At 35.9% G+C, this 144,179-nt stretch overlaps 3 protein-coding genes and 1 non-coding gene across 8 annotated transcripts; 2 read left to right on the top strand and 2 right to left on the bottom strand.

Annotated features, from left to right (window-relative positions):
• Nucleotides 1–4,782: 4,782 nt before the first annotated feature.
• Nucleotides 4,783–46,129, bottom strand: TNFSF13B (TNF superfamily member 13b). Its single transcript, XM_045567035.1, has 6 exons — nucleotides 45,585–46,129; nucleotides 45,393–45,480; nucleotides 29,862–29,918; nucleotides 9,683–9,795; nucleotides 9,444–9,594; nucleotides 4,783–6,374 (listed from the first exon to the last, which is right to left on the bottom strand). The coding sequence occupies exons 1-6, from the start codon at nucleotides 45,921–45,923 to the stop codon at nucleotides 6,262–6,264; spliced, it is 861 nt and encodes a 286-aa protein (XP_045422991.1). The 5' UTR covers nucleotides 45,924–46,129; the 3' UTR covers nucleotides 4,783–6,261.
• A 17,126-nt stretch (nucleotides 46,130–63,255) lies between these two features.
• Nucleotides 63,256–77,296, bottom strand: ABHD13 (abhydrolase domain containing 13). Of its 2 annotated transcripts, none has more exons than XM_045566916.1 (2): nucleotides 77,011–77,296; nucleotides 63,256–64,972 (listed from the first exon to the last, which is right to left on the bottom strand). In XM_045566916.1, the coding sequence occupies exon 2, from the start codon at nucleotides 64,950–64,952 to the stop codon at nucleotides 63,939–63,941; it is 1,014 nt and encodes a 337-aa protein (XP_045422872.1). In that variant the 5' UTR covers nucleotides 64,953–64,972; nucleotides 77,011–77,296; the 3' UTR covers nucleotides 63,256–63,938. The 2 variants fall into 2 exon arrangements, with proteins under 2 accessions (XP_045422872.1, XP_045422873.1); XM_045566917.1 differs by having other exon boundaries at nucleotides 63,256–64,749; nucleotides 77,012–77,267.
• A 2,755-nt stretch (nucleotides 77,297–80,051) lies between these two features.
• LIG4 (DNA ligase 4) lies at nucleotides 80,052–87,504 on the top strand. Of its 4 annotated transcripts, none has more exons than XM_045567142.1 (2): nucleotides 80,052–80,131; nucleotides 83,633–87,504. In XM_045567142.1, the coding sequence occupies exon 2, from the start codon at nucleotides 83,661–83,663 to the stop codon at nucleotides 86,394–86,396; it is 2,736 nt and encodes a 911-aa protein (XP_045423098.1). In that variant the 5' UTR covers nucleotides 80,052–80,131; nucleotides 83,633–83,660; the 3' UTR covers nucleotides 86,397–87,504. The 4 variants fall into 4 exon arrangements, 3 of the variants coding, with proteins under 3 accessions (XP_045423098.1, XP_045423096.1, XP_045423097.1); XM_045567140.1 differs by having other exon boundaries at nucleotides 80,079–80,177; XR_006738888.1 differs by lacking the exons at nucleotides 80,052–80,131; nucleotides 83,633–87,504 and adding exons at nucleotides 80,278–80,442; nucleotides 80,623–80,685.
• Nucleotides 87,505–111,698: 24,194 nt separating this feature from the next.
• LOC123649548 lies at nucleotides 111,699–111,800 on the top strand. Its single transcript, XR_006739053.1, has one exon. It is a non-coding gene; the product is annotated as a U6 spliceosomal RNA (small nuclear RNA).
• The last annotated feature ends 32,379 nt before the right edge of the window (nucleotides 111,801–144,179 follow it).

Here is a 144,179-nt window from a genome sequence, read left to right on the forward strand (position 1 = left end):
TGCAGACGAGCCATCCACTGTAGCACACTGGGAAACGGAGGGACCCTTTCACCATATATTTGCAAAGATAAACTATCAAGTACCTTCCTGGAGTTACCACCCAAGCAACAGCTACAAGTGCAATTAGTAAGTTTCATAAATAAACATTACTGTACCTTCTCAAACTCATGAGTGGCTGAAACTTACCTCTCATCATGCATCCACACGGTTAACGTGGGTTAAACAGAACTTCCTTTGCACTAGATTCCCTTTCCCGGAATGGAGTAAGATGGGCCTCTGAATGTACAAACCACGTCCTGGTTCTCTATAGGAGATACAGATTTCAAACGCTAATACAGCTTGTCTTCCTTGGAGGTGTCCACTTCGAAACTGGATCATAAATTCCCAGGGTGGTCAAGGGGATGCCTCATTGGGTGGTTTTTTTGTTGTAGAAACGTCTTACTCACTTTTACTGTGGTTTTTGGACTTGTCTAGAAGCCCTGTCAATTCTGAGGCTTACATTTGAGAAAAGATTAAAACAACTTATCTTGATTACCAAGAGAGTCAGATTGCCATGTATTATGCAACAGTCTTATCTGAAATGCAGATAAAAACAAGGCTGTGTGTTCATTCCCACGCAGCTCTCCAGACCATCCCTATTTATGCAGCTCTGTCCACACCGGTATCCCATTCACCGGTGATTGTGAACCTGTGCCACACGCCCCTCCCCGTGGAAAGCCCCTTAGGAGGATCAGTCAGTTTCTTAGCGTTTAGAGGGAGGCTTGGGGTGGGGCAGGGTGTCCCACGGGGTGCAGGCAGAACAAAGCCCTTCTTGCCTTACTTGTTCCCAGCCCACACCCACAGGGTGGTCTCTTGTGCACGTTCCCTGGCCTCAGAAGGAATCTTTCCCCTGGACATTGTCATTCCCACTCAACTCTCCCTTATTCTGTTTTCTTGTCACTGCCACCCAATTCCTAAATCCTGGCTCCCTTTCCCTCCTTTAAGGTTAAATTTAGGGCAACCTTCTGCTCCCATGGTGAAGTCCTTGACCCACCTGTCCAAATCTTAGAACTGTTCAGCCTGTGGGTGGGACACAACCATAGCTGTTGGTTTACTTTTTCATTGCACTGCTGGGCAGAGGGAGGTGCCATTCTGGGACCTGAAGGAAGGGCCAGAGTGGTGTTCTAAATTCCAGGATGCTGATTTCTCCTTTTCCCTCCCTCCCTCCCTCCCTTCTTTCCTTCCCTTTCTTTCTTTCTCCCTTCCTTTTTCTCTCTCCTTTTTTTTTTTTTTGGAGACAGAGTCTCACTCTGTCACCTGGGCTAGAGTGCCGTGGCGTCAGCCTAGCTCACAGCAACCTCAAACTCCTGGGTTCAAGCAATCTTCTTGCCTCAGCCTCCCGAGTAGCTGGGACTACAGGCGTGTGCCACCATGCCTGTCTCTCTCTTTATTTTCTGACCTACTCAATGTATCTTAAAACAAAATCAGATATTCCTCAATTTCCTGCCAATTCAGCTTTTAGATCTCTTGCTAAAATGAAACCAGACAGTGCACTTCTCTTTCCTTTCTTTGAATTCTAATTCAAATTCCTCTTGTTATGTCTGTGTATGTGGGTACAGGCCTGTGTATCTTTTAAGCAGAAGTATTTATCACTGTAATATGCACGGCACTATTCTAAGTGTTTTTATATGTGCATTAATTTTTCACAACTCCATAAATGTACTGCTACTGTTGTCCTCGTAGCCCCGATTATAAAACTAATAAACAACAAAGTAGGATTTGAATGCTAAGAGCTTTAGCTCAACACTTCATGTTTTTTACGATCATCCTCTACTCTCCAATGTCTTCAAACAGGACCACTACCTAATATGCAGGTCCCAGCACAAAGTAAAAGTACAGGGACCCTTGTTCCAAAATGATTAAGAATTTCAAGGTAGCAATACCAGTGCATTAAACTGAGCACAGAGCCTTCCTGAGTGTGGGGCCCTGGGTGCAGATGGCACACCAAGAAGCCAGTCTGCTGTAGTGTGTGTGTGTGTGTGTGTGTGTGTGTGTGTGTGTGTGTGTGTATTGGCTATAGTGGAAGTCAAGGGATTATTGTACCTAAGACAGGATGACTTTTATTGAGCAGGTTCAGAATCTGCAGTTTGGCTCATTCATCTGTCTAGGTAGGGCAGGTGGAACGGTTCTGATGAGAAGGTGTGTAGTCTGGCCAGCAGAACATAGTGCCCAAGGGTACTGGGATCAAAGCTTAGATAAGCAGCCTCTGATATGCAAGACAAAGTAAAGGTTACTTGACAGGGAAGAAGAGCACAGCAATGGCCTAAGGGGAAGGGACACATGGGAATCTGCATCCCTGGCCCTGTTTCGTGGGGGTTCATGGGAGGTTGAATGGGTATGACAACTGTAGAACTCTCATTCCTTTTTTTTTTTTTTTTTTGAGACAGAGTCTTGCTCTGTTGCCCAGGCTAGAGTGAGTGCCATGGCATCGGCCTAGCTCACAGCAACCTCGAACTCCTGGGCTTCAGCCATCCTACTGCCTCAGCCTCCCGAGTAGCTGGGATTACAGGCATGCACCACCATGCCCAGCTAATTTTTTTTCTGTATATATATATTTTTTAGTTGGCCAGATAATTTCTTTCTATTTTTAGTAGAGACGGGGTCTCACTCTTACTCAGGCTGGTCTCGAACTCCTGACCTCGAGCGATCCACCCGCCTCGGCCTCCCAGAGTGCTAGGATTACAGGCGTGAGCCACCGCATCCGGCCTAGAACTCTCATTCTTGAAAGGTATCTGTCAGGATAGGTTCAACTAGGCTGCAAAAACAAACACCCCCATAAATTCAGCAGCTTTGTCCAAGAAAGCTTACTTCTTGCTCACGTTACCTCTCCACCATGAATCCACACAGGGCCCATGGCAGGGGGTGGATAAATGTTAAAATTTAGTTTAAACCCTTCAATATAATGTAGAAGCAGTGATAATTATCCAGATAGCTATCTTGCCTTGGTTACTATAGTTTATTAGATTAAAGAAGTTTTCTTTATTCCCAGTTTTCTGAAAGTGTTTACTACAAATAAATATTAAATTGTACATGTTTTTCTGGATCTACTAATGTAATACTACTATTTTCTCCTTTAATATTTAATTATGATTAATCATATCATTTGCTAACATAGATATAATCTTGTATATTTGGATCAAATTTAACTCAGTTATTTATCATGCATTATCTTTTGTTATATGTTGCTGGATTTGATTTGCTAATATTTTATTTAAGATGCTGTATCTAAGTTTGTGAGTAAGATTGGTTTGTAATTTGTAATCGCTAGTTATGCCCTCAGGGTGTTTTGGTCTCAAGATTATAGAAGGAAATATAAATTGAACTTGGGAGTATTCTCTCTTTTTTGTTCTCTAAAATAATTTATATAAGATTGAAATAGTCCCCATTTTCAGTTCTAATATTGTTTATGTTGGTCTTTTGTATTTTTGTTTGAAAGTCTTACCAATATTTTATCACATTTATGTGTCTATAAGAAATGATTTAGGGCCTTGTTGATCTTCTGGTTTTTACCTTCATTTTCTAGTGTCTGAATTTCTGCTTCTAACCTTAGTTGCTTTCTTCTATTAATAAACCTTTGGCTTAGTTTTTTCTGTTTGTTTGCTTTGTTTTTACCTTTTTTTTTTCCTTGCTATTGGTGCTTAGCTCATAATTTTCAACCATTCTTCTTTTCAAATATAAGCATTTAAGTTTACAAATTCTATGTAAGTACAGATTTTACTATACCCAAGGTTTCTCATGAAGTATTATCTAGTTTAAAATATTTTCTAATTTCCATATGCTTTCTCTTTGAGCCATAAATTACTTAGAAGTGATCTTTTCCAAGTGCATATTTTTCTTACCTTTTAATTACTGACTTCAATTACTAGAGAATGTTATAAAGAGCCTATAATTGGTATGAAGTCAACTATTTAAAACTTGTTGACTCTTGGTTTATGATTTAGCATGTGGTCAAATTTCATAAGATTTATGTACTAGTTGTTGTATCAATGCTACTCTCCTGATTTTTGACCCTTGCACTGCATGGTGCTAACATTTAGGGAATATACTTTTTTTCCCTATATATTTTAAAAGTCTGAAATTATTTCAAAACAAAAAGTCAAAAAGTTTTAAAAACGTGATGCTGTTAACTCACAGGTGAAGAATTTCCTCCCTTCTCCCATATCTATAATCCTGTTGTTTGTTTTTACATCATATCATACAATCTGAGATGATGAGGATTAATAATAAGTGAAATTCTCCTTTGCACCTTCTAATCACATGAGAGTGGGGGGATCAAGTCCTACATATGATAAGAGATTGGTGACAATGAGATTGTGCTCAGTGACACCATTCATGGTCATTACCACAGGCTTGTCTTAATGGAATTTTACCACCTTATAATCAGCTTTTAAGAAGAACGTTTGGCCTGCTATTAGCTCTTCTCAATGATATATATATACACACACACACTTAATATTGTACCAAAAACTTCATAAATTATATTCTACTACTATAAATAGAACTCTAAAGGTAATATTATAACCAGTGTCTTTTAAATGTTATAGTTTAAAATTAGATAGATACAGATGTGAACAGATCCTTTTCAAATGTGGAAAATATTCACATTTCCAAATACTTTATTGTAACACCATAACACCTATTTATTTACAATGTTTCACCTGATTTTTAGAGTGACATTTAATTATATACAGAGAAATCAAAAGGCGGGCGGGTGTTCACAGACAAATAGATGACAATGAGGCAAAAGGCTCTGAATCCTTTTATTTGGCAATCCAAGTTAGCAGCAACAATAGAAAAATTACTAACCACCTATCCTAGTATCGAAACTCCGACTCCGCCTACCACATCTTCTTTTTAAATTATAATGTAAACCAAAATAAATTGCAAAACATATTTTATTTTGAACCAATTAGTAAAAATTATAGAAACCAGGTATATTTAAACAGTTTTGTTTTAGACATAAATTTTAAATCATTTTTGTTTTGAAAAGTGTATCTTAAAAATATTTTAATGTAGATGGGAAAATGAATGTCGACTGCAGTCTATACTTCCATCTGCTGTTTAAGGAAGTAAACTGTTGAATGATGTAAACTCCTTAATGTTTAAACTAATGACATAAGAAGACAAGCAAAACAAAGGAAACTGATGTTACAAAAGATAAGTATTATGGCATTCTCAAGTATGATTCATTATAAAGTGAAAACGAGGATGATGTCTTCTGGAATATGATAATCTTCATAAGGAGCATGTGACATATGACATACTTCAAGATGCCAAGAATTTTAATTAAACCTCAACTTCTATAAAGCTAATAACAGGAATATTTTTAAAGGCCCAGATATGTGAACTATGATAGCAGCAGTTTGAAACAGAAGAACAGGAAATAAAGGGTAATTATATTACATTATCACAAATGTATTCATTAACTTGTTTCAGAGATTTTGTTTTTACATAAGAACAATTACAGTTATTTTTTCAATTAATGCTTTAAATGCATAAGTTGGAATTACCCTACATTAAATAATGTTTCTGAATTGAAATTGATGCTAAAAAATACATGTAAGCATAGGCAAATGAGGCAATAATTTCCTTCCTGTGAAAAATATCTGGGTAATATATAATATTAGAAATAAAAATTGCAAATTTGAAATAACCAAAAAGACTTAAGTAGTTACATGTATCCTATTTTCAGTCTAATTGTTTAATATTTGATTTTTTATGTACCTAATGCAAGATTTCTAGATATTTTATTTTTTACTTTCAGTAATGTTAACTGAAAAGGAGAAGGGTATATTTAACGTAAAAATAGAAGATGGATCCGGAGATTTCCAATAAATGTCTCAACGTCCTACAGATGTGGGCACTGGTTTCACAGTAAATGACAGAATACTATTTTTGAAGAAATCCATATTGCTTCCTCCAAGACAAGAAGCTGTCAGGAAATAGTTCAAATGGAATTATAGTGAAAAGTCTTCCTAATTCTATCTTTCCTTAAATGGGCTCTATTTCTTGTAATTCACGTGACACTCTTTGGCTGTGGTGGTTGTCTGTTAAATTTCCTGTTTTGGACTAGTTTCAGCAAACCAAAACAAATAGCTCATAGAAAAGGCTATGGTTAACTACTTTTTTTTTTTCTTCTTTTTGGTATTTCCAGTTAAGTGCTTTCTGCTTAGAGGTACAGAGAAAGGGAGGAAAATAGCTAAAAACATGGTGTTAAGTAGGTCACAGCAGTTTCAATGCACCAAAAAATGTGCCATCTCCATCCCGAGATATTTGTGCATTTTCCCGTGGTATTGCAAGTTGAAGTTCATCTCCTTCTTCCAGCTTTGCAATGCCTGGGAAAGAATGATTCACAAGAATTTTAAGTGGTTGTACAATGGAAAAGGGAAAAAAAAAAAAAAAGAACCTTAAATAAAACTACTTTGTTTTGGAAAAAATGTTGACATAAGTATTCACACTTCAAAATACACCAGTGGACTTCTAACCTAGTAACAATTCTATTAGCCTAAAAAAAAAAAAATAGAAGAAATAAGCAGGAGGAATGACAGCTGATCTAAAGTGTATTTATTGCCTACTGTGTATAAAATGGAGACTCCAAAAAAACCCCAAATATCTGACTTGAAAAAAGTTAGCTGAATCATAGCATATCCCTTGATGGAATATTATATAGTTAAAGGTATGTTTCACTTAATTTTATTGGCATGGGAAAGTTTTTATAATAATGTTAAATAAAAATGTGAAAAATTACACACACACACACACATATGTATATATATATGTATATATATATATACTGGATAGTCCTAATTATATTTTTAAATATGCATATAAAAAGTATAAATACTAAAAAGCAGAAGACCATGTATTAACATAGCACATTTGTTACCATAGTTTTTCTCTCAAGTCCAGACTATGGGTTTAATCAACATTTACGTTACGTTTACATTACTGTCTATATTTTGTGTCCTTAGATGACCATGTTTGTCTTTATAATCAAAAGCAACAATGTAATTATCTCTTTAAAAATGACTGATAAATCTGTGTGTGCCTGACTTACAATGATGAATACATCTGTGAATCAGGAATACAAAGTACAGTTCAGGGACTACACCCAGCATTTCAGGTCATTCTTGACCCCACTTCCAAAGAAAAATATGAAGAAGAAAAAAGAGGAGAAGTAAGGGAAGGAGAAGAAATAAAGAAACTAACAAATAAAATAGCTCATATCTGAATTGTCAATACAGTTAGTCAATGACTAGCAATTTAAAAAGTAGCTGCATTGTTTCGTTAACGTACAGGGAAAATTTACTTACATAGACACATCTATGCTAATGTCTGTTCTATCCTGAAGCCCAAAGCACCCGGATTTACTCAAGCAGCAGCCAGTAAGAGATTATTTATTGAACAATTACTATGTGCCAGACACCCTTCTAATAAACATAGAGCAGTGATCAAGGATGACAAAAGTTCCCACCCCCAGTGGTCTTGTAGTGTTGTAATGGGCCAAGACAGACAACAAACAAGAGAAGTATTTTTAGGCATTGTTAAGGGTAACGGGTACACTTCCTAGAATTGGCAGAGCATTTGAGGACTACATGAAGCAGTTAAAAAAAAAAAAAGATGGGTATTTATTTGTTGAATAGATTTGTCATTATCATAGAGAATAAAAATGACCTAATATTTTGACAAAGGCAATAGATCAGAGCGTTAAGTAATATTAACTCCAAAAGTTAAGTAAGTGTGAACAACTAAAATTTCAACACTAAGTTGTTGGCTATTTCAACTCTTCCAGATTATAGCAATCAGCTCTAACTTTTTCTACAATAAACATACTTTGTTAAAAAAATAATGAATAAGATTCAGCTTTGTGTATAAAGGTGATTCATTTACATTATGTTGGGCTTCTTAAGTTGGCCATTTAAATATTTTTTCAGGTTACTATGGAGACACTTTCTATGCTTATATACTAACTCAGAGTTTTTAATGGCTTTAAAAAAATTTGCCCTCAAACAGATTAAAATTGCAAACCTGAAACTTCCTAGAGAACAGCTATTGTATACAACACTAGGCTATTAGTAATGAAAAATATCTTTAAAGCCAAGTTAATTATGCTTTATAAAGTAAGGTGGAGTACTCTAATAAGAGGTAAATTCAAGAGCAGATGATTAGTGAATTTTTAAAAAGACTTCATTGCAAAATTCTAAGTAAAAATGAATATAAATAAATAACACATTGGAGTAGAATTGCTATTTATAAATATTTTGCAACACCAAATTACTAGTCAGCACTGGGTGCAGGGAAATATTTCTTTATGAAAATTAGGGAATTCCACCTTGACAAACTTCCTCATCACCCCATTAAAGCTGCCTGTGGCTGCAGATCCAGAGTGACATCATCTCTGTGATTATGAACTATCTTTCTCAGTTTCTAACTGGTTTACCTGGCATTTGTGTAAACACTTTTGAAAAATAGGACTTCAAAATGCACTGCCAGTCTCCAATCCTGTGCTTTCCACTGTCATTCATGGTAACTGTCTGGAACTGAAGACATTCCTCAGGGTTTCAAATAGATCTTACAAAATCAGCAGAGAAATATAAGTGTGTTTAAAGTGAGTACATTTTTTAAAAAAAAAACAACCAGCCTTGACTAACTTGAAATCGCCTCCGAAAAATAAAATGAAGGAAACATTGGCAATTCAGCTGAAGCAGGCCCCAGATTAACAAGGCCTGCCCTGCTCTTTCAAAGGTAGAGTTACCCCGTACCTTTTCACTTGTCAAAGTCACCTGTCTGGTGTCCCATCATACCAGATGTCACCTGTACTAAAGTGAGAGAGAAGCCATTGTGCAACTCACCCTGGCCTTCAAACCTGGCCAAGGGCATTTCTTCCACAGTGTGTAAAGAGGAGTTTTGGTGGCTCACACTGTGGAACAAAACAGACTGGTGTAAACCAAGTTCTGAAACTTAGTAGCGTGCAACCTGAAACCAGTTATGTTACCTCTCTGTTTCAGATTCCAACTCTCCTAAATGGAAAAAGTAAATGAGCAAACGTGCATAAAATGCAGAAAAGGGTACCTGGCAAGTAGTAATCACTCTGTGGTTGTTAGATGTTGTTATTAAAGGTCAGAGAAAATACATCCGAATTGTTCTCAATGTAGAATGCTATGAAGTTACTGCCCTTTCTAAATCTATCTAAAAATGGTAACACTATTAGTATTGATTCCTTCTGCCTCAATTAAAATAGACTAGCTTATCATTCAAGATAAAAACATAGTGTATTGAGGCATCTTTTTCTGTCTATTTATACTTTAGGGCACTGTCCTTTCTTTTTTACATTGTACTGCTCAGATTTTTTTTATCAAACTGTCTTCATTCCACAATAAGCAGGTCTGAGAACTATTATTTACCAGCTGAATAACAGGAATTATTGGGTAGTGTTTCAGGCATGTTTTGAATACATCGGAATAAAGTCACCAGACTCAATTCATCCCCAAAGACATGAACTTTTTTCCTCTGTATTAGGTGTCCCATGGCAAAGGTGCTATCGGTGTATAAAACCTGAGAAACAAACCAAAAAACTTCATCAGACAGGAGCACAAAATGGGAGGCTTTGCACAGGGAAAGCAGAACTGGGATCTGAACCTACCTGACCATATATGAAAAAGTAACCAGTTTCTTTGACCAATATTTTATTCTCTTTTTCTTCTAGAGCTCTTCCTCTTTTAAAGCTGAGAAGCCATGGAACAAATGTGTAAGATCCTGCAATGAAGAGAATTACTTATAAGAAAAGAAACAAACAAACAAAAAAGCAGTTTTCACATCCACTTAGCTGCTAAAATATACCTGAAACCTAGAAGAGAATTCCATCTTTTTAAAAGAAAAAGAAAAAAATAAGACAAATCACAATGCTACTTTGGGTTCTTTGCCACCACTCAGGTATCAACCTGGGCAACTATCCAATATAGGAACTTGAGAGCACTTTATATGAACATCTGTGTTTTCTTTTACTCTTCTGTATTTCAGCTATTTCATTAAAAAAAAAAACAAAAACAAACAAACAAACAAACAAAAAACGCTGGTCTGGATGAGAGAATATGAAGCAAAGAATGGACAAAATTTCTCCAAATGGAACCTTAGTAGAGATTTTCCTTTGGTTCCTGGAGAGGAGGGAAGGAGTATGCGGAGAGTTCAGCAAAGGGTTCAGGACATAGCAAGTCTCCTGCCCCCAACAAACCAGGTGGCAGGAACAGAGCCCGAGGAAGAGTGAGGAAGGTGACTAAGACACACCTTTGCTAGGAAACGGGCAGGGAACTCTGTAACGACAGTCTGTGACAGTCAGGCTTAAATGGTTTCTGTTCAGTTCACTGATGATTCCCCTCCATTATTTCTCAACCCTCCCTGGGGCGTAACGGGGAAGTTACTGTGCCTAAGGGTGGGAGGAAGGGGGCAGAGAGAAAACTGCACCACAGAGTGAGTGGGCAAGAGGGGGCCTAATCCTTGAGCCAGGATCACCTCTTGGTGCTTTGGGACGTCAGCACCCATTAAGAGAGTATAAACACCCCTTTCCTGTGAATTCATACTTTAAGTCTCACAAGTATGCTATGTAAATATCGAGGTAAAAGGTGAGCCCTAAGGCAAGAGACTGGGAAACTTGGGGAGTATAAATAAAATGACATAAAATAAGTGACTAGAAGATTAGGGAAATGGTAATATAAGGATAGAATAATGAAACAAAGCTGTGATAGTCTAAAATCATATTAAAAATCCCTGTATAATTGGTAAGTGTGGGCCACAGATGTCTTCAAATTTCACCCTCATTGTAACAAAAAGGAAAACAAAATCAGTAATAAAATTCCGCATCCAAAAGGGTCAATATGCCAGAAGCTCAAGAAAAGAACGATTTTTCCTATAATTGAGATTAAATAAAATCTTCTCCTGTGGATTTTCATAAGGGAGCACAATAGGATGTGGTAGCTGACAGTGTTTCCACATTGCCTAAGTACAGTTGCCTAGTGTTTGTGCCTACTTTATGTAGTGCTTCCAAAGCAAACCAATTAAATTTGAGCTTTTTCTAAATAAAATTCTTTTCTATTTTTTTAACTTGACAGATAAAATTGTGTATGTTTATTACATACAGTATGATGCTTTGGAATATATGTACATTGTGGAATAGCTAAATCAAGCTAATTATCATACATGTTACCCCAGATAGTTGTCATTTTGTAGTGAAGATAATTAATACCTAATTTCTTAACATTTTTCAAGAATACAACATTGTTATTAACTGTGGTCACCATATTGTATAAGAGATCTCTCAAACTCATTCCTCCTATTTAACTGAAATTTTGTCACCTTTGACCAACATCTCCCTAACCCCCCCTACCACCACTGCCCGGGCCCTTGGTAACCACCATTCTACTCTTCACTTCTACAAATTTGGTGAGATCATGCAGTACTTGTCTTTCTGTGCCTGGCCAACCCCATTAACATACTGTCCTCCAGGTTCATCCGTGTCGTCATAAATGACAGGGTTTCTTTTTTATGGCTGAATAGTATTCCATTGTGTGTGTGTGTGTGTGTGTATACACCCCACATTTTCCTTATCCATTCATCTGTCAATGGACATTTAGTCTTATTCAATATCTCCGCTATTGTGAATAGTGCTGCAATAAGCATTGGAGTACAGATATCTCATCTGGAGCCAGACCACCCAGAAAGCACCTGATCTCGGCTGATCTCAGAAGTTAAGCAGGGTTGGCCCTGGTTAGAACTTGGGCAGGAGATATCTCTTTAACATACTGATTCCATTTCCTTTGTATATATACCCAGTAGTGGGATTGCTGGATCATATTATATTTTATTTTTAATTTTTTCCCTTTTTTATTTTAATAGATATAGGAGTATAAGTTGAGTTCCATTACATGTACATACTGTATAGCGGTGAAGTCTGGACTTTCTGTGTACCCATCACCTGAACAGTGTACATTGTACCCCAAAGGTAATTTTTTCATCCCCTCACCCCCTCTCACTTTAATTTTTTTAGGAAATTCCATACTATTTTCCATAGGGGCTGTATTAATTTCAATTCCTACTCCAAATAAGGTTCTTGAGAGAAGAATACAAAATAAGAACCATGTATTTCCGAGTATTTCTAAGGATTTAAGAGCACTGTAAATTCAAGTTGAAGTGAACAGTTCCTTAGGCAACCTTTTAAGTTCACATCACCGCAGACAGCAGTAGGAAAGATGTCCTGGGGAGGGGGAGGAAAGAGGACACTGGGAGGGAGGAAGGAGGATCGAGTGATGCATAAAGGAGTCTCAGGGTCTTCTCAGCACATGCTCCTGTCTGGGTCTCCTGCTCACTCCCAGGAGCCCCCTCCTCCACCGTCTCTCACAGAGAGTGAATGCGCCCCTGATGCGGGGCGGTCTGGTCACCCCAATCTGCTTTTCCCAAGGAAGGGCTCTGAGGAACATTTTATGTAAATGACCCCAGGTGCCACACTGGATAATAATAGCCAATGAACAAAATATCACCTAATTACAAATTATAAAGACAAAATCATCACTTAATTTTATGTGATATAATTTCAGTAAAAAGATTATAATGAAACAGTGGAAAGATTATAATAAAATAGTTTTTAATTTTGTTTAAATGAGATGATGTACTCAAAGCACAGTTTTAGAGTCTTGAAAAAATGAGGAAGAATTAATATAATGGTTTTCATTATTGTAAAATACAAACTGATGACTCTGAAGGCAATTGCTTTCATGGGTGTAATGATAGTCATTTGATGCTCTGAACAAAGAGAGCATTATAAAAAAATAATAATACACATCTTAGATTCTGACTTCTCTGAGTTGAAAGGCTGTTTATGTTTGGTTCCCTGCTATTTCTCCAGGGCTTTACATGATGACTGCTCCACAGTAGACATGTGGCAAATATTTAAATTAACCAATTCAAATTTAAACATAAAATAATTCAAAATGACCATGTACTATGACAATTAATCACAAGTATTCAATTGTTTTTTGAAAAAGCATTTTACTATCTAGTTACTGAAATTCTGGGAAATGAAAGGCCGTATGTACTCTTGAATTGAAGTAAAACATATTTTCAAGACTGCTTGTTTATATTCTGGCTACAGATATTTATTTACTAAATTTTTTTGCAATAATTCAAATTGATGTCTTACTTCTTTATACCATATTTATGTCTATAAAATTAATGACCAGTTCTTACTAAATTTAACTGCTGTGCTTTTAGCACAGAAAGAAAAACAAGTGGCTTTTAGGTCTGTATTCTTACTTTCTCTTGACATTTTGTTTTGGCATTATATCAATTCTTTCTGGCAATATTCTTATTAAAGCGATAGAGTACGTTTACTTGTTTTTATTTACTCTGTATTCCTCCCACACTCCATACCCATACCCGCGTGCACACACACACACACACACACACACACACGGATTATACTCAGTTAAGTTAGAAAATTTTTTACAGTTGTAGCTGTATGCTCACATACCAAGAATAGAACCTGGCACATAGTATGCACTCAATAAATTATGTGCTGTTGAATGAATTCTAAATCCTTTAAGAAAACAAGCCAAACAATAAATTAAAAACTAAATTTTAAACTTAAGCATAAATGTTATAACACATTTTTAATCTTCAAACTTACCTAAATTGCTGGCAGGATAAAATACAGATAAATACAAACAAGAAAATATACATTAATACCCACTCGGTAGAGTGCTTTTCTAAACTACTATGCATCACCCCTTACAGCAGATATTTAAGAATTTGGAAGTAAACTTCAACATTATTAATTCCTAATTGTACATCAACAGCTAAAATATAGATGTACCTTCAAATAAATTGTTTGACATTTCCAGCTTCACTCAAGTTTTAAATACTTGATATAGTAAATGTCAAAAACTTAACAAAATTAATTTGTACATTAATATATGAAAATACAGATAATGTCAGTATCAATATGTGAACATAATTTGCATGAATTTGCATGATCCCTCAAAGAGTAGATCTTTCCTCTTCTGTGTACATGGAAGAGTTATAGATAAATTTTACGATGACAAAGTTTTATAGAAAATCAGATATCTTCCATTAATATTTATTTTTTATTCTACTTTTTTTTTTTTTTGAGACAGAGTCTCGCTCTGTTGCCCGGGCTAGAGTGAGTGCTGTGGCATCAGCCTAGCTCACAGCAACCTCAAACTCCTTGGCTTAAGTGATCCTACTGCCTCAGCCTTCTGAGTAGCTGGGACTACAGGCATGTGCCACCATGCCTGGCTAATTTTTTCTATATATATTTTTAGTTGGCCAGATAATTTGTTTCTATTTTTTTAGTAGAGACGGGGTCTCGATCTTGCTCAGGCTGGTCTCGAACTCTTGACCTTGAGCAATCCGCCCACCTCGGCCTCCCAGAGTGCTAGGATTACAGGCGTGAGCCACCGCGCCCGGCCTATTCTACCTTTTAAACAGGAAATTTTCTCCCAAGTATTTATATATCTAGTGCTGCCTTCCTCAATAACCAAAAATAAATGCTGCAGAGAGCCATCATCATTCACAGCTCTCACTTCTACCTCTTTTGATTTTCTATTTTATTATCTTAAAACTTCTTGAAATAATTTTAATAAAGAAGATATTGATAACATCTTTTAAAAGGTAGATTAAGTAAATCAATTAAAATAGATTTTTTGTTATATCAAACAATTATAATTTGACATGGTAATTCACAGTAATGACATGCTGAGTCTATAGACGTGGGAGGGTAGGAAAATCACCAGAAAACAGAACCAGGCGGGACACGTAGGCTGAGCCGTCTGAAGGCCAATGGGAGGCTGTGTGGGAGTGTGAGCAGTGGAGAGAAGTGATTATATCTGTATTTTAGAAATATCACTATGTGGCTATGAGGTCAGGAAAGGTCCAAATCCAGACAAAAGAAAATCAGTCAAGGTGAGAGATAATGATGGTTTGTACTAGTATGATGAGATGGGAATGAAGAGAAGTAGATTAATTTGAAGTATATTTAGGAGGAATAATTGATATAGTTTTGAGATTAATGTGCTGAATAACACCCAGAATTCTGAAATAAACAACTCAATCATAGTCATGGCATTTACTGAAACAGGGAACACTGGGGGATGAACAGATCCAGGAAAATGTTCTAGAATTCAGGCTGAGATGTCATCAAGATATTAAAAAGAGATGTTCAATAGACAGAGGTATCTGTAGACTTGGAGCTCAGGAAAGTGATTTGGGCTAAATATATACATTTAAGCTATCAGCATATCGATGGTAAATGACATCATGGTATTATTCAAGAACGCCAAGGAAATGCAAAGACTGAAAGAACAATGGGATGAAGTCAGAGGTCTGAAGAACATCGATATTTTGAGATAAATTGAAGAGTAATTTGCAAAGACATTAGAAAGGAGTGGCCAAACGGGCAGGAAAATGGCTTAGAGAATCAACCAAGGGAAGCATGTGTCTCAAGCAGAAGGGTGTCAACAAGTGTCAAAATCCATTGAGAGATTAAAAATAAACCCCATCATAGCCTCCACAAAATAATTATTTTGAAAAGTAGAAATAAGAGACTTCCACTGTCAACATGATTGTGTAAATCATATCTCTGCTTTTCTACTTCCTGTAAATCGTATGAAAGGAAAATATAGATACATATTCTCCAAAATAACTGTAAGGGTTGTAAATAACTGTCAGTAACTGCGGTGACACTAAAGCTGAATGAAGAGAAGAGAAGCACAGAAAATAGTGAGAGAGCCTGGCAGTAAACCTCACAAAGGTCCAGCAAAAACCAACTTCCTAAAGAGGGAGACACTCTCACACATGAACAGAAATCTCCTACATACAGACAATCCAGGAAATTTTACTGACCTGGAAGAATTAGAGAAATGAAGAGGAAAAAAAATTCATCTAATTAAAATAAAAGTAAAGTTTCCGAAGGAAAAATAAATTTTGCATAAAATAAAATGAGATAGAAATAAAGATATAAAGGATTTGAGAAAAAAATATGGAACTAGATGACAGTAAAAAGGTAAAGGATCACCACTGTACGTGGAATTGGAAGACAAAACAAACAACAAAAGAAAGGTGAAACTGAGCAACATCTCAGAGCTACTGCAAACTAAAGGGCACATCATGTATCAGAGAGAGTTGAGTCCGTATAGTCATCATGGTCTCTTATTACTGTTAAATATGTTGCCCCATCACCCTTTCTTTTTCCACACTGAGTGTCCTGCTTTTCTTCTCTGTGATTTCACAGTTTTCCTTCAGAGAAGAGTGATTCATTCATAGGCAGCTGCCTGCAATTTTCACTTCTTTCCTTGGAAGTGGCATGCTGACAGGCTGCTTCTAGTCCACCATTTTTTTCCTCTTCATTAGCACATTTTGAGTAAACCAGTAGAGAACAAAATTCAGGCAAAGTAAATGTGTAAATGAGGAAACAAAAGCTAAAGGAATTGCCATGATTATTGATTACATATCTTTGTAAAACTAAGAAAAAACACATAAAGAGAACAGTTTAACAGAAAGAATAAAACTGTTTTATCCCTTTGACATGTAGAAATTATATACCTAAAAAATATTGGAAAGTATAGGAGAAAATATATTGATAGTAAATTCATCAGTTGCTACATTTGTAAGACCTGGAGCTCAACAAATATAATTTAAAGTTGATAGATCAAATAATATAAATATAAACATTTTAATAGTACATATATAAACATTAAGAAATACCATATTACTGTCCAAAGAATGCATGATGAAGAGCAGGAAGGACAGAGGAAGTAAAGAGGAATAACATTGGCAAAAGCAACCTTAAGCAAAAAGAACAAATTGGAAGGCATCAGTTTACCAGACTTCAAGCTGTACTACAAGGCTATAGTAACTAAAACAGCATGGTGCTGGCGCAAGGACAGAGACATAGACCAATGGATCAGAACTGAGAACCCAGATAAAAAACCATCCTCACATAGCCATCTGATCTTTGACAAAGCAGACAAAAACATACACTGGGGAAAAGAATACTTATTCAATAAATGATGTTGGGAAAATTAGATGGCCATATGCAGAAGACTGAAATAGTATTTGCAACATTCACCTCTCACAAAAATCAACTCATAATGAATAACAGACTTAAACCTAAGTCATTAAACTATTAGAATTCTAGAAGAAAATGTTGAAAAAACTCTTACAGATATTGGCCTAGGGAAAGAATTTATGAAGAAGACTACAAAAGCAATCATAGCAACAACAAAAATAAATGAATGGGACCTGATCAAATTAAAAGGCTGCTCCACAGCCAAGAAAACTATCATGAGAGCAAACAGACAACCTACAGAATGGGAGAAAATATTTACATGCTACACATCCAATAAAGGGCTGATAACTAGAATCTATGTAGAACTCAGGAAAATCAACAAGAAAAAAATCTAACAACTGCATTAAAAAGTGGGCAAAAGACATGAACAGAACTTTTCAAAAGGAGACAGACTAATAGCCAACAAACATATGAAAAAATGCTTAACATCTCTAATCATCAGGGAAACGCAAATCAAAACCACAGTGAGATATCACTTAACTCTAGTGAGCATGGCTTTTATCAAAAAGTCCTAAAACAACAAATGATGTGGATGTGGAGAGATAGGAACACTCATACACTGCTGGTGGGACTGCAAACTAACACAACCTCTATGGGAAGTAATATGGAGATACCTCAAAGAGCTAAAAGTATCACTACCATTTGATCCAGCAATCCCATTACTGGTCATCTACCCAGAGGAAAAAAAGACATTCTATAAAAAGACATCTGCACTTCAATGTTTATAGCAGCACAATTCACAATTGCAAAGATGTGGAAACAGCCCAAGTGCCCATCAATACATGAGTGGATTAATAAAATGTGGCATATGCACACCATGAAGTACTACTCAACTACAAAAAACAGTGCTGAACTAGCACCCCTTGTATTATCCGGAATGGAGCTGGAGCCCGTCCTACTAAGTGAAGTATTACAAGAAAGGGAAAAAAAGCACATGTACTCACCATCAAATTGGTACTAATTGATCAACACTTATGTGCACATATGGTAGTAACATTTATCAGGTGTCAGGCAGGTGGGGGAGGAATAGGGGAATGGGTATATTCCATAATGGTAATGGTGTACATTGTCTGGGGGATGGACATGTTAGTAGCTCTGACTTGGGTGGGGCAAAGACAATATATGTAACCTAAACATTTGTACCCCCATAATATTCTGAAATAAAAATCAACAACCAAAAAAAGAGAAATCATTAATTTTATCATAGACTGGAATAGAGAATCAACAGATATTGTCAAAAGATGTAATTGTAGATGTTAGAGTAATGTCTTGGAAAGTGGCGGAGTGAAAAGCTCAAAAACTTAGTCCTTTCACTGAAGCAATCATTAAGCTGGTAAAAATTGATATAATCCAACTATTTTTTTAATGTAGGTAATCTAATAAAAAAACTTATATCAACCAAGGGAGTGCTTAATAAAGAAAAAAAGAAGCTGTAAAATTTTAGTGAGAAAGTATTGTGGCACTTTTTTACCCACTTATTATGCCCCATTCTGCAGCTTGATAGTAGCCATGGAGATGATGACCTGAATTCCTGGTGGCAGCTTGCTGTTCCCAGAGAGTGCAATACTCACTTTGTTTACAAAACATTGTGATTGTGCATTTTGACTTATCTGTAGGCTACCCTCAGATGGAAGCAGCTTCCCAGGCAATAATCAGCCAAAAGCACTTAAGGAAATACATAGCTCATAGCCACCTGAAGCATGTGGGTGCAAGAAGCAGACTAATCAAAAATCTTGAGGAGGAGAAAGCTAAGGGGGAAGATACTTGAAGGAAACATAGGCTTTGAAGGGCTACCACATACACTACAAAATCTAGATGCAACATGCATGCTCAATGCCAGATACATGCTCAGAAATGACCTTAGAGTATCTTAGGCCTACAACCCTGCCTGATCTTTGGGCTCTGTTCTTGCAGGAGGTAAAGACTAAAACAGGATTGCAGGCTAGCTAAGGGTCGCAAGAATGCTCCAGCTTGGAGCCAATCTGTAGAGACCAGGGGAGTATTTTTATTTTATTTTTGCCTTCTAGTGCTTAAGAAAAGGACTAGGATAACAGATAAGAAAATCTCTATCAAGTTCATTTCAGATATAATAGAACAAGGGCTTCAGTGGCCACACAGGACAGTGAATACAGTGTAGGCAAAAAAATATTTTGGAAAAGTCTCTAGACAAATGGACAACTACAGCCCACAACAGTCAACAACAGAAAATCCTGGGGATGGGGGAAATCTGATTACCACATTTGCCACATTGTAATATTCAAATTGCCTAATCTTCAACCAAAAATTTCCAATCATACACAGAAACAGGAAATTACAGACCAATGAATGGAACAAAAGAATGAAGACCAACAATTGATTATTGCAACGTTGAAGGATACAAGATTAATATACAAAGTCAATCACTTTACTATATGCCAATAATGAGCAAGTGGGATATGAAATTAAAAACATATCATTTACATTACCACACCCTCAAATTAAAATACTGGAGTATAATTTAACAAAATAAATAAAAGATTTATATAGGAAAACCCACAAAACTTTGATGAAAGAAATTAAAGAATAACTAAATAAATGGAGAGATATTCTATGTTCATGGATAGGAAGAGTCAGGATTGTCAAGATGTCAATTCTTCCCCACTTGATCTATAGATTCAATGCAACCCCAATCAATCAAAAGCATACCAAATTATTTTGTACATATCAACAGAGTCTAAAGAGTATATGGAAAGACAAAAACCCAGAAAAGCCAACATAGTAATAGAATTGAAAGAGAAGAACAAAGTTGGACAACTGACACCATTCTACTTCAACTTACAATAAAGCTATGATAATCAAGACACAGAGTGGTATTGGTGAAAGAATAGACAAATGGATCAATGGAACAAAATAGAGAACCCAGAAATTGACTCACATAGTTAACTGATCTTTGAAAGAGGGCAAACGAAATATAATGAAGAAAAAAACAGCTTTTTAAAAAACTAGCTGGAACAACTGAACACCCACAGGAAAAAGTGAATCTAGACACAGACCTTATACCCATCACAAAAATTAACTCAAAATGGATCACAAACCCAAGTGTAAAGTACAAAACTATCAAAATTCGAGAAGGTAATATAGGGGAAAATCTAAATAATTTTGGGTTTGGCCGTTCTTTTTTAGGTACAGTACCAAAGCCTCAGTCAATGAAAGAAAGAATTGATAACCTGGACTTCATTAAAATGAAAAGTTTCTGCTCTGCAAAAGACACCGTCAAGAGAACGAAAAGACAAGCTAGAGACTGGGAGAAAATATTTCCAAAAGACATACCTGATAAGGGACTGTTATTCAAAACGTATTTTAAAAAATCTTAAGAGGCTGGGTGTGGTGGTTCACACCTATAACGCCAGCACTTTAAGAGGCCTAGGTGAGAGGATATCTTGAGGCCAGAAGTTTGAGACCAGCCTGAGCAACATAACAAGACCTGACCTTTATAAATTTTTTTGAAAAAATTAGCTGAGTGTGAAGGCATGCATTTGTAGTCTCAGCTACTCTGGAGGCTGAGGTGGGAGGATCACTTGCTTGAGTCTGAGAGTTGGAGGCTGCAGTGAGCTATGATCACACCACTGCACTCCAGCCTGAGTGGCAGCGAGAAACCTTATCTCTTAAAAAAAAATCTTAAAACTCAAAAATAAAAAACAAAGAACCCTATTTAAAAATAGGCCAAGACCTTATCAGACACCTCACCAAAGAAGATATACAGATGGCAAATGAGCATATGAAAAGATGTTCCAAATTGTATGTCAGCATGGAAATGCAAATTAAAACAATAATGAGATATCACTACACACCTATTAGAATGGCCAAAATTCAGAACACTGGCAACACCAATTCAGGTAAGGATGTGAAGCAAAGAAACTCTAATTTATTGCTGGTGGGAATGAAAAATGGTACAGCCACTTTGGAAGGCAGTTTGGTGGTTTCTTACAAAACTAAACATACTCTTACCATACAATTCAGCAATCACACTTCTTGGTATTTGCCTAAAGGAGTTAAAAACATATGTCCACAGAAAAACTTGAATATGGATATTTATAGCTGCTTTAGTTATAATTGCCAAAACTTAGTATCATCCAAAATGTCCTTCAGGAGGTGAATGGATAAACTGTTGTATATCCAGGCAATGGAATATTATTCAGCATTAAAAAAGAAATGAGCTACTTATCCATGAATAGGCATGGAGGAAACTTAAATGCATATTGCTAACTGTAAGTAGCCAATCTGCAAAGATTACATACTGTGCAATTTCAGTTATATGACACTCTGGAAAAGTCAAACTATGGCGAAAGAAAAAAAATCACTCATTGTCAGAGATTAAGGGGAGAAAGGGACAAAGAGGCTGAGAACAGAGAACGTTTAGGGCTATATGATACTATTATGGTGGACACATGCCATTATGCATGTGTGTCAACCCATAGAAAGTACAGCACTAAGAATGAACTCTAATGTAAACCATAGACTCTGGGTGATAATGATGTGTCAGTTTAGGTCTACCAATTATAACAGATGTACCACACTGATGGAGGATTTTGATAATAGGTCAGGCTATGTGTGTGTAGGGGGTAAGGGGCATATGGGATATCTCTGTACCTTCTTCTCAATTTTTCTGAGAAACTAAAACCACTCTAAAAATAAACTTAAGATAAAAAAGTGTGGAAAAAAGTGAATATATTATAAAGAACCTCTGGGATACCATTAAGCAAGCTAATATATGCATTATGAGAATTTCAGGAAGGAGAGAGAAAGAAAATTTGGAGAAAGAATATTTGAAGAAATAATGGCCAAACTCTTCCCAATTTTGAAGAAAGTCATAAATCTACACATTCAAAAACTCCAAGCAGGATAAACACAGAAAAATCCATACCAAGACTTGTCAAAATCAAGCTATTAAAAAAAATGACAGAGTATTTTGAAAGCAGCAAGAGAAGCAATACATTAAGTACAAAGTATGCTCAATAAGATTAACAGTTGATTTCTTGTCAGAAACCATGGAGGCCAGAAGGCAGTAGAATGGCATATTTAAAGTGCTCATGAAAAAACTGTCAGTGAAATATTTTATATCTGGGAAAATATCCTTCAAATATGAAGGAAAATTAAGATGTTCTCAAATAAACAAAAACTGAGGGAGTTCATCAGTAGCATACCTATCATATAAGAAATGCTAACAAGAGTCCTTTAGATTGAAATAAAAGGACATTAAGTAGTAACTGGAATCCATATGAAGAAATAAACAACACAGGTAAAGGTAGCCACATAAATAAGCATAAAATCCATTGGTACTCTATTTTTAGTTTATAACCTCTTTCTTTGTCTCCTATGTGATATAAAAGACAAATACACAAAATAATAATTATTAATCTATGTGAAGGGTACACAAGGTATAAGTATATATTTTGTGAAAATGTCAATATAAAGGCAGAGGCTAAATTGGTATCAATTCAAACCAGCTTGTTATAAATTTAGGATGTTTATTGTAATCACCAGAGTAACAACTAAGATAATAACTGAAAAATATGTAGAAATAAAAATTAAAGGGAAAATGAAATGGCATACTTATAAAAGTCTATTAAAAACAAAAGAAAGAAGTAATGAAGGACTTGAGGAGCAAAGCATATAGAAAGCATATGTAAGACAAATAACAAAATGACAGAAATAATTCTTATCAGTAATCACTTCAAAAATAAATGGGTTAAATTTGCCAATTAAAATATAGAGACTAGCAAAATAGATTTATAAACCCCCCAAATTCATGATCCACCTATATTCTGCCTACAATAGACTCACTTTAGATCAAAAGACACAAATAGGTTGAAAATAAAAGGATGGAAAGAATATATCCTTGTAAATAGTAACCAAAGGGAACTGTGGTGGCTCTGGTGATACTGGACAAAATACATGTTAAATCAAAAATTGTTACAAGAGATAAACAGGCTATTATGTATTGACAAAAGGGTTAATTTAACAAGAAGACCTCAGAATTATAAACATATACACACCACATAACAGATTCTCAAATTATAAGCAGACATTGGCTGACATTTCTACAGTAGTAGTTGGAGACTCTAATATCCCACTTTCAATCATAGCTAGGCCATCTAGGTAAGAAACCAGTAAGGCAATGGAGGACTTGGACAACACTGCAAACTAACTAGACCTAACAGACACACAGAAAACACTCCACCTAAAAACAGCAGAATACACATTCTTCTCAAATGCACACAGAGTATTCCTCAAAATAGACTATGTTATTCAACAAAACAATTCTCAGTACATTTTAAAATATCTTCTTCAAACACAGTAAAATGAAGCTAGAAATTAACAACATAAGGTAAAGTGGAAAATTCACAAATATATAGAAATTGAAAGACAAAAATCCTAAACCACCAATGTATCTATGAATAAATCAAAGAGAGAAATAGAAAATACTTTGAAATGAATGAAAATAAAAACACAACATAGCAATACTCACGGGAAGTAGAGAAAGAAGTGCTCAGGAAGAAATGTATAGCAGTAATTGCCTACATTAAAAAAGATCTTAACTCAATAATCTAAATTTCCACCTTATGGAAATGGAAGTAGAAGAGCAAACTAAGTCCAAAACCGACAGAAGGAAGGGAATAATGAAGCTTAGAGTGAAGGTAAGTGATACAGAGGATAGAAAAATAATAGAGAAAATCAGTGACACCAAAAGTTGGTTTTCTGAAAAGCTCAACAAAATGACAAAAATTTAGCTATACTGACAAAGCAAAAAAGAAAAGTCTCCAATTAATCATGAAATAAAGTGGAGGCATTGTTATTGGCTTCCCAGAAATAAAAAGTTTATACCTTTTTACTATTTGTAATAATTGTACTCCAACAAATTAGATAACCTAGATAAATGGACAAATTCCTAGAAACACACAAATTACCAAAACTGACTAAGAATAAACAAAAAATTTGAACAGACCTATAACAAGTACAGAGTTTGAATTAATCAAAATCTTCCTAAAAGTCCATGACTAGATAACTTCACTGGTGAATTCTATTAAACACTTAAAGAAAAATTAAAACCAGTCCTTCTCAAACTCTTCCAAAAAACAATAGAAGAAAAGAGAACATTTTTAACTCATTCTATGAGAGTGAAGTTACGCTGACACCAAAGGCAAAGATACCACAAGAAAGATACAAACCAAATTCAATCACGAATGTGATAATCTTAATCCCCTAAGATCAGGAACAGGACAATGTCCACTTTCAACACTGATTTTCGATATTGTACTGGAAGTTCTAGCAAGAGCAACTAGGCAAGAAAAATAGATTAAAGGCACCCAAATTGAAGGAGAGAAGTAAAACTATCTCTATTTGCAGATAACATGATCTTATATGTTGGAAAAATATCAAAGAATCCATAAAAAATCTAGTAGAACTAATCAATGAATTCAGTTCACCTGCAGGGTACGTGAACAACACTCAAAAATTAGTTGTGTTTCAATATACCAGGAATGAATAATCTAGAAATGAAATAAGAAAAGTAATTCCATTTACAATAGTTATCTGTTACAGACTGAATGTTTGTGTCTCCCTGAATTCATATGATGAAATACTGAAACAAATATTTTGTGCAAATATTCATAGGTTCACTACTCACAATAGCCAAAAGATGAAAATAACCCAAATGCCCCCTAATGATATTACGGTTTACACATAATGGAATATTATGCACACATACAGAGGAAGGAAGTACTAACACATGCTACAACCATGAGTGAACCTCAAAACGTTGTTAAGTGAAAGAAGCCAGATACTTAAAGTCATATATTATATGACTACATTTTTGTGAACTACCCAGGATGGGTGAATCCACAGAGACAGAAAGCAGATTGGTGGTTACTAGGAAGATGGAGAAATGGTGATTGACTGCTTAAGGGATAAAGGGTTCTCTTTTGGCTGATGAAAATGTTTTAAAGCTAAAGAAAGTTGGTGGTTGCAAAATATTGTGAATGTACTAAATGTCAGTGAATTGTAGACTTTACTTTTATGTTACATCAATTTGACCTCAATAAAAAAGATATAAAGGTAAGTACTAGAGCTCTACACACACAGAAAGAGCAAAGCAAATAGCTTACAATAGTGAGAAATCTGTTTAAAACTATAAAATAGAAATTCCTTAAAGTATAAAACAATACATGATATTGCATAGTATGATGAGTAAAATCCAAACATATTTCTGAGATAGGTAAATATAAATTAGATTATACCCCCCAATATATGAAAATTATTTTAAGATGAAATCAAAAAGTAAAGCCCAACTCTGTTCTGTATACGTGGGACATACAGAAAACAAATTATTTCAGAGAGGTTAAAAATAAAATTTTGAGGAGAGTCATATTAGGGAAATGCAAACCATAAAAAAAGAAAGTATTTTGACCTTAATATTAAAAAGATATATCCTGAAATTCAAGGCCTCCATACACAAAAAGAATAACTAGCTACAAGACATAATGATATAATGAAAGAAAGTATCCCCATTTATAATAGCAATTGAAAAGATAAAATTATCTTGTAGTAACATTAATAAGAAATATGGGAGACCTACTTGAAGAAAATTTCAATATATACTGAAAGAAAAAATATAAATATATATCATGTTCTTGGATTGGATTTCATTGGAATATCTGTCATCATAAGGATATTTTTCTTAACTTATTAATATAATAAGATCCAAAAAAAATATCAGAAGGCTTTCTTTTTTCTTTATAACTAGATAAACTGATTCTACGGTTCCTATAAGAAACATAAAGAACAAGATAATTTAAAAGTGAAAAAAAATTTGAGGAGGGAATTAGATGTACCAGATAACAATATAAAGCCCTAATAACTAAAATGGGATTTTTGGGGGTACATAAATAGACAGAAGAATCAATATAATATAATAGAAAAGTCAAAAAAGATGAAAAAATAGACTCAAATAAAGCAATTTAGTATGTTAAAGTTAACATCTTCGAGCAGTGTGGGAAAGATGACCTATTTTTTTAAAAAGTTGGTGGTGCCTCTGGGGAAAAAATTGAGTTGGTTGCATACCTTACATTTCATATCAGGATAAATTTCAAATAGATAAAATATTTAAATGTAAAAAATAACCATAAAAGCTTCAGAAGGAACTTGGGAGCCTTCCTTGCTATCTTTAAGTATAGAAGGTTTTTCTAAGCACAGAATCCTTACCAAAAACACAGATAACTACTGAAAAAAAAAAAACCTATGCAAAATTAAAAAGACAAATGACAGCATGATGGGAAATGCTTGCAATGCATAATACAAAGTATTAATCTGATTAAGCTGTAAGGAGCTCACAGAAATCAATTTAAAAATGACCAACAGCCCAATAGAAAACTGGAAAGAATATGAACAGATGGCTCACAGATATAAAAATAGAAACAGAAAATTGGAAGAATATAAAGACAGAAATACAAATGGTTCTTAAAACATAAGAAAAGATGGCTCACTCATTTCATATTAAAAGGAAGCTAATTAAGAGATACTATTTGTCACCTAATGTTCTTTCATTGCCAGTGATAGTGTAACATTGTATAACCCCTACAGTTCCTCATTAGTATAGTGGTGAGTAAATATCTAAACAAACAAACAAACAAACAAAAATAAGCCCTATAGAACCACTTGGCAATAATTGTCAAAATTCAAAATCTATCCCACACACATGCTGACATATGAGAAATTACGAATGTACACCATTATTTTTTGAAGCACCATCATTGTAAAAGATTGTCACGAAGAAGTCTATTGGTAGGGGACTGGTTAAATAAATTATATTCATACAATGGAATACTATGCAGTTTTTTACAATAATGAGGAAATCCTGTGCAGACATCAAAATATCTGCAATATACAGTGTTAAGTAAAGAAAGTAGGTCATAATCTTGTTTTCAAATAATATGTATGTCAAGTAAGGTACATTAGGTTTATTGTAAGAAAGGAGGAAATCAGAACTACATTCTAATATGTTTGTGTTTACATAAACAGAGTCTTATTATACAAGAAACGATAAATGTGGTAGCTTTTGAGTAGGGGTGGGTGGGGACAGGTGAGAAGGGGAACAAGAGTTCTTAATCCTCACTTTTTGTGCTTTTTAATTGTATACAACATGTAAATGTACTACATATTCAAAAATTAAATTAAAATTTAAAAAAAAAAGAAAGAAACAGAAGAGACATGAGGCTACACCCTAGCAGACCCTCTTGCCTTTTTCTATTTTGAGTAGCTGACCTTTGCCCTCCCTGCCTGGACAAGAGCACAGGGCATAGCAATGATAGGAATTCAAAATATCAGATGAACACAGCCCTGTGACCCTCCGTCCTCTGGAATATCTAATGTGATTTCATCTCAAGACCTGACACTATACGTAATCCAATGACAATATTATATATTGTAATCACATGCTAATATATTATCAACTTTCCCCAAAAGGCTTTTTACAGACTTGTGCAAGTAAAAATGTTTCATTGAGTACAAACTTTCTTACCAAAATGAAATCTACCTCTATCTCCCCGCTAAAATGTCCATGAGCATTAACATTTCTATACTATTCAAGGGGTTTGCTGGGTTTGCTGGCATCACAAGGCCAACCCTGACATCCAAACTGTGCAAGCACAGCAGGTTGGCACCCCCACATCAGTAGGAAGCAGTCACCACTCCAGGAAGACTTGAACACACTGTACAATCCACACTCGTAGTGGAGTATAGCAGCTGCATCCTTTGGCGTGATTTACAGCATTTTATTTTTTGCCGGATGCATAAAGTAAATCTTTTCCAAATAAATGTTAAAAATTTTATCTTTGGTTCTTAAGATCTTTGTCTAGATTTATTTATTTTTTTCTGAGGAAATAGTTTGCTTCCTATTAAAAGTTGCAAACATGATTTTGGGAAATGTAGAGCAATAAATAACAATAGATTTTTAAATAGTTTGGTACTTGTGTTGCATTTAGGATAGTTTCAGAGAAAAATGAGATGCAAATAGCACTGCAGAGAATCATTACAAAGGCATTGACATCCATCATCTGTGCTAGTTTAGTTTTACCCATTCCTGATACCCTAGCTTACCCTCCTGACACTCCTGAACTCCCCATTTTGACTCACAACCCCAATTCCCCTGTCCCCGCCTGCTCTGCTGTATTTCCCTCCACTGCATTTCCTTTCATGATGCTATATTTTGCTTGTTCATTTGTAGGTTTTTATCTGTTTCATCCTCATCAAAAGGTAAGCTCCATCAAAGTAGCAAACCGTGCAGATGGTCCCTGACTTGTGGTGGTTTGATTTACGGATTTTTGACTTTATGATGGTGTGAAAGCAACACGCACTCAGGAGAAACCGCACTTCAGTACAGTATTCAAAACATTGCATGAGTCATTCAATGCTGTATCATAAAATAAGCTTTGCATTAGATGATTTTGCCCAACTGTAAGCTAATGGAGGTGTTCTGAGCACATTTAAGGTAGGCTTGGCTTAGCTGTGATGTTTGGTAGGTTAGGCTTATTAAATGCATTTTCAATCTAGGATGTTTTCAATTTAGGATGGGTTTATCCGGACATAGTCCCATTGTAAATTCAGGGGCACCTGTACATGTTTTATCCTCTGTGACCCCCAGAGCTCACACAGTAATTAGGATATTGCATGTTCTTAATTAATACATTTTTAAAAAAAGCATAAATGAATGTGCAAATGAATGATTCTTTTCTAGTACATTTTTGTTAATTAGTTATCTCGTATAAACAGAAGCTGCTATAAAGCAGCATTTCCCAAAACACTATTTTGCTTTCAGGGAGATGTTGATACATGCTAGAGTGACACAGTCACGTGACTTTGTGAAAAACTGAATGAATGAAACAAAGTTTTAAAAACTTTTTTTTAAGAGTCTTTTTTTAGAGTAAGATGTCTCAGCTTCAATAATCTGTTAATGTGCCCTGTGACTGTGATGCTGTGTTTCCAAACTTATTTGACAATCAAACTCTTATTTCAAGGACTATTTCTCTGGATTAATATTCTGGGTGATATATTTGGGAAATGGCATTAAAAGTTTATTCTCCATGAACGTGGTTTCAGGCTATTATTACAGAAAACAGTTATCTGTCTATAAAGCTACAAAAAAGCTTCAAATAATTGAAAAAGTTTAAAACACTCTACCTATATAAGTAAACGGTAAATTATCAAGCAATAATTTGATATTGGAGATTTATCCAAAAAAATCATTTTTCTATGATCTTTTCAGTTTCCTCTTCATCCTATTATGATTTTTACAACTGAAAAATAACAGGAGAATTAATATTTTTGTAGATAATCTTGAATCATTATAGAAGACAAAATGATTTGTAAATAATAAAAAATTTTATTTTATTTTATTTTATTATATGCCAATTATTTAAAATTTCTAAATATTGGTGTTTCTAAGGTCATTCTGCTTATTAGATTATTACTTTAGCCTGAATATTTATTCCCTGGTTATTTTGAATAAACTTAAGTTTATTATGCTAACATTAATGTTTTGAGGTGGGCGGTTGATTGGAGATGCAGTTCAAATACAGTCATTAGACTTGAAGCTTACAAGTATTTGGAGCAGACTGAGTCCTAACTGGACAGAGTGCTGGGGCTGTTTTATTACCTTTCCGTATAGTGGGTGTGTCACCATCTGCAATCAGCTGCAAGCAGTCTTGAGTGACTGAAAAACAAAAATATATCATTATAGTTACTTGAGTAGAAATAGTAAAGGAACTAAGGTGACAGAAAACACAAAGCTAAGAATTCATTCATCCAGAAACACTAAATCAATCATAATTTTCCCATTGCTTGCATGATATCATTCTTAAATCAATTTGCTCATTGATTTTAACATATATACTTGAAGTTCATGGCACTTTAGAAAAACCCACGTGGTGTTGAAATACAGTAAGTATATCATCTGTACAGTTTAATCTAATTTTCTTTGAAATATGGTTGTATAGAAAGCAAGTTTAACCATTTGTTTTTCAAGTCTACCAAATACATGAAACAGTTAAACTTAATACATCATTCTAAAACCATCTATTGTTTCTAAAAAAAAACTAACATTAAATAATGACTTACTGCTACTGAAAATATTACTCTTAACACTGCTGAAAGTGAAAATAATTGCTGACAGTTCTTGAGCAGATGTAAGTGCAGACAGTGTACTAAGGCTTAGTATACACTGCCTCCTTTTATCCTCACAAGAATCCTAAAAATTAGCTATTGGAAACTCAGGCTTAGAAAATATAAACAGTTTGTTCTGGGCCTTAGAGACAGAATGTGACAGGACCAGATTTTAAACCCCACTTGTTTCACTCTGGAGCCAAAGTTAAGCTTTTTGGTAAAAAATTTTGGGCCAACGAGAGAAAGGGAGATAGAACATCTTTTTCAAATAAAATAGAAGACACCCATGAGATTACATGATCAGTAAAGCTTCTCAGAAACATCAATTCACATCACCTATTACATGTAGAACATCCCAAGGGAGTAAATAACAATTGCATTAAATAAAGAGAAGTGCCTTTAGATAAAAGCAAATTAAATACATTTTCTGTTGGATCGGTAGGTAGGATAAAGCAAAGCAGTGAATATCTGTGAAAAACATGAAACATAAATCTAAACTTGCGGCTGGGCGCAGTGGCTCATGCCTGTAATCCTAGCACTCTGGGAGGCCGAGGCGGGTGGATTGCTCAAGGTCAGGAGTTCGAAACCAGCCTGAGCAAGAGCGAGACCCGGTCTCTACTAAAAATAGAAAGAAATTATCTGGCCAACTAAAATATATATATAAAAAAAAAAATTAGCCAGGCATAGTGGCACATGCCTGAAGTCCCAGCTACTCAGGAGGCTGAGGCAGTAGGATCGCTTAAGCCCAGGAGTTTGAGGTTGCTGTGAGCTAGACTGATGCCACCGCACTCACTCTAGCCCGGGCAACAAAGTGAGACTCTGTCTCAAAAAAAAATAAAATAAAATAAATAAATAAATCTAAACTTGCATGTTTTAAATGAAAGAAATATTAGTTTAGATTAGTTTTTTATCTAACAAGTATTTTACTCAGAGTTGAAGTAATACTTTAAAAAACATGCCTCTCAATGTACACATTTTAAGAACTTGACAGAGTGGGGAACTCCTACTGTAATTAATTGGTGATTGGCAATTAATTGGAAAATTTCTAATAAGCCATGTACCACAGAATGACATAATGACATTTAGGTAAGTGGGAACATATATGTTATGGAGGTACCATAAGATTATAAACCCGTATTTTTACTGTATCTTTTCTATATTTAGATATATTTAGATACATAAATACTTACCATTGTGTTACAATTGCCTAAAGTATTCAATACAGATTTGTAGCCTAGGAGCAATGGCTATAACATAAAGCCTAGGTGTGCAGTAGGCTCTCCCGCCTAAATTTGTGTAATCAACTGTATGATGTTTGCACAACGATGAAATCGTCTAACAATGCATTTCTCAAAACGTTTCCCCGTCGTTAAGCAATTCATGACTGTATTTACAGCTTGGAATAACATACTAGTAATTAAGTAATATTTTGAGGCTGTGTAAATTCGTACTATTAAAGGGTGATCATATAAGAAAATCTGTTAAGATATTCTCCTTGGTATTTAAAGGTGGAAATATACCATTAAAAACTACAATTCCTTTATAACCATAAAGGTTTCCTAACACATTACTTTAATTTTAATCTAATCATTTTGATAGGGGCAGAGCATGCTGGTCTACTCTGCATACTTTTTTACTGATCTTACAAAGCAAAGGTAGCCACGCCTGTGCCACAGGGAAAATATGATTCACTGGTGCAGTTACTATGGTACACCGTCTTCCACTAAAGGTATGGAAAAGCGTCATAACAGGAAGAACAGCTGTGAATGAGGACAGCCTGAAAGAAAGGAGGAGCAAAGTGTCCAAAGCAGCTAAAGCCTTAATGGTACAGTATCTACAGCAGCCATACTGAACCTATTTTAAAAGTGTTCTTATTTTTCCAACAAATCCTTCTTAATTAATTACTATTCTCAAGGCACCGTAACCTGTTCTGTAAGGAGTACAAGGGTCAGTCAGAGCATGAAAAGTTTTAATCTTTCCTCCACATCAAAAGAGGGAGGATGTTGATGAAAATCAAAGTCAAATTTCCAAACTTTCCATCCTTCCTTTTTTTGTTATATGTATATGTATATTGTAAAGATGAAATGAGGTAATGCATGAGAAACACTTAGCATGACAGTTGGTACATAATAATTGCAAAATAAATCTTGGCTATTATTAGTAGTAGTAGCAATAGCGTTATTGTACTTAGTAATATTGAGTCAATATTATTAACCTAATGGAAAGCTGCAGTGGGAGCATGTGGGCCGACTGAAGCAGATAAAGACCAAAGAAATACTGGAATACATGACTTTCTATTTCAAGTAACCCTTTCCCTGACTGTTTTTGACAATATTCCAGCAGGAAACTGTTATGGTCTGAATGCTTGTGTGCCTCCAAATTCATATGTTGAAACCTAATCTGCAAGGAGATGGTATAATGAAGTAGGGCTTTTGGGAGGTGATTAGGTCATGAAGATGAGTTTTGTGCCCTTATAAAAGAGACCCCAGAGAGCTAGCTTGCCCCTTCTGCCATGAGAAAACACAGCAAGAAGATACCACATATGAATCAGGAAGCAGGTCCTCACCAGATACTGAATCTGCACTGTATCTTGGTCTTGGACTTCCCAGCCCCCTGAACTGTGAGAAACAAATTTTTGTTGTTTATAAGCCACCAGTCTATGGCATTTTGTTATAACAGCCTGAACAGACTAAAAAAGAGACTTAGATATTCTATTTAGTTAGAAAAAGATTTACCTGATGAGTAATGACTTGACACTACCAAACTCGTTTTAATTTTCTGCAGCCCAACTAAACCTTAGTCACAACCTATGCATGGAAAAACAATGGTCTATTCTACCTTGTAGTAGCAGACATCTAACCTTTAGAAGAATATATAGTTTGGAGAGAAAAGTTTATGTCAAAAACTGCTCCTCAAAAGAGAAAATGGAATATCAAATTGACAATTCAATAATAGTGTTTAAGTTACACTCACTAAAGCCAGTACTAGTCATCCATTGGCCTTGTTCCAAAGAAATTCACTGGGTTTTCAAGCATAACTCTTTTTTTGGGAAATGTGATAACCTATGATCAACTTATCTGCAATTCAGTCTTTCCATTCAACATAGATCTGATCTAAGACTAGAGATTATTGCTCAGCTAAAGACTTGCCCCACAGAGAGTGGACTAAAAAAGGTGATATTAGTTTTAATATCTCCCAACAGCATAGCTATCTAACAATAAGAGTTCTGAAAATTCATAGTCTAATGTAAGAAACACAATATCAATAACAATTGTAATCTTAATTGATTATTGTTTGGTTTTCAAAAGGCTTTTGCATATCTTTCCCTACACTACAGTTGAAGGAAATTATACAAGAGGTTAAGAATAGTTTATCTTTTTAACTAAACAAGGCATTAGCATACATTAAAACCTTTCTGAGTTTATGGAGAGACATTTCAGAATATATATATTTCTGAAAACAATATAATTATGTGTAAAACACTGATAATCTTATTAAAATACCTCTTTACAGCATAAAAAATTTACTCATAATAATACACTGTATGTAAAATATTTCTAAAGACAAAATATTATACTGATGACAAAAATAGTTTGCAAAAAGAAAATTTGTAAAATAAGAAGTTTAAGGATAAAAATAATGTTCCACTGGTCAATATTTGATATAAAATTCAACACTTCAAAATTAGAATAGCACTTAAGTATTTTCCATATGCAATACTTATTTCTTGTTTGAAAAGCCACCTTTTGAAGTATAATATTTAAATGAGATTTAATCATAAAAAGTGACTTGAAAGTTTAGAGAATCTTGTTGTATCATTTTCTATATTGAAACTGAACGCTTTCAAACTCGAATCTGGTTTATTACACATTATTTTAACAAGCTAAGTCTAATGTAGACTCACATAAATAATGCAATTATTGCAGATCATGTGTGGTTCCCATGAAAAACATCACACACAGAGCTTTTCACATTACACTCTGCCTATCCATACAACCTACCCCTGCTAATTCTTCACAGGGTTCTCACCCGTCCCATTCAAGAAGCTTCTTCCAGCTCTTCAGTCTGGATGAAGTGTACTTCCTGTGCTTTCTTCATCTCTTTGTCCTTGCTTCTGAAATCTTACTTATTGCACAATATGTTTTTAAAGAGGATTCTTTGAAGGCAACGCCTCTCTTTCATTTCTGCATGCCTTATCATGTAGTAATTGTAAGTCATGACAAATGTAGACGTTTGATTTTTCTTGAATTAACTTTGAATAAATCAATGGCAGGAAAAGGTTAACTAGGGGAAACACCCAAATATTGACCTAAAGTTTGACATAGATTTATGAAAAAATTGGGAAAGCATAGTATGGAATAAACATTTCCACTGAATGGGAACACAAGAATTTAGAGGTAGAAAGCTGGCTTATAATTTTTTATCTGATCAACAACAAGCAGTTTGCCTTGTGTGGTTACTTATGAAAGCAATAAAAGTTGAGAGTTAAAAAAGAATTTCTAGAGAGCTAGAGTGAGACATATATATTTGGGCTAGAGAAAATCCTTTAAAAATATGAATTCTCAATCCCTAGAGGGGTCTGCCTGACATACCTTGTGCTTGAGAAAGATCACATATTTGCCGACGTGCACAGTAAGCTGCCATGAAGGGAGAATGACAGCAAAGGTCTTAGCTGCTGACTGGTAAACAAAGTAAGACGAGGATGGTTTGGTCTCAAATGCAGTTATGTAAATCGAGCATCCAAGATAAATTGTGTAGAGAAATTAAAAAGTTGTGAGCAATGCTTATGTGTGTTTGAAAGAGAATTAAAATTAATAGTAAAAATAAGTTTTAATTCTGGGAAATTCAGAGAGATAGTAGCACTATAATGGCCCAGAGAAAGTAAAAAAGGGGTGTTGTTTTTATTTTTATGGAATGTGTTGGAGGGGAGTTGATTGAGTAGAAATAGTAGAAATAGATAGAACAGAAAAAACTACAGCTGATAGGAGTAGTGAAAAATATTTGAAATGATTTACCAGGTACTTGTATGTGTGTGAGAGTCTGTATGTAGAGAAAGAGTCTTAAGCATTCATTGGTCAGTGCCCTGTATCCACTCATAATTTAATTACGTTATATGCTTAAAGCAATGCAGAAAATGTAAAATTGTTACCTTTTGCATTGCCTCATAGGCACTAAGAGTAAAAAAACAATCATCTTTACTTAATGTTGCTTCAATTTACTATTGGTCAAATATTTTAATTTAAAATTGCTAATTTTATACTTGAGTCATCATGTGTGTTTTGTCATGATTTCATTGAATTATGTTAGAATATTTCAGTTTATTAATAATATATATGCAGAAAAAATTTGAATGTTCTTAGCATAAAGAAAAGATAAATATTTAAAGTGATAGCTGTTCCAATTACTCTGATTTGACTATACAAATGTTATCAAATTATCACATGTACACTGAAAATACGTATATCTAATATATATCAATAAAAATAAATAAAATAAATTAAAAACAAATAAAAATATAAAAAATAATACATACTCAGCACTAAATAGCATTAACTTGCCAGTGAAGAACAGTAGCTTCACGATACTACATTCAAACCAACATGGTGTCAAGGAAGGTAAAGCCTACAATGGAAATACACTTGAATGATTGTGTAAAACTACCAATAAATTACACAATCAGCTTTTACATCTCCAATTTCCCCTTGGACATTTCCATTTAGATGCCATAATGATACTTCAAATTCAACATACCTCACATCTAATTCTACATGCACACCCACCTGCTCTTTCTCCTCTATTTTCTTTCTTAGTGGATGCATACCTATCCTCTGAGTTGCCCAAGCTAGAAACTTTATAAACATGCCTGATTCCTCCCTCCTTCATCTTGAAATTCAACCAACAATCAAGTTTGAGTGGTTTGCATTTTTTACTTTTGTTGACTTTAGATTCCATCTCACATTGATTGCATTCAACAAATTTACTGAGCACTTAATCTATGCCAAGTGTTGTGCTAAGTAAGGATAGCAAACAAAAGCAGACACAATCCCTACCCCTATGGAGTTTCCAATCCAGTGGAAGAAACAGGTGTTACTCAGTATCACACCAACAGAATTAAAGCTGCAACTGTAAGATATAGTGCCTAGGGCAGGCATTTGATCCAATCAGGATGACTTTTCTGGAAAGTAACATTTGAATAAAAATCAGAAGGAAGAGGAGTAATAGGAATATTCCAGGCAAAATTAACAGTACATGAATATAGACAAAGGCTGAGAGGCACAGAGAGAGACAGAGAAAGTGACAAGATGAGGAGTGTGGTAACCTAAGTTCAGATCTTTACTTTTACCATTCCTGACAATTACATTAGTCTACCAAGTTGTGTCTCTCCTTTTCTGCAATCCCTAGTCCATCATTTGCATTTCTTCCAGAATTATCTTTCTAAACTCAAATTTGATCTTGCCTTTCTAATGTTTATAATTTCCTCAATGTGTCTCCCTGGCACACAAACCTGAATGTATCTCTCTTCCATGCCCTTGTCCAGCCCACCCTCACAGTCTGGTGCATGCAACCCACCCACTCCCACCCCACGTTGTACTTAAACGTGCCTTGGAACAAGAGGTCACCTTTCATGCTTCCAGACTGTGTATCTGCTGTTCCCTCTGACCAAATATTCTTTATGTTTCTATCTGATGAAATTCCATATGTCTTTCAAGACTCAGATCAAATAGGAACTTTCTCCAAACCTTCTAGCTAAATATTTGATCCCACTACACTTTGCATATCATCTATTGAAACATACTTTACTGTACATATGATTGTTTCTATAACTGTTTCTCTCCCTATACTGTGAGTCACTTGATATTAAAGACCATCATTTACAAATTTTCAGTGTCTAATTTAAAGCACACTAAAAAAAAAAAAAAGGTCTGTGGAACAATACAGGAGAGAAAATAGACATAAAAATAGTATTCAACTTTTCTGAACAATTCTTGAAAACCCAATCATTAAATCCAACTTTGTGATCCATGTTAAATCACATCAAATTAATGCTTTAGGGAAAAGAGGTTTCATAAAATAAAACAATTTCCGTGATTTGTGGACCCTCCAACAATGAGGCTTCAAGCTCTCAGTTATATAGGAAACATGTTCCATAACAAAATCCTTAATAATAAATTTTTTGAATCTTTATCCATATAAGTATAAAACAACATAATATTTTTAAAGTAAATGCTTGTACACTATTTCTCTAAAATGTCTTACTCTCTAATTTCCAGAGGAAGCTCCAGGGCAGCAGAAAGAAGAGGAAAAGGCCTAGATAAATTGAGACTTCACAGTGGCTGCCAGATGCGGTCAACAAGCAGTTATTTCCATAGTCCAGCACCCCTACCTGTGTTACCTGTCTCAAACAGCCTGACCTAAGGCGGGGAGGGGAAAGCCTGAGCTTGCAAGAATACTTCAACAGATCAGTACTTGCAAAACCCCAGAAATTTAGAAGAGAAAAGGGATAATGTAAAGGTGTTTTTGTGAGATAAACCTTTTCTTGAATTTCTTCTATTTCCTGTTTCTTCACTGTTCCTGTAACCAGAGATTTCTGTCCTCTTGCCCAAGTCTGCTCCATTATCAAAGCCACGTCAGCTCTCTAGACCACACGGAGATCATCTCTCAGTCTGTGCTCTCTCCACCACTAAGACCATCCTATGATTCCATAACCTGATGTCTCTCTCATTGGTAATAACCATAATACCCTGGCCTGGCTGGGACTCAGTAATTTTTCTCAAATCTAGTGTCTTAGAAAATTAAGCATATAATGCTTCTACCATTGAAAAGCCTAGACTTTATAGTTAATAGATAATGAACTCAAACCTTAGCTTTCCTATCAATTATCATGAGTTTGACACAGTTTTGAAATATTTCTTAATCTGTGTAATGGGAATAATGATATCTATTTCACAGTGTTGTGAAAATCAGCTGAAGCCATAATTTAGATATGCTTTATAAATTGTAAAGGACTTGTTATTTGTTTTATTGTTATTTTATTATTATTTTAAACTTTGCATCAACTTGGTTTAATTTCTCCCCAACTAAATATTTAGCTTGCTGAAAGAAGGAATTGGCTCTCTGAATTTCAATTTTTTCATCTAAAATAAAGACAATAATGCCCAGATAATAGGGTTATTGAAAGGGCAAATGCTATAATATATCCCAGAGCCTAACACAGAGTTTGCACATGAAACATACTCAATAACTGTTAGTTTCTCTCCCTTCTTCTCTACATATTCTGGAGTGCCTACTTCAGATATTTACACAATCAGTGAGTGATAAGTCTGGAGGAAAACCTCTTTCTTCTCTTTCTCTAACTTTTTAGAAATGGGAATGTCCTTTCAGAGAAAACACCACCACAACAAAAATGCAGCCACTCAATGCAGTTCAGTAGGAGTCTGACCTATAAAGAGAACAAGTAAGCCAGGTGGTGGCACACGCCTAGGGGCCCAGCTATTACAGCAGCTGAGTCAGGAACTTGAGCCTGAAAGTTCAAGACCCACCTGGGCAACATAGCAAGACTCTGTCTCAAAATAAATAAATAAATAAATGAATAGATAAATAAAAATAAACATTAAAACTAATATATCCACTCATATGGAACTATTAATAAAGACAACACATCCCTAAATGTTATGAATATATTTTTAAATTACCTACCAATATCTGCAAAGGTAAAGAAAAGTTGAAAGTATAAAACATTATTGAGCTTTCAAGCAGAAGGTAGAAAGGCTTAGCCCAGTCTCCCTATTTAAAATAGAAAGACATCCTCTTTCCCCTTCCTCATCCTTCACGTTCCTCATATGCATAACCGTACCTGTAACCTTTTCAGTTTTTCAGCGTATTTACCATTTTCTGGTATTATAATTTACTCATTAACTGTGTGCATTGTTTGTTTTCTGTGTCTCTCCAACTCACTGTAATGTAAGAATTCATAGAAGAGACATCCTATCACATTTGGCTGCATTGATGGATTTGATTCCTGGCTCTTCTGTTTCCCAAAACTTCAAGCTTAACAAGGACAAGATTCAAAGATTTGATTGCCAGTTCACTGCTTTCAATTTTAAATAATTTTTCAGAAATTGAACAGAAGCCACCTCTTGCAACACTGAGAAAAAAAAAATAAAAACAAAAGCCTCACTATTGAACCAGGAGGAAAGAAAAAAAACAAAAAGTAACACTCAAAACACTCAAGGAAGACTCTTCCGGTAAAAGATCAACATGCCAGCAGCCAGCTGATTCTTTTCCAGGAAGGAACACGCCCTTGCTGGGCAAGAGACTCGAGTTCGCCTAATTTTGACAGGAGTCCAATGTCTGAGTTCTACATTGCATGCTTTCAACACTCATGTTACAGCCTTGTAAGTCACAGCTAAGCCAGACGTGCCAACAAGGCAAAGGCTGGACATTACAGATCTTTTGGACATCTCACCTTTCCTCGCAAAGTTGTACTATGGATTTCGAGAAAGAAGGCTCAAAAATAGCATTCCTATTTCAACTTTTAACAATTAAAAAGGTTTATCCTAGAGAAATACTTAAGTTACAGTATTAGGTATTAATTTATCTGCACTATATTCAAAATCCTAATTTAAAAAATATTAAATGCCATGTAGTATATTGGATGGATCCTGAAACATAAAGTGGATATTAGTAAAATGCAAATAGAGTCTGGAGTTTAGTTAATAGTTAAGTCTCTGTAATGCTTTCTTCTTTGTAATAAGACACCATGGAAGCTAGATAGGGGTACATGCCAATTCTTTATACTATCTGCAACTTTTCTGTAATTCCAAAACAATGCCAAACTAAAAAGTTTATTTAAAAAACAAAACTTAAAGTAGATTGGCCAAAATCTTACAATTATTATTTGGAAGATGAAATATGGGCAATGTTCTTCACTCTTCTTTTACATTTCTTTGAATTATTCATATTTGCACTATTACAATTGAGAAAATGATAAAAAACATTATCAATAAAAATAATTTTGTCTTTTTACCACCTAAAACACATAAATTTCTAGTAGCTTTTGAATTTCCTACTAAAAACAAAGGAGAAAATACAGAGGTGACCTGATTTTAACAGTAAACTGTTTCAGTTCAGTATTAACCCACATGAAAGAATTCATTTTCTTGATAGGCTCTAAAGATGCTTATCTTTAGGTCCTTATTATGAACAAAATTATAGTTAGGTGAGTGTTAAAAATGTAGATCATCATGAGTCCATTTGTAAAGAAATTTTATTATGTAGTATTTTCAAAGCCATAGTGCTTTTGTTATTTTTTTTCATTGGGAATATTTTCAAACACACTTATGAGCTTAAAAGTGAACTTTTGGCTAATAGGAGCTATTTGGCAATTTGTTAATTCTGGATTTCCCCACATTTCTGTTTATTATACTATAATCAAAAATGATCTTATGAAATATTTTAAGTTTAATAGGATTTTAATTTGAAACACGAAATAATTAAGAAAAACAAAACTGGAGCCAGAGTGCTAAATGGTAAAATTAAGTAAAAGCAGTGTTTACCCTTGGGATGACGGGAAGGACAGGAGTATGGAGTGGGCATGTGGGCTGACGGTAACGCCGTCCCTTCGTCTGCTGTTTGTGTGAAGTGCCAATAAGAATATGTGGTTCTAAAACATATGTAGACAATTCATAAGTAAGAACATAAATTAATGCTTTGAAAGTAAAAAGGGCAACCTAAGGTTTTTGAGTCTTACTGAAAATAAATCAGAATGACTGGAATGTAAACAAAAATCAAAGAAAACTGCATAGATTTAAGCTTCATAGAACTTTCTCATTTCCAAAAAAAAGATCCTCCCAAAAAAATCATTGAATTTCACACAACTTCCTTGGATACATATATATTAATTTTGATTAGTGCTAAACAAAATAAATTTTCTCTCTACTAATGAATAGTGTCTAGAACAACATTCAAGATAATTTCACTGACAAGGAATAGTAGATATTACCTGCCACAAACATTCTTATCTTAAAATCTTCCAACTTGGATTTATGAATGTTATCAATATATATACTATGTTATATATATATATACACACGCACACTATGGATAAACATATGCAACTGACCCCTAAAGAATGTAGGGATTAGGGGTACTGACCCCACACAGTCAAAAATGTATGTATAAGTTTTGACACCCCAGAAACTTAACTACTAACAGCCCACTGTTGACCAGAAGCCTCACCAGAAACAGTTAACACCTATTTTGCATGTTCTATATATTATATACTGTATTCTTACAATAAAGTAGCCCAGAGAAAATAAAATGCTATTTAAAAATCATAAAGAAGAGAAAATGCATTGACTATTCCTTAAGTAGAAGTGGATCATCATAAAGGTCTTCCTCCTTGTTGTCTTCACATTGGCCAGGCTGATGAGGAGGAAGAACAGAAGGGGCTGGTCTTGCTGTCTCAGGAGTGGCAGAGGTGGAAGAAAATCCACATAGAAGTGGATCCACATAGTTCAAACCTGTGTTGTGCAAGGGTCACCTGTAATATCATGACTCTGCTTCTTGAGCGCACTTCCAGCATCACTAGTGGCACTTCATATGGGTCTCATGGTATTGCTCAAGGTTTATGATATTGCACTAAACTCGATGAAAAATACTTGAAAATCATGAGACATCACTTTTTACTGTATTACAAAATTTACCAGATAGACGACTCACACAAACATGATTAGCATCACACAGCTTTAAGCAGATACAACATTTGAGCTCAGTACGATAGCAACAGGGACTGTCTATAAAATTAGTTCAGTAGTACAGTATATACTACAGTACATTTTATGCAGTTATGATTTAAAACTCCATCTTTATGTTCATTTACAAGTCTCTCAACTGTGAATGGTGCCATTTGTGGTCTCTGAGTATTGTATGAGTACATTATGGAAAATTTTAACTTTTTAGAATAGATTTGTGCATATTTTATGGTAGTAAATAATAATATAGGCTAATATCTACATATATTTTATGAATTTATGACATACCTAATTTTTTCTCAAATTTTTTATTATTTCTAAGCTATGTAGTTCAGGTTTTTTCAAATCTCAAAAAATTTTTCTAATATATTTGTTAGAATATTAGAGAATATCAAAAGGAAAAGATTATCACTGTTCAAACTCATGTTGTTCAAGGCTCAGCTATGTGCTATATATATATATATATACACACACACACACACACACACACACACACACACACATACACACACTATATTAAAGATTTATTAAAAAAAGTCTAAGCCAAAACATGAAAAGAAAATAGTGATTACCTCTAAGCTGTGGAAATCTGGGTAAATTTTAATTCACTTTGTTAGACTTTTCTGTTATTCTCCAAACTTTCCGCAAATTGTAAAATATTTGGTGAAAGATTTTCATCAGTATACAATTTTGGGATGCCATAAAAGCACAAGTTAGTAAAAATATTAACAGAGGATATTTTGGGAAATTGTGACTCTAGACATTTTTTATTTCTTACTCTATTATTATTCTCAAATCTGCTGTAATGCGTCTATATCCTCTTTAGAATGGTAAAGTTAAGTTTTACTTTTAAAACTAACATTTAGAAATGGGAATACTACTGAGGAGGTTAAAAAAGATTGAGGAATCCAGACCTTACTAGATACTGAAGCCTATTATAATACAAAAATACTTAAAATAGATTTTTTTAAAGCAGATAAATACAATAATAAATTAATGGAAGAACCAGAGAGCCTCAAATAGATGCAACTATATGAGGAACTTAAGATAATGTGCAGTAAGCTTCCCAAAACAAAGAAGTTAACAAGAATTATTTAATACATTTGGTTGAGATAGCAGTTTGGAAGGAAAAAAATGGAGAGGAAGAGGGAAGTTAAAGCCAATATGAGAAGATTCATCAAAACAAACACCAGAATAATTAATGAGTTAAAAGCAAACAAAACACTAAACTATGAAAAAGCCAAAGTAGCAGGGAAGAGAGTAAACTACTTAAGAGATCGTGAACAAATATATTTTTAGTTTTAATTTATTAGAGAATATCAAAAGGAAAAGATTATCACAATGTATGCAGATGCAAAATCTCTGCACAAGAAAAGCAGCATAACAATGAAAATATTTGCATCAAAATTTTTATAAATATGTCTAAGAAAGTTTGTTCAAAGTTATAAAAAGATTAGTGCAGAAAAATAAGGAAAGTTATAAGTAAAAATTAGCATAAGATAAACATAGAAGTAATCAAACTGTGCAGAAAGAAGTTCATTCTTATTAGTAAAAACAGGCAAACCATTAATATAAGATACTGTTTTACAACTACTTAACTGGCCAAAATAAATTTTAAAAGATAAACTGTAAGAATGTGGAGAACTGGTACACTGCATTTTTGATTACATACATTTGTAACTCATTTTGAAAACAATGTGGCAATAGGTAGCAAGAGTGTTAAAGATGTTCATTCTCTTTAGCTCAGAAATTTCACTCTGTAGATTTTATACTGAATAAAAAATTCCTCAGAAACAAAAGAGTTCTGCACAAAAAATTGACATGCTGTATTATAGCCACAAAAAAAAGGAAAGAACCTTGTTAAATAGTTGGATGGTAGCAAATTAACGCTGATATATGAGAATTACTTAGAAATAGGAAAGATGATTATGGTTTGACAAGTGAAAATAAAAAATATATACCATAGTATATATGCTGTGTTATTTTCAATTTAGTATAAAATGTAGATGATAAAATACAAACTACAAAAATAACTGACAAGTATTAAAATAATAAAAATGTAACTATTTCTCAATTTTAAAATGTTTAAATCCAATTGTTTCTGATAACTGGAACAAAGATATAGTAACTAGATACCAAAAATTATGGTTTTATAAAATAAGGAAGAATTTTTTTTCATGAATATGGCACATAGCAAGAAAATAAGTTTATAGATAGGGCACCTCACATGTGCACATATGTGTGTGTGTGCATGTGTGTAATGGAAGGGCACCTTGTCTGTCTCACAGTGTCTCTCATGCAGGTACATAAATAATTATATGTGTTCTGTGGACCTCACAGAGTCACTGAAGGTGAAATGAAATAGTAGGTGTGAAAATACCTATTCTTTTCTACACTCACCTGGTATATTTCAGGTGCTCAAATAATGTTCTTTCAATAAAAAAGGAAAATAATACCAAGGATTAGTTATATTATAATGTTAATAAATTAAATATAAATATTGTTTTCACATCTTTGAAATGAAAGAATTAGCATAGATTATCGTGGTAGGACCTACTAACTCTATAACATTCTGTGGAACCAGCGGAGTGTGAAGAAAGGTAGAAATTGCCAAAGAACTTACAAGAAGGTTATAAACACATGGATCTCCTGGAAAAGTATCCCTTAAAGGAAAGCCTTAAAATCAGTGTGTGTGAGGCTGTGTGTGGAGTGTGAGTGTGTGTGTAAAATAATCTTCTTTTAAAAGAAACAAAATTAAAGCATAACATATAAGGATTTCCATCATGATCTTTCCTTGGTTTCACGGCATGCAACGCCCACCCTCGGGCAATATCTGTCTTTAACTGACATGCTACAACCCAGGTAAACAAAGTCTAATTCTACAGTAGCGTGGAGTGCTTTTTCTGTTTTTTTTTTTTTTTCTGGAAGGATGATAATGCTTCTCACATAGGAGTACACAGTTTGAGAAAAAACACATGCCCCTTTTTTATCTTGTGTGCTTAATGCACAAATATTTATGCACAGATAGAAACTTCTACCCACACAATCTGCTCATTGGAAGACAAAGCACGCTATGCGTCCTATTGAATTTGCCAGTGCTGGGGCTCTTCTATAAAGCCACGTCCGGTTTAAATGACAAATTTCATAGTCTCTGTTTAAGAGGTTCATACAGGTAATGCTCACCTCTAGCTTCCCCAGACCTGGATGTTATTGTCTACACCTGCGAACACTGCAACCCCTGACTCTGAAAAGCTTCTGTGTTCGAAACATACCTGTTTCTTCCGGCCCCTGAAGGGCACGCTTACTCCTGCGGCTCCGGCTGGCGTTGCTGTCGCCTGGAGCTGGTGGTACAAAGATCTCCTGTGAACAGAAAGACCCCAAGTTATTGGAAAAAACAGCTGAGGATGGCGGAGGCAGTTGTGTAGGCAGAATTGTGCCTGAGGCTGCAGCTGTGGCAAACTCACTTTCAGTACTGGGGTGACAGCTGGAGCTTCCCCCAGGGCAGCCGTGGGGACTCCTGCAGCTTCCTCAGGAGGGGCGGGCAGCCGCTCAGCTTGGTGGCCCCGCAGTTCCGCCCGGAGGCTCACCAGGTCCGCTTGCAGGGTGGCCACCTGGTAGAAAGACACCACCGCCAGGCAGCCGGACAGCAGTGCCAGCAGCAAGGTTGCAGCCAGCAGCTGTCCATCTCTGGAGACTCGCACAGAGGGGCTTTCCTTCTGCGGGAGGATGGCAACACACTCCTTCGGTTTCATTTCTTCTCTTTTTTGGAGGCTAGAAGAAAGGCGTGACTGCTCCCTCTCCATGGAATCACCCACTTCACTCCTTGAGCTTTGAAGGTTGGGGCCTTTAGAATCAGTGGCCACAGGGAATGGATCATTTCCTGTTATCTGTGTTTGTTGGTGTCCTGCATTTACTACAGTGCAGAGCTGGGCTCAGCCCCTCAGGAGAGTCCTCCTGAATTTTCTTCTTTCTGCCTTTCTGCATCCCTGCCCTGACTGTACAGTAGGTTTACGGGTGCTCGCCCTTCTAAAGGATTGCTCAATCTGTCTTCCTCATTTCACTTTCAGTTTTTGTAAGAATTTTAGGGCCATCTCAAAACACTCATGCTCAAGTAGATCCAAGGCCCGTGAAATCTCCCGAGGAAACCTGGAGTTCAGATTGGCATACTCCAGAGATAATTTTTAAGAGATCTACATGTTGAAGGAACTCGCCCTTAAGCACTGTGAGAGATCTGTGTATACTTGGGGCCATGTGGCTTTATAAGGAAGAGGAAAAAGGACGTTAAAAGTTCCTACTGGTGTAATAAAAATAATTAATGTGAAGGTCAGATAAGCTAAGTGCCTTAGCACTGAATTGTACTTATCTGGAGAGTGATTTATTAACAGTCTTCAAGTACAAAATAAAATGAAGTATCCGTAAAGGAGAAATGGAAGTCCACTGGGAATTCTTCTTGTTATCTTAACAATGTAATGAAAAGAATGTGTGAGACTTAATTTTAGAGACAGATTTAGATTAGCTATCAGAAGGGTTCTCTAAATATGGTGGCTACATTTTTAAGGAAAACATGCATAAACTTTTTCCTTCTGAGACCCACTGCCCGGGAGTCAATTATGCATGTGATGGTCCCATCTTGGGGAGTCTGGTCTCACCTTTGCTGCTCTGACTTCTGAAGCTTCAAGTCCCTGCTCACATCAATACTGTTGTGAGAAGAATCAGTCTTATCTCCAGCTCCAAATGCCTCACTGCTAGCATTAACTACTTTAAAGTAGCTTATCTACAACTGCCACTGTAAGTTCACTGTGTCCCAGTCCCCTAACAGGTATGTGTACAAAACGTCCTCAATCAACCTGGAGTCATTTTCATTTCTAAACTCTTTGTTGTCAGACTTGTTGGAGCTGCAGGGACTGTTCCACTCATTCTAATCCTGCCTCGTTTTGATGGCTGGTTCCTGGACATTTAGTAGTTTCTGGCTTAGTTGCCCCCAGCATCTAAATATTGATTCAACAAATGTCACTGAGCACTTACCAACCACAGGGTAGTCACTCCTCCTCTGTATGCTAGGACTACTGAGCATTGGCTCTATCTCATGCCACATGTCTACGCTACTTAAGAAAGAAAGTTACAGAAATAATTAATATAGAGGTAAGGACTCTAAAGCCAGGCTTCCAGGGTGTGAATCCTACATCTATTCTTAACTCTCTTTGGGCAAAGTATGTTACCTCTCTGATTCAGTTTCCTCATCTGTGCAATGGGATGATGATAGTAACTGTCCCTGAGATTTGCAGTGAGGCTTACAGGAATGTGGAAATGAACTACATTTTGGATGCTTCCAGTTTTTTCATTCACTTTTATTCATTACATTCAAAATAGGATTGAGATATCTTTCACTATTATAAACAGTGTTGAAATACACATTTTTATATAAGTGTCTTTATAACATCTGCAAGGATTTCCCAAGCAAACACCTGTTGAAAGGTAGGCATATCTTCACTTTTCTCAGGTGTCACCCCGTTACCCTCTGACGAGTTCCCATTTCCTCAATTTCTCACTGCCAAATGATGTCGTCAGACTTATTCATTTTCCCATTTGGGACTGTCATTTTTTCCCTTTGCTTCTGAAAGTTACAGACATTTTTAAATGATTTGTTACTATCTTGACCCCCCAAATAAGCAATTATGTAATTTCTCAAGTGGAAGTCTTTTACAAGTAAGTTTGTAAACACAAATACAATCCTTTTGCCACAGGCCTTGTTCCAGGTCAATCATGGTGAGGTATACTGGATAGCCTTGCAATAAAAAATGGCATTTGTTTGGGGATAGTATGAAGCCCCTCTCACTGAAAGTAATTGGGATTCACTCAGATTATTTGTGTGTGTGTGAGTATGACCTAAATACGTGTAGAAACCAAAGGATTCAAGGCAGTGCTAGAAACCAGCTACTGTCTACTTTCCACTGAGGACACCCTGGAGCCACTGCGTATCTCTGTGAGTTGACGTTCTTCCACTTCTGTTGGATCACTGCTCTCCATCTTCTTCAGTAAAAATGCCAAAGAGAGGAAATGATTTGATGCATTAGGGAACTACCTCTACCTTTGTTGCTCTACTGGGCAGAAACTCTCATGCCTGACCACCTCAAGAGAAAGTCACTGGCCAGCCTACGTTTAGGCCATTTTAAAACTACCCAGTGCTGGTTGAAGCAGTGGGCAATGCTGTGCAAAAAATGAGATAGTTCTTCTTTCATGAAAGGCAGCGAAATGGCTTCCCTCTGACCCAGATGTAGGGCAAACAGGCATTGCAATGGGCATGCTCTCCACAGGGATTGGGCAATCGCATTTTCTCTAAACAGAGGTAGAAAACAAGTGGTGTTCATGGCTCTTGAATTTCTTATTAGATGAACAAAAGGAAGTTATTACTCCATAAATCAAGAATCTGTTTCCTGCAGAGGAAATGGTTTAACAATAATTTAACTGAAATTCTGCTAAACAAAAAGCATATTCATATTCATTGAATAACACACCACACAACAAGTTTATTCAGGGAGGAAAAGTTACTGTATCTAAGCCACAAATTGTATAGTGAGCTTACATCCAGTGTAATATCCAGTGTTTCACATTAGTATTTCACTACTTTTACACAACCCCTCAATTCAAAAGTAAAGTATTCTTCTGTAACATAAGTATACCAAATTTAATATAAAAATTGAAATGCCACGTCTTCGGGATTGTCCAAATTGTCCCATCCACTCAGAAGTGGGCATATAGGATTAAAAAGAATGTAACTTATGTGTTTCTCCAAGGGACAGAAACACAGCAGAAAATAAGCATTCACACTTTGATTAAGTTCTTACATTGACAACCTCAAAAATATTTAAACAATCGAATTATCAATTTCTGGCTATATAGTACTACCAAGAATTATAGGTTTGGGGGATTTCTCCTTTACCTCCTTCTTTGAGAAAAGAGGTATCTTTCATAAGGATTTGGACCAGTCAAGCAAGGAGAAAACAGCTCTTCTAGACATGTGTATTCACCTAAAAATATATCTAGGTAAAACCGGCATCCTAAAGCACTAGGACATTGAAAGTAGTTTGATAAAAATAATTCTTACACTTCAAAAAAAAATGTTGTTTTCTGGTAGACTGTATATGCAGTCAGTTGCTATTATAGTTATAGTGCAACTTGATTTAGAAGGCTAAATGCTAATCACTATGTATAATTATTTTTAATTTTTTAAATTTTTAATTGACACATAATTGTACATATTTATGGGTACAGCATGATGTTTTGATACATATACAATGTGTATGCTCAAATTAGGATAATTAGCATATCCATCATCTCAAATATTTATCATTTCTATGTGGTGAGAACATTCAAAATCCTCTTTTCTAATTCTGGAATATACAATATATTATTGTTAACTGTGGTCAACCTACTGTGCAATGTAACACCGGAACTTTTTCCTCCTAACTGTAACTTTGGGCACGTTGACCAACTTCTTCCCATCCTCCTTTCCCCCAGCCTGTAGTAACCACTATTCTGCTCTCAGCTCCTATGAGATCAACTTCTTTAGATTCCACATATGAATGAGAACATGAAGTATTTGTCTTTCTGTGCCTGGCTTATTTCACTTCACATAATGTCCTCCAGGCTCATCTATGTGGCTGCAAATAACAGTAGTTCATTCTTTATGTGGCTGAATACTATTCCATCCTGTTATACTACATGTCTTAATCCACTTATTTGTTGATTGACACTTCGGTTGATTTCATATCTTGGCTATTATGAATAGTGCTGCCATTAACATGGGTGTGCAGATATCTCTTTGACATTGTGATTTTATTTCCTTTGGATGTACATCATATACTCTGTGTACTTTAACTATGAAGTAATGACATGTTATTCAAAATAGACAATTCTGTTCATTTCTTATACAAAATTATAATGTGGGTGAGTGGACATGATTTCTATTTCCTAATAGTTATATTAAAAAGAGAATTGTGCATGTATTTATTGGAGCTTACTTTTTGTCACTGTTAGGGGAAAAAAATCTACTTTTTTAAGAACTCAAACTCAAGAGTTATATATGTCAGACTTATTTTTTTATCTCCTCAATTTGTTGTGCAACTGCTTTCAGATTTAATGCTCTTGAATCACAGTTTTTATGTGTGTGTTTTTAAGAAATTTCTGTTTATTTCAATACTAGTTTCAATTAGACTATAATTAAATTATCTCTCTTTTCTCAGCCAAACTGCAGGAAAGCATAGATGTAGCTGGATGTTAGTGAGAGGTCTCTGGCTCTAATTGTCCCTAGACAGAGAAAAATGATGTGTGGTTTTTTTCTCCAAAGTAAGAATTTACATTACTACATCTGAGACCCAAATCTCAGTGGGTCTTGGATAGGATGGGTGAGCAGAAATCTGTGGGCAGGGGCCACCATCAGCCTCGCATGAATGTGTCAAGTTTCCTGGACCTCTGAGAACCCACAAAGGAGTCAGATGTTTAGGGTTAGTCCTCCCTGTCCCTGAGGCTGGGAGACCATCAAGGGATCACAGGAAACAAAATCATCCCTTAGATACCTCATCAGTAGACTGGAAGTTTCCTGCTAGTACAATGCTGGCTCACAGATTAGAGATAACTTGATTTTCTACTGCCTGGGACTAGACTGCAGCAGCTGAGCCAAGAAAGAAAAACTAAGAAGATGTTTAAGAGATGCTAAGCAGTCATAGAATGAGAGCACAGAATACTCCCAACATACACACAAAGCAAGTGACAGAGATGACTAGAATTTTAAAAAAATTATTATAAAAAAGCTGATCAAAGAGATTTTTACTTGAAAATATAAACATACATTTACAGATCAAGTTTTTGTCAAAGCGATATGTAAAACTGAAGTTAGAAGCTACCTAGAAAGCAATGAAAAGGAAAACAATTTATACCAAAACATATGGGCCACAACAAAAGATGTACTCGTTAAAAAAAATTATAGCTTTGAAAACAAAGCTATAATATAAGCACAATGACATTCAAAAGAATTAAATAATCATCTGAAGAAATTAGAAAGGGAAAAAAATAAACTAAAATAATCCAGGTAATTAAATTTAATAAATATATCTAACATTGATGATTGATTAATTACTTATGTATTGCTAGTTAAGATGTGAGCAAAGGGTACTTTTTTGAAAATGTAAAATAATAAAGTTGTTTTGGAAACTAATCTGGAAACACTGAAAATACATCTACAGTTCAACTTAACATCACTGTTAATCTATGTATGAAAGAAAAATAATAGAAAAGAAGATATATACACACACATATGTATATATATTTGTACATATATATGATCTCAAGTACAATTAAATTCCATTTTGTTTAGTACTCTACAATGAATCATCTGCTGTGTTTTTCTGCTGCTCAAATACAAAGTTAAAGACTTGTTCTCAATTTGTTTTATTACCAAGTCTGATTGCTTGAACAGAAATATAATTTTATATGAAAATTTATAAAAACTATAGTAGGTACTTTTACACAGTCATAAAACATGTCTAATAGAGGAGTTAATAAGAATTCACAATTGTACTTACTGTTAATTACTTCTGAGTATAATAAACTTAAAACCTGCTAATTTTTTGTCTCTTTTAAATATAAGCCTCCCAAAGGTATGAGGGTGAGAGGGGGGTAAGGAATGAAAAATTACCTATTGGGTACATTGTACACAATTTGGGTAATGGGAATATTAAAGCTTAGATCTCACTGTTATACAATATATCCATGTAACAAAACTGCACTTGTACTCCCTAAATATGTTGAAAGAAAAAAAAGAAAAAAAATATGTAAGCCTCTCTGTTCTACCACTAGTATAAAAAAAAAAAGAGGGGGTGATTTCCAAAATATTAACTAGAAGTATAATCTGTTATCTCCTGGCTACAGCTGTTTACATATTTTAAACTGAATAATGAGTTTTCAACAATCTCCAAATTTAAACAAAATCCAAACCCATGTTGATATTTCCACACTCAGAATAATCAATCATGATGCAGGGTAAAATTTATGTGAAAATCTCATTATCACTTATCAACAACCAATACCAGCAATAATTAACCAAGGATAATGAGTCAAATCAAATAATAAAGTATAAATTGTAATCTGCCAGTGACCACTAAAATCCTTCAACATTTCAGAATATTAATTTTCAGTAGAAATATAAATATGCATTTATGATGTCTTTTCTAATTATATAATTATCTTTGCCAGTGCTCTTTGTTTTTTTAATGTGTGGATTTGGATTACTAAATACGCTTACTTGCTTTTAGTGTGAATAACTTATTTTAGTATTTCTTGCGAAGTGGGTCTGCTAGCAAAAAGTTCTGTGTTTTTGTTTTCAGAATTATTTTATTTCATCTTCATCCCTGAAAGAGGTTTGCTGAATATAAGAATCTTATCTGACAGTCCCCTTTCAACACTTTGAATATGTAATACCATTGCCATCTGTCTTCAACTAATTCTGACGATCAGTCAGTTGTTAATCTTATTGGGGTTCCCTCATACATGATGAGTTGTTATTCTCATGCTGCTTTTAAAATCTCCTCTGTCTTTGTCTCTCAGCATTTTTCCTATGATCTTTCTAGGTGTGGATAACTTTGTGCTTTATCTTACTTGAATTTCCTTGACTTTGGATATGTAGATTGATGTTTTTCATCAAATTTGAGAAGTTTTCAGCAATTATATCTTTGGATTTTTTTATTCCTGCTCCTTTCTTGTCTCTCTTTCTGCTGCTAGCATTATGCATATGTTGGTGCAATTTTCTGAGGCTTTGTTTATTTTTCTTCATTCTTTTCTCTGTGTTTCAGATTACATAGTTTCTATCAATCTATCTTCAAGTTTTCTGATGCCTTCTTCTGCCAGTTTGAGTCTACTGTTAAGCATGTATAGTGAATTTTTCATTTCAGTTATTATACATTTCAACTCCAGAATTTCTATTTAGTTCATTTTTAAAAAATAATTTCTATCTCTTTTTATATTCTCTATTTAATGAGATAAGAGCTATTTTTTAAAAAGGAAATTATCCCATGCCATAGCCATCTTCCCATCCTTTTACTTTGCTCTGGAATCTGACTATTGGGTAAGTCCAGTAGAAGCTTGTTCAGCAATACTGGAAGCAGACTTTTAATATTTTAATCTGAACAGCATAAACACTGATATTTTCCTTGAAAGATCTATATTTTCACTCTTCCATGCAATACACACACACACACACACACACTGTTGTATTGTAACTTAAGTAATAAATGTACTTATAAAACCATTTTAAAATTTTACTGCCCATGATTTAGACAATCTTCAGAAAAGTTATTAATATAATGTTGACTTTATTTTTAATATTTTTGCGTAGTCATATCCTATGTGTGTTATTCATGTCAATAAGAAGATTTGTGCTTTAGCACTTATAACAGTGTTATTATTCAAATTGTGCCTATAAATCCAAGTTAGACGCAACATAATTGACAATACCTATATTGACATTGCAAATGGCTTATGAACCATTTGCTAATTTTAATATTTAATTAACAAGTGAAAATAGGAGTTGTGTAGTGCTTTCTTAAGTAAGGCCCCTAGCATTTAAATTGATCCAAGACATATATATTTAAACATTGCTACAAATTGTCTTCTATTGCATATGCCTAGATAAAAAACAGTGGAAACAGAGGTTGAATTTGCACTAATCCATAGTGTTCATAAATATAATTATGAGCATTCTTATTCAAAGTAAATTCATATAATTTTAAGAAGATAGCCTGTACTTTTGATCAGTATTATGGGAGTCTAAAATGACTTTAAACTTCTATATACTCAGAATCAGAGAAAGCCATTGCTGGAAGAGGCCACTGAAACCAACTGAGCCCAACCCCCATTTTGCATATAAGGAAACCAAACACCCTGAAAGGTAAAATACCATCCCAAGGTTACAAAACTTTTTAAATTGTAGAAGAATCACTTTCAATAGCATCTGAACCATGTTTATAAGCTGACTGAATAAAATGTGACATTTTAGGAGGAAACTGTGACATTTGATAGAAACAAACCACATTACCACCTTTATAGGCAAAAAAGAAACATCTTATATAGCTTGACTTCAAATTGTTGACTGCATTATTGTTTTGAAAACCCTAAAAGATGGATGAAAATACTTATAAAGGCTCTACTACTTTGAATATTTGACCCTTCCAAACATCACGTTGAAATTTGATCCCCAATGTTGGAAGTGGGGCCCCGTGGGAAGTGTTTGGGTCATGCTGGTGGATCCCTCATGAATGGCTTGGTGCCATCCTCCTGGTGGTGAGTGAGTTCTCACTCTATTAGTTCCCTTGAGAGCTGGTTGGTAAAAGGAACCTGGCCCCTCTCTCCCCTCTTTCTTGTTTCCTGTCTTGCCATGTGATCTTGGCACACACTTCCCCTTCTGCCACGAGTGGAAGCTCCCTGAGGCCCTCACCAGATGTGGATGCCGTCACTATGCTTCTTGTACAGCCTGTAGAACCATGAGCCAAATAAACCTCTTTTCTTTATAAATTGCCCAGTCTCAAGTATTCCTTTATATCAGCACAAAATGGACTAAGACAGGCTTCCTCACCAAATATCCTATTTAAATTTCTAATTTTATATGTGAAACAACAGAGATTAGATTGCAGGCTTTTTAATTTCAGAGCCCCTCTGGTTTGTAAAGTATACTTGTCATTTTATAAGCTAATTCTAATCTAATCTAATATTCAGCTTGTCTTTCTTTTGTTAACCTGAGAAGCACAGCACCTTTGGCAGAAGAGTCCAGTGACATTCAAACTAAAGGATTCATGTAATGCTACTGGAATAACTATAGGCCTAGGCTCACTCCAAAATGCTAAGATGATATAGGCTTTTCCTACCATGCTCCTCACTTCCTTCTGAGTCCTCACCAGAAGCACCTTTAATGCCCAGATTTCTACCAAAAGTCTCTTCAAGGCACTGTAGACTTTTTGCATTTGGGTATACTTTCCAAAATTCTTTCAGCCACTATTCTCTATCCAATTCCAAAGCTACTTCCCTAGTTTTTGGTATTTGTTACAGTGACACCCTATTTTCCTCTACCAAATACGTATTAGTTCCCTATGGAAACTGTAAGAAATTCCCACAATCTTGGAAGATTAAAACAACATAAATTTATTCTCTGACAATTCTGGAAACCACAAGTCTGAAATCCAATGTCAGCTAGACCACATTCCCTTCAGAGGCTCTTGGAAAAGTCTTCCTTTCTTCTAGTTTCTTTTGTCTGTTGATGTTCCTTGGCATCCTTGCCTCTGGTCTCATCATTACACCTCTACCTTCATCTTCACATATGCTTCTCCTTTCTGTGTGTGCCAAATCTTCCTCTGCTGGATTAAGAACTTACCCAGATAACCCAGGATAATCTTCCCAAGCTCAGACCCTTACTTTAATCACATCTGCAAAAACCCTCTTTCCTTATAAGGTAACATGATTACCTCCTAAGGTAACAAGATTCCAGGGATTAGAACCTGCTAACTTTGGACCCATTATCCAGCCAACACAAAAACTAAAGAGGCTTGTCAACTAAATGCCACATGTGGTTTGAAAGTGAATCTTTTTGCTATAAAAAAATTACTGGGATAATTGGCATGACTTGATAGGGATCTGAGAACTCAATGGTATTATCTGTTAATTTCTTCATTTTAATGGTTGCATTGTGGGCATGCAGAAGAATGTTTTTAGTAAATACACACTGAAATATTCCCAGGTGATGGTGCATTAGCTTGGGAACTTACTTTCAAAATGATTCAAGAAAAGTTCTCTTACTGTACTTCCAAGTTTTCTGTAAGTTTTGATTGTTAAAAACAACAACAATATACTAATGGGGTGGGTAAAGAATAAGAAAGCAGAGAGGAACCAGACTGAGGGAATGCTAATGTCTCTAGAGGAAGAAGTGAGAGGTTCAAGTAGAAAGAGAAATTCAGCAAAATGCTATAGGAGTGTTTAATCCTGAGGAAGATCAGCAGTGGGCTACTTTGAGTCACTTTATAACCTAAGCCTGCACTTTTCTCACTTTCCAGTATTCTTACTCTGTTGCATTTCTTGTTTCCATCTCTTTGCAGGAGATAATGACACACTCTGTTAAAGTGACCTTCTTTTGAACAATTCTTCAGGTAGATTTGCCCTCAGCCTTTTATCTCTTCCAATTTTATTCACATAAATAAGAATTAAAGGGCAATGAATTATTCAATATACGTTTTCTTGAATTTAAGGCCCTAAGCAATGATAATTATTCTAGTAAGAGAAATAAATTGTGCTATTAGAACACAAATGGTTTATATTTTAGATTAGCTACTCCCCTCAGAAAAGGAAACACAAATAATTAAGTTATGCAATGTACATATACCAAACAAAAGATGAAATTAGCATATGAAAGAGTTTAAATCCTCCCCCCTCACAAAAGTATAGGCTTCTACTCTGTTTTTTCTTTCAATGGAAAAACAGTTGTTTACTGTCTTACTGAACTTGGATTGCTGTAACAAATGCCATAGACTTAAACATAGGCTTAAACAACAGAAATGTATTTCTCACATTTCTGGAAGCTAGAAAGTCCAAGATCAAGGTGCCAGCAGATCCAGTGTGTAGTGAGGGCGCTCTTCCTGGTTTGCACGAAGCTTCTCTTCTTCTCCTTGTAGTCTCACATGGCAGAAAGAGGTGGGGATAGCTCACTTCCTTTAATAAGGGCACTGATGGCATCATGGGGATGCCACCTTCATAATCTAACTACCCCCCAAAGCCCCACCTCCTAATACCTTCACGTTGGGGATTAGGGTATCACATATGAATTTTAGGTGGGGGCACAGACACGTCCACAACATTTACTGTCTCCAGAGACTTTGCACTTCCCTCTGCCCCATCTCTTAATCCAGACTGTCCCGTGTTTGCAGGTATGCATGTTGTCTTTGCATAGAGGAACCTTGAATGCAATTATATCTCAAGGAGTATGTCCTGGAAAGCAAGGCCAAGAAAAACGCCAATGTGTCACATTAATTCAAGTGGCTGTGACACCTCATTTGTTTTAAGAATAATAAAGATGATGGTGATAAATTTTTAAAAAGGGAACCACGGGTACGGAGTCAGAAAAGGGAAGAAATCAAAACGGGGACAGTTACTATCACCCAGAGTAGATGTCCCATGGCAAGGGGTTCTTTCCCATCCGCTGGTGGGCTCTCCTGATTTTCTGGTTTTCCTGGTCTTACCCATCAGTAACTACTGGTTACTGCTAGGCCTGTTGATCTGCACTGATCTCTGTTCCACATCTGCAGTCTGTGCTCCTTGATCCTCTTTCCTGAGCTTATTTTCACCTTTGCTTCTTTCCTCTGCTCAGCTTAAGCTGGATCCCTCAAGTAGCATATGGCCGGCACAATTATTGCACCTTGTAAGAGTGATGTAATTACATGGATAACTTCCAATGTTTCTACTTTAATTATTCGTTTGGTGTGCTTAATGTCCAGATTTGTTGCTATTCTAGGTCTAAACCCTTAAGAAATATAAAGTATTACAATAATGGCCATTCTGGTTCTTTTTATTCTTAAAGATGGAAATGTTTGTACTAACTGTACAGTCAGTGAGCACGCTCTATACAGAAAATGTATTTAGCACTACAAGGTGGTTAGCACTGTGCTAGGTGCTATGAAAGATAGGAAAGAATCATATGATATTCCTGTCATATCTTGGTTTGTTGCAGGAGTAAGACATACAAAAGAAAAATAAGCCAGTAGGCAATTAAGAACTGAATATAATTATCAAAATATAAAATGCTGAGTACCATAGGTATTCAAAAGGGGAGAAAACTATTGCTAGAGCTACCATGAATTTGGGTCAGGGACTCAGGGGCCTAGAGAGATGGTGGTGTTGAGGTGTATTGGATCTAGAGGTTAATGCACCAGGTATGAGGTTTGAGAGGACTGAGTTTGAGTCATGAAAGGGAAAGAGCAGATAGATACCTTTTACAACAAGGTTAAGTTTAGTTTAGTTTGTGAAGGACCCTACAGACCGAGAAGTCTGACTTTGACCTATTTGAGAAATGCAGCCATTGAAAACCCTTGCATAGAGAATGGCATAGAGTTTTTGACATGTTAGAACAAGGTCAATGGTCAAAGAGTGGGAAGTGAAACAAGTTTCTAGACTATTTAGTTATTAAGAATATATGACAGGCCAGGCACAGTGGCTACGCCTGTAATCCTAGCACTCTGGGAGGCCGAGGCTGGCAGATCGTTTGAGCTCAGGAGTTCGAGACCAGCCTGAGCAAAAGCAAAACCCTGTCTCTATTTAAAAAAATAAAATAAAATAAATAAAACAATATATGACAAAAAAGGAATCAGAATACTTTGAACATAACAAGCACTCAATAAAAATGTTAGTTATTATAAAGTAAATCCAAGGTAGCAGTGGAAAGGTTGGGAAAATAAATCTTACTGAAAAAACAAACAGCAAGATCAATTTAAGAAGTATCAGGAAGCACTTTATAAAGATGACTCCAAGATTTTTTGGATAAGGCTTATGAGATTAACTTCTAGATTTTCCTGCAGGAACCTAAATTTAACTACTTTGAAGAAAATGGAGTTTATGGCATACTTCTAATGTTCAACTCAAAACCAATTCTTTGGGAGTCCTGAAGAAGTGGAACTCATCCACTTGTAATGCTAACTCAACATTTCAAATCTACTACAACACGAATAAAAATTTTCAAACTGTTTCACCGAGTAAATGAGCAAATGAATAGTTGTCCTAGATTTAGAATTGGAGACCTGGATTTAAATCTTGGTTCCACTCTGGGTAACCGTGAGCATGTTACTGAACCACTGTGAACCTGTTTCTTATAAAAAGGGACTACAATTCCCAAAGTTTGTTGCAAGGACTCAATGGCATTAACACATTCAACACCTGGGGTTTATACTCAGAGACAGTCAAAAAAATTTCTTCTTCTCCTCTTTCCCTGATTAAGATAGAACTATGTTATCTAGCTAGATCTAACTGTTCATCCTTTTTAGGAAGTAACAGAATGTAAAGGGAGTGCTGGAGAGTGAAATGGGAATGTGAAAAAACTTATATTTTAAGAATAACAAATAGTCATCTAAAAACTACTTCACCCTGGGATTCAGGCAGGAGATCTTTCAGGGAAGTACATAAGAGGTCCTACTTGTCATCAAATCTACCCATGGGAATTTGGGCTCCAATAAGCGATTTTTTCATCTCCACTTTCAGGGGATCATTTAAGGTTTATCATGCACTTCCTATTATCCAACTCATTCCGACACTATCCATGCATGCAAGTTTCTTGTTAGGGAAAGCAAACTACAGACCCCTACAGGCTGATTTAATCATCTGAAACAACTAAAATACAAACGAGAAAAAAAGATAACAGAATTTTTTGAAAAAGTACTTCATGAAATCTGAAGGCCACATAAATAGTTAAAATGTATTCATTCTTATATAACTAAAAAAGTGCATTGGGGCCTAGTTATTCACCAGCGGTTCATATATAAAAAAGTTTTAACATTAGCCTAAATTAAGTGTATGTAAGAGGATAATACCATTGGGGAAGTAAACATAACCCTAACTTGTATTTTTGATTCACACCACTACTAAAATAAAATCCATTAATTTCAGAGAAAATTCAGGAATTTTATTTAACCATTAAGGAAACTTTAATGTCCTACCATAAAATTTAGATTAATAAAAATATTTTTTAAAAAAAGACTGAATACAAACTATCTTAAGACATTAATCAAACTTTTAATGTACCAATTTATTGCATATGTCAGTACAGAAAAATAGAAAGTATATTTTAAAAGAAATTTATTGTAAAAAACCAAATGTAAATGTTTGCTTGCCATAGTTAGCACACAATGTACTATAACATTCAAATTTGAGTTATAAAATTTTATTACTGCTTCAAATAAAATATGGCAAATAACAAAAATATGATTTACATTATGAAACTGGATTAACTTAATCTGGAACATACTTGAATATGTTGAAACAACTTAAATTTTATGTATATGCTGTACTGACAGAAATTATTATAAATTATGTTAAACACACACTCACCTGTTACATATATATGGCACTTTTAGTAAAAAAGTGTCTCATACATAGTCCTACTTTTAAACTACATTTTAAAGATACAAAATATAAATGGAGGTATATTTGCGCCATTTGGCAAAAATGTGTTGACTAATATTAGGATGACTGCATTTATTTCACCATACAAATGAATATATTACTTCTGATAAGCTAAGATGATGTGCACATATGGTAATAATAAACAGAAGTGCATTTCATTTTCTACCCTATGAATTTAAAAAATAGATGTCTGTGCTCTGTCATTTCCATCTTTACCTGAGTAATACACACGTACACAAATTTAAGTGGATAATCCAAAACGGTTATTTATGACAAATTTTTCCTTTCACAGTTTTTAAAAATATAATTTTCAAACTTAATAGGAAAAAGGGAGAACGGAAAGATCAATGGGAGATATCAGTATCTCAATCATGACACCTAAATTAAAAAGTGACTTCTGTGACATCCTTTTTAAACGTTTACCTTATTTACCCCTATCCTCAGGAGGGAAGGGTCTCCACAATATAAACTAGTCTTAAGCTGTCTGAGATTGCAAGATAATTTATATAAAATTGAATATGGCCTTCATTCTTTAATTTCCCCAAACCTATTCTCCCCAAGTGAATCTTACAAATGTAAGAACTGAATATGTAAGCATCAGATGCATGAATTCTCAGTATTACAATATTACTCCAGTGATATATTACCAAAGCTGCAATTTGTGTAAATCAAGTGTCTGTAGTTCATCATAAATTTAAGCTGCCCTGTAACAAAATTCAGAACGCCACTTTTATGAAAACATCAATTTTACAGTCAAAAATGTATCTGCAAAAACATAGAGTAGTTGCAATGTCAGGTGCCCCAGTTGTTAGAAATGCTTTGCATTCAAACGTTTTGTTTTGTACTAAGTTTCCTTTTCACCAATCTCATCAGTTAATTATTCCTATATCTAAATTTAAGAACTGAGTCACATTTTCCTTTCTAGTTGTTTCTTTCCTGTTAGAATTCTTTTACCTGCCACAAATTATTTCTTCTCTTATTTTGCAGTATTCTTTTTAGGATCCTTTTTATAATTTATCAGTTCCCCCCTACTCCCCAGTAAGCCCCTTTAAAATAATGGAATTTGGATTTTATTCTAAATGAATTGTATCTTGCCATATTTAAGATCATTCTAGGATTTCCAAATTTATAGTAGCTTAATAACTTAATAAAATTCACTCATAAACTCCTATAGCTGCTATTATATAAATGAACCAAAAATTAATAAACAAGATGCATACATTGACTTCCATTCCCACAAGCAGTGAGTTCAAAATGCAGTGACTCTTGAAGTCACATTTTACTAAGGCCAAGAGCTTTGGCCACAAATTCAGAGATGTTTTAAAAAATGATGCCAAGGGCTTCATGGACCCCTGATAATAAGAGTTCGTTTTCCACCCCCTTCCCATTAAAGGAAATAGTCTCTAATACAGAAGCTAGTAAAGAAATATGTACTACAACCCTAGACAGAGCCTCTGCTCTTTTTGCTGCAGAAAGAAAGGCTCCTTAAGCCTAAGAAGAGAGTGAAGGTAGGAGATGGTACACAAATACTCTACAGCTTTTGAAGTCCTGGCTCAAAAGAAAAAAAATAGTTTATAAACCTGGAGTATCTAAAAAAAAAAAAAAGGCAACATAAAAGCAAAATACCGATGAAGAAAGAGCTTTTGTACTTCATCTGCATATTTACAACTAAAGTTGATAAATTCCTCCATAGCGTAGTAGACTAATTTACATGAAAAAATAAGGTACTTTGTAAACTTTAAAAGAATGATACAATATAAGGTATGCCATGTAATCTCATGTCTAAATATACATTTTTTATATTTTCTTTTTAATACATTAATATTTAGAATAGTCATTCTACATAGCAACGGGCTGACAAGATGAAAAGTAGCCTTTAATTGTGGTGAATTTACACATACAAAATACACCTTCCATGATATGCACTACCAACTCATTTTAGAAAGCAAGACTTTTTACAGTTAATAATTTATAGAAAAACATTATTCTTTAGAAATCATACTTGCTGTAAGTTATTTTTTCTAAATACTGGCATAAAGTGAATGATAAGAATGCTATTTGGCAAAAGTATTTCTAGCCCTATCTCCATGGAAAGAGTTTTAAATTAAAGTCAAGATTATTGACTCATTATTTCTCTTCTCTAGTTGCTCACAGAAAGCCAATAAAGATAGCTAAAATATTCGAAATATTGTATGTTAAAGCTGACATAATAATATACAGAGCTAAATTACATCTAATTTTTGAGGACTGTTTGAAACAACTTGGCACAATTATGCCTCATAGCTTATATTTTTAAGGTAAATCCTGCAGGTTTCAATGGGGCCTTTTGTTTCTAAGTAAGATTTTTCTTACTCTTATATTTCTAAATACTACTTCCCACCTATGGCCATTTAATTGTTAAATGTGGTTAATAGATTCTGTGTTAAAAAGCTCCAGAATCCCTTCATTCCCACATTCTTGCATGTAAAAATTTTTAAATAAATAAATAAGACTTCCTAAAACTGTCTTTTGATGTAGGAGTTCTATGTCACAGCAACTGGAACATTAAACCAAGAACATAGGTTTTTTTTTTTTTTGGTTTTGTAATTTTTATTGTCAAAAAGTCCAGTAAGTAGTATCTTGCCTTTGGTGGGTTAAACATAACTAGATGGGACTCAAAAATCAAATGTAAGAATTTTTGTAAAATAGTATGTACAACATGTAACGATAAGACTTCCTAATTTAATTCTTAAACGGTTCTGATCTTCACTATGACTGTTATTAGTGGTTCAGCTGTAGACTTACAAAACTGACAGAAGCTAAAATTCTCTTTGCCACCAAAATTACAAATGTTAAAAAGTTCCAATATGCACATCAAAGCTGCAATAAAATCTTAAATTTCTATTTCTAGATGCCATGATCTAGACTGTACCTAACAAAAACTTGGTACATTTATATTGGAAACAGGATCCCATTTATTTGTAAGAAAAAGCAGGATCTCAGCATTCACCAGAGCAAAATTTGATGGCAACCTGTACATAGGCCTCAATTTCACTTCTTGCCAAAAGCAAAATAAGAGTTTACATAAAAATAGATATAACCCAGGTAATCATATACAACAGTATATGACCAGTGCTATTTACATTTAAAATGTTGCATTGCATAATTCAAGGAATAAAATACCATCATGCATTTCATTTTAACTGTAAGTTGAAAAATGCAGTTACAGAACTAAGTTTGCTTACCATGATTGTCCCAATATTTACTTAAGAAATAATACCCAAAGGTTTCTTGTTTACATATCTCCTTCCACACCCAACTATTAATCTGCATAACATAGATTATACCACTTTAGCAACAAGAAACTTTTGAATAATCTCTATTATATTGAAAAAATTAAACTAAAGATATGAATACATAACCACATTGAAAGTTTTGATGAAAATGTATGAAATAATCCCAAGAATTGGTTCTTCAAATGTAAAAAACTATTCGGATCATCATAAAGGAACACTGAAGTCCTTTCAAAGTTTAATGTCACTCTTCAGACAAGTACAGACATAACACACTTCTAAAAGAAACATTCTTTATCATTCTGCACAAATTAAAATAGAATGCATTAATCAAAAAGGGAAACATTATATAATCGTTACATTAGATGAAGTTTTTGCCATTTCTTCAGGAGAATGACTCTTGATTACTTCTTTGATGAACTGTTCAAGTGCAGTGAAATAGCCTTGGCACTGCCATGTATCATTGTGAGTCCCATCTGGAAAAATGGCTAATCTCTTAGTCCGAGATGGGGAGAGTTCATAAAGTTGCTTCATCATTACTGGTGGAATTAATTGATCAGAGAGTCCAGAGATGAAAAGAGAAGGCATTCTGCATTGAGAAATTTTTCTGTAGGACAAAAATTTATTTTTGTAGCACCATAACGGAAGGTAACGCATTGGAAAGAATGAAAATAAAGTGCTGGCCATATGCGGTATGCTTAAAAATGTGTTCTCCACCATAATGGCTGAAATCCTATGTGAATTTTCAGAAGCCAAATGAATAGCCACTGCTCCTCCCAAAGAACGGCCAAAAAGAAAAATTTTTGTTTTATCGAGGTCAGGTCTAGTCATCACATAGTCTAACACAGCTTCAGAATCTAAGTAGAGTCCTTCTTCACTTGCTTCTCCTTCACTTTTTCCATATCCTCGATAATCAACCAGCAACAGATTAACTTTGAGGTTAACCAACATAAGCAATGCATTTGGTAACCTGTGACCTATGTTGCCTGCATTCCCATGAAAATAAATTATAGTTGGGGAATAGGGTGAATTGTCTCCAGTGTACCGTATCAAAATAAGATTCAGACGTACTCCATCTTTGGTTCTGATGAAAATGTTTTCATGTGGAATACCAGTGGGCATGGGAACATAAAGGCGTGAAGAGGATGGTTGTTCTGGAAAATAAAGCAATACATCCTGGAATTTATATAGAATACCTGCTATTGATATAAATATTAACAAAAGTAAGATAATGCCTCCATACAGATGAAAAGTCACTATTAAAGGTAAAAGAGAAATACGGCAGAGAGCCCAAGACCATGAAGCCAAGGCTATTAGCCATCTTTCAACAAAGGTCCATAACATCCAGGACTTTTCCATTGTAGCTCTCTGTAAGTACCCTAGAGAGAGAGAAAGAGAGAGAGAATATCAATAATTATTTCAACATGTATCTATTATTTTAAAAGTAAAATTCATGATAAACTATAACACTAGGCCACATTTAATTACTGAATGTGGTAACGGGTTCAATCCATCCACGAAACTGGTTGCTATAACTTCCCTTGTACTTTCCGTTCTCAATAGTCTCCTTTCTGCTATATTCCTCCACTGCCGTGTTTATGAAACACAAATACTCATCACATATTCTTCTTTTAAAAATTGCTTATTTACTGCCAAGCACTTTCATTCATGTGTTCTCACTGATGTGAGAGAAAAATAAGTTGATGCTATCTATATTCCCAGGTTTTTAATGAGGAAACAGAGGCTCAGAGGCATAAGTGTACTGACCATCATTCCAGCTCCCAAGTGGAAGAGCCAGGAGGCAAGCAAGCCTGATTCCAGATCCCATGGTACGTTTACCATTAAGCTATATATGTCTAGGGCAAATTTTATTAAAGAAGTAGTTAACAATTCTAACCCGACAAGAGCAATATAATATAACTTACTGTCAACTTTCTTTCTTATACTATAGAAAAAAATTATAACTAAACAAACTAGGGTAAGAAATAATAATGAAAATCTTCCCCTCTACCTGGGGACTTTCACAGCTAAACTTAAATAACTTATTTAAATTAACCACTAGATTCTATTATTGTATTATTTTTAAGAAAAAGTTTAATGATTTGTCTTTCACATCTGATTAAATATAAATTTCAGATTGCTAGTGTCATGAGATATCCTCTATCTTTTATATAATCCTTATTGAAGTTTTATACCATGGAGTCAACACAGATTGCTAAGATGTACTGATATGGCAATAAATACTTGGGGAATAAGTGTGAAACAAATGCACAGACATTCTCTGAGAAGCAGAGATAAATGAAAACAAAATGACTACCTAGAGAAAAATTTTTAGAAAGATTACTGAAAAATATAACTGATATAAAAAAAATGAAGGAAAACTATTAAAAGACAATTTTCTCTGTTATCAAAAAGTTTACACATGTTGTCTTAAAAAGGCAAAAAGGGCCTGTATACACTTTGCCTTAAAAAGTCAAAAGGAGGTCAAGGCAGGAGGATCACTTGAGGCCAGGTGTATGAGACCAGCCTGGGCAACATAGCAAAATCCATCTCCACAAAAAATTAGCCAGGCTGGTAGTCCTAACTACTTAGGAAGCTGAAGCAGAAGGACTGCTTGAGCCCAGGAATTTGAGGCTCGAGAGCTATGATGGTGCCACTGCACTCCAGCCTAATGACAGAGAGAGAATTTGTCCCTTTAAAAAAAAAAAAAAAACCAAAACAGGCAAAAGAACTGAGATATGTCACAAGTGTTCTTATGCACTATTCATCTACTTATGCTTATTTACCAAATTATTTTAAATGCTAAATATCCTTTTACTTACCAAATTACTATAAAGAAGTTACCCTTAACGTTAACAAATAAATGCTAATGACTGATTTTAAAAAATTGTATTCCACATAATCAGCTAATATATGTGGCATTTCAGTATATATCAAATTAGATTTAAATATCAAAAAGACATCATAAAATCAAGTTAAATTTGATTGGTTATAAAGACAGTAAGTTGGATGATTTAATAAATTTGATTTTCACTATTATTTCACTAAACACAGATTTTATTTGAATTCTTATTCAAATGAATTTTCTGAACATGAACCAATATAACATTTGTTTTGGTTTCCCAGAAATCAACACTGCCACCCAGTGGTAGCAAGTTTTATTACTGAGCACTACAAGCAATCCAGAGAGAAGCACACATGGAAGGTCAAACAAAAATCTGAGCTTAAACACTACAATATAAGCAATACCTGAACACTGTAGGTGTTAAATCTGGCTAAAAATTACATCAAAAGAAGTTACAGTATAGAAACCAAACACTAAGCCTATTATACTGAATTATTTCATTGTTTTATAATTTACCATAGTTATTTGTCAACAGCTTAAATTAGGCAGGGCTAATTTATGCTCCTCCTTTGTAGTAATGTAAGTCTCAACTACATATCTGGTCACTTAAATTTCTCAACTAATGTTTAGTTAACTTTATTTTTTTTAAGTACATGTGATACCTGATTGATTTTAGTTTGTGCCCAGAAGTTGTTCTGGAGAAATCTGAAAACACACTGGCATTAACTTTATATATCGAAATAAAATAATTTTACTTTTTGTGTAATAATTAGGATTAACAAGGGTTGGGATCTAGTATAAATGTGTATATATATACTAATACATATCAGAACGCTGCAAAATTTGGTAATTAACCTAGTACTTCAGATACTTAGTGAAAAATATCAAATTTTTAGTGTTTTTTTATAGATAAGCCAATCATTTATGACAGAGGTATCAAAGATGAATTATTCAAACATCATTTATTTGGTGAATAGGAAACAACACTTTTTTCTTTTTATTTTTTTGAGACACAGTCTCACTCTGTTGCCTAGGCTAGAGTGCCATGGCATCAACCCAGCTCACAGCAACCTCAAACTCCTGGGCTCAAGCAATCCTTCTGCCTCAGCCTCTGGAGTAGCTGGGACCACAGGCATGGGCCACCATGCCCGGCTAATTTTTTCTATATATTTTTAGTTGTCCAGATAATTTGTTTGTATTTTCAGTAGAGACGGGGTCTCCCTCTTGCTCAGGCTGGACTCAAACTCCTGAGCTCAAGCGATTCTCCTGCCTCGGCCTCCCAGAGTGCTAGGATTACAGGCGTGAGCCACCTCGCCCAGCCAGGAAAGAATACTTTAAAATTCCATCACCCTTAAAATGTTTGTTGTATCACATACTTCCCGAATAACTTGTCTTTATTACCTATGATTCCAGTCTGGATTTCCTTTTCAGTAGAATGAGAATTTTAAAAATGCTTACATATAGGGTTGGTCAGTCATATCAAGTAAAATTAATAATAAAAGCATTTATAAATGCTATATATATGTTAACTTTATTTGCTTGTGTGACTAGTATTTCTGGCTCTACTATGACTTTCTTAACTGTGTTCTGCTCAAATTAGTTCTTATTTAAAAAAACTATGATAACACCAGATAAAATACAAAGTTCCAAATACATGAATACAGCATATTTTTAAATTTGAAACTTATATTGACATCTGTATAAATTTATATAATTTAGATTTTCAACTACTGAACTCTGAAAAGTTCTTTTTGTTTTAGTAGCCTCTAATTTCTAATTTCAGCAAACAATACTGAATTTAAATCTATTAAGGCTAGGAACTGTGTTTCCCTTTTTCACTACTATATGTCTAATGAATAGTACAGAACTTTACATATACTCAAGACTAAAAATGTTTTTTAAATAATCTAGTAACATATCCGAATTATTACATTTCTAAGAACACAAAAGTATTCTGAGTGGTAGGCACATATGTTTAAAACTGGACATGAAAAAAATTGGTATATTTGTTTGAGTCTATTACTGGTTAGGAATAGTAAGAAATAAACTTGCAGTTTTTCACAAAACATTCCTGAAAAGTCACTATGTTTGCAAACATAATCTTACAATGGATTGTTACACTATGGAAGTCAGAATAAAAATCAATTCATTTCTAGTAATATCAAATTGACGTCAATTTTAAGAACAGCTTAATAAAAACTGTTCTGGGCGTGTGTCTCTTCTCTTTAATATATGCTGATATATTGGTGGTTTTGAATGAGAATTCCACTCACAGACTGCCTTATTTTTACCTAACCTAACTTGCCAATAATCACTGTTCCCTGTATCATTATCTCCACCTTAAAGATGGTCTTAAATGAACTGGGACAAGTAAACAATATCGGGAAGGATTTTTTATTTACTAAATTTGCTGAAACTATCAGCAAAACACAATCACTATGAGCCATCTGCTGAGATGTAAAAACAACTTCACATAGACCCAGATATTAAGACAGTGAATGAAAATGAAGACTGCCTCTAATAAAGTCGACTGCACAGGTCCTACGGCCAGCATTATGAGAGTTTTCTATTTATTTTGTCAAAAAATTAGTGTGAGTAAAGAGTTAACAAAAACTTTCTCCTTCTCTGTATAAAAAATGACCTCTTCTTAACCTTCTAGTGCTGTTTCCCTGGAAACCTGATAAAGATGGGATATCAGCTGTTTCTAAACAACATTGTTTGTAGTAAAAATGACTTCTATTGGTGAGCTACATCTGGACTGAGGGTCCAGACAGTAAGCAGGGCTAATTATGCCCAGTGGGAAGCGTAAATAGCGGCTTCTCTGAATGGGACATGACTTGTAATTGGCTTGCCCTTTGCTGAGTCCTGGATGCTATGCCCACGTGTTGTTAGAAGAGACACTGTGTCCTATGGAGCATGAAGCAGCTAAGCCAGGGTGGTACTCACTCCCACCTATTTGTCATCTTTCCAGTAGACCTGAGCTATCTATCACTAGGGAACAATATACCTGACACTGACATGCTGGGTTTTCCATCTGTTATTTTTCAACAAAGCAGAAAGAGGGTGGTTCATGGTATGGTCTATTGGGTCTTGTAGGAATGCCCAGCTGACCCCCAGACCAGAGCTGCTGGTCATGCAGAATGAGAGAGACAATGAAGTACATACTATGAGGCAAGACATTTACGAAATGTGTCATCAGAAGAGAGAGATTATTTGTCAGGTTCTTTTGCATGTAAAATGCATTTGCTCACAACATTGTAGCACCATAAAGAATCCGGAGAAATGATGAGTTTAATATACTCAATAGTTAAAGTTTATACTAATTAGAAGGGTTGCTTTAGTGGAAGAGAACATGAGACCTATTCTGTGTGGAATAAAAACATAGTCAACCAATAACCTTTCATCTTCCACTCTTCTTTTATATCATTACTGCATATTTTTAACCTTATGCCTACATCTTAAATGAATGCGTGACATCCCCATTTCTCAATTCTGCCTTTGCCATATTACCAGATCTGATCTCACAGGACAAACATCTCTAAAACCCATCAATCTGTGGCTTTAACCACCTCCAGTAACTCCTTAACCACTTTCTATCTGAGAATTTGATGAGTGAGTTCTCATAACGATCTTTCATTAAGAAAACACCCTCACTTAAATAAATCCAGTGGATCTTTCTCAACACACACTGCAATACTCCACCACCCCCAAAGTGGCATTCACCATTGAATTCCTCTTCTAGCTTACAGTATAATACTCAAAATTCCTGTTTCCCTCTGCCCTATCCCCCTAAGAGTAGGTATTTTCCAAGGTCTCATCTACTGTCTTTTAAATTACTACGTTCTTTCCCTCATTGATTTCATTCCATTTCATGACTCCAACTATCACACCTGTGTATGAATTATTCCCTATCTACAAGTCTATTCTTCATCTATTAATACGATCTCAATTTACCTGGTCCTCAAGTACCTGATGCTTCATTGACATCTCAAACTTATCCAAAACTACACTCATCCTCCTCCCCACCTAACATTTTACAAGCTTCATGTTAATTATGAACAAAGAAACATGGTGTGTAAACAAATACATTTTTTAAAAAGCATGGGTCTTTGAAGCCCAATATTTAATATGTAGATTAGAATTTAATTATGTGTTCAGTATCAAAAATATTCATTAATTATGTATTACAGTATAAAAAACATGTACCTTATTATAACATACACTAGTCTTGTATTAATATTTAAATGAAAAACTCTGACCTTAGAAATAATTTTTGTGCTTCCTTTCTAAATGAAGTGGTTTGAGGTGTCACATTGATATCAGTGAGCACGTCTCAAGAGATAATCTATTGAAAGCATGACTAATCTTTATTATAATGTACCATATAGACAAATTAGATATGATTGTTTTCCTTTTAAAAGAATGGTTTTCAAGTATCAGCAACATCCTGATATGCTGTATAAGAACTATGATCATATGATACAACTTAACAGATACGGTAATAATCATCTTGAGAATTTCATAGTCCTAACTAACTTGTTATAATCACCTTTAGTGTTCTGCATGCTTCCTGTCTCTAAATTTAAGTCCATTATAGGTAAAGAATAAATAATTTAAGACTAAAAATAAAAAATAATTTAACTCTGTAAAGGTCTCAGACCACCTTGTTGTTAGCAATAATAACCAAATAAGTCAACTGAGTTGAGTGATGGCCACGCTCTTCTGATCTCTACTAATCATCTCATGTGCTCCCTCATTTATGTACTTGGAAGATCACAAATAGTTCACTTTTAAGGAAAACTAATTTAAATAACTATTTTATAAACTACTGCTTTAAAAGAGATCAATATCAAAGTTACACCCACCCCCAATGGTATCAGTCCTCAGAATATCATTGCGGACCCCCAGGGGGTTATCAAACCCAGTGTGGACCACTGAAGCAGTCCCATAGTTGCTTTCCCAGCCTCTTCCCAAAGAGATGGTCACCACATTCTGATGCATCCTACTATATTATTTCAAGATTAAAGACAATGCCACAAATAATATGGGTAGACACCTGCTATGTGAATCACAGTGCTTAGGCACTGTAGACAATTTTCAAATGATAAATGTACCATAACCCTTGCTCTCAAGTAGCTCATGATCTACTACTCAGTAGCCCTCAAGCAACTCATGAGCTACTCAGAAGACACATATGGACATAAATAACTGGACATGTCTAACATAAGTTCATTTAATTATAGAGGCAAAGAAAAATCAAAGATCACAACTGTCTTTAAATATAGCCAAAGAACATTAAAACCTTAACTATGTGTCCTTTACAACATAATTTTAGTAATCTCTGGATTTCATCAAGCTTGATTGCTTACAGAAACCTAGTGGAAATGTACACAAACTTTTAAAAAACAGGACAAAGCACAACTCCAGGGTTAAGAATCTCTTATTTGCCATCAAACAGCTGTTTATGCCACTTATTTTTATGCATGTAACACAATTTTTCACAAGAACTAGAAGTATTCGGCATAATCCAAATGTATACTTGTAAGGATAGTGTAGAAGAAATTAGAGCAGTTAAACTGGATGAACTTTAAGGACCCATAGAAAGATATCAGAAAGATTCTGATATCTTACCTATGCCAGTGGTTCTCAAAAGGTTGTCACAGACTCCTGGGGGTACCCAAGACGCTCCAACGGAGTCCATGAGATCAATATTATACTCATAATAATACTAAGACATTTTTTTTTTCACCATTTGACATTTGCACTAATGGTGCACAAGCAATGATGGTCAAAACTGCTGACATCTTTGCATGAATCAAGGCAGTGGCACCATGTGTTGAGGTCACTGTGTTATCACCATGAACTCACAGTAAAAGAGGGGGAAAAGCCAGTTTTATTTAAGAATGTCATCAAAGAAGCAGTAAAAATTATTATATTTCAAACAACGAATACACATTTTTTTAACGTGTGACAAGGGTGTGACAAATGGGAAATACACATAAAACACTTGTGCTGTATATTGAAACACAGTTAATTGTGAGCTGAACTAGTTGCTTTCTTTAGGTGACATTTTTATTTAAAAGGACAATAGACAAACTATAGTGTTTGGCAGACATTTTCTAGAAAATGAATGAAGTTGCCAACAGCTCCCCAACAATAAGAGACTTTTTGTATGTCATTGTGTTGGTAGTAATATTAACATATGTGATTTTTTGATAGTAAATGAGTCACCATTTGGAAGAATGTGCACAACTCAATAAACCAATATATTCCAAATGACCAATGAATGATGCCACAAAATTAGACATGAGTAAAAAAATCCATTATAAGATAAAACAACAGATCTTAATGTAACAGAGAAAAAACTTCTTTGATACAGGTTTCAGATGGCATGAGGTAAACAGACCTGTAAGGAATGACCACTGTTGAGTGCTGGAGTAATATCATGGAATATCCACAATTCTTTGAGGAGACTATTACTATAATACTCCTCCCTTTACAACTACAAATGTGTGTTCGCCTGATTTTCTTCATGTTTCACTAAAAGAGCCTGAATGCAAAAATATATGGTAACTGCATATCTTCTATTAAGCAGACATTAAAGATATTTACAAAAACGTAAACCAATGCCATACTCTTTTTTGTAACTGTGGTTGTTTCACACAAAAATTTATGTTAATATGTAATGCACTTATTACTATTATTTTGAAATGAATTATTTTATAAATTCCTAGTTTTAATTTCTAACACAATAAACATCTGTATAACCCATCTATACAAAAACTCTTTCAGGACCTCAATAATTTTTTAAAATGTAAAGGGAGCCTGGTGCAACGGCTTCTGCCTGTAGTTCCAGCTACGTGGGAGGCTAAGGTGGGAGAATCACTTGAGCCCAGGAGTAGGAAGCTGCAATGAGCCAGTGAGCTATGATAGTACCACTGTACTCCAGCCTGAAAGACAGAGCAAGACCATGTGTCTAAAACAAACAAACAAACAATAAAGGGGTCTGAGACCAGAAAGTTTGAGAGCCACTGTTCTATACTATCTAACTATATAACGTTATTGCATTTTTCCCCAGAGACTTGCCTCCTTCAAATTAAGGAAGCTGTATTACATTTATTTAAATCCCTTGTACATTATATTATAAATACATTTAAGGTTTTTTTACCCAGTAATATTTAATCCAAAACTTAAAAATAAAGAATAACAACTTGAATATATCAAAAATTAAACCTCAAACTATGGGAGTGGATACATTTTTACTGCCCTAATAACTAGGAGAATAAACTACACAAAATATTATTCCATCACAGATAACATTTTGGCACAGATAAAATCACATTCTAATAAAGGTCCGAACTGCCCCACAAATTAAATTCTGATTCTTTTTAATTACAAAAGTTGACATTGCATTGCGCATTGTACATTTGACTTACTGATTCAGTCAATAGCAAACGGTCTTTGAAAACTACAAAAGATATTTTTACCTATAGGTGAATTGAATATGCATTTCCCCAAAACAATTTGGTAAAAGGCTAAACAATTTTAAATACAATTAAAAAGTCCTAAATCATAAATATACTATTATTTTTTAAAAAGTCCTTAAGTTTGTCTTAAATTGATAATCTTAGAAACAGCTTGTTGAAAAATAAAAACTGCTCATACATTAAAAAAAAATACCTACAAGGGCAGAACAACGTGTAGGTTTGAGTGAAGACTGTAAGTAGAAAGCAAGTTCATGTGTCATTGCTGACAACCCCATCACAGGAGAAAACGAGGATCCCAGGGTGCTTATTAATTACTCTGGAGGAATTCACAGCTTCCAATCACATTTCAAGTAATATAGAACTCAGATTTAACATTCTTACATCAATGTATCTCCTTTTCTGCTAAGCACTGGGAAGTTAAGAAACCATGCCAGCTGCCCAGCTGAAATGGAAACACAAATAGCGGATATCAATGTGTTGGAGACACCACAGAATGAATTATCTATTTCCCTAATGGTTACCCACATGCCATCAATAATGAAAAAGTGAGTATTAATAGTCCTCTGGGACAAATCAACAGTAACTGCCTATGGAGATGTTGAATAATAACTGAATAGTTCAGAGAGCATTTTAAACTGGGATTTAAATCCACATGAGCAAATACTTCAAAAATTATACTAGACAGCAACTTAGTAGCATTTTTGTGCTTTCCCCCTTCTTGAAGCCTAAAAGATTTGGCAAATAGAGTCAAGTTTGACAAAGATTACTGTCACTGTGGAAGCCAATCACAATTTGTTCTGAGATTATAAATATCCAGAATGGTTTAAAAAAAAAACCATATGCCTAAAAATGTGAATAGTGATGTCAGAATTTAGAATGATAATGAAGTTCACCAAGTTTTCAACTTATGAATGGGCAATTTTCTAAAACTTTACCTACAAACCAGATGAATAAAACTAAGAATTTATTTTCTTGTATAAAACCAATGTCACAGAAGTAGCTAGATTTTCTGGCTAGCTCATAAATGCATGTAGCTCATGTCCTGGAAATACACTTTTTCAAGGGATTTCAGCAGAATGTACTGTTGTTAAAGGAGTTAAGATCATGTGAAACAGCAACATAAAATAATGTATTATGAAGTCTGTCATTTGAGGAAAAAAATCTTAATTAGAAGAATTACAAGAACTAGAGCCTTTTTTAGTTCTACTCAAGTAAGGGTATTTAAGGGCTTTAGATTTTCCTGAGGCAACAAAACAAGAATTAAAAAGATTTTAGAAGCCTTGAGTAATAATTAAATAGATTCTAAATTAATGAAAACAGACAAACAAATAGATTCCCCTGCAATAACTAACAAGAGAGGGAAGATCACAGAAAAATGTTGGATTCAACAGTTTCCTATACCTACCACTAAGCCATATTGTTGGCCCAGGACAACTTGGTTAGTAAACTCTTATATTCAGATGGCCCTAGATGTGTCTGAGAAGACAGCAGCCAGTGTGCTGAGAGCTACCTGTAGGTCTAGAAGCAGCCTTGCTTTCATCATTCCAAATTAACTACCAATGAAAGGTACAGTGGAAAGGAGACTGTTTAGGGGAATGGTCTATTAATAGCTAGGTAGCTTTTTCCAGCTCACTTAGCCTCTCTAAATATATATTTATTCACATGTGAAAGGAGGATGAAAGACTTAATTGAAATACTGTTGAGATCAAATGTAATAATGTTAATAAATGAAGGTACTTCTAGGAGACAAAATTTTACCTACTAGAGCAGAGTAAGTGAATGTAAGTACAACCAAAGTCCAATTAGTCTTGGATTAAATAATGGATATGATTCACTAGAAGCGACCGAATAAGGCAATGCCTACATTTCTGTCAAAACCAAGCTCAGGTAGATCTTCCAGAAATCTTTCCCTGGTTCCCTCGTCCCTACTGCCAACCATTCCATATTCTATAATTTGTGCAAACTTATGCGGTGGCACTTACTATTACAGGGTAATTAACCTGCTTACATAGCCTCTGAGTTCCTTGATGACAGTGACTTACTTCATCCTACTCAAGTCTGTATTTTCAGCATATAGCCTTAGGCTATAGTAGGCACATGAAAAGTCTCGATTAACAATTACTGAATTGAGCAGTGGATGTCTTAGGTAGGATAATCATTACACTAGTACTAAATGGACAATCAGGAATTCTTACGTACAATAAAATTTAACATATTAGTCAAAGATATGTGATTAACCTATTTTGCACACAAATATTAACAAACGGCAAATAAAAAACACCCAGGAGAGGATCAATGAAAATCAAACATCAAAAATTAAAGCCAATATACCCTTGTCTCTTTCTACTCAGTTACTGTTACATAGCAAATACAAGTAAAACAGCTGTTAAATGAGACTTATTTTTAGTTATGATAACTTGGGCAATAACACTAACAATGCATTTTACATAAAATAAACGTTGACAAACATCTATAGCAAACTGACTTCAATGGTATGCGGTGCTTCTCTTGATGTTTCTTAAAAACCCCAGAACTTCCTGCCATGGTATTCGCAGACCTAAACCTGTTACTAGAGGTGACTAAATCAGACTACTTCATCCCTCTAATCTTAGTAGGTAAGGTTTTTCTATTTTACTTTTCATCTCTGTGTGGGAGGGGGGGATGAGGAGGGCTCAATTTTAAGGATCATAGATTTCTACACATTACTGGAAATACAATTGGCATATAACATTAAGAGTGTTTCAGGTTCCAGAAAAAAAAATGATACCAGACAAGCCATTGGTAATAACCGCATTTTAGTTTCCAGACAGGTATGTGGTTTCTGTTTGTTTTCCCTGCCAGCGAGGCGACGGAACAGCAGGGTCAGGGCGAGCGACAGCGGCTGCTGCCCGGGCAGGCACAGCGCCCGGCGCGCGGCCCCCGCTCGCCTCCCCAGGACGCCGCTGGGGCCCCGCGGCCTCTTCCCGACCTCCCGCCAGGGCTTCGTGCCCACCGTGAGGCGCCGGCGGCTGCCCGCGACCCTCCTCGAAGGCGCGGAACCGGCGCTCGGGCTCCACGGGACTCGGCGTCTCCGGGCCGCACTTACTCAGACTTGCTGGCAGGCTGCGCAGTCGGCCGCGGGCACGAAACTGGGCGCCGCGCAGCAGCGTCCCCCCGCGCCGCCTCCGTCGCTCCTCATCGTCCTTCCCCAGCAGAGGGGCCGCTGCCGTCGCCACGGTCTAGCCGGAGCTTGTACGGCGCGACTCTCAGCTGCTCCACTTCCGGCCCCCGCTCGGGTGTCCCCGGCAAATGCCCCCGCCGGCTCCCACATAACCCGTTCTCCGTCTTCCTTCCCGGAGTGGGGAACCCAACCCCCACTCCCGGACATGCGCAGAAACCACGGTCCGGGGAGTACCGCGACGGTGGCTCGGACGGAAAAGATACCTCAGCGGCCTTGGGCTCCGCTTCCCGCTCTGCAACTGGAGGATCGTGGCCTCTCACCTTCCTCCGAGCGCTGGGAGGCCCTCCGGTTCCGCACCTGAGGCCTCCGGTGCGAGGAGGAGTCGGAGCCCGGGCAGACCTGGAGCCAGTGACCTCGGGGAGCTCACCAGATCTTTCTACAAGACGCAGTTTTTACAGGAGAAATTGTGTCTTCTTGATAGGGTTGTTAGGGGTGTCGCAGTGAGTTCCAGGATTTAAAGCGCTTCCACAGCTGTTTTTCTCTTTTTATCTCTATCAGAGTGGATGTCAGGGCAAGGTTTTTGAGGCCTGAACCTTGTACAATTTAAAGAGCCCTTTTAAAGAGAAAGAATTATCTTACTTTCGCAAATTTTACAAAAGTGCACGACCATGGGAACACATTGTCAGGGTCAGGGCCCTTCCCAAGGCCTTGAAAGTACCCATAAAATGGGCCCTTGATACTTGGACATTATTAGCCTCGCTGTCAACACCCCCCCCCCGCCCCGTGCACCAAATTGTACTGAACTGTTTGTTTACAGATGTGTGCCTCCCCCTCCCCTGGGCATTTCCTAGTCTATATACCCTGTTTTATATAGAGGCTACTTCATACGCTTTTGTTGTTTGTTTTTTAATATATGTATCCTGCTGTTAAGAGTAGGTAGTCAGACATGAGCAAGGGAGGAAAGAAGGGAGAAGTTAGTAATCGTGATTGGAGCCAACAGCCAAATCTGTGGTCTTCTCCAGGTAACAGCAGGAACTGCTGCAAACACCGGGATTGCCCAGCATTGGCGCATGCGCAGGTGCAGGAGCCGCGTCACCTCTAGTAAACTTTTCCTTATTAGACCGTAATTATAATGAATTAGCATTGCGGAAAACGGGGAAATTAGGGGTAAGGACTAAGAAGGCCGACAGGATAGCGAGCAAATGAGATAAAGGCTCAACCAAGACAAAAAGATCGAACAATACAAACACTGACCATCTGGCCTTCCCTGACCTCAGAAAATAAAAGGTAGCTAACATTGTCGGCAGCTGCTCTTTTCAAGCCTGCCCGCTCTCTTAATTGGAGAGTATTTTCGTTTTAATAAACTTGCCACTATCAGTGGCTTGACTTCGTGTGCGTGTCCTTAAATTCTTTTCCGTGACGTTAGCAAGAACATTCTACGCGGGTGACCATGGTAGGAGATGGAGAGCTTCAGGTCAAAGACGGGCTCTTGATTCATAGTTTCCCATTGTTGATTACCTAATAAGGACCAAGAACTAATTAGACTATTTACATAAATGAACCAATAATCACAGCAACTCTAGAAGATATTTAGTAGAAAAACCCTTGATTCTCTTTACTAAGCAGCTAAAATTACATGATAAAATGAAGACTGGGCTTTGAATCAATTTGGAGTTTGTCTGGAATCATAACTAATGGTTCCTCTCGTATCGCTAATACAAAGTCCAGTCTTTGACACTGTAGGAGCTCAGTAAATGTTTAACAAGATACAAATATATACAGACAAGTCCGCCCCTCTAACTTAACACTATTGAGGAGCCTCCAAACTAAGATAATTAAGTTAAACAGAAGGGAATTACTCACAAAACAGTATCATGTGACTTTACTACATTGCAGAGGATTTCAGAGAAATATTCAGGTAATTTAGGTGAATTAGACATGCAAAGAAAATAACTGAATGTTGCTGGGCTAGAAGGAGCCCTTGGATCTACCTCCAGTACAAAGTAGCACTGCAAATTAAATGTGTCAGTTTTGTAAAATGAGGTTTTTGTACATTAGACAACCTCTAAGGGCACTCACAGCTCTAAAATTTCTCAGAGCCCATTGCCGCAAAATTTCACTTTCAACTTAAATCAACAATGAAATTTTATCCTACAAGGAAATAATTCTAAATGTTATTTCTCTCACTTTATAGATAACTTATCACTTCTCCACCGTGGAAAAGGACAGACCACAGCACAATTTCAGAGGAAATTAAGAGCTCCTGGAGCATAAGAACCGGGTTTGTTTCCATCTCTCAGTCTTGACTATCTAGCACAGTTACTACATCATAGTAGATGCTCGATAAAGGTTTGTTAAAATAACTTTAGTTTGAATCCTTGAGAAGAGTCCATAGTTTATTTCTGGGCACATAACTGTTTCCGTATTAAAAATTATATATTTTATGAATTATGTATTATTTATGTATTAAGAGACAAGAACTCAAATCACAGTTGCCAACATCATGAAAAAACAAATAACTTTAGATAGTTTTGCAAAAGCCTATTTTTCTATCTAAATGAAACAGCAGACGTTTTGGGTGGGCGGATGTCCTCCACAACCAACGGGTGAAATGAGTGTAGTTACCACTGTTTTACGTGCAGATAACGAGAACTCTGAGAGGCTGTCACTTGCTAAGGAGGGCTCAGGGTCCTGGTATCCAGCCAATGTACAAAGTGATCTCGCTCAACGACAAAATCCACTCCTGTGTCTGGGGCAACCGCTTGCAAAGAGCACCTGCTGCTGAGGCTAAAGGGAGCTGAGTTTAGTCACAGCTGTCACCAGGTTCCCTCCCCGGTCTCGCCTCTGCAGCTCCGAGGGCGGGGGTCGAGGGCCCTCCCACCTCTCAGCCCGGCGTGGCCGCGCCTGCGCGCATGTTCCCGTGACGTCACGGCCTCCGGGCCCCTCAGGTCACCACTGCGCCGGCGCGGACAGCAGCTGGCGGAACCGGCTTCTTTTTAGCCCAGGTGCTGACGGTTTGGCTGCTAAGCCTCTGGTTTGAAGTCAGGTGGGCATTGTGTTCGGCGGCTTGCGAGGGAGACGCGCGGCGGCAGGTGGGTGTGTGTGGAGGCAGGTGGGGGCGGGGGGGCGGCGGAGTTCACAGCGCCGGCGACTGCCGTTGTTAAAAACCTGACCTCTTGAGTGAAGGCTGTCTGTACCCGGACCCTGGAACGTGGGACAAGGGGTCGACAGTGTCTCCCAGTTTTGACTATGCAACTGCGTTGCCTGCTTTACTGGAGTACGTTCTGATCCAGACGACAACCTTGCAAGAAACTATCAAGATCCCATTTTACAGATGGGACCCTCGGGCTCAGAGAGGTAACAGAGTTTGCCTGAGGCGAGATATTTACTCGGAATCCGTTAAGGGGGTAGGGGTTGGGGCAGGGGATGCTGTAAACCCTTCGAGATTTTGCAAGCGTGTACAGGGGCCATTGAAGTGGAAGAGACTGTAGGAAATTAACTTTCTCTTCTTACAGTTTGTCTTTCACTAACTTTCAGGATCCTAGAGCCCTTCTTGCCTTTTGTACCGCCGATTTTTTCCGCTGAGATTCTCCCTAAATGTCAATAAGTGCTGTGGAAGGTAGGCAGGTGTAAACCCTCTGTGTAAACACAACTTGTCAAGTGTGTGAAGGAAACTTAAGTTGTACTAGACACTTTCTCTTTTTTTTTCTGCAATAAAATAGCTCTTAATCATCTTCCATATTCACTGAATAAAACCTCCTAGTTTGTTTTGTTGTGTCACTTCAGGATAATATGGGCAGCAGCTGACTGTATGATGAGTAAGTTTTGTGTACTAATTACTCCCATTCATTCTCTTGAAAGCTTTGTTTATCACTGTTTAAGAGTGTAGCATCCCCCACTTCTTCTTTCCTTCTTATCTGCTTAGGATTTTGAAGTATTTAAATTTTAAATGTTGCTTGGATCAGTAAGCATTATAATGCTAAAATTATCAAGGACTTACTACTGTGTTAAACATTTTATGTAGATTATCTGATTTCATCCTCATTGCCATTTCTACATCATTTTTAATTCCATTTTACACTTAAGAAAACTGAAGCCTGGACAAATTAAGTAATTGCCCAGTGTTACATAGCTCTGAAATGTTAGAGTCCATATTTGAACTCAGATTAGACTCCAGAACCTTGAGTTCTAGCCACAAACCTCCTTGTTTGTCTTATTGCAAATGGAAAGCATCAGCTAAAACCTCAGAATTCAAAAAATAAAATTACGGAATATGTAAAAAGTAACATAATTCCTAATCTTCAACTTCTTATACAATTGTAATGAGCAAAAATATTTAAGTATATTGATTTTATAGTAATTTTGGAATATTTGCTATCTATATAGCCATTTAGGATATGTGGTTATTCATACCATTACCTAAATTTTATCATTCTAAAGTAATTTGACTTTTTGCCTGGGATTTTTTGAGGGAAACTTTGAGACCATATAAAATCTACAGATATATCTATAGAAACTATATACCAATACATAAACATTCAAAGAAGTATTTCTTAACATACTTTATTTGCTGAGTGAATTGCTGAACACAGAGTTGTAAATTTATATATAACCTAATGTACCCCATGTTTTGAGGGATAGGTCAGTGAACATATATCACCAGGCAGCACAGTCAGTTATGCAAACCAGATACAGGGAGAGGAAGCAGTTACTATATTCAAAGATGAAAGTGTTCTGTCATGGGTTTATACTTTGATCTAACATAGTAGAAGTTGAGTTTCCCTTGTCAGAAATTGTACTGAGAAGTGCAGCTTTTTCTTTGTAGGCCATCAAATGGCTGTTGTGAACCATTGCCAGTTCAGTCAGAGCTACTGAATATTTTTAATCAAATTGAGTCCCACCAGCCATGTCGGGGTGGGTGGGTGGGAATGGGTATGTATGTGTGTAAATAGCCCATGGCCTTCCCTAGTGTGCTTTTCCAGGAATCAACTCTGTGTTCAGTAATTCATTCAGCAAACAAACCTACTATGTATCTGCCACTAGTGGCACAAATTAAAGCACAGTTTCTGGACTCTAGAGACTGACAGTTAGTAAATGTGGTATCATATTAGCCATTTGATTTATTTTACTGGATCCTAAGTGATAATGTAGCCTGTGTTTGTGTGTGTGTGTGTTTGTCTCGTTTGCTGGGTTGGGGAATCTCATGGTCTCTGCACTATAATAGATCTCCCCACTTCCAGCTAAGCTTCCCTGACTCTACTGTCTGGGCTACCTGTTAATGTGCCAGGAGTTGTCTGAAACCACAAGAGAAAACATGGTTTATATTCCTGGAGCACATGTTTTACTTAAAGTCTTTTTTGGAAAAGTTATTTTAATGTTATGTAGTTTAAACCATATCAGAATAACTCTGATATATTATACATTCCAATAGAACTTGTGTCATTATTTAAAACTTCAAAGATATTTCATACTTATAACTATTTTGTTAATAGGAAATATTCTAGACCCTATCCCAGCAGGGTACCCATTATTTTCTTCTCTTACTTTAGAAGATACTTCAGTGAAATGTCTCAGGACATTTTACTTATGTTTTATTTTGTTAAAGCACTTAGCATTTTATTGTAATTAGTTCCCATTACATCTTTTTTTTTTTTATGGAATATATGTCATTTTAAAGCAGAAACATACTGTATTTGCCCATAGCACAGTGCCTACCTCATATGTTGTCACTGAGTACTTGGGAAATAATTGGCATGGGAATATGAACAAAAAAAATGTATACTAATAAATTTATATTTATAAAATGGTAGGTAATTGTGGTAAAATAGGTAGATAAAGTGAGGATTTTATGAGGAAGTAATTGTGAATTGTGTTTTGAATGTTGGCGTGATTTGGCCTAGCTAGCAGGAAAGAAGTGGAAATAAACATAGACTAGGCTTTGTTTGGCTGGAAGAGGCATTTACCTGTTTTTGTTTTTGTCAAGGGCCCTATCTACGATTGGGATTTCAGATTTCTAGAAAGTCAAATTTCAGTTCATTGGGCAAGTGATTTGTTAAAAACGTCTATTTTAGGAAGTTTGTTTCTGGTGCTGTGTGGTAGTTTGACAGAGAAAGAAGAGACATACAGTAAAGGAAGGAACTGCCCTTAGTAGCTCAGAAGTGAAGTGGATTGAGCCTGATTTGTTTCTCTGTCAGAATTACCAGTGATATTCTTTTGCATTATATGCTAAATATAAATAGGTAAGCTATAGAATAATTAAAGGAAAATTGGAATTTAGGGAGAAATATAATTAAAATGATTTTTCAGTATTATAAATGTAGGAAATGGGGCTGGTGATAATTTTGATAATAAATTCTAATTAGGAATTGAAATAAAATAGTTGTTAAATGTAGAGGTTGAAAAGATACATCATTTATAATATTGATCTGTTTTCATTTAGGAGCATTAGTAAACATTATGATCCAAGTGTTCTCTATAAGGTATTTACATTAAATATTTAGTTGAATTTTATCTTTTACTTAAAGTCATTCTTTTTTTGCTTTACCAGTTAAACAAGAGGACTCACCATCGCTTTTATGGCTGCCTCACAAACTTCGCAAACTGTTGCATCTCACGTTCCTTTTGCAGATTTATGTTCAACTTTAGAACGAATACAGAAAAGTAAAGGACGTGCAGAAAAAATCAGACCCTTCAGGGAATTTTTGGATTCTTGGAGAAAATTTCATGATGCCCTTCATAAGAACCAAAAAGATGTCACAGACTCTTTTTATCCAGCAATGAGACTAATTCTTCCTCAGCTAGAAAGAGAGAGAATGGCCTATGGAATCAAAGAAACTATGCTTGCTAAGCTTTATATTGAATTGCTTAATTTACCTAGAGAAGGAAAAGATGCCCTTAAACTTTTAAATTACAGAACGCCTACTGGAACTCGTGGAGATGCTGGAGACTTTGCAATGATTGCATACTTTGTGTTGAGGCCAAGGTGTTTAAAGAAAGGAAGTTTAACTATACAGCAGGTAAATGACCTTTTAGACTCTGTTGCCAGCAATAATTCTGCTAAAAGAAAAGACCTAATAAAGAAGAGTCTTCTTCAACTTATAACTCAGAGTTCAGCACTTGAGCAAAAGTGGCTTATACGGATGATCATAAAGGATTTAAAGCTTGGTGTTAGTCAGCAAACTGTACTTTCTGTTTTTCATGATGATGCTGTTGAGTTGCATAATGTCACCACAGATCTGGAAAAAGTCTGTAGGCAACTTCATGATCCTTCTGTAGGACTCAGTGATATTTCTATCACTTTATTTTCTGCCTTTAAACCAATGCTAGCTGCTATAGCAGATATTGAGCGCATCGAGAAGGACATGAAACACCAGAGTTTCTACATCGAAACCAAACTAGATGGTGAGCGTATGCAAATGCACAAAGATGGGACTGAATATAAATACTTCTCCAGAAATGGATATAATTATACTGATCAGTTTGGTGCTTCTCCGGATGAGGGTTCTCTTTCCCCATTCATTCATAATGCATTCAAAACAGATATACAAGTCTGTATTCTTGATGGTGAGATGATGGCCTATAACCCTAATACGCAAACTTTCATGCAAAAGGGGATTAAGTTTGATATTAAAAGAATGGTAGAAGATTCTGAACTGCAAACATGTTATTGTGTTTTTGATGTATTGATGGTTAATAATAAAAAACTAGGACATGAGACCCTGAGAAAGAGGTATGAGATTCTTAGTAGTATTTTTATGCCAATACCAGGTAGAATAGAAATAGTACAAAAAACACAAGCTCATACTAAGAATGAAGTAATTGATGCATTGAATGAAGCAATTGATAAAAGAGAAGAGGGTATCATGATAAAACATCCTCTGTCCATTTACAAGCCAGACAAAAGAGGTGAAGGATGGTTAAAAATTAAACCAGAGTATGTCAGTGAACTAATGGATGAATTGGACATCTTAATTGTTGGAGGGTATTGGGGTAAAGGTTCACGGGGTGGGATGATGTCTCATTTTTTGTGTGCAGTAGCAGAGAAGCCCCCTCCTGGTGAAAAGCCATCTGTGTTTCATACTCTGTCTCGTGTTGGCTCTGGTTACACTATGAAAGAACTGTATGATCTGGGTTTGAAATTGGCCAAACATTGGAAACCTTTTCATAAAAAAGCTCCACCAAGTAGCATTTTATTTGGAACAGAGAAGCCAGAAGTGTACATCGAACCTTGTAACTCTGTCATTGTTCAGATTAAGGCAGCAGAGATTGTCCCCAGTGACATGTATAAAACTGGCTGCACATTGCGTTTTCCAAGAATTGAAAAGATAAGAGATGACAAGGAGTGGCATGAATGCATGACTCTGGATGACTTAGAGCAACTTAGAGGGAAAGCATCTGGAAAGCTGGCATCTAAACATTTTTATGTAGGTGTAGATGATGAACCACAGGAGAAAAAGCGGAAAGCTGCCCCAAAGATGAAGAAAGTTATTGGAATTATTGAACACTTAAAAGCACCTAATCTTTCTAATATAAACAAAGTTTCTAATATATTTGAAGATGTCGAGTTTTGTGTTATGAGTGGAACAGCCAGCCATCCAAAGACTGACCTGGAGAATAGAATTGCAGAATTTGGTGGTTATATAGTACAAAATCCAGGCCCAGACACGTACTGCATAATTGCAGGGTCTGAGAACATCAGGGTGAGAAACATAATTTCTTCAGGTGAGCATGATGTTGTCAAGCCTGCATGGCTTTTAGAGTGTTTTAAGGCCAAAAGCTGTGTGCCATGGCAGCCTCGCTTTATGATTCATATGTGTCCATCAACAAAAAAACATTTTGCCCGTGAATATGATTGCTATGGTGATAGTTATTTTGTTGATACAGATTTGAACCAACTGAAGGAAGTATTCTCAGGAATTAAAAATTCTAATGAACAGACTCCTGAAGAAATGTCTTCTGTGATTGCTGATTTAGAATATCGGTATTCCTGGGACCACTCTCCCTTCAGTATGTTTCGACGCCACACCATTTATTTGGACTTGTATACTGTTATTAATGATTTGAGTACCAAAACTGAAGGAACAAGATTAGCTATTAAAGCCTTGGAGCTTCAATTTCATGGAGCAAAAGTAGTTTCTTGTTTAGCTGAAGGAGTGTCTCATGTTATCATTGGGGAAGATCATAGTCGAGTTGCAAATTTTAAAGCTTTTAGAAGAAATTTTAAGAGAAAGTTTAAAATCCTAAAAGAAGATTGGGTAACTGATTCAATAGACAAATGTGAATTACAGGAGGAAAATCAATATTTGATTTAAAGCTGGTTTTCCTAGTGAAAAAGGCCTCTGGTCTGGCAGACTCATTGCAGCAGATGGTAATGATAAAATAGTAAACTACATTTTATTTTTGTCTCTTAAAATTTATGCTTAAAAAGTATTAGATATGGGAATTTTAACTTTTTAAGTTATAATAATAATTTTAACTTTGCAGATTGAAAAGATAGTGAATAGCCCAAAGCCAAGAAAGAAAAAATTCTCTTAGTAGTGTAGTATTTGATGGTTTTTATAACCAAGATGAAATAAACAGTTTAAAGAAGAGGTGTTTGTATAATATCCATATAGAAATCTAGAATTTTGACTCAGGTATTAAATACATTTAGAAACTTCTAAACTTATTAAAGGGATTGACCTAAACAGTATCTTCTGAAGTCGAGTGAAAAATTTAATGTTTTTTATCTAATAAAAGCATTGCAAGAAAAAAGGATAGAATTGTTATAATTGGACTTGTAAGAATATATCTTTTTATGTCAAGGCTAAAATGCCTCTTTTAAATATAAAATTTAAAAAAATTATTTTTTAAGTTTAATGTCAAACTCATTAAAACCTTGTCAATGATGTTGTTAGCTAAATTAGGGAAGATGAATGAGACTTAATGATCTAAAAACTTAAAATTGAATTGGATTGAGTAAAAATAAATCTTGCAATGTTTAAAATAATTAACCCACATCTAATTTTTTGTCTGAAACAACACATTTTAAAGAAAGTATCTTTATGTGAATTTATACTCCAGTATAAATAGCATTCACAGAAGTGATATTCCTAGCTATAATCATTGAGTTGGTGTCCACATGGCATGCATGCTATAACTTACACTGAAGAGAACTAAATTGCTATGACTTTTTAAAATGACTTTTGTAATTAGGTTACTTAAAGTCAATGTGTATAGTACATGTTATGTCCAGATTTATATACCAAGCTTTGTAATACAGCTTATATATTTTCATCACCATATTCAAACTTGGTATGTGAGGTATTATGTGTAGATTATTTGAAAGTAATGGGAAACTTTATCCAAACAGTGGAGCAAATGTATATGATTTTTATTTTATCTCTTAATTTAAATAAAATACTAAATATAATATTAAAATACTTTCTTATGTTCTATTACTTTATTTTAAAACAATTCACAGTAGTTATGATTTTAGGTTATCAATGGTAAGGAAAGTATAAAATAAATACTTTAACAAATATGCATAATGCAAACTGTAATGCTTTATTTAACCAGCTGTTCTCACTTAATGAATTGTGAAAATATTTACAGGTCATTAAAATATACCTAATCATTTTTAATTACTGAACAATATTCCACTGAAATATCTTGTAATGTATTTAGCTAGCCCATTGTTCAAATTTTGAGGTTATTTCAACTTGTCACCCCCACCTTTTTTTCTTTTCCTATTAAGCATTGTAGTAAATCTTTTACATTGTCTGTGTATACTAGTCCTATTAATTTCTTAGGATACATTCCTAGAAGTGAAAGTACTGGTTCAAAATTATGTATTTTTCAGTGACTTTTGATATGAATTGATAAATCCTGGCAAAATGTTTTTTAAAAATTCTCATTTTCCTTATCTCTAAATGTTGTAGAGTTCAGTTGCTCAGTGCTGGACCTATTTTCAATTTTTATTCACACTGTAGATGTTCTCCTTTTACACAGCTTTAAACTTGCTGATAATTGCCACATTTATTTAGCCCTGATTTCAGAACTACTGTTCATCTATCCATGTGATGTCTCCACATGAAGACCAAGGGCCTCTCAAGCTTAATATGTCTATAACTATTCTAAGAAGTTTTAGAGACTATATGTCTATAACTATTCTAAGAAGTTTAGAGAAATTAAAACATGCAAAAGAGAATAGTATAATGAACCTGCATGTGCATATCACACAATTTCAACAATTAGTGGTGATCAGTCTTTAATATTTACATGTCTCCAGATTATTTTGAAGTAATCCTAGATCACATAATTTCATCTGCAAATTTTTCGTAATAGAACCCTTGATTTCTCAAACAGACATGGTTCCTTCCAGTATTTCCCTCCTCACTAGTGCATCTATTCAGCCAACTGCTCAAGCTAAGAACCACAGAGTCATCCTAGGCTCCATCTGTTCTCATACCTTCAATACATGGCAAAGCTTGTTAGATAGAGCTTCCAAATGTGTTTGGAGAATGACCTTTCACAACCCTTAGCAATAGCCATCTGTGCCGCTCTTACTGGGTTGTTTCGGTGGCCTCCTCGATGGCCTTCCTCCTCGTGCTCTTACTTCACTACTTTCTGTTTTCCAAAACGTTTTTACTTTTAAGGTTGCAAGTCAGATTGTGTTACTCCCTTGGTCAAAAATCTTGAACATGGCCCTGCATTACTAGCTTTGGTTAGTACTCCAACTTCATTTCCTACCACTTACCCCCTTCGCTTGCCACACTCTAGCCACACGGGCCTGTTTGCTTTTCCTTTGAACTTCATTTAGGTCTCCCCTCATATGTACCCCACTTGCACCCCTACCACTTTCTATCTTTTTACTCTGCTTTATTTTTTCCAAGGCTCTGCATTTCCTACCTCTTTGTTTCCTACCATTAGCATGGAATAGAATACAATGAATAAACTTGGTCAACTATTATATTTATGGAATAAATATTTTGAAGCAACGTGAAAAACATACTTTGCTTTTATTCTCCAAAGCCATGGATCCTTGCCAGAACGGAGGATGGCAGATTTACTGAGAATTCCTCCACCTTCTGTATCTCTGATGACCTAGAACTATCCTCAAAGAGTTCATTCATTTCTTCAGGCTGAGGGCACCTTCTTTGAAAGGCAGGTAGCCAGAGTAGCTGCTTCATACTTGTGCTTTGCCTGGGATCTGAGTGAACAGGGTTGCTTTGGACCCTTGGAATCCTGACTTGGAGAAATATGTTGTGTTTAACTTAACATCTAATAGAGAATTCTTTCAGCACTAGAGCTATTCTGTAAGTAGCTACAGTATTCACTTTCAACTGGTGTAATAAATTCTTATTCTCTTTAATAATCATTTGGGTTAAAAGGTGAATAAGACAATCCCTGCCCTCAGGGGACTCACAGTGTACTGAAAGATAAAGATAATTGGAATACAAAGATAAATGTGTCCTAGTTAAAGGAATAAGGGATTGCACTGGAAGCCATATGGTTGGTGAAGGGAAAAGAGTGCAAGGTTTACAATCAAATCCTCCTGGCTTAATTTCACTTTGGCCACCAATTATCTGTGTTATTTTGAGCAATCACGACCTCTTTGAACCTTAGTTCCTGAATTTTCAAAGGGAAATGACACCTGTCTCACCAGAATATTTGAGCACTGAATTGTAGCACCCAGCATAGAGTAAGGGCTCTCCAGCTTTTATCTGCTACCCTTACCCAGACCCTCTCAATGGAGTTAATACAGAGAGGTAAGTAAGTGAGTAGATTCTGGAAAGAGAACTAGAATTTCATCAGGCATAGGGTATGGAAGGATTTTCCTGACAGGGGAAATTTGGGGGGAATATTTGTGAAATATTCAGATTTAGGGGTGAGGAAAAGATATAGGTAAATAAGGTAGGTGAGATTTTGAAAGGTCTTAAATGCCACATCACAGATTGTGGATTGTATTTGGTACTCACAGTAAGTGTATTGAAGAATTTTAAGCAAGATATTTTAGCCTCCTGTCTAAGAGTTTTTTTAATTAATTTTTTTAGCTTTAATCTTAGTTATTTTTAGACCACTTTATTAAGGCATGATTGATATACAAAAAGCTGTACATATTTAATGTATACAATTTGAAGAGTTTGTAGCTAAGTATACACCTGTGAGAACCTCACAATCAGACCATAGACTTATCCATCACCTCCAACAGTTACCTGCTGCCCCATTATTTATTGATTGATTTTCCCCTTGCTTTCTGTTATTTAATCATTCACAAACATGAGTGCCTGCTGAATTCCAGGCTCTGTTCTAGTTCCTGGTCAAACAGCAGTAATTAAAGTAGAAAGAAATTCCTGCCTTCATTAAGTTTACATTTTAGTGGGTAAAAAGGGAAAGAGAATAAGTAATGATTCCTTCTATTTCTTTAGAGACTGTTTCCCTCAGCCTTTCAACAACCCTATATTCTCTTGCTGATATTTCTTTTCACATGCAAGCATTTCTAATAATTGTCTAAACTTCTAATTTCATTTCCTAGCTTTTCACTCTTAAAATTATATATATATATGACTTTCTAATAAAGTCTTTGAACTCTCTATCAGTACACCCCATAGATGTTAAGAGCTTGTTGGGGATTCTATTAAGGGAATGCAGATACTTAGACAGCTTTTGCCAGAACAAAAGATAACCATGTTCTGAAGTGATGTACTTGGAACATTGAAGGAAGAAGAGAATCCACACAACTAGTAATCTAGATTAACCAAATAAACCCTGGTGACTGCTGAGTAACAGATGTCATGGGGAGGTTGTCTTTGAAGGAACAGATACATCTTTTAGTATTTGAAATGTTTTGGAGCACAGAAAAAACATGGACATCTTCCCAAATCTTTTATTTTATTTTATTTTTATTTTATTTCAGAGTTCTACAGGGGTACAAACGTTTTGGCTACCTAAATTGCTTTTGTACAGTTTTGGAAACAACCCAAATCATTTCTTAGGGTTTAGGAATCTTGATGTTACCACCTAACAAAAAAAGCTTAGAATTTGGAGCAGCCAGAATTTTCATACATTGCTAGTGGGAACGTAAAAAGGTGGTGCTACTTTGAAAAACTGGTATTGTTTAGTTATACGTCTACTCTGTGACTCAGCAAATCTACTAGTTATCTACACAAGAGAGAGGAAAAGTTGTCTACAGAATGATTGGTATAAGAATATTTGAAGAAGCCTTATTCATAATAGCCCCAAACTGGAGTCAATCCATTTGCCTATCAGCAGTAGAATGGATAAATAAATTATGGTATATTTACACAATGGAACTCTACTCAACAACAACAAAAGAATAACAACTGATGCAGACAATTGTGTGTGTGGATTCCCACCACTTAGCGACAGAAGCCAGATGCCAATGAGCGCACATATTATATGATTCCATTTATAGGAAGTTCAGGAGCCGACAAAACTAATCTATGGTGATAGACATCAGAGCAGACCTGGCTCTGCAGAGAGGGATTAACTGGAAAGGAGCTTTCTGGAGTGATGGAAATTTATTTTGATTGGCATGTTATTTACACAGATGTGTGCATTTGTCCAGGCTCTTAACATTGTGATTTGCTCATTTTACTATGTGTAAATTATATTTCAATAAATTACTTAAAATTAAAAATATTGATTACATAGTTACATAGAGGCAAAACATCCCAATAATGTACTTTTTAATTAATATTACAAGAAGGAAAGCAATGAAATATTTCCAAGTAATGTTTAACTTAAGAAATGTGAGGATGATCCAATATTAAAAATATATATTTGGTATGTAACTATATTAATAGATTACAGGCAGCAATAAGAAATTGTTATGAAATTCAACAGCATTCTTTCTAAAAGAGATAAAAACAAAACTAAATAAAAATAGGAGACTTCTTAAATGTAATAATCCTTCAAAAAATGCCAGTAGCTTCTGGGATTTTACGATGATAGTGGCAGTAGCAGCACAGATTTGAATCTCTACGAGTTCCCACATAAAAACTAAACAGAACTAAACAGCAACCAAAAATCCACAGACAACATTTACAACAGAACTAAGTGATGAGGTTTCCCCCAAAAGCCAAACATACACATAGATGAAAACAAACAGGTGAGCTATAAGACTTGCAGGGTGTTAGTATTTGTGTGAAGAAGAGAGAGATTGTGTAGGTCTCAGAGGGACCTGAGAAAAACAGAAACTCCGTATTCAGTAGGTATTTATTGAAAAGCACAGTGGGGAAGACAGAGCAGCAACTGAAACTGAACCCGGCTTTGTCGATCTGGGAGCACTTGAGGGAGAGGAGCCCCAGGTGAATGGGCAGGGGCTGGTACAACCTAGCACCTGTGAATTCTCAGAACCCAGCCACCATCGATACTTTCCAGGACAGGACCTCATACTGAAGATAAGCTGCTAGTAGTGAAATAAAAAGTGAGCAAAATAGAGATGATAGCAACAAAGGAAATAGTAGGTTCACATAAGGGTAGGCAGAGAAATAGTCATAATTTTCAGAAAGCAAATCACCATGGTTTTGAAAAGTAATGGAAATGGGAGTTCTGTGAAATTAGGAAAGATACCCTTAACTATATTTTCTTCTAAACATTCAAAGAGGCTGAGTTCACCTCAATATGAACAACCATAAAGTATTGGGGCTAAATATATGAAAATATGAATAAAAGAAAAATTGAAGAATAAGATCTCCACAGAGAATGAAATCATGCAAGAAATGCCAGGTAAGCAGAATAAAAGTGTAATCTATAACTGTAACCTGACATGATTTCAAAATAAGCTACAAGATTAAAAAAAACATACAAGATGTGAAAGAATAACATTTTAGAATAGAAAAAAACTCAGAAATAAGCTGACAGAACTCAGATATAAAGAAAAAAAATCTATGTGTTGTTGGAAACCTAATCCCATAGAAGTAATTGATGTGTTTGACTACAAAACATATTAAACTACATAAAATATTAAAGGTAGCTTGGTCTGTGTATCGTTAAGTCAGTGTTGGGGGAAGAAGAGGGCTGGGACTTCTTCAGCTGCCTTCTTGCTGATGTCACTCTTCTCTGACCCTTTAAAAGGCCACATAACCTCCTGGTCCTTGGTCTTTAGTAGGACAAAGAGGTCCTGTGTCCTACTGAGCAATCTATGTCCTGCTGAACGACCAATAATTTCAAGTAGCACTTCTTGTTCTCTGAGTCTCTTAGGTCCTTTCCAACTTCAACATTCTGGCACATCCAAGAGTCATTTACTGGGAACCTTGATTTAATTTATTAGTGCACTTTGTTTTTTCATAATGAGATTTGAACTCATATCAGTGATATGGTTGGTAGATGAGCCTGAGTGGGGAGCTGAGTGGAGACATCCAGTGAAGGAATCACTATCTATGGACTACAGTGGCTTTTCCAAGGCATGGCTTTTCATTTCCATTAACCTTTGCTTTGGACATAGGAGATTCTTCTATCTTCTGTAAAGAAAGCTATTTTTCATAGATTTGAGGCTTTTATTAATCTCTGACATTAATATATGTATGAACAAACTACTCCCTAAAAACATACCTTCAAGATAAAAATCATCATGCTGTTTTTCCCCCCACCATCCAAACATGCTTCCAATCATTGATTACCTTCTATAAGCCCCGTCTTGTACAGAGAGTCTGTATGGAAATTCAGGAGCAGCATAGCATAGTGATTTAAAGCCAAACCCTAATGTAACTCTGGCAGAGGGCTGTTACTTAAATAATAGTGTTTTTTTAATATCAGTGTTAGTATGCTTTCTGTTATGGTATGTATAAATGAGCCAAAATTCATGAGAATCCAGTTGAAATTTGGTTACTCAGTGTGAATTAATGATGATAAAATGGCCAAAGCTCCTAATAGTCCTAATGAGAAGTACTGCGGTTTTTTGGATTTTCCTACTTCCTGATTAAGGAATATATACTTGGCAGCCACTGTTACATTTGAAGCATACCTTTTCAAGAAATAAAAGGAAATTTAATTCAGTGAATAATACAGGTTTTCAAATTCTTTAAAAAATGTATAACAGAGTATAATATTTAAGTGCAAAAATATCATCCAGTACTATGCAGTCCCTAACTTCATGTTTTATATAATTTAAGTGAATAAGGTACATTCTTTTCCTTATGGCTTTTACAATTATTGGGGCAAGAATTTGAGGTGGGGGGTTTCTGAGACTAAAGTCCCAAAAGACAAGTTGGAGTCATTTTGCTAATGCTCTTCTGCATTCCATTGTGTAAAATATTTCCTTTTTGCTGGAAATTTGGTATTGTTAATAGCTGTAGATTCTGTGAGTCATGTAATTTAGTCTTAGGTGACAACAGGCTATCTTGAATGTGCTAGCTTTAGGGTAGAGCATCATTTTTCAACTGGTAGTTTAGGGACCTCAGGGTTTACAAAGATGTTTCCAACTAAAGTTAATAATTGTTTTAATATCGTTGGCTTCTTGTATGAATTGATAAATAAGATAACTAATGTTTCATTTAAAATGGAGAAATTTGAAAGCCTCTGAGTGGAAATTAAGTTTTTGTAATAGTTGAGTCTGACAAGTGGCCTTGTGACTCATTTACTGAATCATATGATCATTCAGCTGAACACTTTGCTGACATGGAGGCTAGGGGCCATTATTCAGTTTTGAATTGTTTTCATTCTTAGTTATATGTAACTTCATTTGTCTCATAAGATATCTGTAGTAAAAGAGTGAAAAACAAGGTACACTAAGATAAAGCAAGTTAATGAAAAGCATACACATAATAATATTATAATTACCTATCAAGGTGATTGTTACCAGATTAACAACTTGTATTCGCCTGATCAAAATTCCCATATATCATGTTTTTTTCCTAACAGTTCTAAAAACAATGTTGAACAAAAGAGAAACTATATCAATAAATTATACCCAATTTGTCTTTTATTTATTAGTGATATAATATTTGTTGTAACCCCAATGTATTTCTTTGTAGAACTGCACCTGTTAAAACTCCAAACATTCTCTTCCGCTAACACTTAGAAAAAAATCATGACCATTTTCAAAAAATAATCCACTTGTTTTTTTTGAAGTACAATTTTCAAAATTTAAAAATCAGCAAATTATTTTTAAATATATTCTTCATGATGGAACAAACAGTAAATTTTTAGCAAATATTCTAATATACAATAGGCTCCCAAATAGGATCTAGCATGCTATTTTAAAGTTTCTGCCAACAAATCATGGCTACTTTTATAATTTATTGAATGAGAACTAAACTGAATTTACTTATGAAGAAACAAAATTGGACTTATATATTAGGAATATAGTTACTATTTTTGCATAGCAAGTCAACCCCAAACTTAGTGGTGGTATAAAACAGCCATTTTAATTGTGGTCAGGTATCCAGACTGGACATAGAAGGAATCTCTGGATGTGGTTCCATTGTCTGGGGACTCGGCTGGGAATAGTCTCTCCTCATGTTGACTTTGAAGAAGCAGGAAAAAATGGATCTCACAGCCTGAAGGGACCAAGTTCTAGCAGCAATTATGGAAATAGGGAAGTGATAGCTCTATAGTTTATCCTTCAGATGAAAAAAAAAGCAATAGAAAACTAACACAGAGTTTTGGTTCCAGAAGTGGAGGGCTTCTTAACAAATATGTAAAAAGTGACTTTGGAAATGGGTAGTGGGCAGAGTCTGGAAGAAATTTGAAGAGTATGATAGAAGAAGCTTAAATCCCAGAGCAGACTGTTAGTAGAAATCTGGATTTTAGAGCCACCACCAATGAAATCTCAGAAAAAAGTGGGGACTATATTATCAGAAACTGGGGAAAAGGCATCATTGTTATTTAGTGATAAAAAGCTTAGGGAAATTGTCTCCTGTGATTATGCAAAAAGCAGCACTTAAGGTGTTGAATTTGGTTATATAGCTAAAGAGATTTCCAAGCAAAGTGTTGATGATGCCACCTGGTTTCTTGTTGCTTAAAGTAAAATGTGGAAGGAGTTAAACAAATCTGGTTTTGTCTGCTAAACAAAAAAGAACCACCAATTGATGATTTTGAAAATTCTCAGCATCTCCAGAAAGCAAAAGCTGCTGAAAATAAGAAAGTGCTTCCAAAAAGTATAGAATGCAGAAAAACCCTAAGATGTGATTATGCAAACTTTGCTCTAACCTCAGATATACCTAAAAGATCAGATTATTTAATTTCACAAAGGGTCCTTTCAGATCCTCTCAATCAACCTATAGGGACTGTAGGAAGGTTAAGTATGTTGTCCCTAAGCCATGTCCCTTCCGCCTGTAGGAGGAAGTAGAGGAACACTTACATTGCAAAGATCTCATGTGTGGCTTTTGTCTGATGGAGTGAACTCCATTGAAATCCTCAGGAGTCCCACAAGGTTATTAAGAAAATCATTTCTGCTGAAACACAGCCACCTTGGACTGACAGCGACAGGAAGAATATAAAATGAAAGGAGGCTGAGGGACCAGCAAAATTCTACTGGCAGGAAGCAGTCTCAGAAAGCTACTCAGCTTCATACATTTGCTTTCTTTCCTGAAAAAAGAAGGATGACTCGGAGGGCAGAACCATGAGTCCAAAAGGTGGAGCCAAGAGCCGTAGAGAATGATTCCCAAGCTTTGAAAGCTGTCAAGGAATGCTGAACATTTGTTTGGCTAGATTTCAGGACAAGAGACTTCTTTTACCTTCCAGTCCCCCTCTCTTTCAAAGAGAAATGTCTACAGCTACATCCCATGTCTGTCCCGCCATTGCATGTTGGGTATGTCGGGGCAGATTAACTCTCTTCAGTGTTAGGTCCATAGATGGAGAGCTGTATTTAACAGTTTACACCAGGAACCTGAACCTAGTTTAGACAATGAGTTTTGTATTTTGCTGATAGTATAATGAGAAAAGACTCTTGGGACTCTTGTGAGAGAGTATATCCTTGGGGGTCAGGAGATAGATGATGGTCGGCAGATTTTAAGGTAGTTCCCGTGATCCCTACTCCTGGTGTTCACACTCTTGCAGAATCCCCTCCATTTGGTTGTGGACAGGACCTATGTTTTTCTTCTTATCAACAGAATGTAACGAGGTGATGGAATGTCACTCTCATGACTACATTACATTATATAAGTCTCAACATTACTAGTGACTTAGCAGTCTTCCTGCCACTCTCTCCTCCCTGGTCCCCAGCCCCCCGCATTCTCATTCCTTGTTTATTTTTATAGAAGCAAGCTGTCTCGGATCTTAGGGCTGCAAGAAACGGAAAGTTGCCAACAACCATGAAAGTAGGGAAGCAGATGCCTTCCAGTTGAGCTTCCAGATGAGAACACAGCAATTGATAACTAACACTCTTCTCATCATACTCTCACCTTTCTGAAGCCCTTCAGTAATTAAATAAGGTAATGTTTGTCAGAGTGCTCCGCAGTGTTTAGTGCATAAGAGGCACTAAAGGAATACATCCTTTTTCTCCTTTATTTGCCCTGTACGGCCTACTGGAAGAAATCCAAATTTATTGTAATTCATTTATAACCCGACCTCAAACTAATTTTTTTGTTATCTCTCTCTGTTTAGCCAACTCCAGCCAAACTGAGGTACTATGCTTTACCCTTTCAAATTCCATAAATATCCTGTTTTCTTTCTCTGAAATGTGCTCTCTGAGCACATGCCATGACACTCCTCAAACTTCCAAATTTTATTTACCACTAAGTCATAGATCATATGCCATTTTTATTCACAAAACTACTCCAGTAACTTAGTTACGATACCCTAGTACTTTTTCCTACCACCCCTGAATTAAGAATTATTTTGTGTTTCTTACAACTTTCTGCGTCATCATCTATTTTTCTACTATTATCTTTGGTTTAGTTCTCTGAGGTTATGAATAACTGTATGAATATTTTATGCTTCAGTGTGTCTTGTGTTTATTGACTGTTTCATAAATATCTTGGGAGTACACCTACACAGTCTTGCCTCACCCCATTTCTTTTTGAGACTTTTCTTCCTTTTTTTATCTGTAGTACTACTGTTGGATTTTTAGAGATTTAATAGTGGCACATATGAAATTAAGCATGTCCACTGTTGAAAACCTCTCTGCTTGAAAAAAAAACTTACATGACTCTGAAAACAATGAGCCTGGGTTTGAAGTCTGGCTTCTCTACTTGGGCAAGTTATGCAACTTTTCCATGTCTTAGTTTCCTCTTCTATAAAATAGGATAATAATGATATCTGTCTTATAAAGTTGTTTGAGGATTAAATGTATATACATGTGTGTGCATCAGAATGATGCTTGGAATGCTGTACTGTATCAGTAATTTTTGTACACAGTGTGAGAAGAAAAAATGATAGGTGCAGAGGTGCTGTGATGTACAGTAATAATGGTGAATTGGAGAAGAAAATGTATTTATAACGGAAAACCTTACAATAGGCATTATCAATCTTTTTTGTCCATTCTTCTAGACTATGGTTCGCAACTGGGGATGATTTTTGCCCCCTCCAGATGTTAAAATCTGGACACTTTTTAATTGTCAAGACTGGAGTGGTGCTGGAAGGAGATAGAGAGCAGAGACCAGGAGCACTGCTAAATATCTTACAGTAAACAGAACCCCCCCAACAATTAATTATCCAGAATAAAATGCTAATAGTACTGAGGTTCAGAAAACTTGCTCTAGAATCATCTTAAATGTAATGGGAAAAGACATTATTTCACTTGTTAGTGACCCCTTTAGACCATGCATAATCACAGCTGTGTTGCAAATCAGTGTTCCATTCATAAAACAAAGCTAATTCCTGCTCTCTTCCTTTACAAGCGTTAGCATATGGGTTAATTAGTGTTTGCAAAGTCCTTTGAAGATGTAAAGTCCTATGTAAATGCTACTTCTTATTAATTACCATTCTGGAAGAACTGTGCTGTGACCTTACTTGTTCACTAGTACAGCCAAGCCTCAAAGACCTGAGCAATACTGAATTATTTTGATAGGTTGGAACATTTATAATGAAAAAGATAGGCATCAGGGACCTAAGCCAATTTTAGTTAGTTGGGATATGACTGTATATAAATTGGCTCATTAAGGTCAAGAAAACTATAGGTTTTGCTTTGGGATATGTTTGCTATATTAGAGTAAATTTCTTCCAATTTTGCAACACTATATGTATGAGAGGGTGGTGGCAAGAATTCATAATACAGATTTAAATGATTATGAGGCAACAAAAATAATTCATAGAAATAAATTTCTATTACTTATATTTATAAACTGATTTTCTTTGGCCAATGAGGCACTGTGTTATTTGGAGTGTGTCTGATAAGACGAAGACAATAAAATGATTTATAAAAACCTTCAAAAAACAAGATTCTATGTGTGATATGGTTTCTTTATCTAGCTATGAGGTGTAAATCTTGTCCTATAAATATAATTTTATACTTTGTATAAATGTCTTTATATTTCAAGATTGTGACATTTTCTGTTAGGGCACAGTCTAACCTATAGATTTATATAGGAATTATAAAATATAAATTATATTGTGTTCTGCTAAAATTCCTGTAGTGGTTTTTCTTAACATTAATCTGGATAAAGTAAGTATTTCTTGGTGACACATTGAGGTAAATCTGGATTGGATGTCCTTATTGAGGCATAAGTCAGAGCTATGGAATTTGACTTTTGTCAAATTCTGATGGAACGCATTCGCATGTATGAATCAACTTCGTGTCAATGGTGATGACATCCATTCCTGGGTATCTAATTTTGAGAGTGAAATTTAGAAATAGAGAGCAGTCATAAGAGAGTTACCAGGAAAGCCTGGAAGTTTGGCCAGGAAAATTTTTGGTGTGCATGACAGTGAAGAACTGACATCAAAAGAGGGAATGTTTTGTCTCCTAATGGCATCAGGGGGACAACAGGAATACTGGAATATGAAAATGGCAGATATCTTCTCAATAGGAGAGAAGAATTGCAGACTAAGTATGGAACGAGCTACCTCCAGAGCTTAGTTTTCTGTTGCATTGGAAGCCTGCTCAAGGTGCCTAGCCCTGCTGGATTCTGCAGAGAACATCAACAGCCCATGGGGGTTTGGGACACATAGCATCTTATATGTTCATGAGATTTTTATTGTTATAGTCTAGTTATGTGCTTTCTTTTACTCACTCTCAGTATCTCCCTAATTAGATCAGGTTCTCTTAACATAAGAGATAAGAGTATTTCTGTAGAACTTTTTGATTTTCTAAATTCTATGGCCACTCTCTCAAAATTTCTATATCAATTATTTCACCTTGTTCTTTACATTGTTTCAGTACTCAGTACTGAGTACTCAGTACTCAGTACTATTAGCATTTTATTCTGGATAATTAATTGTTGGGGGGGTTCTGTTTACTGTAAGATATTTAGCAGTGCTCCTGGTCTCTGCTCTCTATCAAAGTTGCATAACTTGCCCAAGTAGATACGTAATCTCTCTTTTATTCATGAATTAATTCAGCATAGGTTTATTACAAACCCTCTATGTGCAAAAGCATGATGCTTGGCTCAGTATGATTTCAAATACTAGAGAATTCCTACCCATAGGGAGCTTCTAATTTAGAAGGAGTGATATTGCAGTATGAGGAAAACTATTAAACTAAGCAGAGTGTTAATAAATGTAACAAGTGTTCATATCTGGAAGATATTTATTCTGAGTGAGATGATCTAGGGAAGGAAGTAGCCTTTGAGTTGGTACTTCAAGGATAGAAAGGAATTGATAAGGATGGATCAGAAAAGGGCTTTTTGTTGCAGTGTCAGATCATTTCAATATCTTTTTTCTGAGGAGGATTGAGCCTTATAGATAGGGATTTATTTTGTCTGCACGTCCTCACTGCCTCCCCCCAAAATTACATTTGGTAATTGGAAATATTTGGTTTTGTTCCAATAGGTTAACTTCATAAACAACTAAATGCAATACCTTTAATGCTTTCTTTCTCTCTTTATCTTTTTAAAATGTACTATCTATTTAGATCTCTACCAGGGCCATATTGAAATTAGATACTACCCCACCCTTTACTATCTCCCCTGGCTTATATTTTGATATAATATTCTTTACTTTCAGTTAACACCTAACAGAAAGTATATTCTACCTTTTACATACCCTTTCCCTATTTTTATAGTTGTATTATATGTAGCATTATTTACATATTTTTCATCTCCATGTTTTAGAATTTTTCAATGATTATTACTGTGTCAAAGCTCCTACAATCATTTCTTGGTGGATTTACACTTTTTTGCTAAAGATTCATCAGGCGATACTTTTGGAAACAAGATGTCCAAATTCTTTCATTTTTATAAGAGCTTTTCTGTGACTATTACATTTAAAGTTCAGTTAAATGGAAATCAGATCCAAGGCTCATATTTTCTTCCCTCAAGTATCTTAATATATTATTCCATTGTCATCTGACATGAAGCACTGCTGTCAAAAGTCTTATGCCCTGTAGATTAGTTTTTTTCTTTTAAGGGACTTTGGATGCCAAGAGAAATTATTTTTAAAATGTTTCATGTTTTCCTAGAACATTTCTTGGTGTTGAGTGTTCAGTGTTTGTTCTTCCAAATGCACCATATGCCTTTTTAAGTATAAGTTCAAGTTTTTATTACCAGAAATATTTCTTTGATTATATTCGTAAGTACTTTTTCTGACATATTGCTTTCGTCTTTTTCTTTGAGACTCCAATTACATGTACGTTGATCATCTTTGTCTTCTATTTCTTTTTCTTTTTTAATTTCAGAATATTATGGGGGTATAAATATTTTGGTTACATATAATGCCTTTGACTCACCCAAGCCAAAGCTACAAGTGTTCCCTGCTCCCATACAATGTGCTCCGCACCCATTAGTTGTGAATTTACCCACCTCCACCACCTGCCTCCCACCTGATCAGCACCAGATGAATATTACTTCCACATGAGCACCTTAGTGTTGATCAGTTAGTACCAATTTGATGGCGAGTACATGTGGTTCTTGTTTTCCATTCTTGTGATACTTCACTTTGGAGAATGGGCTCCATCTGTATCCAGGATAATATAAGAGGTGCTAGTTCACCATTCCTTTTTGTGGTTGAGTAGTATTTCATGGTATATATATATACCACATTTTACTAATCCACTCATGTATTGATGGGCACTTAGGTTGTTTCCACATCTTTGTAATTATTAACTGTGCTGCCATAAACATTTGAATGTAGATGTCTTTATTATAGAATGTCTTTTTTTCCTTTAGGTAGATGCCTAGTAGTGAGATTGCTGGATCAAATGGTATTTCTATTTTTAGTTCTTTAATATATCTCCAAATTACTTTCCACAGGGGTTGTACTAATTTACAGTCCCACCAGCAGCGTAAGAGTGTTCCTATCTCTCCACATCCATGCCAGCATTTGCTGTTTGGGGACTTTTTGATAAAGGCCATTCTCACTGGAGTTACGTGATATGTCATTGTGGTTTTGATTTGCATTTCCCTAATGATTAGAAATGTTGACCACTTTTTTCTATGTTTTTTGGCCATTATTCTGTCTTCTTTTGAAGTTTCTGTTCATGTCCTTTGCCTACTTTTTGATGGGGTTGTTTGATTTTTTCTTGTTAATTTTCTTAAGTTCTGTACAGATTTTTGTTATAAGCCCTTTGTCAGATGTGTAGCATGCAAATATTTTCTCCCATTCTGTAGGTTGTCTATTCACTCTAATGATAGTTTCCTTGGCTGTGCAGAAGCTTTTCAATTTGATCAGGTTCTTTTTGTTGCTGCTGCGATTGCTTTGGGAGTCTTCTTCATAAGTTCTTTGCCTAGTCCAATGTCTGTAAGAGTTTTCCCAATATTTTCTTTCAGAATTTTTAAGGTTTAACACCTTAGGTTTAAGTCTGTTATTCATCATGAGTTGATTTTTGTGAGTGGTAAGAGGTGGGGATCCAGTTTCAATCTTCTGCTCATAGTTATCCAGTTTCCCCAGCACCATTTATTGAATAGAAATTCTTTTCCCCAGTGTATATTTTTGTCTGCTTTGTCAAAGATTGGATGACAATATTAGGATGGTTTTATGTCTGGGTTCTCAGTCCTGTTCCAAAGGCCTATATCTCTGTTCGTGCACCAGTACCATGCTGTTTTGGTTACTAAAGCCTTGTGGTAAAGTTTGAAGTCTGACAGACAGATGCCTCCCAGTTTGTTCTTTTTTGCTTAAGATTGCTTTGGCCATATTAGGTCTTCTCTGATTCCATATGAAGTGTAGAATTATTTTTTTCTAGATCTGTAAAGAATGATGATGGTATTTTGATAGGGAATGCGTTAATTCTGTAGGTCGGTTTAGGTAGCATGGGCATTTTAACAATATTGATTCTGCCAATCCATGAGCATGGTAGTGTTTTCCATCTGTTTACATCTTCTATAATTTCCTTTCTTAGTGTTTTGTAGTTCTCCCTACATAGGTCTCTCACCTCCTTCATTAAATATATTCCTAAATATTTAATATTCTTTGATGCTATTATGAAAGGTGTTGTGTCTTTGATTTGATTTTCACCTTGACTGTTATTAGTGTGTATGAATGCCACTGATTTATGTGCATTGATTTTGTGTCCTGAGACTTTGCTCAATCCATTTATCAATTCTAGGAGTCTCTTGGTTGAATCCTTGGGATTTTCTAGATATAATATCATATTGCCAGGAAAGAGTGAGATTTTGATCTCTTCTGCCCCCATTTGGACACCCTTAATTCTCCTCTCTTGTCTAATTGCTCTGGCAAGGACTTCCAGCATTATGTTGAATGGAAGGGGAGATAGTGGGCAACCTTGTCTGGTTCCGGTTCTAAGTGGGAATACTTTCAATTTTTCCCTGTTCAGTATGATATTGGCTGTGGGTTTATTGTATATGTCTTTAACAATTTTAAGGTATGACCCATCTATGCCTATTTTGTTAAGAGTTTTTATCATAAAAGTGTACTGGATTTTGTCAAATACTTTTTCTGTATCTATTGAGACAATCATATGGTCTTTGTTCTTGCTTTTATTTATGTAGTGTATTGCATTAATAGATTTGCATATGTTAAAACATCCTTGGATCTCTGGGATGAAGCCCACCTGCTCAAGATGAATTATTTTTTTGATGTGCTGTTGAATTTGGTTTGCTAAGATTTTGCTGAGGATTTTTGCATCTATACTTATAGGGATATTGGTCTGTAGTTTTCTTTATTTGTTATGTCCTTTCCTGGCTTTGATATCAAGGTAATATTGGCTTCATAGAATGAGTTGGGAGGAAACCATGCTTCTGAATGTTGTGGAATAATTTCTGCAGTGTAGGCATGAGTTCTTCTTTGTAAGTTTGGTAAAATTCAGGTATGAACCCATCTGGTCTGAAACTATTTTTTTGTTGGAAGATTTTTAATTGCTCCTTCAATTTCCATGCTTAATATTTGTCTGTTCAGGAATTCTATTTCCTCTGGACTGAGCCTAGGGAGGTTGTGTGTTTCTAAGCATTTTTCCATTTCCTCTATGTCTTTTTAGTTTTGGGGCATATAGATTTTTATAGTATTCAATGGTAATATTTTGTATTTCCATGATGTCTGTAGTGACCTCTCCTTTTTCATTTCCAGTTGAGGTTATTAGAGTCCTTGCCTTACTAGTTCTTGTCAATCTGGCAAGAGGGCTGTCAATTTTATTTATCTTCTCAAAAAACCAGCTTTTGCTTTTATTGATCTTCTGTTTAGTTCTTTTATTCTCAATTTCATTTAATTTTACGCTGCTATTAGTTATTTCTTTTCTTCTGTTGGGTTTAGGATTGATTTCTTCCTTTTCCACTACCTTGAGATGGTTTATTAGCTTGTTGATTTGTGAACTTTTTGTCTTTGGATGTGGGCATTTAATGCTATTAGTTTTCCTCTCAGGAATGCTTTTACTGTATCCCACAGATTTTGATAACTTGTGTCCCCATTGTCATTTAGTTGGAAGGATCTTTTGATTTCCATTTGGATCTTCTCCTTGACCCAATAGTCATTCAGTGATACATTGTTTAGCTTCCATGGCTTTGTGAAGTGGTGAGTGTTTCTGTTGGAAATGTTCTCTAATTTTATTCCACTGTGGTCTGAGAAGGTACATGGTATAGTTTCTCTTTTTTAAAATTTGTTGAGATCTGATTTGTGGCCTAGGATGTGATTGATTTTAGAGAAAGTTCCATAACTTGATGAGTGGAATGTATATTCAGTTTTATTTGGGTGGAATGTTCTGTTGATGTCTGTTATATCCATTTGTTCTAGTGCTCTGTTTAAATTCATTGTTTATTTTCTTATTTTCTGTTTGGAGGATCTCTCCAGTTCAGTCAATGGGGTGTTGAAATCCCCAGCTACTATGCGATTACTGTTTATCATGCTATTTATATCAAACAGGGTTTGCTTTATGTATCTGGGCACTCCTGCATTGGATGCATAAATATTAAGAATGGTTAAGTCTTCTTGTTGGATTTTTCCCTCTACCACTACATAGTGACCATCTTTCTCTTTCTTTACTTTTGCTGTATTAAAGTTTATGTTACTGATATAATAATAGCTACCCCAGTTTTCTTTTGGTTTCCATTTGCCTAGAAGTTTGTTTCCCAATCCTTCACCTTGAGTTTGAAAGCATCTTTGTGGGTAAGATGCATTTCTTGGAGACAGCAAATACTTGGCCTGTGTTTTTTATCTGCTCAGCCAATCTATGTCTATTCAGTGGACAACTCAAGGCATTCACATTTATTGAGTAAAATGATATTTGGGGTAGAATTCTGTTCCTACTGTTGGATAAATTTTTATTATTTTGTTTTACCTCTTGAGCCATTGTGGAATCAGTGTTCTGGACTTTAATTCTTGAGTGATTTTACATCGGCAGGTATCTATTGCATTTTCAGTATATAATACAGGTCTGAGTATTTCCTGCAGGGCAGGTCTGGTCTTTGCAAATTCCATCAGTGATTGCTTGTCTGGGAAAGTCTTTGTTTCTCCCTCATACAAGAAGCTTAGTTTTGCTGGATAAAGAATTCTAGACTGACCATTATTCTGTTTTAGAAGATTGAGGATGGGTCCCCCATTCCTTCTGGCTTGTAAGGTTTCAGATGAGAAGTCTGCAGTTAGTCTGATATGTTTTCCTTTAGGTTACCTGGTGTTTTCATCCTACTGCTTGAAGGATTGCTTCTTTTGTGTTTACTTTGGCCAGACTAATAACTATGTGATGTGGTGATTGCCTTTTCACATTGAGACTCCTGGGAGTCTTGTGTGCTTCTTATACCTGGATATCTAGATTTCTGGCCAGACCAGGTAAGTTTTCCTCCATTATTCCAAGAAATAGATTTTCCAGTCCTGCTGTATTTTCTTCTTCTCTCTCAGGGATGCCAATAATTCTTATGTTTGGTTTCTTTACACAATCCCACATTTGTTGTATGTTTTGTTTTTGTCTCTTGCTTCTATGTTCTTTTTCTTCATCTGATTTATTTAGCACATAGGCATTATCTTCAAGCCCTGAGGTTCTTTCTTCTGCATGATCAAACCTATTCTTAAGGCTTTTCACTGTGTTTTGTAGTTCCTTGAATACTTGTTTCATTTCCAGAATTTCTGTTTGGTTCTTTTGTAATACTTCAATTTCTTTAGAGAATTTTTCATTAATTTCCTGTATTGTTCCTGTGGCTTCTTGTGTTAGGTTTCCTATTTTCTCTTTAATGCCATTGAGTTTTCTTACAATCCATACTTGGAATTCTTCCTCTGTATTTTTAATCATTTCATTAAGTTGGTATCCATTGTTGAAGATCAAATTATTTCTTTTGGGGGTGACTTTTAGCTCTGATCTTTCATGTTTCCTGGTTCTTTCACTGATTCTTTCTCATCAGGCTTCTTGGTCAAGAACTGGGGATGCTAGGACTGATTTATGGTCCTATCTCTAAGTCCCCAAGGGTTGTTCCTTGACAGTGTTAGGGAGAGGCGTGCTGGTGCTATATTGTATTAGGGGTATTTTAGCAAGTTGGATTTATGTTTTCAAGTTTGTTTTCTATCCTCTCTTTTTCTTACAATAATTTCTGTGCTTTTATGTTCCTTTGGTTTAGGCTTACTTTTTAAAATGATTTTTTTTTTTAAATTTCAGAATATTTTCTGAGCACACTCAGCTCTCTATGTTCTCTTGTTGTTTAGACGTCTCAGTACTGTTTATCTAATTTTGATAAACATTGCTTTTCCTGTGTAGATTCTATTGTTTTCTTAATTTGTTATAGCATGCGTTGAGAGAACAAATTGCATATTTTTCTCTCTTTCATGGCCATATTCTTTAGCTGTGTCTTCCTTTTCTGTAGAATGTTATTCATATTTTTGACCCCATTTTTCTTACAGCATCTTTGAATGGGTTTTGGCTGCAGGCCTTTTATGTTGCTGCTAGTAAAGTAAAATTGATTTTCCTGTACTTTTAGGAAGAAGTTCTTATTGTTCGAGGGGTGGAGGTGGGCCAAGATAACCTTGCCAGCTTCACATTTGTGGGGTCCCATCTTTTGTTGTTTCTGCAAGGTACGAAAAATATGCTCTTCTCATGTGGCCATTTCTTCAATACTTTATGCTATCTGCCTACTCTGGTCCTCTCTATCAGTAATCTCTGAACTTACTCTGCTTTTTAATGCCAGCATTCCTGTCCAGATAAATATAGGCTGCATTTCCCCACGGATCCCCCTTGGTACGGGGTTCTATCTCCAAGGAGAATTTCAGAGACAGAGGCAACCACAGACCAGCCCCAGTGCTCCACAGAAATTCAAGCTTCAAATTTTCCTTCCAATTCTAAACATTGTTTGCAAATCTGTCACCCTGAGTGGGGACTCCTCTATTTAGAGTGAGTAGTTATTGATAATTTCTGAATTTCCTGGCTTTTAGAATCATTAGTAGTTCCTCTTGTCTTCCTTCTCCTTTGTCTGGTACAGCTTCTATTTCCATACGGTTCTTAATATAATCCCATCCATTCTTACTGTGAGGTTTGCAGAAATACTTTCCTCCTATTTTAGTTGAAAACATTGTCTTTTGTTTTGTCTGTTTTCTTGGTGATTCTAGTTGTTCTATCTGTTTTTTATGAATAATGTATTAATAGATAAGACTTAAAAGCTCTGCCTCTTCTGTTGTTGCTTTCATCTTGCATTTCCTGGAGAGACTTTTAAATTCTTGCCTTCCACAGGTTTGTTCTCTAATATTTCTACATTAAAGAAAGTTTTCTCTTGAATTAGAAATTCACCCCCCCCTTTTTTTGTTTTTTGAAAAAAATATTGGCTGTGTGTTCCCAAAGGTTTTAAGAAATAAAGTATTTCTGTTTTTTAAAAATGTTTACAAAGCACTGTTTAAATTGTCTTAGAGGTACATGATTGCACTGTATGAGACCAGTTTGTAATATGGGGATATTTTATCATAATTAGGGCAACACCAATGAGGTGCCATCTTAGTTTTGGTTTATGATGTCTTGTTTTCAGGAGTGCTGTGACTTTCAGGAATGTCCACACACATCTAGAGGAATGGTGGATGGACTCTGGACTCCTGCATTTTCTCTCTGTTCCTGTCAGTCTTAGTGTCTGGCATGCAGAAATAGTAAATGATGGTTTAGCATCAAGCACATGTAATTTTAGGCATTAATGATTTCTATGGATTTTTCTTCTTGTTTGGTAATTACTGTATTTAAAAAAAAACTATTAAGTTTTTCTGAGACTACCAACACTGAACAGATAGGAAAGGTAAGTTTATTTGCTCTCTAATATAAAAAATGTCTCCCAGAAACAATTGTAAATTCATTAAATCAATCACAAAACTACCAACTTATAATGTCCAAGTATGGAGTAGGGAGAGTATGACTCCCTTCTTCACATGAGATTATGATCTGTGGATTAAACACTGGGGAAATAGGGACACAAAGGTACAGGAGCTTCATTTTATACTGAACCTCACAGTCTCCCTCATATAATCTTTCCTACATCTCCTCCTTTCCACATCCACCCTCTTTGGGAGTGACCATTCAAATCAACCAACCATGCTAGTGTTCCTTACTTAGATTTATCATCATGACAACTAGATTTTGTCTGTTGTATCTCAGTTCATTAAGAACTTGAATGAATAGTATCTCATTTTTCTGGGAGATCAGTGCAGTTATGTTCCCCATTTTAAGGAGTAATCTAAGATTTATTCAGCTAATGAACTGCAATGCTCTTCCTTCCAAAATCATTTTTCATACTTCTATCATATTTTTAAAAATACTAGTGTCTTTATTGTTATAAAATTTGGTCCAAAATCTGTAGCATGACATACATGATGCTAATAAATAGCTATTGATCATTGAATGCTTATTGTGTGTCAAGAATTGCCCTAAATTCTTTGCATACACTATTATGTCACTTAATCCTCATGACAAGCAATAGTAAATACCATAATGAACTCAATTTTACAGAAGAGGATACAGGAACACAGATAAGTTAAATAACTTTCTCAAGTTCAGACAACTGGTAATATGTGTATTCAATATTTTAACTTAGACATCTGCTTCTCTATCCCTAAAGTTCACCACTGTGAAAGCACATGCAACTTTTCACATCCAGTTTGTGCCCTGTCCCATTCCTAGATTCAGCTATTTTACATGCAAAATGTCATAACCTCATTTCCTCTAATAAAACTATTCCTGAAATTTTTTAGTTATTTTGTCCCTTTTTATTTTGCTGTTTTTGCAAACTAAAAATTAAAGATGTGTCACTAACCTTGGTTATCATTAAGCCCTACCATAGTGTTAATAACATGGAAACCTGTTATATAAAAATGTTATCAATGTGTACACCCATGGTGACATAGTCATGGACTTCAGAGATAGAAAGAAATATTTGCCTCCAAAGAGATACACAATATTATCAGAAATGAAAGGAAAATAAATTTACACTATACTAAATCAAGAATTATTTCTTTAGCTATACACTAAGTGTTGCCTCCAGGTGTTTAGAGAGGAAGACCTGGAAGTTAATTATCACAAATCTATTGTATCATATCCTTGTTATCTCTATATTTTTATTTCAATAAATTGAAGTATGTACACAGATCGTATTCCAGATTGTGCTTTTATTATCTTCATAAATATTCATGTTATAGAAATCAATTAACTATTGTTATATATTCCTACGTCCTCTTGATTGGTCCTTACTTGACTGTCAAAGACTAAATTATGTTGCACAGGGTAAGTAAAACCAGCTAAGCAGCACACTTTATTGCCTCACTACGTGCTACTTTACTAAGATATATTTCTCTGGACATGCTAAAAATTATTATTGAGTCATCCAAATGATAGTTAAGTAGATACGTGTTTATTTCATTAGATTGCAAATTCCTAGATGGAAGAGATCATATCTTTTCTACCTCCCAACCATAATAAATAGTATAATGTCAAAAAAGAAGAGAGGCTTAAAAATAATGTTAGATTTTCTTAAATCTAGAAAATAGCATTCAAAACATTACTTGACAAAATATGATAGTATATAAGGAAATATTATGAAAGGAAGAGAAATGAGGGGGAATATTATTCAGAGATTATAAAAATTGAGTTTTACTAGTGAAAAGAGTATAAGATAATACAAAGTAGTATAAAGTTTTAGTAAGAAAAACATTTGCAAAGTATGGTCCTGTTACATGACTAAACTGACAGAGCAAGGACCTAGAAAGTTAAGAAATATACCCAATCAAATGTGAGCTTCGGAATATAATGAAGTCAACATTTCATGTCAGTGGGGCAAAATACAGATTGTTTAATACATACTTTAGGGACAACTGTGTATTCATATGGAAAACTGACCATACATTTAGAACCCCTTCTCATTGCTTAGACCAAAATATATTTTAGATAAACCAGATATTTATAAGTAAGAAAACAAAGCCATACAAATAATTGAATCTATACGATTAGTAAATTTAGGGAAATGCTGTATTAAGCATTAAAAACTAATACAAAACAAAATAGAAGCCAGAGAACAAAAGATTGCTAAATTTAATGTATAAAACATTATCAAGTAATCAATAAAAAATAGAACTATATATAAAATGTTCAAAAACATAAAAAGATAGGTCAAAGGAAACAAATAGCTATACTTATAAAAAGATACCTGACTCATCCATAACAAAATAAGACAAGCTAAAGTTGTATTTTTTTATTGTTATCAAATCTGCAAAGCAAAACTTTGATAATACTTTGCCTTGGTAAGGATGTGAGCAAATAGATACTCTCAAGCTTTTTTTATGTATATATTATATCATGTGTATGTTTGACACTACGGGAGGACACATAACAATATCTATCACAATTTAAAATGCCTTTACATTTTGACCAAATTATTTAATTTCTAGAGATTTATCATATAAATACAGGTACACATGTACAAAAAGATATATTTACAAGTATACTTAGTATAAAATTATAATGATGAAGAAGAGGAAATAATTTAAATGTTAATCAATAAAAGTTTGATTAAATTAGTGGTGGTACATTAGCCCATGATAACAAGAAACTACAGTCATGCACCACATAATAACATTTCAGTCAATGAAGTACTGAATCTACAATTATGGTCTCATAAGATTATAATACCATATTTTTACTATACCTATTCTATTAATATGTTTAGAAATGATTAAATACAGTGCTCACTTCAGCAGCACATAAATTGGAATGATATGAAAGAAAATTAACATGGCCCCTACACAAGAAAGACACACAAATTTGTGACGTGTTCCATAGTTTTAATTCACTAAAGAGATTGACATATTTAAAAAAATAAATAGAACTTCTGGAGATGAAAAATGTATCTAAGGAAATAAAAAACATAGTGGAAAGTTTTAATAATACAATAGATCAGGCAGAAGAAGGAATCTCAGAGCTTGAAGACAACTCTTTCAAATTAACTCAGTGAGTCAAAAATATAGAACAGAGAATTAAGAGGAATGAACAAAGCCTACAATAAATATGAGATTATGTAAAACAGCCAAATATAAGCATCATAGGCATCTCTGAGAGAGAAAAAGAAAATGCACAAGAACTAGAAAACCTATTTGAAGGAATAATTGAGGAAAACTTCTCTGGTCTTGCTAGAGGTTTAGACAGCCAGGTGTAGGAAACTCAATGAACACCTGAGAGATTCATTGCAAAGAGACAATCACCAAGACACATAGTCATCATATTGGCCAAAGTCAACATGAAGGAGGAAATTCTGAAAGCTGTGAGGTGAAAATATCAAGTAACTTACCAAGGAAAACCCATCAGGCTAACTGCAGACTTCTCAACTGAGACCTTACCAGCCAGAAGGGATTAGGGCCCCATCTTCAGTCTTCTTAAACATAACAACTGCCAGCCCAGAATTTTCTATCCTGCAAAACTAAGTTTCACATATGAAGGAGACATAAAAACTGTTCCAGACAAGCAAACACTGAAGAAATTTGTCAAGACCAGACACGCCCTGTAGGAAATACTCAGAATGACATTATATATGGATCAACACAATAAATCCCCACCGGTGTAAAACAACAAAAAAGCTAAAGCTCAGAGCTCACATAAAACAATAGCACAAGAGATAAAACAAAGAAATAAGGTCTAGCTAACAGGATGAACAGAACAGCATGCCACATATCAATTCTATCAAACACTCAAGAGACATAGGCTGGCTGAATGGATGAAAAAATAGAGCCCAAGTATCTGTGGTCTCCAGGAAACACATTTAACCCACAAGGACTCATACAGACTCTAGGTTAAGGGATGGGAAAATTAATTCTATGCAAATGAAAACCAAAAACTAGTATGTATAGCCATTCTAATATCAGATTAAATTGACTTTAAATCAACAATAGTAAAGAAAGGCAAAGATGGTCATTATATATTTGCAAAGGGAGCAATTCAACAAGAAGACATAACAATCCTAAATATTTATGCACCTAACACAGGAGCAACCAGATTCATAAAGCAAACCCTACTAGATTTAAACAAAGATATAAACAACAGCATTGTAATTGCTAGGGATTTCAACATCCCACTGACAGATCTGGACAGATCATCCAAGCAGAAAATAAGTAAAGAAATACTGGACTTAAATAGGACTCTAGAACAAATGAGCCTAACAGACATTTATAGAGCATTTTAACCCCAAACTACTAAATATACATTCTTTTAATCAGTACATGGAACATTCTCCAAGATTGATTATATCTTAGACCACAAACCTTGCAACAAATTCAAAAAAATAGAAATCATACCATGTATTTTCTCAGACCACAGTGGATTGAAAGTAGAAATAAAATCCAAGAGATACACTCAATTCTACACAAAGTCATGGAAATTAAATAACTAACTGTTGAATGATTATTGGGTTAATAATGAAATTAAGATAAAAATCAAAGATTCCTCAAACTGAATGACAAAGGAGATACAAACTATCAAAATCTATGGGATTCAGGAAAAGCAGTCCTAAGGGGAAAATTTATAGCCTTAAATGCCTACATCAAAAAGATAGAAAGATCACAAATTAACAATCTAGTAACATGTCTCAAGGAACTAGAAAGCCAGCAGAAGAAATGAAAGAACTAAGGTAAGAACAGAACTAAACCAAATGGAAAATAAACAAACAAAAAATACAAAGGATCAATGAAACAAAAAATTGATTCTTTGAAAATATAAATGAAATGGATAGACCTCTCTCTTAGATTAACCAGGAATAGAAGAGAAAGGACCAAAATAAGCTCATTCAGAAATGAAAAAGGAGATATTACAACTGATACAATAGATATACTAAATATCATTTGTAAATAGTATGACAATCTCTACACACATAAACTCGAAGACAGAGAGAAAATGGACAAATTCCTGGAAACACACAATCTTCCCAGACTCAGTCAGGAAGAAACAGAACTCCTGAACAGAGCAGTAATGAGCAATGAGGTTGAAGCAGTAGTAAGAAAGCTTCCAACAAAAAGATGCCCAGACCAGATATATTCACAGATGAATTTTACCAGATCTGCAAAGAAGAGCTGGTACCCATAGTGCAGAAATTATTCCATAACATCGAGGAGGGAATTCTCCCCAACTCATTCTGTGAAGCCAGTGTCACCTTGATACCAAATCCAGGAAAGAACACAACAAAAAAAGAAAACTACAACCAATATCTCTTATGAATATAGATGCAAAAATCCTTAAATATTAGCAGACCGAATTCAATAGCACATTAAAAATATAATCCACCATGAACAAGTGGACTTCATCCTAGGGATGCAAGGATGGATCAACATACACAAATCAATAAATGTGATTCACCACATAAACAAAAGCAAAAACAAAGATCATATAATCATCTCAATAGATGTAGAAAAAGCATTCAACAAAATTCAGCACCATTTCAGGATAAAAACCCTGAACAAACTTGGCACAGAAAGAACATATCTCAAAATTATAAAAGTCATATACCACAAACCCACATCCAACATCATACTGAATGGGGAAAAGTTGAAAGCATTCCCACTAAGAACTCGAACAAGACAAGGCTACCCACTGTCACCACTTCTATTCAACATAGTGCTAGAAGTCCTAGCTAGAGCAATTAGGAAAGAGAAAGATATAAGGGTATAAAAATCAGGAAAGAGAAGTTCAAACTACTGCTTTTTGCTGACAGTATGATCTTATATCTAGAAAACCCCAAAGACTCCAACAAAAGACTCCTGGAATTAATAAATAAATTCAGCAAAGCCTCAAGATATAAAATCAATGTGCACAAATCAGTAGCATTCCTATACACCAATAACAGTCAAGCTGAGAGTGAAATCAAAGAGTCAGTACCATTCACAATAGCCACAAAGAAAATAAAATACCTAAGAATATACTTTACCAAGGAGGGGGAAGATCTCTACAAAGAGAACTACAAAACACTGAAGACAGAAATTGCAGATGACACAAACAAATGGAAAAAAAATCATGCTCATGGATCAGTAGAATCAACATTATTAAAATGTCCATACTACCCAAAGTGATTTACAGATTCAATGCAATCCCCATCAAAATACAATGTCATATTTCATAGATCTAGAAAAATTATTTCTAGGCTTCGTATGGAACCAGAAAAGAGCCTGAATAGCCAAAGAAATCTTCAGCAAACAATAAATCTGGAGGTATCACATTACCAGACTTCAAATTATACTACAATGCTATATTAACTCAAACACCATGGTATTGGCACAAAAATAGAGACATAAACCAATGGAACAGAAGACAGAACCCATATATAAAACCATGCACATACAGCCCACTGATCTTTGAGAAATCAGACAACAATATACACTGGGAAAAAGAAGCCCTGTTCAATAAATGATGCTGGGAGATTTGGATACCCACATGTAGAAGACTGAAACAGGATCCATATGCTCACAAAAATTAATTCAAGATGGGTAAAAGGCTTAAATGTAAGTCATGAAACCATAAGAATTATAGAAAACAATGTAGGAAAAACTCTTCTAGATATAGGCATAGGAAAAGAATTTATGACTAAGACCCCAATGGCAATTATAGCAACAACAAAAATAAATAAATTGGACTTAATTAAATTAAAAAGGTTCCGCACAGCTAAGGAAAGAATCAACAGAGCAAATAGACAACCTATAGAATGGGAGAAAATATTTGCAAGCTATACATCCAATAAAGGGCTAATAATCAGACTCTATAAAGAACTCAAGCAAATCAGCAAGAAAAAAAACAGCCCCATTAAAAAGTGACATGAACACAAGCTTTTCAAAAGAAGATAGACAAATGGCCAATAAATATATTAAAAAATGCTCAATGACACTAATCATCAGGGAAATGCAAGTTAAAACCGCAATGAGATATCATGTTACCCCACTTAGAATGGCTTTTATTAAAAAGTCCCAAAACAATAGATGCTGGAGTGCATGAAGAGAGAAAGGAACATTTAAACACTGCTGTTTAAGTGTTGTGGGACTGCAATTTAGTACAATCTCTATGGAAAACAGTATGGAGAGCCCTCAAAGAACTAAAAGTAGACCTACCATTTGATCCAGAAATCCCACCACTGGATACTTACCCAAAGGAAAAGAAGTCATTTTATGAAAAAAATATTCTGTGCTCAAATGTTTATTGCAGTACAATTCGCAATCGCAAAGATGTGGAATCAACCCAAATGCCCATCAATTCATGAGTGGATTAACAAAATGTGGTATATGTATGGATTACAATTCAGCCATGAAGAAGGATGAATTATTAAGGCCTTTTGCAACAATTTGGATGGAATTGGAGACCATTATCTTAAGTGTAGTATCCAAAGAATGGAAAAACAAACACCACGTGTTTGCTATTTAATTGGAACTAACTGATAAGCACATATGTGCAGAGAGGGAAGTAAAACTTAGCATTATAGAAATCAAGCAGGGGCTAGGGAGAGGAGGGCATGGGTGAAAACTTTCCTAACAGGTGCAATGAACACTATCTGGGTGATGGGCATACTCGTAACCCTGACTCAAGCACAACAAAAGTGATCCATGATCAACTAAAAGCATTTGTACCTTTGTAATATTTTTAAATAGTAAATAAAAGGAAATGTTTAAGTACATAAATACCTACCTTTGTGTTGCAGTTGCCTACAGTATTCAGTAGAGTAACATGCTGTATAGTTTTGTAACCTAGGTGCAACACATTGAACCATATAGCCTAGGTGTGTAGTAAGGTGTACCATCTAGGTTTGTGTAAGTGCACTCCATGATGTTTGTACAATGACAACACTGCCAAATAATGTGTTTCTCAGAATGTATCCCCATCGTTAAGCAATGCATGACTGTATTTAAAAAGAATAAGATTTATTATTTTTCTTTGCATACTCATTTGAATCTTCTACATTTTGTATCATGTTTATGTATTATTTATTAAAACTAGGAAGGACTAACAAATGAGAAATACCTATTTATGCTAATAGCTATGATTACCATAGTTCTTAAGAGTCCTAAAACGTATGCCATGTTGCCTGCTCAGGGATATAGGAAACATTATTGCCCTTGCATATGTGACTGCAGTGACCATCTTTCTGGTAGAAAAATATTGCCTTTGTGTTGATTTTAGTATTGAAAAACTATATCAAATTTATTTATTCAATATGTAGAAATTTTTAAAAATTTTTAAAAAATGAAATAAAAATGTGCTTGTTTATTAAAAATAACACAAATGAACAACAAAGCTATTTGAATCGCATAGAAGTTCTGTTGGGCTTAAGGGATGTCATCTAACCAAAGCAGCCTAGATTAAGATCTGCCTATATTCTTGACACATTTTTGTCATTACTAAATTTACTGGGAATTCACAATTGACATGAGAGTAAGCTAAACTCAAACTATGTTTTGCCTTTGTTTTTCAAGAACAAGTAATAATTCTATGAAATCAATCATAATGGAGATTCACTGCTTCTTTCCTTGTTATTATTGCACTGATGCTGAACATAATTGAATATTGGTACTTGTACTGTAAATACAAATAGAAAGGTAAGATCTAGCATGTTCAAAATGGATACTCTAGATTGATGATGAGATGGGAAATTAAAGAGCATGATACGTGCCAAATGGATTCAGTCTCCACTCTGCAATGATGTCGTTCTCTGGCCAGTGTCACCAGAGGAAATGCTTGGCTAAGATAGTTTCCTCCTCTATAATCTGTCTCCACATGAATGTTCTTCAACATATATTAGTTTTCCTATAATATAAATTTATTAATTGAAGGAGTTTCCTTTTATATGTAGGAAACTCCAATGTAAAATCAGTCTGAACTTTTTTCAGTACAGAAATTTAGTGATGTTTTCCTTATAATATTTTCTCCTAAGAATAAGTTCATTAGAAGATAATCAGCAAAATGCTTTTCCAGACAATCTGTTAACAGCCAGGCACAAATGCCTGCCTTGGTAGTAACAGCTGCCAGATTGTGATTCACTGAACAGCACAATAAATTTCAACCTTATTGGATTTCGTTAATTAGCGTAAATGAGATCACTGTAAAGGCAGCTGCTAATTATCAGTTACCATCAAATACCTGATGGGAGAGGTGGAGATGATATGCATAATTTTAATTATATTCTTTTATTTGAACATAGTGAGGATGAGGGAATTATAGTTTCCCTGATCTAGTTCTTGGTTAGCATCTCTCTTTAAAATGGAATTCCATATATGTGGAAAGAAGTATATACAAGAATGTTTACTGTAGTAGGGAAAAATTTGGAACAATCTACATGGTTGAGTAATATGGAACACTTCATATGGTGTATGATATGCAGCCATTAAAATATTGAGGAAGATTTAATGGCATGTGATATATGCAAAACAGTTGATACAATATGCAATTTTTAAAAACATATTTAAATGCATGGAAAAAATATATCCTCACAGATCATATATCAAAATGTGAACACTGATTATATGTAAATAGAGTAATTGTGGATACTTTTTTTCTTTGTGTTTTTCTGAGTTTTTCTAGCACTTTTGTACTGAGGGAAAGGGTAATAAAATAGAACTGATATGAACTTAAAAAAGAGATTATGGGCACTAACATTGTACACTGAAATCGGAAATCTTATTTTGCTCTCCACGTGGCATTCAAAAGATTTGACCAATTTTTTTGGCCCATTTTAATTGTTCAGATATCTATTTCTTTCTAATGATTCCTTCACTTACTTCACAAGTTTTTACTGATGGGAAAGTGGAAGTTATGCTTTCAACCTAAGTGTAAGTTGTCAGATACAATCTAGTTCATTGATAGTGTTACTGACACCAAATAGAGATTGCAGTATCACAGAACTTTACTCATTCCTCTCTGCTATGAAGTCTAATGTAAAAATGATGAATGGGCACTGTCTGTGGAAAGGAATTCTATGAGAATGAGCCTTAACATACACAGTTTTTGCTACTTTCTTTAAATAAAGCACTGATTTTATAGCATAATATATCAGAATAAATAAGAGGTAAAAATTCACCAGGTGTCCCTTGTGCAAATGACAGAAACTATGAAGTATGAATTATGAAGCTAGCAACATATATCAAATGCATTGTAACCGAATAATATGATACTTGGTGTTCAGTCCTCTCTAAAGAACCTTTAGGACAAACTTAAAGACTAAATACAGTTTAGCATTCCTAACCCCTCTGTAAATCATAAATTTTTCTTGAAGATTGTCCCTATTAAGGGAAACAAATGAAAATCAGAAGAGAGAAAGAGAGAGAGAGTGAGAGTGTATGAAGTTAGAAAAAAAAAGTAATGGCTTGAGACTGAGAAACTGGAGAACCTCGTTTCCTGGTGATGAAAGATACCCTTTATTCACCAATAATCTCCATCTCCCATACGCCATTGCCTTCTCTTCAACACTAAAATTATGCGTCAGTATCTCAACGTGATATCTTTGTTCTAGTCATCAGGCTCCCCACTGGCCCAGCTTCCTCTTCAGTCTACAATAAATAGTTTCTGGAAAAATACAGGAAGTATCATGTATTGCTACGTTTACCCTTGCCTGTGTTTACAGAGATTCAGGAGCACCCTTGCCCCACCTCTCTGCCTGCAAATTGTCTATCATATTTTATGGGGCTCATTCCTGGACTTACCTGCTCTGTTCACCCCCCTCTAATCTTTCCCTTCTCTGAACTCCAATTGTATTTTTAGCATAAACCATATGATTTGATACTTACTTTCAGCTTTATCTAAGTATTCTTAATAGTTCCTTCTGGGAAATTCAGTCTTCTACCTAATTTTTAGGTCCTCCCTTTAATCATAATTTATATAGTATACATTAAATATTAATACATTGATATATTGATTAGATATCATACTGTGAAACTTTTATGCTTTCATTTTTGTCTTAATAGCATTTCAGTAAAAATATAGACAGTAATGGTGCTGAAAAGTCAGTTAGTAAATATTGTTCCATAGAATTGCTGATGAATAATGTATGGAACTGATAGATTTTAACAGATATTTAGGAAAAACAGAAGAAGCTCCATGATAAGACAATAATGTCTGATTTCAAAGGAAAAACCTTCCAGGCTAACTGAGAATAGGCAGAGGGAGAAACTGAAGTTACCTTTAGAAAATATCCAAAAACTGAGTACAGAAACTAGATGATTTAACATGTTTGGGGGCGGGGCCTCAAGATTGTTAATAACAGGAAGCACCTGCTCTCAGTTTTAAGTTGTTGTAGTATAGTGGTTATATGTTTGGACTCTGGAGCCTGCGTGCCTGAGTAATATTGCCATCTGGGTGACCTTGTGATATTAGTTTACTAAAAAAGCCATATGATTTGGGGCTGTTAACTTAGTAGCTCTGAGCTTAAGTACACTTCTAGGTAAAATTGTGATAATACAGGACCTCCCTCATGGGATTGTGGTGAAGATTATAAGTCACTATTTGTCAAGAACTTAAGATAGTTGCTTGGTACTAGGCACAGATAAATTTTTGTGGGACCTACAGCTTATACAATTTTATGGCCCTTCTACAAGAAAATTTTAAAAATTAGGAATGTGCAATTAAACGTGAGATTAGGTGATATCCCTGGAAAAGGCAGAGTAAAAACCTCAACAGTCTTCTCCTTCATAGAAACAAGAAGAACATTGGTAACTTGTCAACATGAACTTTTCCAGCACTCCAGTAATTAACTACAGGCTTTTGACAATCCAGGGAACATTGATTTAAGAAAAACAGCTGAATCTTGCTAAAAGTGGTGAGCTTTGTGGTGTCTTAAATTGCCCTGTTTATGTCTCCCTCTTCCTAATTACATGGTAGCTTTGGAAACCAGCAGCCCACATCATTTTGTACAGTTGTCCCCATAACTTCTTGCAGTAGTTTTATCCATATTTTATGAGGTTTGGGGGATTAAAATCTTGCCTTACTGTATGGAAACGGGGAAAAGACTAATGTTATGGTGGAGAAATTGAGCAGACACTATCTTAGCCCATTATCAAAGTAAAATATGGACCCTGGATGCCACATGGTGAGGTGAGAATAACACTTTACCCCTGTGGTCTTTTTCCCAAAAGCTCATAACGTGAGTCTTACCCTGGGAAAAACATAAGACAAATTCCGATAGAGGAATATTCTGCATAACGCCTTATCAGTACTCCTCAAAACTGTCAAGGTCATCAAACAAGGAAAGTCTAAGAAACTGTTGCAGGAAGGAGAAGTCTAAGAAGACATGAAGAATAATTGTAATGTGGTATTCCGGATGGAATATGTGATGGAAAACACATTTAGCTAAAAACTAAGAAAGTTCAAATGAAGCATGACCTTTAGTTAACAGTAATGCATCGATATTCGTTCATTAACTGTGACAATTAAGATTCTTTTTAATAGTATCGTAGTAATATAAAATATTAGTGGGGGGTACTGGGTATGGGGTTTACAAGAACTCTCTATACTATCTCTGCACCTTTTCTTTAAATATGAAGCTATTAATCTAAAAAAGTTTACTTTAAAAAAATCTACCTAAAGAACATAGTGTGTGGTGGAACTGCGATTCAAACTCATCATCTTTGAATTACGTCAAGATACTATATTAGTGCCCTGGAGATGCCCTAACAAAACACCACAGCCTGGGAGGCTTAAAGAATAGAAATTTATTTTATCACAATTCTGGAGGGTGGAGAGAGGTGTAAGACCAAGGTGTCAGCAGGTTTTACCTGAAACCTCTCCTTGACTTGCAGATGGCCACCTTCTCACTGTGTTCTCACATGGTCTTTCCTCTGTGTGTGTGTGTGTGCACCCAGGATGTCTCGTTGTGTGCCCAAATTTCCTCTTGTAAGGACACCAGACGTATTGGATCAGGGCCCACCCTAACAATTATCTCACTTTAACTTCACTATTATTTATTTATTTTAGAGATAGGGTCTGTCTGCTCTGACACCCAGGCTAACATGCAGTGGTACTAACATAGCTCACTGCAGTCTCAAACTCCTGGGCTCAAGCAATCTTCCTGCTTCAGCCTCCCAAGTACCTGGCACTACAGGTGGGCACCACCATGCCCATTGAATTTTATTCTTATTTTTTGTAGAGATGGGGTCTTGCTATGTTGCTCAGCCTGGTCTCAAACTCCCGGCGTCAAGTGATCCTCCCATGCTGGCCTCCCAAAGTGCTAAGATTACAGGAGTGAGCCACTGACCCTGGCTTTTCATTACCTCTTTAAATACCCTACCTCCAAATATAGTCACAGTCTGAGGTATGTGGGGGTTAGAGCTTCAATATATGAATTTTGGAGAAACACCTCTCAGCCCATAACAGGTACTTTCCAAATTTTGGGATAAAACCATATATATTTTAGAATTATGTTAAGCATGATTCCATTTTACATTTTAAAGGGGATGGATGATACTTTTGGCAGCTCCAACCGTGTGAGACTGTTAGCTGGAGCTGCAGGCCCCTGCATTCCATAGCCTTTAAGGCACCGGTAGCCTCTGCCTGGCATTGGCCGCTCAGCCCACACCCTCAGACCCCATGTTTCCCCCTTTCCTTCTGTGAGCAGCTTTCTCTCTCCTCTCTCCTCTTGCTTTATCCTCATTTGGTGTCTCACCGCTTGCCTGCACACAGTGAGTCTAACGGTGTCCTTTTCTCCTCCTCCCAGCCTTCTTCTTTTTGAGATTGTTATAGTTTAGTTACAAGATTTTTGTTTTTTGATCCCTTTTAAAAGTCAGTATATACCAGAAGTTTTAAAAACACTTACAGAAATGTTGGTGGCATTTTAACGATAATGTAAACTACTTTGTGTTCTCTTATCTGACGTCTTGGGTGCCCATCCAAAAATTCACTATGATCTATTTTTAGAGTGGGCTAGTGGTAGTAGGTGGGTGCTCTTTTCTATTGTTCTAACTTTGTTGGAAATTATGGCTACAAAAGAATGTCAATAGGAAATATAAAAAGGTTAAAAGATTTAACATAATCAATAAGAATTTGAACTGGAGATGTTTTAGTTAAGCTTTAAAATTATGTCATATAAATAAATTACATGGGCTTGTATGAGCTATAAGCTTTCTCTAAACATCTAAAGGATTTTCAAAGAGGGAGGATATCTATAATTAAAGTGGTGAATCTTTAAATAAGTGGTAGTTAAATTATGTAAAGGCTCTTGAAGAACTTGTTGGAGATAAAGATGAGGTAGGGAGTTTGGATATGAATAGCTAGTAATATACATATGAGGGCTGTCTGCAAAGTATCCAGCCATTGTTAATATATTACATGCCTGGATACTTTCTGGACAGCCCTCGTATATACACACACACATATACATATGTATGTACATATACATAAACACACACATATACATATGTATGTACATATACATAAACACATACGCTTTTTTGTTTGATTTGGTATGGTTTTCAGATATTAGATACATTAAAAATAACTACAAGTGTACTACACAAGAGATAACAGAATAGATTAAATACCTTGGAAACATGGAGTTCTAGGGAGAGCTAGGAATCATGTAAATTTTTACTCTTACTTCAATAAATAAGAAAACCTGGAGACCTAGGACACCTCAGACCCAGAGATATTATATACATTTCTCAGTAGTAGCAAACATATTTACAAACTGAAATGTGTTCCACATCATGAGTACAATAGCCAAATGAAGGGAAGAGAGATTGAACTAAGCTCAATTTGAATATACGGCCAATTTTATACGGGAAAGAATCAATATAAATATTGCAGTGTCTCCTACCCCTTCTCACAAATACACCGATATGCACTGGTTCCATGAAGATGATTTACTGTCTAATATTAGCTAACTGTGCTAGATTCAGGATAGCTGTACATCCCTTGATACTCCTGTTGAGGGGAAGAGTCCATTTCTCCTTCCCTGGAACTTGGCTGGGAAGAATGATGGCCTTGACTAATAAAATATGACGGAAGTGACAACATTCCAGTTTTATACCTAGCCTGTAGGAGGGCTGGCAGCTTCTGCCTTGATCTTGGAATCTAAACCATCATGTAAGATGTCCAACTGCCCTGCTGAAAAGACCATCTAGTGAGGCCTTGAACATGCAGAATGAGGAGAGACTCAGATGAGTTCAGCCTTCCAGGCATTGCTCTTCCGATGTGCACATGAAGCCACCTGGGATCCTTTAGATGGATGCCAGCTGCCAGCTGAATACCACCGGGTGACCTCAGTCAATGCCTGCCTGAATTCCTGGCTTATGAAATTGTAAGATAGAGTGAAATTATTGTGGTTTAAAGGCACTAAGATTTGGGAGCATTTGTTATGCAACAAAAGGATAACTAGAATACTATACTTTGGATCAATTTAGGAAGAGATACAACATTCATTTCAGGAAATGGCTGTTTTTACCAAAACATCCTAACTCAGCTAAGTATATTAAATCAAAGTATAATTATGAAATACTTAGGATTCTGCCAGAGGCCATCAGACACCTAGCAACTGATAGGCACAGATTATTTTTGTCCTTAACTTCCTGGAAATAATTGTACTCTGGGTCCTTGCTACCGAAACTGTGGTCCGTCACTGGGAGCTGGTTAGAAGTACGTGATCTTTGGCCCCAGTCCAGATCCACCGCGTCAGAAGCTGCATTTTAACAAGATCCCAGGTGATTCACACGCATTGTAAACATTGAGAAGTACTAGTCTAGATGGTTTTATTAGAAGGAGTGGGAGTTTATATAAATAAAGGTGGGAGGAACATTCTTAATTTTATTGCAGAGTACTTCTTCTAGATTGTTTGGACTGCGGTTAAATCTAAAGGGAAAATCATTCACATTCATTTCCTTCTTTCTAGTCTGGCAATGATGGTTTCTAGTTTTGGGTCACTTTGTTTTCTTCCAATATCGAGTTGTTGTTACAGGCAGAATTTCTTCACAAATATTTAAGAATAGGAAAGTATTATTCCAAACTGGGGCATGTATTACACATGTATTTAAATTACAGCTTAATTAGATGGGCAAAATTTATAAACCTGTTTTACCAGCTCTTTGAAAATACATTATTTTGTTACAATGTAGGCTAGTGGGAAAACAGACCCGACAGACATGTTATTACATATGGAATCATTAAACCAGTTTTTATTTCGAGTGCTGGCAAAAGGCATGTGGAGAAGAGTAACTAAATCCACTGACAGAAGAAGGTGACTGCCCCGGGCAGACTGGCTGCCCAGGGGCCCTTCCATCGACAGCTTTCCACTGTTGCCACCTTGTGGCCAAGTGTGAATTTTCTTCTTCTGGCCTTGCTGCCTTAATATTCCTTTGGTATGCTTGTCTTTCAATAATTCAGCCAAGTTAAATCTCTTGGACAGAACTGGGAATAAAACTGACTGAGAGTCTCACACGTGGTTTCCTGGTGGGCAGTAAACTCATGCTGAGCAAAGGAGGAGGGAGAGTTGCATGGACCCTGGGATGCGGGCTGGTCCTCAGCTATTTGGAGGGAGACGCTCTGGCAGACCTCCTGGGAGGAGACCCAGGCCCAGGCCACCAAAACTCTTCATGAGAAGGGACTGGAGGGAAGAGAATGATGAAGACCACCTGAGTGGCGCCAACAGTGGATGTGTAATGTTGTGAGGACAAAGCCCTTCCGAGTCCAGGGAGAACAGTGTGTTCTTCCTGCTGCATCTCGGGTTCTGGGAGAACAGGGAACGCACTTTCCTCACACCACATTCCCACAGCCTGGTGACTGGCACAGAGCTCAACAGACTAATTTGGTCATTCGCTGACTGACAGGAAGAATGGGACTTACCAGACAGTAAGGAAATTGAAACCTGGAGCGAGATCGCAGGCTAGAAGCAGAGTCAACTGTAAGGTAGGAGCAACAATATCACCAGCAGACCAGCAACACGGGCAGGGAAGGCTGTGCCAGGCTACATGGAGGCTGGGAACCCCATTCCCCACAGCCCCCCACTGCCCCCAGTCCCACCAGAGAAAAGGACCTAGTTGCCATCCTGGCTTGCTTTCCAAGGTTAGGCAGGGTCTTTGGGTAGAAAGAGGAGTGTTTTGCCTTGCCATCTTTTCATCTTTTGCTGTTTTTCCATATGGCCTGGGGAAGCCCAAGCTACAATCCAATATATATTTTTACCATGTCATACTATATGCTATTATTTCCAGTAACATCTGTATTCACTCAGAATGAATCTTATATTTTACCTTTTCTCTAAGCCCGACTGCAGTGCCCTTTCTCCCTATGAAAACACAGCAACTTACAAGGAGTAGGTTTGACTAATTGTTATATTTCCATGTGTTTATGACCAAAATAATCAGTTCTCATTTGTAAGTAAAAAGTAACAGGAGGAAAAATAATTAAAACCTGTAAAAATATGGCCTATATAAATTGCATATGTTGAGGTATAAGGCTACTGACCAAGTAATACTGTGGTTTGTGGGAAACACAAAGAAGGTGGATTCAGTGTGAATCACAGAAGGGATTTTTAAAAAGATAAAAGAGGATTTTCTTCAGAAGAGTTAACTAAAGGTAAGCAATGTGTATATATATTCTTCAACACATATTTATTAAGCACCAACTGTGTGCCAGGCGCTGCATAGCTTCTGGGGATTAAATAGTGCTCAAGACAGTGAAAAGTCTTGCCTTCGTTGTTACAGACCTTGGGGACAGCACAGAAAATTGACAGAGAAATTGCAATAAAGTGTGAGAGTATTTGGACTGGGGAACCATGAGGAAGTGGTATGTAGGTAGGTTGGGAATAGTGACAGGTGAAGATGGGATTTGGGTGGAGAAAGGGGGTCCCAGGCAAAGGGGGCAGCATCAACAGACACTGTTGAGCATTTTCACTTCTAGCCCAAAGGCAGTGGTAAGTCCGCGAGGGTTTGTCAGAGGGAAACATCATATTCCATTTGGCATGCTAGAAAGGGGAGGAAGAGGAAGGAGACAGGGTTACCTGCTTACAGCTATTTGTTTTCTGTCTTTTGTGAATGAAAGTGGGTATGACCCAGGAGACAGAAGCCATGGTATGAGGCATCACCTGCCCTTTATTTAGTGTCTATTTTCCTTAGACAGTAACACTGGGTTTTCTTTCAGTTTTATTCCAATAGTTGAACATTTTTTTTCTTTTTTCTAGCTCTTCATTGGCCCTCAGTGAAAATATCTAACATTTTGTGGAGCACGAACATGTGCAAGCTACTGTGTGGTCTCACGTGATGGTCACAGCAGTCCTTTGAAGAGGTGCTGTCTCCATGTTTCACATGGGAAATTTGAGGCTTGGAAAAGTCATATAACTTGAACAAACTCATTCAGTAAATGGCGGTACTGAGGTCTCTCTGGCTCCACGCTCCATACTCTTACCCAGTGGACTAAAGGAGCCTCCCAGAGCTACCCAGGAAGTACGAGGGTGGAGAGGGACACGGAGTGTGTCAGGTGGAGCAGTCAGCGTGCAGGACGCAGGACGGGAGTTTTATCTTACCTTTACGGAACAGTGAACACTTAGTTCTCCCCTGCTTCATCCTGGGAGTTTCTTAAGGATTTGTTATAGAGGGATAAGAGCCAGATTTGCTGATAAAACTTTTTGCTAGGGGAGCACCTACAGTTCCTCCTCCTATAAATATTTCTTCTTGGGAAATGGTCATTTAGAGTGGGTGACCTCTTTGCTGGTGTCCCAACACACTACAGGACAGTGGCTCTTGTCTTGGAAACAATTATCTTAACACCCACAACCCCCTAAGCATACCCTGTGTGCTTAAGTAGTCTCCATCCTGGCTGCTGCAGGTGTGGTCCGTGGACCAGCTGCATCCACATCTCCTGGGAGCTTGTTAAAAACACTGAACCTCAGGCCCACTGCAGGCCTTCTGCGTGAGAATCCTCTTTGCAGCAAGACCACAGGATGTTTGCATGTGCTATAGAGTGTGAGGAACACCATTCTAAATCTTTCAAAATCCTCATCAGTGATCTGCACACATGTGGCCTGCTAGTTAAATATTAATAAAATGCAAATTCTCAAGCTCTGCAAGAAAACATACTAAATGAGGAACTCTGGAAATAGGACCTAGAACTCTGCATTTAAAAAAGTTCTCTGCACAATTCTGATGCACAGCCATATTTTAACCCCTGATTAGGGAAAGGGAAAACTCCATTTCTGCATTACCATGTACAATGCAATTGCCCTTCTCACAGAATATTTGGAGTGAAAATGTCACATAATTAGGTCCGATTTTATTTTTGAGTATATTTAAAGGGTCATTCCAATACAATGTTAAGAATATTTTGCAAATATTGAAGAACATTGTAAAGTTCCTCTGGGAAACTATATTGCACAGGTTCTTTTGTGTAATAAATATTGTAGTCTTGAGACAATTTACTTGGTCTTTATAACTTAATATTATTCATATAAAAATCAGAGGAAGCTGTGATGCCCACTTAAATTCACAGCGTGCCTGACTTTTTAAGGTATTTAATCATGAAATTTTATTATGTGCAGATACTAAATTCAAATTGTGGAAAATCAGTGTTTAGAAATTTTCATTTATATGAAATCATCACATCTGAGGTTTTTCACATCAACAAATGAAAGTACAATAAGAAAGGCACAAAAGCAAATGAAACATGTTCTTGTTTATTAGTAGCTTTGGAACTGATTGTTACAAGAGGAGACTATTATTCTGTTGCCTTTCGTATAATGTAGGTCAAGATGTTTGACTGCCTGATTTGGGATGTTTGCATATGATTCTGAACAGTAGTATTACCTGAGGGCAAACTTTGTTTCCCATTCAGGGCTCACAATGGTGCTGTCTCCCGCTTGTATCACAGAGAATTACATGTCCATTAAAACTGGGCCATCACTGGAATAAAATGAGTATTTTCTTTGGTATCACCAATGTCTGTGTTAACATGCTAAGCTTTGGTATTACATTGTGAGTGGACTAGTTATTCATGTAAGAAACCGCAGTAATTCTATTGTAGAGAATGACTTCAATGTGAACTGATGTTAGGTTTTATTAGCACGTTCACTCTCTTATGTTCAAATTTTAGAGTATGAGTATCTGTTTGGACCCTTCATACATAGTTTTGAGGTTCTAATATTTCAATTGCAATGATTCAATGCATAACTAGAAGTCAGCTGCTTGTCTTGCATAAATTCAGAGGGTTTTTCTGACGTTCTGGTCACCACTTCTTCCTACCTGCTTAGTATAAAACACAATTCCATTTCAGGGTCTACATTCTAATTTCAGATATAAACGAGATTGCCACTAGGTAGGAAAAACAGTGCGATTAAAAGTCCTTTGTAGCTTATTGGGAATTGGGCATCTAAGATTAAGTTTCCTCTATGGCAAGTGCAGGTGGCAGGGCAGAAATGGCTGGCTGCACCACCACCTATGTCCTGTCCATCATTCTGTGTTGTGGCCGGAGGCAGCTGCCCTCCAGGGTCCACAACACAGTGGAGTTCCTTGGCACGAAGGTGTGACCATGTCACTAGCTCTCCTATAGAATGTGAGCAGACGTGTAGAGCATTTCCCCGGACCAAGACATTTTAGAAGCAGACTCTGCTTTCACTTCCTTTCCACTCCCACTCTCTAGAGTAATCACAGATGGAAAGAATCTTGTCCCTGAATTAACACAAAGGGGAAAGATGTCTGGTGCCTGGGAACGCCCATTTTGGGCAATTTCTTTGTTTGAGAAATAAACTTCTGTTGTGTGGAGCTATTATCCTTTCAACACTCTTTATTGTCACAGCTTAGCTTCCTTTTACTAAAACGGGGAGAATGAATTGGTATGGAATAAAAAATCTTCTTAGAGGCAAGGTGAGGGTGGCATGTGGACTCCCCTGTTCACATGCACCCGAAGATCACGCTCAGTTTCAATTAGGGCTATAGCATTTACTTTGATGTTATGTCAATTTTTTTTCCCAAAATGTAAATAGTAAATAAATTTACTTATTTAGCCATTTATTTCATAATAAAATATTTATTGAATCTGACTATGTACCAGATCAGCACATGCTGGGGGATAAGGAAGAATGCCAACAAGAACAAGGCCAGCTCCTGGCCCTCGAGGCTCTTCCAGCCAAGTTTTGGGCAAATGGACTAAGGAGGGACAGAGAGTTTGGGTAAAACACATTGTCACAATAGAATGTGATAAGTGCTATCCTGGAGATATGACCAGAAAACTGTGAAAACCTAGGAAGGACCAGGATTTTGCTTGAAAGTAATGGGGAATGATTCACCAACTGCCAGATTTCAGTGCTTAGGATGGATAAATCAGATAGTTTTATGACTGAGGATATATTTACTAAGCAATAATAATTATAATAATTGCAACAAGTGGATAAAATTAGAATACTTAGCTTTAAATACTTGAAAGTATTTTATAAGTTGGAAATTAGAGAACAGATGGTGCAGAAGAAGGTGGCAAGGGATTGTTTATGGATTAATGATTAGACTTTCCACAGGTCCTTGAAGAGGGGTTTCGTTCCCATGCTGCCAATGGAAGCAAGATAAGTAAACAACAGGAATGCACAGAAACAAAAATTCCTCATCTTTGGTGTTATGGATTTTAGTAGCACGTCCATTCTGGTATCTTTATAACTAAACATCTACTTGTCATGATTCATACTAGATTTTGTGGATCTAGCAAAATGTCATCATGCATGAGTGGAAGTCAGCTGCCTAACTTGCATAATTGCCAAAAGTTCACTGACATCCCAATTGTTAGCTGTAGGCCTATTATCTAATGAAAATTCTACCTAAATATCTATTCAATGAGATATTCAATGATAAGCTAAAAAATATTGAACTTTCTCAAATAAAATTCTGTGGTGCTATTTTACATAAAGTTGGATATCTCACGTACCCAGTATTAATAAAATGAAAGCACTAGTCAAACAGTCAAGATTTTACAAAAAAATAATTGTTAACTCAATTTCTTCTGTTCCTTTTTTTGCTTATCTACATGTAGAAGAGAACATAGGACAGAATTAATGCTCATAAAAAAGGTAGAAACAAGAGAAAAATATAAAGGAACATAAAGTAGCTACATATGCACAGATGAAAGCTTCATTGTATGTTATTAATTCTGAATTTAGAAGAGGTTTTATTAAAAAGTCAAGGCAAGACTGACACTGTATGAGTAAATCTGACCTAGATACAATGAATCAGGTGATAAAGACCTGAAATTTCAAACTAAAGACATTTTCAATTTAGCCCTCATTTAAGGGTCAATTCTCTGCAAACTCTGATTGGGCAACCCGGCTCCAATCAGCACAAATATGCAGAATAAAGGGTGAGGGGAGGAGGTGTCACTGTGGAAATTTTGCACATGGAGCCGAAGAACACGCAGGGAAGGCCAACATTGCATGGCAGGGCAACGGCAGAGGAAAGAGGATGCCATATGAAGGGCGGGCATTTGGGAAAGGAAAGAAATACCTTTGTTGAGTCCCTGTGGTATGTTGCATGGTACACAGGAGATTTTCATAGTCTCATGTCATGTGGCTCTGCAGAGCAAACTGCACTGCCTGCTCCAACTCCAGCCCACGCTCTGACTCTGCTGTATGTACCTCACAGAGGTGACTCGCAGACAGCACAGAATAACAGTGCACACAACACCCTCGTCATATGTATAGGACTGGTGGTGACATTCATGGCACTGTAGGGCTGAAGGAAAATTTAGAGATTATTTAATCCAATAATTTCATTTTATATTTATTCACCCATTAGAGAATCATGTCAGCCACACCATTGAAATCAGATCCCCCTTCCTGCCACCGAGACCACGGTTTTCAGCCTTCAGCATCCACTACGCGACTGAGATGGCTCGTGATTGGTTTTCCTCTTCCATTCTTGGCCCCTTATCTATTTTCTGCACACCACCTATGCATTGCTTGTCAAATGTAAATCTGAGCGTATCTCTCGTCTGAACATAATCGTCCAATGATCTTTGCATCCTACACAGAGCAAAATAGAAAATAATATACAAATGCTTACTGTGGCCTCTAAAACCCTGTCTCCAGGTCATTTGGACCTCTCTCCGATCTCGTTTCTAACACGCTCCCACTCACAGATGCAGCACCCTGGCTTTTTGCTGTCACAAGGATGTGCCTGCTACACTCCCACCTGAGAGCCCATGCACGTGACAGATGTGAGAGAGAGGATAAGGCCAAAATCATTCTAAGATTTTGGTTCACAGCAACTAAGTTAATGATGACGTCCTTTATTCAGAAGGGGAAGGGGTAGTTTCTTTTTAAAACTTTATTAGGGAAAAGTTTAAACATAACCAAAATTAGAAAGGATAATAGAATAAAAACCCACATAGTCATCACCCAGCGATAGCAATCGTCAACTCACTGAGATCCTTGTTTCTTCTGAACCTCAATTCGGTTCTATTTCCTCCACCTACTCCACCATGGTCCCACACTGCATATTATGTTTTTATCATTTATTTTATATTATAAGAAATATTCTTTTAAAACAGCTACAATAATGTCATTGTCCCTAAAAAAGGAGCAATAATGTTCTAATATTATCAAATCATTCCATGTTTAAATTCAGAAGAGTAGTCTGATAAGTCATGGCAATCAAAATTTTGTTTTCGATATATTAGGTTGTGGAAGCTTACGGGAAACCTAAAAAGAGATGTCAAATAAGGAGGTGATTGTAGAATTTGGAGTTTAGGGAGAGATATGAATCTTGAAGTTGGGAACACATAAACATAGAAGGTGTTTAAAACTAGGATTTTGGATAAGATCCTGTAGGGAATGAGTATTCAGGGATTAAGTCTGGAGGTTTTTGACATTTAGGGAATGGGAAGTGGAGGGAGATGCAGAAAGGAAAAAGTAAAAAAGTAAAATCCAGAAGGATAAATGATTTGCCTAAAGTCACACCACAATACATTTGTTAGTTTGGAAATCAGATGACATAGTGACACCATCATTGCCAAGTACCGTGATCTCCAGAAACGGAGTGATCCCTTGATGATGTTAGAGAATGACTCAGTAAAGGAAGAGCACAGAACTTGTGGAACCTACTGAGAAGTAATATTAACAATAACATCTCCACAATATCCCATGTGTTAGGGACGATCTAGAACATTATCAATTATTCTGCTTCTTGTCTTCTTCTGTATTGGAAAAGTGATGCTATTAATGCTTATGTAAGAAATTCAAAGCAAGATTTTAGGAACAAGTAGAAAATTATTATCTATAATCAAAATTTTAAGGGCAAGAGGGCCTCAGAACAATACGATGTCAGGTGTGCTAGCATGGGAATGTCTTAGATTTCACAGTACTCTTCTATATTTGAATTTTAAAGCTGTGTCATTGGGTGGATTTTGTCTTTTGAGTCAGGAAAATGGATGCATGACCATATGGTTCCATTAGGATTTGTAGCTGTGATGGCAAAATAGAGCTTATGGAAGCCCTAACTTCTGGGGAATGGGGGTCTAGAGGATATGGAGAGAACGATCACGAGGAGATGACAGCTGTTTTTGTCATTAGAAGCCTATTCCAGTGAGGTCATCAAAAGCATCAGTTATTAAGGAATTTTAAACCTGGAAATTAGTTATTAATATGATATGTCATTGCTGAGAACATTGATTATTAGCATGAACAAATTAGGAAGAAGAGTCATTTGGTATTTTAGCAGATGTTTTCCCAAAATATGTACCAAAATCTGTAAAGTAAGTACAAGGATACAGTGTCTGACAGAAAAACAAATCAATCAAATTTATTGTAAGATATTGCCCTATTTGATATTTATATAACATCTTCCTTCTGACAAATTCAAGTTGGTTGGCTAATAACATTAGGTTCTCTTCTTCAGCAAAGCTAGAATATTAATGAATAAAAAAGGAAGAGCTTGATCCTATTCTCTAGTGTGTCAGCTATTCGGCTGTGGGGAGGGACCGAACGTAGGAACTACTGATCCCAGACATACCTGGGTTACTGGCCTCACTCAGCAGTTTGCAAACTAGCTGACTCTGAATAGGAAATTAAACTCTCTGTGCCCCAGCAGACTCATTTGTAACACCACCTTTGCAGGGTTGTTGTCAGATTTAAAATTAATACTTATGCCTAGCTGGACACATATAACTCCTACACATGTGCTAACATATTGAAGGTGATCCAATTGTTAAAATAAAAATTTGGCTACATTTTCTACTCCTTGTGAGTTATGCCTCTTGAATGGTTAGGATAGTGCCCACTGAGAGAAGCAGCTTCTGTCTTGCCTGTTATTTACTTATTTAAGAGACAGAGTCTCACTCTGTTGCCCAGCCTGGAGTGCAGTGGTGTCATCATAGCTCACTGCAGCCTCAAACTCTTGGGCTCAAGCAATCCTCCTTACTCAGCCTCCCAAATAGCTGGGACTACAGGCACACCACGTTGCCCAGGCTGATCTCGAACTCCTGGCCTCAAGTGATTCTCCCACCTTGGCCTCCCAAAGTGCTGGGATTACAGGTGTGAGCAACCATGGCTGACACAATTTCTTCTTTTTTACTCTAGAAAACTGAATTCTATTCCCCTCCCATCCAAAAAAAAAAGCTGAAGTCACTGTGAAAGTAACCATAGGAGTTGGTAAAATAGCTAATAAAAGAAAAATAAAAGGAAAAATTTGCCACCAACTCTTACCTCCATTCCCATATCTACCAATGAAACATTTTAGGTTGTGTCTCAATGCTATCATTTTAAAGAGGTAAAATGAAACATAATCAAAGCTATTTTGGGCTATTTTGCCCTGTGTCCTCTCCTCTCTTCTAGATCTCCCTTACCTAACTTTCTTCTTCCCTCTGTCATGGGAAGAGCCTGGGTTGTAATTTGGAAGATATGTGTTGTAGTTCTGGAAACATTACTTGGCTTTTCCAAGCTGATTCCTTCATCTCTAAATCAAAACAGTATATTTCTCTTGGAATTGTATGATTTCTAGCCTCTTCCATCAGCTCTAAAGTCCTATGACTGTGTGCTTCCTGGTTTCTCATCTCATCTCTCCTTCCTCCTTTTGAGACAGGGGTCTCACTCTGTCACCCAGTCTAGAGTGCAGTGGTGTCATCGTAGCTCACTGCAGCCTCAAACTCCTGGGCTCAAGTGATCCTCCTGTCTGAGTAGCTGGGACTACAGACGGGTGCCACTGTGCCTGGCTAATTTTTTCTATTTTTGGTAGAGACGGGGTCTCACTCTTGTTCAGGCTACTCTCAAACTCCTGACCTCAAGCAGTTCTCCTGGAGTGCTAGGATTACAGGCATGAGCCAGCACGCTGGGCCCTTCCTCTTCTTTTCTCAGTTGGAAGTACCCTCAGGAGTCAGGAAACTAGAATGTCCAGATGTGGATATATGTAAAGACACGTATTTGAGCCCCAGATTCTTCAATGGTTAAGTGCTCCATGTATATTATCACACCTAATCCTTACGACAATCGTCTGAGGTTTCTATGCCCATTTTTATGGATGAGGAAACTGAGACTTACAGGTGTTAGGTAAGGATCTCAGGTAAGGAGTCAAGATTCAAGCTCTGAGTCTGAGCCATGATGCCATAACTCCTGTAAGGGAGAAGGCAGGGTTTGAGTGGCCTGGCTCTGGGTTCCATTCCACTTAAGTAATTCCTTAGGGATATGACAATAGAATATGTGGTAAGGTCCCCACAGAAACCCACGCTGCAAGGCAGAGAGTGTTCTGGGCTCTCAGGGAGGGAGGCCAGGGATCTAGAAGCTCCAGGGATCTAGAAGCTCCAGGGATCTAGAAGCTATGGCAAGCACAGTTACTTTCTAAAAGGTCGTACAGCCCAAATCTCCTTTATTTACCTTTAAACCCCATTTGATTGTTATTTTCCATGTTCTGGGCATTCAAGCCTGCCTGTTTTTGAATTGCTGATCTTGAGGAAACTTGATCCTTTGAGGACACCTTCAAACACGAGATGTCCTATGTTCTGGTGGTCCCCTCATCTCACGCTGTGGGAAATACACGTAGCTGTTTTAAGTTGCTATCCTTCTGTCCTTCCAGCTTCTCAATTTTCAGGATCTTGTGGATCCTCCCCTCCCACTCCCTAACTGCAACCCGTTAGCATGCGCTGTCATTTCCCTCGGCCTTTCCTTCCCTCTGCCACAGTGCCCACCATCCTGCTGTGGACTCACTGCAAACCCAGGCTTCTACAAGATTAGCTTCTCTTGCCAATCTTACATGTTGCTGCCAGCAAAATCACCCTAAATTTTCCTTTCCTCATGATATTTCTACTTGTAGGAACCTGCTGCACCTTCCTAATACTCATAAAATGAATTTCACACTTTTCTGCTTGGATTTCAAGACTTGATAAACAACCAGATTGATTGATTATCGGATTGATTAAATTTCCATGTATATCCAAAAATGAATGTGATATCATATATGTAATCTGGCAATAGTTTAAAAGCAAATGTTAAAATAGTGTTCTATAGAAATTATATTGCACATAGAAAAATACAAAGGAATTCTCTTTTTCAAGAGTGGGTCTCTTCTAGACTAGTCTTGGGTTAGAATATCCTGTAATATATAAGATAGCAGTTTTAAAATTGCTCTTGAAGAATCCATTCCCTGTCCCAAAGAAGAAATTCAAATAGCCCCTAATTGTATCTGGAGACTCTAAGTGTGCTAATAAGCACGTGTTAACTATGACATGAGTTCCATTTCCTAAAATTTCTTCATGAATTTTTTTTTTTTACCTAAGACTAAATTTACTACTTGGACTTTAGTGTTGAAAAATTCCTTAGATGTGATATGGTTCATGGATTATTTACCCTTAAGGGGCCCAAGAACGAGATTCAGGGCTCTGGCAATTGTGTGTGTGTGCGTATGTGTGTGTGTGTGACGGATATGAGAATTTTTCTGGAAATAGGTAGAAATAGCTTTATAGCTTTCACACGGGTCTCTTACTCTCACTTGGGCCCTTGAAACCCAACACGTGAACCATGATGTGGTGTAGTCGCGTGGAGGGCAGAGGCGTGTGCAGGCACAAGGTGCTTCAGCAGCAAATCTGGGGAGGGAACTGCCACATTTTGTCACCTGCTGGCCTTCACTCTGCTCCATCCAGACACAGAATCCAATATTTAATGACTGTGGTGATTGAGGGATATGTGCTAATCACAGTCATAAATAACTCTTACAAATGCATTCCAACACCCACCACTTGGGATTTTTCACTTTTGGGGGACAGGTACTTCAGTGTCTTTTAGTACTTGAATTATGAAAGAGCTCATCTGTTCTAAGAATCTATTTGGAGTTAAATACTTTTAAATCACGAGGAGTTATAATTTCTAAGCTTTATTTATGAAAATCTGCCATATCGTTTTTGAACTTTTAGATGAATTTTTCCCTGACTTTGGATCCAAGCTTAGAAATATTATGTAACAAAAATAAGGCTCCCATCACGGAACCCTACACTCTGAAATAAAAAATCTGGTCACGAGGGGCGAACTAGTAGAAGAATTTTAAAAATATATTTTATATTTTTCCTTAGTATTCTGATGGGAGAGTGCTGATTTTTTTAAAAAATAGTGTCACCTGCTATTCAATCATTTAAAAAATTTTTCTATTACAATATTTCTGAATAAGAAGAGGAAAATTGTTTTATAATATTAATAATTTAAATTCCTTTTAATTTAAAAGAAAAATTATCTTTTAAACGTCACATTTATCTCACAGTCTATGTTTTGTTATGATATGCCCTGCAGTGTGGTTTTAAAACTAAGAGAGCCTTTATAGTCATTATCATAAATACGACAAAGGTCATCACATTGGCGTCTTGTAGCAGAGTGCGTACCCTTCCCAAGGGTTTTGAGATCACATTTAGTTAGTAATAGTTCCACCCAGTGAGAGAAATTGCTCAAATGACTATTAGTTGAACGCTTTGAGTAATAGATGTTACCTTCTTTATTTTGTGTAAATATAAGATTATATCAAACAACACGGCAATGTTAATCACATCATGTGGGAATTCCCGATAGTTCCAGGAGGTGGCAGCAAATAATATCACAAAAGCACAGAATCGCCTCTAAAAACTGTGCCAACACACTGTCTTCTCCCTTTTTAAAGTGACTGAGTTTTTCCTTCCTCTTTAATGTAAAAGTGAAATGCATCTATGTTAAAGACGAAATAACTTTTCACTATGGAGATAGCGTATCATTCTAAGGTTAATAGTTATGACAGGGCTTTCACTGAAGGAGATAATTCGATGTTTCCCACTATTCCAAGTACTTAATATATATCAACATATTTAATGCTCACAGTTACCTTTCTGTTGATATTATTATTATACCCATTTTGCAGATGAGGAAATTCAGACAGAAGCTTTGCCTAAGTTTTCACAGCTATTAATAAAGGAGATGGATTTTTAACCATGCAATTGGGCTCCAGTGGCCAGTCTTTTAACTACTGAATCATGTTGCTTAATTGTTGGAAATGTAATGACTGATTAAAATTAAAAGTATTAGGAAAATACAACACACTTTCAGAGAAAAAAATACCCAAATATTAAAGATAATTTCAGAACTATGGAAAAATTACTAGGTCATTAAGGACCACGCCATAATAAAGGAATTAATAAGTTAAACTACAAGTCATTCAAGTAGCAGAGAAAAATGGGATTTCAAGGAGTTCCAGAGTTAAATGGTACGAATCAGAGCAGCATGATATATGGCAAAGACAAGTGGCAAGTAAGGGCAGGAGAAATAAGAAACAGTTGAGGAGGAAACGCAAAATGTTGCAGGAGCACCCTGGAGTGGCAGAGACATGCGGGGGTGCGGAGTTTTATTGAAAGGATGAACCTTCACCATGTCCCTGTGCTTCCCTGACGCCGTCTAACTCCGAGACCATTTCTTCATCTTAGCTCTGTCTGCGCTGTAACTAGATTACATAACTCTGCAATTGGGGCATATGATAGAGTTCACAGAATATCTGTACTCATACTTCTTCCTTTGTGTGAACATTAGGAAGGGTAAGAAAATTTAAACAAGGCCTTTTATTTAATTTCTTAATTTGATTATTTACTGACACATCTCCCAATGTTCTCCCTGAAACCTGATTGTCACCCTGCAGTATTTTCTAGTCTCTGAATATATCCCCTCCCTTCTGTCCTTCTACGTATTTGTTCACCTTGTTTTCTAAACCTGAAGGTAGCTTCTCTCTTCCTGGCCCCTTTCAATAATGATTATTGGACTAGCGTCAATATTGACCAAAGGAAAGGCAGCCTGTATGGGCAAGAGAATGTCAGTGAGGCTAGAAATAAAGAGCAGCCCAGGTTTAAAAGCAACGCAACAAAGAGCCTTTTCTTGGCATTATTAACTCTTTGGTGTAACAGTGTTTTCTCCAGGTAGATTGCAAACTCCATCGAGACAGAAGGCCAAGTATTCTTTAACCCTGTGCCCCTCCCAATCTTATCTACTAATACCTGCACAGTACTTTGCTCCCAGCGGGAATCCAAGGACTGTTGTAGAGGGTGGAGTGGTACAAAGTCCAGCTCAAATGGAGCCTGGTTATGGTGGCTGAACCTAAGCGTCACTCATCTGGGTTTTTTACCAGTCATAAGCCAACAGGGACACTGGACAAGTTGGAATCAAGCAGAGATCCTTGTTCTAATTTGGGGGGGAGAGTAAGCAGCTACAAAATATGGTCATGAAGAGAATAGCAAGGTGATATAAGTCACAGTTCACAAAATAAAGAGTTAACTTGGGTAAGCTCTGCAGGCCACTCTCAAAACCAGGAGGTACCTCTTTAACCCGTGGACTTAGAAGGAAAAATAGAGCATACTGAAGCATGAAAGATCTGTGCGTATGCAGCACAGCTTCTGCCTGGGGCAGGAACAGGAGGCTGGGATAGGAAGGCCAGCAGACCTCGGGAGAATCTAGCTACAATGGAACTCCAGGGGAGTGTAGGAATAGGGAACAACAGAGAAAAGGTCCAAATCTTTTCACTTGGAATAAGTGGCTCTCAACCTTGGTGGAGTGAATGCCTCCTGTTGATAATAAATATTTTACCCATGTTTCTGTTATGAGTGAAATGAAATTAAAGATAATATAAACTACCTACATATGTAATTTAAAAAAAATCAGTATCAGATTGTTAATGGTATTTTAACAAAGAAAAAGTGGAAAAGTAAGGCAAAATAAGGCAATATCCATTTCAACATGTATGTGCTCAGAACAGCTACACTTGAAGAGATAATGAAGTATCCAGCTATTGGCAGCTGCCAACGTGTCACAGGACCTGTAACACTCTTGGTGCCTGTCAGTGAAATGTCGGTAGCACCTCCATTTCTTTTGACAAAACAACCCCACAAATTTGCAAAATGCCTACCAAGGGTAGTACCACCCCTTCAAAAGCCATTGTTCTAAATTTATTATATCAGGGTTAAAGTCCTCGTGGCCACCACTTCTATGCTGTCTTGTTAATGGTGTCTTATTCTTTTCTATTTATGACAGTTCTTTGAGAGCAAGCCTTGTTTCTCTAACAGCATTTAAATATTATGAGATGAATGTATTAATATATGTTCTTTAAAACTCTTTGAGTAAAAATGCAATTATGACTAAATGTAAAATACACTAAGAAAAAGAAGAAAATAGAAGGCTTCAATGATGTCACCTAAGGAGAGTCGCAGCTATTATATGTGAGGTACAAAGTGGACCAGGTAATGTATGTCTTCAACAATGACTTTATTTTTACTTAAAAATATTTTGCACTGACAGCACCAGGACTTGTTTTTTTTGTTTTTTGTTTTTGAGACAGAGACTCGCTCTGTTGCCCGGGCTAGAGTGCCGTGGCGTCAGCCTAGCTCACAGCAACCTCAAACTCCTGGGCTCAAGCAATCCTTCTGCCTCAGCCTCCTCAGTAGCTGGGACTACAGGCATGCGCCATCATGCCCAGCTAATTTTTATATGTATAATTTTAGCTGTCCACATAATTTCTTTCTATTTTTAGTAGAGATGGGGTCTCGCTCTTGCTCAGGCTGGAGGACTTGTTGATCAATATAAAGCATCACTAAGAATAGAATAATAAAAAAAATTATCTGAATACTCTGAAGTATTCTTATCAAAAATTTGAATATAATCAAGCCTTTATATATAACTTCCAATTTACAGGTTATGTGGGGATGAGAAGAACAAGTTAAATGGCAATAAGAAGACACAATCAGCAAATTTGAGAACAGGAAATTCCACATAAAAAATGAACCACTTTTTATTATAATAGTCTCTAAGCTAATGTATAACAATTCTTCCCTTCCCAAAACAAAAACAAAAATAAAAACCTTGTTCAGAGGCATCAGAAAGCAAACAGGGCAGCCAAAACTTGAAGGTCAAAGATCGCTCAAAGAAAATAAAATCATTGAGCTGAGCCTGACATCCTAGCCTGTATTTTTCCCTTGAAACATTTTGGTGATTTTTAAATTAAACTGGACAAGATGCTGAGAAACCAAGGAGAAATCTGAGCAGGAAGCAAGTGACTAAGCGGAGATTTGGGCTATCTAATAGCACCAAGAGGCTAAAATTGAAATTCAGGCTACCAAAGCGGCTAGGATTTGGGAGGCCAATACTGAAAGGGAAAGAAGTTATAGAAAAGTTGAGTTTGATAATCTCAATCCCTTTTCCACTTGAGAGGTTCATTGTCTACTAAGAGGCTGAAAAAAGGAAAACTCAGTTTAGAGGCTGGGGAATAAGCAGGGCTTTTGTAAGTTTCATGAAGCTGGAGAAATAAACTTGGAGTTTCAGACTTGCCAAGGAGGAAATTCCTTATTTGACATCCTAGATTCTCAGTTGGGACACCTGAATGCCTGAAGAAATGTGTAAACCAGAAATCAACTGGGACTTTTCATATCTAAAACTAAAAACCAATCTCAAAACCAGGAGGTATACTCTTTTGGCCGTAGACTATAAAGAAAATAAAATCATACCCAGGTGGGAAACATAGATCCATACTGCAGAACTCAGTTCCTGATTGGATTAAGAGGATCTTTCTCTGTTCTAAGTACTTGCCAAAAGCTGAGTGCTCACGCAGATAGTCTATAATTATTTATACCCACTATCCAACATTTGAGCAATAATACCAGGTGTGTCAGGGAGCAGAGTAAAGAACAAACAATAGAAGCAGAACTACAGGTGATCCAGGTATTGGACTTGTTAGACACAGTTCTTAAAATGATTATTAGGGTCAAGAAAATTGATGACAACATGGAGAATTTTATTTGAGTATTAGAATGTGTCAAAAAAGAATTCCAGAAAAAACCTTCAATTGAAAAATACAGTAACTGAAATAGATGGCTTTATTGCAGATTATATCTAATACCAAATACTGAAAAGGCTGTAGATCAGGAGAACTCTCACTCATTGCTAGTAGGAAAGCAAAATGGTACAGCTGCTTTGGAAGACAGTTGACAGTTTCTTATAGCTAACCTAGGTATTTACCTGGGTTGAAAAATTATGTCCACATAAAACCTTGATGCAAATGTTTATTATAACTTTATTAATAATTACCCAAACCAGAAGTGATTAAGATGTTCTTCAACAGTGGAATGGGTAAACAAAGTGTGCTACATCCATACAATGTAATATTATTCAGTGATAAAAGGAAATGAGCTATCAAGCCACAGAAAGACATAGAAGAACCTTAAATACATATTGCTAAGTAAAAGAAGCCAGTCTGGAAAGGCTACCTACTGTGTGGTTCCAATTATATGACATTCTGTAAAAGGTAAAGCTGTAGAGATAGTAGAAAGAGCAGTGGTTGCTATGGCTTTAGAAAGAGGAAAGGAGGATTGAATAGGTAGAGCACAGGGGATTTTTAGGGCAATGAAACTATTCTGTATGGTAATACTGTAATGGTAGCTATATAACATCATGATTTTTCAAAATCCATAGAACCTTACAGCACAAGGAGTAAACATTAATGTTTGCAAATTTAAAAAATCGTTTAGGAAGTAAGGGGATCCTAGGAAAGAATGAAGACTGACAAAAGAATCCAGCTGTATTACAAATGCATGAAACAGCCTTGATGAAAGGGGTGAAGTGGGGGAAGCGTGTTGATCTAAGTGAAACTGAGTAGAAGCTACAATACTAAAGACAGAAGGAACTACACACAAGCTCTGTACCCTGGCTGATAAAATTGGTTCCCATTGAGGTGCAGGTTGGCAATTCTGGTACTGCTACACATGCATACTAAGATTGAACAATTACTTAAATGGATGGTTGGTAGAGGGAGTCTCTTATGAATGGAGTAGGAATTCACAGGTAAGCAAAGGAAAGAGGCTAGAGTGATCCATGTGGCAATAAAGTAGACTCAGAGATATCGGTAAGAACTCAGCTTTAACTTAATATTCATACAGGTACTCACATTTAGAAATACTTGTAGATACGAGTGTATGCATCACTAGTACATGAACATATATTAATATTTCTTTCCTCTGTCAGCTGAGAGGGCCTAAATGAAGTGGCACCCCAGTAGAAATGAACACAGCTAGTCTCAGACCTTGGCTTCCAAAAAAGAATTCTTCAATTAAAGGAACCAGGGCTCCTTGGAGAAATGGTTGATTTTAGGACTGGCACAGAAAATACACAAGGTGAGCTTGGAGCATCTTGTAGTGTCAGAAAGTAAGGAAGTGCTTGAAATAAATACACAAATACACACATGCAAGCATTGAAACCCCACAGAGATGAGATAGTCAAACACAAGAGGCACCTCAAGGAGCTCCCAATGGCCAAAGCTGGAACAATTTGATCAACAAAATTTGTAAAGTAGTACTAGATTATAAAACAAGGTATAACATAACTATCCATGAGTTATGCTGATATAAATGAATGACTGAAGATATAAATAAATGGTGAAGAGAGATGATTTTCTGGTACAGAATTCCAAATAATTTATATCGATAGCCTACCCTCAAGAAGTGGAGCATAACTCTCTACTCCTAAGCGCTGGGTACACATAATGACTTCCTTCCAATGCTATAGCATGGAAAGAGAGAGAGAGTAACATTAGAGTGGAGACACTTGACAAAAAGTGCCTTAGCCAGTGACCAAGGTCAACATTAACAGTGATAAACCATGTTGATAGTGTGGACGCTTGACAGGATATGGGAATGACACTTTACTTCTAAGATCTTCCTCCCCAGTCGGTAACCCCAACCTAATAGTGAAATAAGTGTCAGACAAATCCCAGTAGAAGATCATTCTACTAAG

The sequence above is a fragment of the Lemur catta genome, chromosome 13 (genome assembly GCF_020740605.2).
Source record: "Lemur catta isolate mLemCat1 chromosome 13, mLemCat1.pri, whole genome shotgun sequence".
NCBI lineage: Eukaryota > Metazoa > Chordata > Mammalia > Primates > Lemuridae > Lemur > Lemur catta.

Bases quoted from the DNA above. Each gene is read 5' to 3' on its own strand.
- TNFSF13B (XM_045567035.1), bottom strand. From the start codon at position 45,923: ATGGAGAGGGAGCAGTCACGCCTTTCTTCTAGCCTCCAAAAAAGAGAA. The intron at 45,481-45,584 runs GTGAGTTTGCCA...TTCTGTTCACAG, and splicing joins CTGTCACCCCAGTACTGAAA to GAGATCTTTGTACCACCAGC. The intron at 29,919-45,392 runs GTATGTTTCGAA...TTTGTTTTTCAG, and splicing joins TCAGGGGCCGGAAGAAACAG to TCACTCAAGACTGCTTGCAG.
- ABHD13 (XM_045566916.1), bottom strand. From the start codon at position 64,952: ATGGAAAAGTCCTGGATGTTATGGACCTTTGTTGAAAGATGGCTAATA.
- LIG4 (XM_045567142.1), top strand. From the start codon at position 83,661: ATGGCTGCCTCACAAACTTCGCAAACTGTTGCATCTCACGTTCCTTTT.